Source organism: Haliotis rubra, unplaced genomic scaffold (assembly GCF_003918875.1).
Source record: "Haliotis rubra isolate DU_JTF1 unplaced genomic scaffold, ASM391887v1 Scf858, whole genome shotgun sequence".
Lineage (NCBI taxonomy): Eukaryota > Metazoa > Mollusca > Gastropoda > Lepetellida > Haliotidae > Haliotis > Haliotis rubra.
In genome coordinates, this window is record NW_025767588.1 from 324,601 (window position 1) to 436,379 (window position 111,779).

General features: G+C 40.8%; 7 protein-coding genes and 1 long non-coding RNA gene across 9 annotated transcripts; 2 read left to right on the plus strand and 6 right to left on the minus strand.

The window, feature by feature from the left end:
• Positions 1-33,544: 33,544 nt before the first annotated feature.
• On the plus strand, positions 33,545-56,577 carry LOC124262832 (cadherin EGF LAG seven-pass G-type receptor 2-like). Its single transcript, XM_046697399.1, has 15 exons — positions 33,545-33,695; positions 34,109-34,377; positions 34,779-35,052; positions 37,580-37,827; positions 38,894-39,067; positions 40,301-40,553; positions 41,971-42,243; positions 42,609-42,850; positions 43,190-43,363; positions 49,963-50,212; positions 50,664-50,930; positions 51,892-52,142; positions 53,684-53,857; positions 55,008-55,262; positions 56,408-56,577. The coding sequence occupies exons 3-15, from the start codon at positions 34,935-34,937 to the stop codon at positions 56,450-56,452; spliced, it is 2,724 nt and encodes a 907-aa protein (XP_046553355.1). The 5' UTR covers positions 33,545-33,695; positions 34,109-34,377; positions 34,779-34,934; the 3' UTR covers positions 56,453-56,577.
• Positions 56,578-57,051: 474 nt separating this feature from the next.
• Positions 57,052-84,243, plus strand: LOC124262830 (protocadherin Fat 4-like). Its single transcript, XM_046697397.1, has 19 exons — positions 57,052-57,088; positions 57,407-57,648; positions 58,235-58,408; positions 59,059-59,311; positions 60,999-61,280; positions 62,391-62,641; positions 63,165-63,300; positions 63,709-63,818; positions 64,113-64,365; positions 65,507-65,788; positions 67,276-67,529; positions 67,857-68,030; positions 68,245-68,497; positions 69,035-69,319; positions 69,815-70,068; positions 71,003-71,176; positions 71,455-71,710; positions 81,675-81,968; positions 83,662-84,243. Exons 1-19 carry the CDS (start codon positions 57,052-57,054, stop codon positions 84,156-84,158), a joined length of 4,461 nt encoding a protein of 1,486 aa, XP_046553353.1. The 3' UTR covers positions 84,159-84,243.
• Positions 84,244-86,943: 2,700 nt separating this feature from the next.
• On the minus strand, positions 86,944-87,992 carry LOC124262843. The gene is made up of 3 exons (XM_046697410.1): positions 87,841-87,992; positions 87,384-87,608; positions 86,944-87,338 (listed from the first exon to the last, which is right to left on the minus strand). Exons 2-3 carry the CDS (start codon positions 87,579-87,581, stop codon positions 87,093-87,095), a joined length of 444 nt encoding a protein of 147 aa, XP_046553366.1. The 5' UTR covers positions 87,582-87,608; positions 87,841-87,992; the 3' UTR covers positions 86,944-87,092.
• A 1,975-nt stretch (positions 87,993-89,967) lies between these two features.
• LOC124262826 lies at positions 89,968-90,303 on the minus strand. Its single transcript, XR_006894703.1, has 2 exons — positions 90,213-90,303; positions 89,968-90,166 (listed from the first exon to the last, which is right to left on the minus strand). It is a non-coding gene; the product is annotated as an uncharacterized LOC124262826 (long non-coding RNA).
• A 5,374-nt stretch (positions 90,304-95,677) lies between these two features.
• On the minus strand, positions 95,678-96,560 carry LOC124262823 (ctenidin-1-like). Of its 2 annotated transcripts, XM_046697391.1 has the most exons (3): positions 96,409-96,560; positions 95,955-96,176; positions 95,678-95,909 (listed from the first exon to the last, which is right to left on the minus strand). In XM_046697391.1, exons 1-3 carry the CDS (start codon positions 96,443-96,445, stop codon positions 95,818-95,820), a joined length of 351 nt encoding a protein of 116 aa, XP_046553347.1. In that variant the 5' UTR covers positions 96,446-96,560; the 3' UTR covers positions 95,678-95,817. The 2 variants fall into 2 exon arrangements, with proteins under 2 accessions (XP_046553347.1, XP_046553346.1); XM_046697390.1 differs by having other exon boundaries at positions 95,678-96,176.
• Positions 96,561-98,369: 1,809 nt separating this feature from the next.
• Positions 98,370-99,415, minus strand: LOC124262841. The gene is made up of 2 exons (XM_046697408.1): positions 99,264-99,415; positions 98,370-99,031 (listed from the first exon to the last, which is right to left on the minus strand). Exon 2 carries the CDS (start codon positions 99,002-99,004, stop codon positions 98,519-98,521), a length of 486 nt encoding a protein of 161 aa, XP_046553364.1. The 5' UTR covers positions 99,005-99,031; positions 99,264-99,415; the 3' UTR covers positions 98,370-98,518.
• Positions 99,416-101,226: 1,811 nt separating this feature from the next.
• LOC124262842 lies at positions 101,227-102,242 on the minus strand. The gene is made up of 2 exons (XM_046697409.1): positions 102,091-102,242; positions 101,227-101,858 (listed from the first exon to the last, which is right to left on the minus strand). Exon 2 carries the CDS (start codon positions 101,829-101,831, stop codon positions 101,376-101,378), a length of 456 nt encoding a protein of 151 aa, XP_046553365.1. The 5' UTR covers positions 101,832-101,858; positions 102,091-102,242; the 3' UTR covers positions 101,227-101,375.
• Positions 102,243-104,354: 2,112 nt separating this feature from the next.
• On the minus strand, positions 104,355-104,591 carry LOC124262831 (holotricin-3-like). Its single transcript, XM_046697398.1, has one exon. It carries the CDS (start codon positions 104,589-104,591, stop codon positions 104,355-104,357), a length of 237 nt encoding a protein of 78 aa, XP_046553354.1.
• Positions 104,592-111,779: the final 7,188 nt, after the last annotated feature.

The window sequence follows — 111,779 nt, forward strand, 5'->3', positions numbered from 1 at the left end:
GTTTTATTCTTAATTACCTTCGATGAGGTGAGGTCACATGAGATCACGTGAAATTGGGTTTAGCCATTATTTTACTTATGTAAGGATGTGTGTGTGGGTGGTGGTAGTGTTTGTTCTAGTGTGGACATGTGCTGGTCTTATAGTGCTGGCCCACTCAGATTCCAGGTGTTTATTGTGGATTCCACACTCACATAATGAGTGAGTAAGTTTAGTATTACGCCACACTTAGCAATATTCCAGCTATATGGTGGTGGTCTGTTAATAATCGCGTCTGGACCAGACAATCCAGTGATCAATAGCATGAGCATCAATCTATGCAATTTGGAACCGATGACATGTGTCAACCAAGTCAGTGAGCCTGACCACCTGATCCCATTAGTCGCCCCTTATGTGCAAGCTTGGGTTACTGAAGATCAATTCTATCCCGGATCTTCCCGGGTCCACTCAGATAGTATATTCAAAGAGTTTCCAACTTCGTTGTAGAATTTCACTTATGAAAATCTTCCAATTCGATTTGTACAACAAGGGCATGCTAGTATGAGGCTACAGTTTTGTAAAGAGCTACATGTATGCCAAAGTCTCTTTTGAATGAGGACGGTAGGGTAGCCTTGTGGTTAAAGCTTTCACTTGTCATGTCGAAGACCCGGGTTCGATTCCCCATATGGGTACAATGTGTGAAGCATATTTCTAGTGTCCCCATCCATGGTATTGCTGGAATATTGCTAAAAGCAGTGTAAAACTAATTTCATTCACTCTTTTAAAAGAGTCATTTTGATTGGTCAGTTTCAATAAACACCAGTGTTTTTCATTTCAGTGCCTTTCCAGATTGACCAATCAGGCACCATCACCGTGATGACAAAACTGGACAGTGAGAGAAGGGACAAGTACAAGTTCCCTGTGTTTGTGGTGGATGCTGGCAGTCCCACACACACCGCTACAACCACTACCACCATCTACGTCGACGGTGTCAACGATGAGAAGCCGCTGTTCTCACACACCATGTACACAGCATTGGTAGAGGAGAACCTTTCACTAGAGGCGTCTCTCAAACCGATACCTATTGTGAGTAATGGATACTTAACTTCAGCTGTTTTAGTTTCATGCTCTAACTTCTACGTGTTGTGAGTAACTCATGACCAAACATATACCGTTTACTTGATGTCGCAGACCCCAGAGTTGATGGTGACCGATGGTGACTCCATGGATGGGGGTGAAGTTGTGTTGACACTGGAGGGGGAGGGGAGTGATATCTTCTCCATTGACACAGTCACCCATGACCTGAAGATCACAGATCCCAATCTCATAGACTGTGAGAGAAAGTGTGAATACAACCTGCTGGTAAGTACCAGACTGTTAACAGTGACAACTTGATCATGAAGACTGATTCTTTGTAGTGGTGATCCGATTAATTGAAATAATCGAAGATTGGTCGCAGTGACTAAACGACCAAGCAATCGATCACGTTTTCTCATAATCAAACACAAACAATTCTGGAACACTTGTTTTCATCAACAATATTTTTCACAAGGTTGGTTTTGTCTGTTACATTTCATAAGCATTATAAGCTCGTTCCAAGTCATGATTGAATATATCTTAAAGACACCAAGAAATTTATGTTCCTTACATACTAGTCATCCTTTAGAGATGTGAAATTTTGTCCAAACCCCCCAAAATAACTACATGTTTTTTTTCTTATGTATTTGTGCATTAACAAATTTCATAAATGACGCTAACCAATTATTTTCGATGATTGATCGGTGGTAATGAACCAATCATCAATTATGAGATTTTAACCAATTCCCAACACTAATTCTTTGTGGATAGTAACGTAAATGCATTGTATAAGCAGAGATATCAGTGAAAACAGAGTTCACTTAGATTTCACTCTATCTGTTGTTTCCATGAGACGTTTTGATACAGGTGCAAGTAGTCCTATCAGGCAAGTGACACTTCCCTGCTTGATAATGGTAGTAGCACCTGTATAAAAATGTTGCATGTCAATGTCAAAGAAGGTGAAGTCCATAAGTGTTCTGTCTTCAGTCTTACAACATATAATAGCCTGACTATCAGTCTTGCAACTTTTCAAAACTGATCACCTGCCAGCAAGATTTACTGTCTCAGACTGTCAGGAAGACAGGTATTTTAGCACTACTTTTGAACATGAAAATTTGTAGAACAAGCTGCTAAATTGCCCTGTCCTCACCCTCAAAACAAACATGATAAAGTATGCAAAAAGTAATCATGATCTAGTGTTATAGGCATTCATTTGGAATTCTTCTTCACCTTCATCTTCTTCTTCAATACTGAACCTTAGAAACGTAATTATTGTAGCTGATTGCAACTGACGATGACGGACATGGTCTACAGAGCAGTGCCAACCTGACGATCACTATCCTCGATGTCAATGACAATGCTCCCTCCTTCCAACACATGTACAACTTCAGTGTTCCCCCAGACACTCCAGTAGGCACAGTTGTGGGTGTGGTGGAGGCGGTAGATATCGATGGCTTTGAGGGCAACAACAGAATCACATATCTCCTGACCAGGGGAGGAGTAGGGAAGTTCTTCGTGGACCCAGTGTCAGGTAGGTGGATTGTATAGACAGAATAAATAGGTTATAGCTCCAGGATAGATGATGTGTTGGTAGGTAGGAGCCACGTAGCTCGCTGGTAGATGTGTGTTGGTAGATAGGAGCCATGTAGCTCGCTGATAGATGTGTGTTGGTAGATAGAAGCCACATAGGTCGCTGGTAGATGTGTGTTGGTAGATAGGAGCCACGTAGCTTGCTGATAGATGTGTGTTCGTAGATAGAAGCCACATAGGTCGCTGGTAGATGTGTGTTGGTAGATAGGAGCCACATAGCTCGCTGGTAGATGTGTGTCGGTAGATAGGAGCTACGTAGCTTGCTGGTAGATGTGTGTTCGTAGATAGAAGCCACATAGATCGCTGGTAGATGTGTGTCGGTAGATAGGAGCTACATAGCTTGCTGGTAGATGTGTGTTGGTAGATAGGAGCCACATAGATTGCTGGTAGATGTGTGTTCGTAGATAGAAGCCACATAGGTCGCTGGTAGATGTGTGTTGGTAGATAGGAGCCACGTAGCTTGCTGGTAGATGTGTGTTGGTAGATAGAAGCCACATAGGTCGCTGGTAGATGTGTTGGTAGATAGGAGCTACGTAGCTTGCTGGTAGATGTGTGTTGGTAGATAGAAGCCACATAGGTCGCTGGTAGATGTGTGTTGGTAGATAGGAGCCACATAGCTCCCTGATAGATGATGTGTTGGTAGATAGAAGCCACGTAGCTCCCTGATAGATGATGTGTTGGTAGATAAAAGCCACGTAGCTCCCTGATAGATGATGTGTTGGTAGATAGAAGCCACGTAGCTCCCTGATAGATGATGTGTTGGTAGATAAAAGCCACATAGCTCGCTGATAGATGATGTGTTGGTAGATAGAAGCCACGTAGCTCGCTGGTAGATGTGTGTTGGTAGATAGAAGCCACGTAGCTCGCCTGATAGATGATGTGTTGGTAGATAGAAGCCACGTAGCTTGCTGGTAGAAGTGTGTTGGTAGAAAGAAAGCCGCAGCTCATTGGTAGATGATGTGTTGGTAGAGAGAAGAGGTCGCTGGTAGATGTATGTTGGTAGATAGAAGCCACGTAGCTCCCTGATAGATGATGTGTTGGTAGATAAAAGCCACGTAGCTCCCTGATAGATGATGTGTTGGTAGATAGAAGCCACGTAGCTCGCTGGTAGATGTGTGTTGGTAGATAGAAGCCACGTAGCTCGCTGGTAGATGTGTGTTGGTAGTAAGGAGCCACATAGCTCCCTGATAGATGATGTGTTGGTAGATAGAAGCCACGTAGCTCCCTGATAGATGATGTGTTGGTAGATAGAAGCCACGTAGCTCCCTGATAGATGATGTGTTGGTAGATAGAAGCCACGTAGCTCCCTGATAGATGATGTGTTGGTAGATAGAAGCCACGTAGCTCGCTGGTAGATATGTGTTGGTAGATAGGAGCCACGTAGCTCGCTGGTAGATGTATGTTGGTAGATAGAAGCCTCATAGGTCGCTGGTAGATGTATATTAGTAGATTGAAGTCACATAGATCACTGGTACTATATATATATATAGTGGTAGATGGCATGTTTGTGGATAGAAGCCCCATACCTCATTGGTATTAGGTGTATTGGTAGAGAGAAGCCACATAGTTCACTGGTAGATGTATGTTGGTAGAGAGAAGCCACATAGATCACTGGTAGATGTATGTTGGTAGAGAGAAGCCACATAGCTCACTGGTAGTGGCATGTTTGTAGAGAAAAGCCACATTACTCACTGGTAGGAGGTATGTTTGTAGATAGAAGCCACATAACTCACTGGTAGGAGGTATGTTGGTAGAAAGAAGCCACATAGATCACTGGTAGGTAGCATGTTGGTAGAGAGAAGCCACATAGCTCACTGGTAGGTGACATGTTTGTAGAGAAAAGCCACATAACTCACTGGTAGGAGGTATGTTGGTAGATAGAAGCCACATAACTCACTGGTAGGAGGTATGTTGGTAGATAGAAACCATGTAGTTCACTGTTATATAGAGGTTTTTGGAAGCCACATAGCTCACTGGTAGATGATGTGTTGGTAGATAGAAGCCATGCAGCTCACTGGCATGTATTATAATGGTAAATAAAAGCCACGAAGCTATCATATAGCGTGTTAGTAAAAGTTAAATAACCCTTGCAGATCACGCGGTAGTGGGTATGTTTGAGGGTTGCCATAAACCTGGAAGCACCATGATGATTGGCATGGTTCTATTAGACATGCGATTATAATTCTTGACTTAACATAAACAAAATAATTTTGTCAAACTATTTCTAAAACAGTGCACTACTGATTTGAGTTGACTGAAATTTGATGTTATATATGAGGCCGCATGGTGTTTTGCTTGTTTATAATATTGTTGATATGGTAAACAAAGCAATAAATTAGGAATCTCAACTTTTAATAATTGTGGTACAAAATACACTCCGTCAAGTAATAAATGATATAAATAGTCAATCTCACTCAGATTCTGGACTCATGGAATCACATCTCAAAACTTGACATGGACTCAATTTCAACCGTAATATACCATACTCTCAACACGCTGTCTTGGTGCTTGGCATCACCGATCGTCAGGGCCAGGTTCCACAACACAATCTTAGTGGTATGGCTGTCTTAAGCCAATGTCAAAGTGTGGAGTTTACAATCCCCTTAGGCCCCCCAAAAATATGTCCATTTCCGGTAACCTGACCATCCCTATCCTAACCCTAACACACACACACACACACACACACACATTTCTACTCATCATTTTCATCCAAATAGGGCTAAAGTGGATTGCATTGAATTGGCATAATGGGTCCTCACTGACCAAATCTGCAGATAAATAACATGAATAATGATTTGATATAGAAATCTTTCAATGTTTCATCATAAGGCATTGTCACTACATGATATGGTACTCTTGAAGACCTCAGGTGCCCACCTGGTGCCACTAAAAAGTGAAAAAAGTAAAACAAAAAGACAAAACTGACCCACCTACCCTATTTTTCAAAAGCATGTAATAGGAAATGGACATATATTTTTTTGGCCTTAACATAAAGATCAATTTGTGGCATGGGGCCAATGCCAAAGTGTCAAATGTCAAAGTGTGGGACACTAGTATCCTTTTGCGGCTTGGGTCCCAAGTTCTTCAGACACAGACACAGAACAGTTTCTGTCCTGTATCTTTCACATTCTACAGAATCAAAAATGTGAGTTGTGTCCCTTTTTGGATAATTAACAGTCACTCCGGTCCATTGGAACCCAACCTCTGCGATATCAGTCAATTACCTCTCAGATTCCGACACTTCTCTCGTTGACAGTGCACCATTTAAGGTTCAGGGTAACTGCTTATCGGCAACATGGACACACAAGCGATGTAGTTATTATTATCCACACTATCCAGACAGGAACGTAAAACCCCACAGCACACCAGAACAGGATTCCTTTCTCACATGGGAAATAGTACAACTGGTAGCCACCTAAAAGAATAGAAAATTGTTAGAATTAGAGATTTCAGTTTTCCTAGATTAGCAAAAAATGTCAGGTGGTCTGTTTAATATCACAATTGGCACTTTTGTCTTTGACCCTTTATCTTTGATAATCATCAACAAGCATCAACACACTGAATTGTTAGTTTAACACCACTTGGCAATCACAGAACTTCTTTTTACCACTATTGTTTACCTTGATAACAGAACAATTTACCCAAAAATATTTATGACTTTGGATTCAAACCTGCATAGTCTGGCGTTACATTGGAAAAATATTGTATGAAATAAAAGATTTCTTAAATAATAACAGAACAATTTCAAAAATACCTGCAATGTCTGGTAGAATATGTAGATATAAATATGTCACAAAAGAAAACTATGCTTGTCGTAAGGGGCGACTAGCAGGATCGGGTGGTCAGGCTCGCTGACTTGGTTGACACATGTCACCGGTTCCCAATATTGCGCAGATTGATGCTCATGCTGTTGATCACTGGATTGTCTGGTCCAGACTCGATTATTTACAGACCTCCGCCATATGGCTGGAATATTGCTGAGTGCGGTGTAAAACTAAACTCACTCACTCACTCACTCACTGGTCATTGTGAAAATCAATGCTCATGGTATCAATCACCGGAGTGAATTATTAACAGATCACCATGGCATACCTTGAATATTACCGACAGGAGCACTAACAGAAAGCGTATTTTGTTTTGTATGAGTGCTTACCAAAACTGTTGCAGATGATCCCAGCTGTGAGAATCATAGAGAAACACAGGCAGTATTGTGTTTCATCTTTGACTTTTTTGGCATTTAGTCCGAACATGATCGATATCACCAGTACAAGCACCCCTTCACAGATCATGTACCATGCAACACTCAGGTCATTCATACAGTCCTTCTGATACACCATACCTGTGGAATATAAAAACAGTCTGAGAGGACTGGCAATCATGAGCAGTGCTCCACAGGTTTATCACAAGTAATTTCAACTGCAGTATAGTTTGTCATACAGACCCTGAAAGAAATTTACCCAGTCAGTGAATATAGCCCGTGCAAGTGTACAAACTTCTAAAGTTCCAGAGCTTCAAAGAAAGTCTCTGGGCTTTGACAATATATTATATCTTAGTATCCTATGATAAATGTCATGATATATAGTCCATGGATTGGGAAGTCAAGCCCTACCTAACACCAGCATATGACATCCGATGATGAAACCAAACACAGAAACTCTGCTACCTGTTGAAAGAAAATTAAGAAATTATGATCATATCAAAAGTACCAGGTAAAGAAGATGTACACTGTACCCATGTTTGAACGTTGCTAAAAATAAAGCAAACAAAACATGGTTATTTGATGGGGATGTGTTTGATATTGGTATCATAGCTGTGGTTTATATAAGTTATATGCTTCTCTCGAGGGTAATACGGTCTGATGTACGCCTCTTTGTAGCAGTGTATCAAGAGAGGCGTACATCAGACCGTATTACCCTAGAGAGAAGAGACACTGCTACAAAGAGGCGTACATCAGACCGTATTACCCTCGAGAGAAGCATACAACATGTTTATCTTACCGCCATGTCAAATGTACCAAATATCATTTTACTTTATGTTAAAGATCGCTACCGACTATATGACATGCAAACAAAAAGGCGCCTGCCTCTCGACTGGATTTTTAACATCAGTGGAACATATTCTGACAAGCATATAACTGCTATAAAAATTGTTGATTATGTTTAAGCTGAGTGTGCAAACCACTCAAAGTATAAAATAGTTTAAATAAAGCAGTGAAATATTTCTGTACAAAGTGAACTCAAAAACAGCTGATCGAATGGTTTTCGAACTTAAGGCACGGTATGTGTCATAGTATGACGTCATACGATTGTTAGCGCTTCAGCTTCTCGGCTGAGAGCTTGGCGGTTACCGTGGCAGCGAGTAATATTTTTTCCAGTTCTCACCCTCCTGTGAGGGTGACACGGAAACTTGACCAATGAAATTAAAGTATTTTACATGAAGGTAAGATAAGACATTGAGTTTGATATGTTTCAGGGTGTTTTCAGTTTGGTAACGTGTTTTCTTGTCAAATTGAGTTTTCAAGTGCATTCTGGTGGTGGTGTAGCCTAGTGGTTAAAACGTTCGATCATCACGCCTAAGACCTGGGTTTTCGATTCCCCACATGGGTACAATGTGTGAAGTCCATTTCTGGTGTCCCCCACTGTGATATTGCTGGAATATTGCTAAACACTGGGTAAAACTAAACTCAATCACTCACTCATTCAAGTGCATTCTGGCACTTCCTTTTGTCTGGCTGTAAGAGGCGACCTAACGAGATTGGGTGGTCAGGCTCACTTTGACCATGTCATCATATCCCAATAGCGTAGATCGATGCTGCTGCTGTTGATCACTGGATTGTCTGGTCCAGAATATTTGCAGACCGCCTTCGTATAGCTGGAATATTGCTGAGTGCTGTGTTTAACAACCAACCAACCAACCAACCAATCCTTTTGTCTGTCATTATTTGTTTACATATACACAGAAAGGGAAAATATTTAACCAATTGATACCTTCTAATTCATTTGGTGAATCATGGATGAATGAGAGAGACCCCCCCCATGCCATGCTGTTGTTTTTTGCAGTTGATTCTGAGACAGCATTTCACTATCCATTGAACTTGCATTTTTAATTACAGCAGCTCTATTATTATCATCCAAATTATAGAGAACTTATATACCATCAAAATATGGTGAAGTCAGAAATATGACTCAAATTTGTCGATTTTGGAAAGAACAGATTCTCAGACTTTCTACAGTACAGATGCTGTGTCAATACTTAAATTAGGTGAGTGAGTGAGCTGAGTTTTATGTCACTTTTAGCAATATTCCAGCAATATCATGGCAGGGGACACAAAAAATGGGCTTCACACATTGTACTCATGTGGGGAATCGAACCCAGGTCTTCAGTGTGATTTGCTGATATGTCATTCTACCCTGACATTGTCAACTGGTGCTCATACCATCAACCACTGGTTTATCAGGGCCTTACATCCAGGCAATACTGCAATGTTAACATTTACAGTTTGGGACATTATACGTCTCATATGAAAACTCTAATTAAAACTGTGTATTATTTCATAAACACCGACCTATCTTTATACATATACATATTTAAACAGCAGGATATATTTTTTCATAATCAATGAATATGTAAATAGGTCAGCCTTTTTGCTTATGTCTGCACTTTGAATAAATATATGATATTAATGCAGAGAGATTCAAATGAAGTATCACTAGAGGAATCATCACAACGATTAAACTGCTCTATATTTTCTTAGGATCAATCTAGTCATTGTTAGTCAAAGACGATTAATCCTTTAATGTTGTGTGGTATATACATACATTTCAGTGCGATAACATTGAATGTTTTACATTTAGATGTCAAAGTAATACATATGTCAAACTGTCATGACTTACAAGTGACATCCTTCCGCTCCTCAACCTCTCCCATCTTGTCGATGTATTGACACGACAGTCGATGTATTGACGTGACAGTTAAAGTAAAACTTCAATGCAGTCAATACAAAGTTTGTCTTGAGACAGGCAAGTGCAACAGCTGTTACTGTATGGACTTTTACTCAAGAATAGTTTAAGGTGTGTCATTTTAACGTCTCAGTTCTTTTCTGTCTGTTGAGGGCTGTGTTTGCAGGTGGTGGCGGTATATATAAATAAATTTAGATCAATTTCTGTTTGTTCGTGGACCCTAGTTTGGGGGTACTTATTAGTGAGTAAGTAATTAAATAGTATTTCAGTTATTACACAATGTGTTAGTGTGATATGGGATATAAAAGTCTGATGGTGATTGTCTTGACTTTTACCTCTTCAGTGATGTAACCCACACGTGTGGACATGGTGCTGACATACCAAGGAAGATAATCTAATGTTATAACCAACTAATGTTATATCCAATTCATGTTATATATATTCAATTGATGTTATGTCAGAGGTGGAAATAACTTTAAACCTGCTAGTGTACTCCGGTACAGTGGCACATGTAAAATCACTTGCCCTAATAATTCTTCCACTATACCGGCCGTTTTCTTGTTGATTTTTTAAATCAATAATATTATTAACATTGGAAAGTCAACTGGACACCGGTACAGCGTGATATACAAATTTGCTTGCCCGACTGAAAAAAACACTGGACTCGGACGTCGGGCAATGGGTTATTTCCACCCCTGGTTATGTATATCCAATTGATGTTATAACCAACTAATATTTTATCCAATTGATTTTATAACCAACTAATGATATATCCAATTGATGTTATAACCAACTATTATTATGTCCAATTAATGTTATAACCAAACTATTATTATATCAAATTGATGTTATGTTATATCCGATCGATGTTAAAACCACATATGTTATTTCCAATTGATGTTATAACCAACCAACATTATATCCAATTGATGTTATAACCAACTATTTTATCCAATTGATGTTGTTATATCAATCAATGTTATAACCAACTAATGCTATATCCAATTGTTGTTATGACCAACTAATGTTATATCAAATTGATGTTATAACCAACTAATATTATATCCAATTACTGTTATAACCAACTAATATTATATCCAATTGGTGTTGTTATATCCAATTGATATTATAACCAACCAATACTATATCCAATTGATGTTATAACAACCAATACTATATCCCAATTGATGTTATAACCAACTGTTTATCCAATTGATGTTGTTATATCCAATTGGTGTTATAACCAACTAATGTATCCAATTGATGTTATAACCAACTAATGTTATATCCAATTGATGTTATAATCAACTATTGCTTTATCCAATTGATGTTATGTTATATCCCAATCAGTGTTATAATCAACTAATGCTATATCCAATTGATGTTATAACCAACTAATGTTATAACCAAATAGAATTACCATTCTTTATAATTGTAGTTTACTTAATTTTCTGTTTGTTGTTGTTGTAACATCAATAAACATCAGAGGTGTGGCACTAGACTGTGTTAAGTGTTGATTTAAAACTTCTAACCAAAGTATAACTGAGAAATGAGCACACAGAGAACCAAATTGTGCAATCAGTAAATGACCACACAAGATAAACAAATAAAATATAACACAGGTTTACCATGAAAAAGGCAATGGTATGCCTAAGGGAGTGTCATCATTGAGTAAAAGGCCATAGCATTAGTCCACTCACCATTGTTTCAAATATTGTCAGGAGTTGAATGTCTTGTCACAGGCCGGTCACTGTTCTTGAATTCAGTATGGTTCTGGAAGCTCAGAATTTGGTGCTTCGTAATAAGTGCAAAATATTATTTATTTGCTGGTGGGTATACATGTATCCTTGTTAAAAGTTCTCAATATCCCTGAAGAGAAGATCCACATACCCATAATAGTCAGCTACTGTTAGGAACGTCAACATTGTTGCAAAAGGCTCTGCTCTTTGGACATTTGTTTATTCACACAATTTCACTTTGAACACTTCATAATGTCCAAGGACAATATTAGTTCCACAGTAACTGCAAAACTCCTGTTGTGGAACATGGTTTAAGATGGGTCCCCAGCATCCTGTGATGTTTATACGAGACAACTCAATGAGTAGGGTTGTCAGACTTGGTGACTTGGTTGATTGCTTCTGAATGTGATGTGATGTGATGTGATGTGATGTGATGTGATGTGATGTGATGTGAAATGTTGGGTTTAACATCGAGGTGAGGTGAGGTTGAGAATATTTCGCATATGACGACGCGTGCATGGGTATGACGCTTGAGAATATTTCGCATGCGTGTGTATGTGTATGTGCGGCTGCTTGTACTAGCCCAGACTTAAGTTTGTTTTTTATAGTGCTAGCCCACTGAGATACCATGCCACAGTGAAGCATGAATACCTCACTCAGACACATTATACTGACTCCGAGCCGACCAGTCCTTGTTGTACCCATTAATGCCGAGAGCCAGGCAGGGACCAACAAGTACCATATTTTAACGTCTTTTGGTATAACACGGTTGGGGAACGAACCCGCGACCTTCCACTCTCTGAGCGGACGCTCTAACCACTACACCACGGAGGCGGTCTCTTCTGAATGTACCTTACTGGTGCTCACAATATTCACATTGGTGAAATGACTGGGGAGATGGGGTAGCCTAGTGGTTGAGCGTTCACTTGTCATGCTGAAGACGCGACTTTGATTCCCAACATGGGTCCCTTTTCTGGTATCCACCGTCTTGATATTGCTGGAATATTGCTAAAAGCAGCTTAAAATCTCTCACTCACTCACTCACTGAAATAATGCTGAGTGTATCATTAAACAACAAATGAATCCAACATAATGTGTTATATAGGTGAAGTACTGGTGTCAGACTCCCTGATCCGACCTCCGATACAAGATATCTACAGACTCAGCATCAGGGCAGGCGACTCAGGGTACCCCTCTCTGTTTGAGGACACAGAGGTCACTGTGGATGTTCCAAACAACAAGCCCGCTCAGATTACTGAGGACCTCATTCTGACCGTGGAAGAGTCCACTCCCACAGGAGGGTATGTGGGTGAGGTTGCTGTCACCGACCCAGATGCTTCACCTCTCTACCCTGTCATCTTCTCACTGTTGGACCACTCTGGTAGGTATTGCAGAACCTCTTGTCACATCATCCAATATCTTTACAGGACTTTTATCTTACAATATCATCGATATCCAGGAGGGACATTCTATAGAACATCCTCTGTCTGGAGGGATTTTCCTCTACAGAGAGTTACCAGAAATAGTCAGAATAGTCTTTAGAAAGTCCTTCTTTTCAAGGAATATTCCATTGAAAATCCTTCTGTCTCAGGAATATTCTATAGGAAGTCAATGTTCCTGGAAATTTTGTGGAATATTTTGTAGAAAGTCCCTATTCCCTTCTTTTTAATCTTCTGTAGAATTTATTCCCTATTCCTGAATCTTCTATAGAAAGTCCCTATTCCTGAATCATCTATAGAAGTCCCTATTCCTGAATCTTCTATAGAAAGTCCCTATTCCTGAATCTTCTGTAGGAAGTCCCTATTCCTGAATCTTCTGTAGAAAGTCCCTATTCCTGAATCTTCTGTAGAAAGTCCCTATTCCTGAATCTTCTATAGAAGGTCCCTATTCCTGAACCTCTATAGAAAGTCCCTTTTCAAGGAATATTCTATAGAAAGTTGCTATCCCATGAACATTGTATGGACTGTTCCTTATTACATATTTATATTGCATTTAGACACAATCTACATACTATACTTTACAGTAACTTATACAGTTGTTCGGAATGATGTACAATCAAACAAGGGATATAACTTATTTTTCATTGGGATAGAAATTTTAGTCTTCATGTTTGTAGCCTTGTGAGTGAACGACAAGGCTTCAGAGGGATTTAAAAACCACAATGTTTTTAAGAATCTCTAAATATATATTCAGGCCCCCTTTTTAAAACCGGGTTCGATTCCCCACATGGGCACAATGTGTGAAACCCATTTCTGGTGTACCCCACCATGATATTGCTTGAATATTGCTAAAAGCGGCGTAAAACCATACTCACTCACTCACCCCTTTTTAAAAACAATTACATATGCCTCTCATTGTTAAAAAAGTTAGTGCATCCTTTTGTTGCTCAGAAGCCTGTTAAGGATACAGTTGTTGTTTTTAAAGAATGATAATAAAACTCTATATGTGTAGAACCCCTTAGCATATAAAAGAAATGCTGATTTCAAACCAGAATGCTCCTCTGAAAATCAAATGGTTGCTCCCTTACTGTGTTGATGTATGGGCACAATGTGTGAAGCCCATTTCTGGTGTCCCCCGCCATGATATTGCTGGAATATTGCTAAAAGCGGCGCAAAACTAAACTCAGTCAGTCAGTCAGTGTTGATGTAAATCAGTGGTTGTATATCTCACCCTCTGTTCCAGATACCCTCCAACATTTAAGACATTGATACTGATCACAAACCAGATTCATCCTCTGAAAATAAATATGGTTGCTATGCTGCTTCATCGGTATAGAACTGTTTCGATTTATTGTTTCTCTCCCTTTGTTCCAGATACCCTCCAAATTGACCCCACATCAGGGGAGATAACCACTGTGGTGACTCTGGATGCAGAGAGGCAGTCCCAGTACATCACTAGGGTACAGATCGAGGATCGTGGCATCCCGACACATGTCATGACAGCAACCGTTACGGTCAACATTGCAGACATCAACGACAATTACCCACAATTCTCTTCTCCAACAGGATATGCTGTCACAATTGAGGAAAATGATGCTGAACTGGAGACTGCAATTCTGACCCTGGTACAGAAAGAAATTAGCATCTTCTGATCTTATTTATTCATTTGTCTGTGTGAAGTTTCTGGGTGAGAACAGATCTTGATACCTCAGTCTGTTGACAGAATCGGTGAAAATTAACCAGTTAAACTAAGCCGAGAATATATGGGAACTCTTGATCAGGGTACGTCGCCAATTTGAGTGGGTCGAGTTCAGCTTAAGGTGGGAAGAAAGATATGGGTCTCAAACATTTACAACTTCAGTGAAACTGAAACTTTTCACAATTCAGTGAAATTTCAAGCCAGAACCTTACTGAAATCTATTTGTGCAACTAACTACCAGGCACGACACAACCATTATTAGGGACGTTCATAATGTATGGTTAGGGGGGGTGATGATGATTTTTTATGGAGAAGCATGTACAATGTCAATGACCCCCCTAAAATTTATGTAAAACGTAAGTGACCCCCCTGCATGTCATGTACAAAATCAATGACCCTGCCCCAATTCCCATATTTTTTAAGCATAGTTTTTAAATGTTTATGCAAAAAATTGCTGACCCCCCCTAGTACATGTACAAAATGGATGACCCCCTACCTCCCAAGAACAAAATAGATGACACCTCCCCACCACCCACTTAAAATTATCATCACCCCCCTAGCCATAAATTACGAACAGTCCCTTTCTTTGATTTAGATTAAAGTGATAGTTCATTAAATAGTTCTTATTCGTATAGTGCTGAAATGGCTACTCGGCTAATGCGTTGTCTGCTGGGATGTTGACCTTTTTCTGCTGCTGGAGTTATAGGGTAGACCACGTGATCAAAACAATGACGTCATGCTGGCATTTCCTATTGAGCTGACAAACTTAGAAACATAAGCAGTGCGAACTGGGATTCGAACCCATGATCATAGGTTACTGCACGCCGCTCTATACAGCCGGAAACAACTGGGCCACCTGTGATCACCAAGACGTGTTACTTGTCTGATTCAGTGCTTGTTTTCGACATTACATTTTCAAATGTGGTTTTGGGGTGAGTTAGTACCATATTCATTAGTTATTATGACGGTTACTTTGGAGTTTTTATTTGGAAAATAGAAATTGAGATAAAACATAACACTTGAAAGTATTTGTCTTTCATCAGAGACCATATAATAGATACTATATGGTCTCTTCTTTCATGAATATCCAGTTCTTATTTAATTTGTAATACCACTTTTCGTCCCATCTATTTCAGAAACCAACTTTTGTTGTCACTGACACAGATCAAAGAGACAGTAACTTTGTGTATAAACTCTTCGGGGAGTATTCGGAACATTTTGAAATGGATGCGAGATCAGGGGCAATAACTCTTGCCCCAGACATAGACATTGACTGTGAACGTGTCTGTGAGTACAACCTGAAGGTGAGTTTGTTATAACTGAAGAAATCTGTATCTGTCATTGATGACTTCTAATCAATCATAAATATAAGACAAGTTTGAATCAGTTTCACATCTTGCAGGAAAACTCAAAATATTGTGCTATGTTATTTTCAAGATTAAAAAAGTTTTACCTTGCATAGATTTCTCAATGTTGTGTTGATTATACCTGTGTGAGTGAGTGAGTTTGGTTTTATGCTGGTTTTTAAGTTGTGTCATGTTGTGTCATTTTAATGTTGGAGAAAAAACGAAACACACACCCATTCTTGGTTGCTCGTACATGCATATCTACACACGTCCACACACACACGCGCACGCGTGCGCACACACACACACACACACACACACACACACACACACACACACACACACACACACACACACACACGTTGCTGTATAAGTGTAATAATCTAATAATTAATTACCGGTAATTAATTTGGGATACCAGATTATTAACACAACACTTTTCTTTCTGCAGATAAATGTAACAGATGAAGGCGGGGTAGGTTTAACGTCCAGTGCTCCTCTGCAAATATCTGTGGAGGACATCAACGACAATCCTCCTGACATCACCCCAGATGTCGTGTACAATGTGAGCCCCAACGCCACGGTCGGCGATGTTGTTGGGAAGGTGCTAGCAGTGGACCATGACATTAGTGACCAAAACCATCAATTGACCTTTACTCTCACAAATGGAGGATTTGGAAAATTTGCCGTCGGATTTGATACTGGTACAGTATTTTTATCCCCCTGTTTGAATATTGGGGGTGTACAGCAATCAGTATGTCCATCCTTTCATTCTTGCCTTTCATATTTTCAAAGGATGTTTTCAATAAAAAAAAAATCAAGGTGTTAAATATATTTTCAGCATGAAGGGTTCTTGTATTGTATGCATTTATAGTTGTTTGAAAATTTTCTGTTTTTTCTCTCATAAAGGAGTCATAACAGTTGCCGACAATCTGACGAGAGAACCGCTATTAGACGAGTACAGGCTACAGTTCACGGTTCGGGATTCTGGGTTCCCCAGCTTGAGCTCTGAGGCGCTATACACTGTACATGTGCCCATCAACAGGCGTCCTGTCTTCAAAAACACCAAGGTGTCTGTTGATGTCCCTGAGGATGTGGAGATAGGATACGTCATTGCAGATGTTGGCGTGGACGATGAAGACTCCTTGATGGGAGGAATAAGTGACATCACCTACAGCCTTGAAGGAGATCAAGGTACACATTTACTGAGACTTCTTAGCTTGTGAGGATTCTTGGAAGAATAGTTCCTCAGTGTGACAAGCTTGTAATTGACATAATGTAATGGGAGTATTGGCGGCTCAATGATGTGGATGATTGTGTCATCATGCCCTTAAACTACAGCATGGATCCTTACTATATGTTTTGTCTCAGTTACTGGTAGGCTACTGTCATGAAATAACTTGACATGTAGTATTGAAGATTTCACAGGGATACCAAGATATTTCATGTTGTGACAAATTACTGAACAATGTATTTATTAACTTAACAACGGTTGAGTACTATGTATTTTCCCAGCTAGGCAACTCAACCAACATTAGTTTCAAGTAAGTCTATCCAACCAATAGAACTGTAAATCCTACTGGTTATAATTCCAATACAGAATCTGAAATATTTTGTAGTTGTAGACTCAGCTTTCCATTGAGAACAAGTGTATGTTTACTGATGACAAGTAAGTATTTTCGCTGTCTGGATTTATGTTTACAATGATGTCGTTCTAGGCCTGTTCACAGTCGACAAGTATACTGGGCTGATCATCACTGCAGCCTTACTTGATGCTGAACAGTCAGCCAGTGTGGACATGAGAGCCACTATAGTGACGCAGGTATCCCTACCTACATCGGGACGACGGCCGTGCATGTTGACATCAAGGGCGTCAACGACAACATCCCCACATTCTCATCTTCCACTGGTTACACGGCTGTCATACGGGAAGATGTCGGACTCCGATCCACAGGCCCAGTTGAAGTTGTCTTGGTGAGATTAAAAATGTTTGTTCATGGGATTTGTGAGCTAAAGTTAATGTTGCATCAGCATAATTTCAGCCAAATAGTGACTTATGGGACTAATGGACACTTTTCCTATATATATATGCTTAATATTTATACCAAAAGAGAATTCAATTGGGTCAGTTTTCCACAAACACATTGTACCCATGTGGGAATCAAACCTAGGTCTTCGGCCTGACGAGCAAATGCTAAAACCACTAGGTTACACCACTTCCCTGACAATAGTAGAAACAAACAGTTTACATCAGTAAAATTCAAACTTAGTCGTTTGTTGCTCTGTGTATGCCTAGTTTAGAAGATTGTTATATTAGTGCTGCCATTTCCATGTTTCAGGTGTATGCTGTCAAATATATGTTGATGTTTCTTAGGTTTCTTAGGTTTTGGTTATGTTCTTATCAGTTTATACTGCTGATTCCATGCATGTGTACATGATAATCACTTTATCCAGTAGGTCAGTTTTCATTAGTAGGCCAGAGTACTAAAACAGAAACATTATTCGTTTGTGATGTTGTGTGTGTGTGTAGACTCCCGGACTGACTATAGCTGATGAAGATGGAGATGACGTGCATGTCCATCTGTCTGGAGATGGTGCGGAACTGTTTGCAGTTGATCAGACGACTCACACCATCACCCTGGAGGACCCAGACAGTGTCGACTGTGAACAACAGTGTCGATACAACTTATCGGTAACTAAAGCTGTGGTATTTTATCTATACTGGATGTACGTTTTGACACTCATAAATACATTAGTACATTATTCATTCTGGATGGTAGCATTCCTAGTGAAATTAACCAGATTGACACATTTCTGGATGAATGTCTGTTTGTTTGTTATTTATTTAACACCACATTCAGCAATATTCCAGCTATATGACATCAATCTGTAAATAATCGTGTCTGGACAAGAAAATGCAGTGATCAACTTGAGTATCGATCTATGCAATGGGATACAACCAAGTCATCAAGTCTGACCACCTGATCTCGCTAGTCACCCCATATGACAGAGCACAGGTTGCTGAAGACTCATTCTAATCCGGATCTTCGTGGGTACTGGATAAATGAATGATGGTGACAGTGTGATGTTGCTTTGTAGACGTCTGCATGCCCAATAGTGAGTGTCCATTAGATGGGGTTGCCTGATTAACTGGATTTCACAAGTTCAATAATTCATGCTCCAAATGATTGAGAATGTAGGAAATACTATGACGATCTATGATATTTTTCTCAACAATGAAACACTGTCGTGTCTCATGGCTTCAAGTGATGAATCAGAATTGAGAATCGCTAAAGTGCACATATGCACAAATATATAGAAAGTTATTATACATGATCCTTCTACCCTTGGGCCGTTTTGCCCATACACATAAGTACCCCACTGAGACACTAACCTTGACCCATCCAAGTCCAAGTGTTTTCTCCTGGTCTTCAGCAACCAATACATGTTGTAAGAGGCAAGTAACTCGATCGGGTGGCCACGCTCGCAGAGTGGGTTGACACATGTCATCATATCCCACTTGCGTTGATCGATACACATGCTCAGGGATTGGGATATAGAACTTTGACAATGGGCCATTTTCAGGATTATTAGCCATTTTCCGAATTTAGAATGGGCCACTGCCCTTCTATCAATAGTAAAATTAAAAATTTTACTGGGACATTATTTATTCTAATGTGCAAAATGGCCCGTGGCCCCTGCCTTTCCCAATCCCTGCATGCTATTGATCACTGAATTGTCTGGTCCAGACTCAATTATTTAAAGACTGCTGTCATATATAGCTGGACCTATATTGCTGAGTGTGGCGTTAAACAACAAACAAAGAAAGCAGAGGAACAAGAACTACCAACATCGGGTTTAATGTAGCTGGGGATCAAACCTCAATCTATCTTCTACATCACAGATCTGATCTGTAATGTACCATGTGTTCCTTCTACAGATCATAGCATCGGACAGTGGCACTCCAGAGTTGACCAGTTCTGCTGAGCTGACAGTTCAGATTGAAGATGTGAACGAACACGCTCCCGAGTTCGCCAAGACCTATGTTTACCCAGTACGTGCAGCAGCTCCAGTAGGAACACTAGTCGGTTACGTAGAGGCCACGGACAAAGACTTTGGGGACAGAAACAGTGATGTCTCGTATGCTCTGAAATCAGGAGGCTATGACAAGTTTGCTGTCCATTCTGACACAGGTACTACAGGTGTTGTCAAGTTGTACTGTTGTATAGATTGGATACAGCCTTGTTTTGGCATTTATAGTTTGTAGTTGTTGAGAAAGTGTTGTGTTAATGTTGGAAGACCACCTTGAGAAAATAACTCTTTCTTTCCAATGACAGGAGTCCTCATTGGGACAGAAATGGTCCAGTGGTTGAAAATGCTTTCAGATTATGATTATGATCACTTGTCAGCATCATTTGTTGTGGGTTAAGTAGAGCACCAAAGTATTAAATTTCAGTTGAGTTAATACAGTGTTCAATATACAATGTAACCATACCCCAAATGTAGGGGCGGTGGGGTAGCCTAGCGGTTAAAGCGTTCGCTCGTCACGCTGAAGACCCGGGTTCGAATCCCCACATGGGTACATTGTGTGAAGCCCATTTCTGGTGTCCCCCGCCGTGATATTGCTGGAATATTGCTAAAAGCGGCGTAAAACCAAACTCACTCACTCACCCAAATGTAGGAACAAAAGATCACAAGAAGGAAACCTTGTTTGGAATTCTACATAAATTGTGAACTCACTTAATCTGTCCAACCTTTTCTGCTTTCCATACATATGTTGTGATAGAACTATGATACTGTTAATAACTTATATGAAAGCTCTGTCTTGCACGTTGCACTGCATACAGTGTTCAATTTCCAATATTATCACACCACTGAATTAAGGAAAATGAGAACGAGGGACGTTTTTCCAAAGTTACCGACCATTTACACTTAGTTTGGAACCCTGAATTATTCCCTGAAACGCACTCCCTAACAGAAACATTATTCTTAAAAACATGACTATTAATTACCCAATATTTAAAAAAAATGACTACTAATTACCCAATATTTTAAAAAATGACTATTAATTACCCAATATTTTCACATGTCTGAGTTAAATAAAATAAGAACAAAAGACCTTTTCTTAAGAATCCTGTCATAGACACTTAGTTTGGAACCCTTTAATTATTCCCTGAAACTCACTCACTGACAAAAACATTATTGCTGAAAACATGACTATTGTGTACCCAGGAGCCATCACAGTGGCTGACAGCCTCATCCGTGAGCCTCAACTGAAGCAGTACGACCTTCAGGTGGAGGCTCGTGACCTTGGGTACCCTCAGAGGTCATCTGAGACAACTGTGGTGATCAAAGTCCCAGTCAACGAGGAACCAGTGTTTGCCAATACCATGGTGTACAATGTGTCTGAAGACTACACTGTTGGCTATATCATCGGGACTGTGAAGGCGGAAGATGTGGATCTGGGAATGGGAGAAAAGCAGTATCTGACCTATAGTATTCTTGGAGGCGATGGTGAGAGATGGGATGTGGTGTGGGATGGGAAGATGTGGATCTGGTTAAGATGAAAATTAATCCTTGGCAATTAGTATGCATGGTCGCAATGGTAGCATGGGTTCAGGGGAGGGAGGATGAAGATGAGGGTATGATAGAGACAGCTAAAAGTATCCTTTGAGGCATCCTCGATAATATCCAGGGTATACGTTACAATCATTCTCCATTATACCCTGGATGCATCCACGACTTGGCCCCATAAATATGTTACCTCCCTTTGCTGGCTCCGCATTCTCACAGTAGCCAATCAGCTAAGCTGCCGTTACATCTTGCTTGCCAGTGTCAACAAAGATAGTGGTCGCATTCGTGAAGGTTTGTTCGCAGTGCCACTCAGATTTTGGGGGAAATAATACAGACAAATTGACAGATCTGAAACTTTAAAAATATATATGAAAGAACTCCTTCTACCTCTTTCAGAGTACCTCTGCATCAATTGTGTTGCCAAGTTTAAACGGTTAGATAATTTAAGAAGCGAAAGTGAGTTGTGATTGGTTTGCTCAACTTCCCAGCGTAGACACCTGATTGGATAAAAAGCCGGCCAAGGGAGGTAATATAATTGTCGGGCCAAGCCGTGGATGCATCCAGGGTATAGTGGAGAGTGATCGTAGCGTATACCCTGGAGATTATCGAGGATGCCTTTGAGGTGATCTGTAGCAATTAGGAGGAAGGAGCATGTGAATGTAAGATATGAGAGTAGCAGTCTTGGTCTATAATGTCCACCTTTGAAGGCAGTGCAGGGCTTGATTCAAGAGATGTTAACCTACCTGCACCAGCTGCAACATAAGATAAAAACCTGGCTGCACAAGCAAAATTCCAGTTCCACTGCTTTTATTGCAATATGTACTGTAAGAAATATGCTATTGAATTATTTAGATGTTTTATTCAGAGTTTACCCACTCAAAAATTGAGTTGCACCTGGTGCAAGTTAGACTAATAATTAGGTTGCATTATGTAATATTGGGTTGCGCCAGTGCAAGTAACAAAGCACTAAATCGAGCCCTGCAGTGGTATAGAAGACTGCTGGAATAACCATGCATTTCTTGCCAAAGAATAAGGCCAAGTCTCCTTGTCATGTCCATAATAAATACTGAAATCATGTCTCTAAATCTCTTTTTCTTTACCAAGACATATGTTTCCTTTTCAGGTGTGTTTTCTGTAGACAGAAGAACAGGGGACATAATCCTGTTTAATGACCTTGATGCTGAATCAAGGAGCTCCTATGAGTTGAAGGTGAAGGTTGAAGATCATGGCTACCCATCTCTAACATCAACGGATCGCTGATCATCAATGTTGATGATGTCAATGATAATCCACCTGTGTTTACTGCACCACAAGGATACATTGCTAGGGTGTCCGAGATGGCAGATGTGACGGTCACTCCAATTGTTGAAATAGTAAGTATTCATCAGTGTTAAGCATTTTCTAATGAAATGTGCTTTGGTGGATTAGGTAAATATGTTTAAGCAACACGTGAAACTTTTCTTTGTATCAAGCTGTTTACTTGTAATACTAAGGTGTGAATCAGAACTGCCTTACCCATAATGGTAGAATGATAATGTGTAATAACTTTCCATAGTTTTGCATATGTGCATTTACTAGAAATTCTCAATGTTAATTGGTCTGTTGAAGTCATGTGACATGAAAGTACTTTCTGTGATGTCATCTAGTGCTTTTTGCTTCTTAAATATATTACGTTAAGTCATGTAAAGATTCAGCTGCCCTTAATGAAGTTTCTTTGTTGTGTTGACATTTCATGCACTTGTACTTTATTTTCTCTCTTAAAATCAGTAATATAAAGATAAACTATTTGATGTTGGGAAGTACAGATAATCTGTCTCTTATGAATGAATACTGTTAATCGTGCACCAAAGGCTCAGGATTAACACTGTCTGTTACGACGTAAATTGTAATAAGAACGCAAATTGTAATACTTGCAGCAAATTGTAATAAATTTGACGTAAATTGTAATAAAAACGTAAATTGTAATACAAATTGTAAATTGTATCACAAATTGTAATAAAAATTGGACGTAAATTGTAATAATTTTCATTATGTAAAATGTAATAAATATTTCGTAAATTGTAATAACAGTTTTAATCACTTTCGTAAATACGCTGGTGTTTGTTTTCTTTGCATTTCATATATCAAATAAGCTTGTTAGGGCGATAACTCAAGAAAGAATGATGGATTTTGTTCAAATTTGGTACCAAGGTATATATTTGGTACCAAGCTTGGTAGCCGCGAACTCAGGAAAGTATTAATAGATTTTGATCCAATTTTGAGATAATTTTCAAGGTCACAATATAAAGATTGTTAGCGATAACCCAAGAATGAATTGAAAAATCTTAGCTAAATGATCGAAAATGATATTAGATCCTGATATATAATCGATATAAACTGTCCTCTGTATCATGTCTTTGAGAAATATCTTTTGAGGTTTTGATATGTATACATATAAAGTGGGGGTGGGGTAGGGGTGGGTTTCTAACACTTGGGTATATCTAACACACTTGCATGCATGTAGAGTCGGAGAGGTGGAGGTGGGTGTTCTAACAATGGGTATAACTACAAGGGATGTTCAAATAGTAGTCAGCCTCACCTAGAATATGATACAAAAGCAGCTGTTTTATGTTTTATTTTTCTAAATATTATCTGTCAGCCTCAAGCAAATTGGTTTTGCTATGTTGCAGCCTCACGATCCCCATTTTGTGAGACTTTGTATCTTGGCTTGGTACTCCCAAAAAACGTAAAATCTGCAATAAAATGCATCACAAACTTCAGGAAACAAAATATGCTATGTTTGAGATTGGTAGAAGTCGGCTAGAATCAAACTTAGATATTAAACTGCACAAAAAAGCAATTTCAAAACTACAATCGCTTGTTCAAATGATTCCCCATTCCGTTTACTGAAAGAACTCGAGAAAGAAATGATGGATTTTGTTCAAATTTGGTACCAAGGTTTATTGACTGGAGATTGGAGATTTACCGACACCACTTGAATTTAGTGACCTTGAGGTCATTTTAAAGGTCACAGCGAAGGTGTAACAGTTTTGCACATGCCAAGCTTGGTAGCATGAACTCAGGAAAGTATTAATAGATTTTGATCAATTTTATATCAAGGTGTATTGGCGGGATTCCCCAACACCAATTGATTGGGAAACTTGTGCTCATTTTAAGTTCACAGTGAAAAGTGTTTTGCATATGTCTAACTTTTTAGTGAGAAAATACAAGACAGAATTAATATGTTTTGCTTAAAGGTAGTATCAACATGCGTTGGGAGTATCGTCTAACGCCAGTCGAATTCAGTGACCTTCGGATTATTTTCAAGGTCACAGCGAGTATTCTTTCGATATCTCCAAACCTAATGGATTGAATTTGTTCGCATTTTGTATCAAGGCATCAGATGACAGTTTCGGTAACGTTTACATAATTTTCAGGGTCAGACAGAGGATAATTGCGACATTCAGATATCCACATGTGGCAGGGGTAATAGCTATGTTTTGTGACAAACGCTTTGTCATTACTAATTTTCAAATTTTTGTTAGCATATGGTTTCTATAATTTCATGTTAATTCTACCAGCTGTGGAATTATTCGTGACACGTCTTAAAAGAGCCAGAGATTATTTGTGTATGTTTCGAAAATTAAAGTTAATTGTTTTCATTATGGGGTTATTTTCGTTGACGCAAGGACATATTTTACGAGCAATAGCTTTCAATAATTTAATGTTATTTCTATTAAATTTGAAGTTCTTCATAGCATATCCCAAAGTAACAGGATATTGTTTGTTTACGCTTAGAAATGTACGTTTCTTTTTCTTCATTTTCGAATTATTTTCAATGTTGACGCAATGACATATTTGAAGTTAATTTAATGTTTTAATCATATGTGATTTACTATGATTTATGTTTCGATCATACATTCATATATTGCATTGTCATAGTTTAACCTGGTTCGTATTATTTTCTTCATCATATTACTACATATTATTGTATTTTTATGAGAGGGAATTTTAAGTTACATTTACTAAGGATATCATAAATCGCAGTCAATCTGTCTACTCATTTGTTGTATTTGATTGATGCATTTAAAATATAATGTAGAAATGCTATTGAATTGCATCATTTGCTTCAAGGAATCGATTATATGTGCTCGTTATCAAAGTAAAGTCAAACTTCTTACTGTAAGGTATACAGTGTAAGTTGGCACCTTAATTGTTATGGTTAGACTAAAGAAATCATTTATTTAGTTTCACCGCTCAAAATACAACGAAGAATTCAACGGGTGGCATTAACCTCAAAGAATGACCATAGCAATGCTTATAACAAAAAAGTACGAGGGCAAACATATCTGGGATAATTTGTTTTGATGTGATATGCACCGGGTAAAATATCACTTTGTCATGGTGACATGACATCATGAACAATGTTATGACGTCACGTTGCTTCTAAGAAGCCGCCTTCTAAATACAACGATGACGGGGAGCCTGCCTTTGTTGGAAAGTAGATTATCGCGTAATTTCCGCAATTAAAGACTTCGGTAATAAATAGAAAATTATATTCGTGACCATAATATGCTAGGTTAACGACCTAAATATCGGCATATCCCTTCTCTGGTTCCGAAAATACCAAGATTTAGGCAGTTGTGATGTAAACTGATATTTATCTTCTATAAAGTCGGCTATATTCAAACCATGAGAAATGTCGTCAAATAATGTGTGATGACAGTTACCAGCGTCCCAATAGTGTCCATATACATGTATTTCTCTGTCGAATCGTTGCAGCGTTCTATAATGCACTTATGAAATATAATATATGTTTTCCGACCGTGAAGTCATTAACAAGAATTATGCATTTTCTGCAGTCACTTGTGAATTGAACTAAATAAAGGTTCATCTGATTAATGAGAAATTAGACGCAGCTTCTTGTTTTTCAAGACATCTTTCCAGAATATGCGTCTGCGAAGGCGTTTAGATAATGACGATATTGCACAGTGTTATTCATGAGATTCCTGTCAAAAGTAAGGTCTGATAATAGATCGACTTTATTCAGCAGTGTTGGCCCTGGGGCCTATAGTACGATTACAGTTTGATTACTTGCACGTGGTGCTAGTAACATTAAGTTTCTATTGGTATTGAATGCATATTTCAGATAAAAGCTATGGTATTAATTTCACCACATCTATATTGTTTGATGTTAAAAGATTTGGCAATGTGTGTTCATACATTACAATTTTTGACAGACTTGGCAAATAATTAATAAATGATATTGATAGCATATTCACGACTTGGCCATACAGTCATGACAATTTAAGGAGTGAAAAGTGAGCGATAGGTCTTGTGGGAATTCAAAGATTCATTAAGACTGTAGCCGTCTAAGCGTAACTCTGTGTGTAATATTTATACATTTTCTGTCCACGGACAACATGCTTCTAATATTAATATTATTTTCATGGATTCATCATATTTTATCTATAGCTGTGCTATAGTTTTTCATTAAAATGTCTTTTCTGTTGCTGGAATTGAAATAAGTCCTACACATAGCTGGGATCATATAATGTCTTTGATATATAAATTATGCAAACGGCTGGAACCTTGTGTTCCAATACAAAACGTTCATAACGCTACGACATTCGCATGCCTATGATAAACTATAGAGTTGGCCTCAACCATTGACTGGATTACATTCTCTTCGTCAGCAGAGAAATTTCGACTTCTCTTTTCCTTGGGGTGCAGGCGACATTTTATGCGTTTCCATTTTGGTAAACCGCAAGTAAACAGAAAACGGAACTATGGGATATATGGAAGCTAACCAGTGATGTTAACCACACTTAAACTTTGACGCGGCGACGTTAGCTAACGGCATGACTAACCATGTTTTGAACAACGATATTTAAGCGTTCGTTACCTAACGTGCTAAGGATTTAACCGGCCCGTTAGAGGAATTCATTACATACACGAATTATCTGAAAGCGAGTGTCCTTCCTATGGTATCTGACCCGAAAGCGAAGTCAGATAACATAGGAAGGTCACCCGAGTTTCATTATAATTGGTATGTAATGAGACCGAGTGTGGTATTTTATTTATGACCCACGTCTTACATGCATTAAATTGACAAAATAGTGTATTTTTGTTAATATTTTGGTTTCAAACCAAAACGGTTTCATAAAGAGGTTCGCGGAAGAGTTTTGTACTGTAGTACAATATTTGCATGACGTCACACTGTAATGGCGTCACTGCCTTGGTAACCGACGTCACGATTCATGTCAGTTGTCATCGCCTGCACAGCCTGCTACAGTAAACTACTCCGTAGCACCCCTTTCTTGGTTTGCAGTTACTACATTCGGCTAACATCACTGGTGGAAACATTGCGGTTACGTTTTTCGACGGATATAATGTCTCAGTTCGACTCACAATTAAACAGTGACGCGGCAACGTTCGCGATGTTTACATTCCCACAATGCATTTAAGTTGTAGAATGAATGAATTCACGTGTTTGTTATAAATGAAAAAATAGTTACGTCAGAATGTGACCTAATTGAGAGGTCATCGGTTATCCAATCAAATCGTTAGAATCTCAGGTCAAGTCGTTACGACACAGGTCAACGCGATACGACACTCGTGTGACGTACGAGATTAGTATGCAACTACCCATACGTTGATCACGTGGGTAATAAAACCGAGTATTGAACAACCGAGCCCAGATAGATAGTAAGATTACCAACTAAGTACGTTTCCACGAACACCATCATTTTCTAATTTGTGCTATAAACCTTTATGCCATGCCCTGTAAAAAGCTTTAGAAATATCACAAAACAGCATACAGTAAAGGTGGTGATTATCTAGGACTGAGCATATATTATGATAAATGTCTATGTTGAGATGTAGTAGAATGACTAGCAGTAAAACCTGACTGGAATTTACTTAAAATGTTATGTTCATAGAAATGGTCGTCCACATGCTTTACCATTATTCTTTCAAGGATTTGCCAAAGGACAGGTAATAAACTATTAGGTCTGTAATTAGTTGGGAGGGACGCATCTCCTTCTTTCAAAATAGGAGTAACATTACCCGTTTTCCACAATGTAGGAAATACAGTCACTCAGTGATATATTATACATGAACAAACAAAGAGGTTCAGCTATAGATGTACAAATTCGTTTTAACACCCTCATGCTAATGCCATCAGGTCCACTAGATGTGTTTGCTGGTAAGGTCTTATCAGATACCTCCTTTTCGGTTACAATGACATTTGTTATACTGTTAACATAGCGATGGCTAACAGGTGGCAAAGTCTTGCCGCCATCAGTAACATTTGAAACAGATACAAAATATTCATTTAATGTTTGAGCTTTAGCCAAATCTGTAAAAACTGAAGGTATCCCAGAAGCATCAGTGACAAGGGGAGTGGGCCCCCGATGAAGTGGTAACCACCTGATTGAGTAGACTGAGGTGATAAATAGTTATCAAAAATAGATTAAACGTTTCCCTTGGCTATTCTTTTTAGATTATTTACTTTATTCCTTTGCTTTTTGTACTTAAATAGCTCAGAAGTATTCAGAGATCGAAATGCTTTTTTCCTTAGACGTTCTCTTTTCTTTTTAGTATGTTACGAGGGGCGTTGAAAAAGTAGTCAGACTAACTATATTCTCGATGTCCAATGTTTGAAAAAAAGCTTCCATTTTATTTTGAAGGAATCATTAGCAAAGTCATATCCAATATTTAATGTGGTTAACGAGATATTAGTCATCACAACATTGGGGTATTATGTTTCTTGCAAATTTGCAGAAAATGGAAAACGATCTCCCATTTGGTATCTAGTAATAGTAATAGTCCGCTTATATGGCGCTCACATCCAGGCACATTGCCTGCTCACGGCGCTACGTACATTACTATCCCCGATCATAGGACACTATCGTAGTTTCCGATACCTTTTCAACTCCCTGGGGACTGTACAGCCATGCTGCCTGTTTGGAGCAATGAACTAAACACTCACATTGCCAGCACATACTCACGGGTACCCATTTTACAGCTGGGTGAACTGAGACAGTGTAGATCTAAGTATCTTGTCCAAGGATACTACGCAAATGTGCCCATCTCGGGAACCGAACCTTGGTGCCTCCTCGAAACCGGGCCTTCAGCGTGATAGGCAGACGCCTTACATTGTAAATTTTCAAAAACATTGTGTCCAGATATACAACATATTGAGAGCTGACACTTGTGTGACCATTCAGTATTTAGTTTGGACCCTTGACATCATGTATGAATAAGTGAAAACTTTAGGATGAGTTATATCCTTATGATGACGGCAACTGAAAGGGGGTTGGTAGTGTCTCCAAAACAAGCCCTTTCAGTAAACATGAAGGGGGAGTCACTTGAACAAGCGATTATAGTTTAAAATTGCTTTTTTGTGCAGTTTAATATCTAAGTTTGACTTTTACCAACATACATGTTTTTTGCATATTTTGTTTCAATTGGTGTAGGGGGATTCCCGCCAATACACCTTGATATAAAATTGGATCAAAATCTATTAATTCTTTCCTAAGTTCGCGGCTACCAAGCTTGGCATGTGCAAAACTGTTACACCTTCGCTGTGACCTTTAAAATGGCCTCAAGGTCACTAAATTCAAGTGGTGTCGGTAAATCTCGTCAATAAACCTTGGTACCAAATTTGAACAAAATCCATCATTTCTTTCTCGAGTTCTTTCAGTAAACGGAATGGGGAGTCATTTGAACAAGCGATTGTAGTTTCAAATTGCCTTTTTGTGCAGTTTAATATCTAAGTTTGATTCTAGCCGACCTCTACCAATCTCAAACATACAAAAATGTTTCTTGCATATTTTGTTTCCTGAAGTTTAATTTGTGATGCATTTTATTGCTAGTCAGCTAGGCTATTCCATTTGTCCGAACCACAACATACGGAGACAGATCATTTAGCAGACCGGGTGCTGTACTCTGGAATTGATTACCTGAAAATGTCAGAAAAAATCGGAAAATATCTTGTCGCAAAACCATCCTCTTCAAACGAGCATTCGACTAAGCGCACATGAGCAGGACTCTGGATATGTAGCGCTATACAAATGTCTAATTTGATTTGATTTTATATACCCGTTAGAAACCCACACCCACCCCACCCCACTTTATATTTGTACACCAAAAACATCAAAAGATATTTGCGAAAAGACATGATACAGAGGACAGTAGGAGATTTTATATCGATTATATACTCTCCCAAAAAGAAACGCATATAGGAATTTCAACTGTATTTTTATGTTTATTTTGAAACATCTTGTAGGAGTCAATGAAATATAGCGAAATTGCACACTGGGAATGCAGACTTATCCGTCTTTGGCACCAACTCGAGGAAAGTCAGTTTGAGTGTCACATGGAGACGTGTGGTGTGGTGGCGCTGAAGTCAATACCTCGTGTGACCACCGTGGGCATCCAGAACTGCACGGCATCGCCTCGGCATCGAACGAATAAGTCTCAGAATCCCGTGTTGCCCAGTCGCAGCCCACTCTGCCTGTTGTGCCTGTGCGAGTTGCTGAAGTGTCTGGGGCTGAGGGTTACGGCGTCGCACCCGTCTGTCCAGGGCATCCCATAGATGTTCGATCGGGTTTAAGTCCGGTGATCTTGAGGGCATGGGGAGCACATTGATGTTGTGGTTCTGGAGGAAGTCTCTAGTGTGACGTGCTGTGTGGGGCCTGGCATTGTCCTGTTGAAACAACTCCCTCTGGCAATCAATGATTGGAAGGAGGTGTGGGCGTAGGATTTCGTCACAGTACCGTTGAGCTGTCAGGTTGCCCTGGATCATCACCCAATCACTTCTCCTACGGCAGGTGATCTCTCCCCACATCATAACACTTTCCGGCCGAATCTGTCCACCTGGGGGCGCAAGCGTCGGCGAAAGCGTTCACGTCGGCGATCTGTACACCCGCATTCTTCCATCGCGTCGTTCAATAGAAATCGTGATTCATCACTGAACCAGATTCTACGCCAATTCGGTAGGTTCCAGGCCTGAACGTTGGTGCACCATTGAACTCGATGTCGACGATGTTGTTGTCCAAGCACAGGGCCAAAAAAAAGGTCTTCTGGCACGTAAACCAGCCTCTCTCAACCTGTTTCTGACGGTCGGTGCAGAAAGCTTATTCAATCCGGGTATTTGTCGAGCGGTATTGGTCACCGTAGCTGTTCGATGACGCAGGTGATGTACCTGGATGTAGCGATCCTGCGCCGCAGTGGTCGCTCGAGGTTGCCCACTACGAGGGGCATTTGCTACCGCATTCTGCGGCCATATCTCTCCCAGAGCCGTGCTTTGGTGAACATTCATGCATCGGGCAACTGCCCGTTGAGACTGGCCAGCTTCAAGCAAACAAATGGCGATATGACGGTTGGCTTCACTTAGACGTGGCATTTTGCGTTCGTCAACAATATTCCAAATACAGTGAATAATCGACAGACAGCGATCAACCTTTTATACCCATCATTGAGACTATCTGATCCCCAACTTTCACGTGCATTGCATGTGAATTGTGTATTCTGTGACACTACACGCCGAAATTGAAAATCATACTGTTACATACGGGTATTTTACGGATGGTGCGTTTTGTTGTGATGTTTCAAAACATAAACACCATAGGACTCATAAACAGAGCAAAACCTTTTGTAAAATGAATCACGTTTTAATTCATTGCTACATGAAATTGCTATTTTCATGATGCGTTTCTTTTTTGGGAGAGTATATATCAGGACCGAATATCATTTTCGTCATTTGGCTAAGATTTGTCAATTCTTTCTTGGGTTATCGCTAACAATCTTTATATTGGCAAAACCCTCAGATTTTTGCTGTGACCTTGAAAATTATCTCAAGGTCACTCAATTTCACTTGTGTCGGTGAATCTCGCCAATATACCTTGGTACCAAATTTGAACAAAATCCATCATTCTTTCTTGAGTTATCGCCCTAACGAGCTTATTTGATGTATGAAATGCAACGAAAAACAAACACCCGCGTATTTACGAGTGATTAAAACTGTTATTACAATTTACGTAAATATTTATTACATTTTCCGAAACGAAAATTATTACAATTTACGTCAATTTTTATTACAATTTGCGTATTACAATTTACGTCAATTTTATTACAATTTTACGTTTTTATTACAATTTACGTCAAGTTTATTACAATTTGCTGCAAGTATTACAATTTGCGTTTTTATTACAATTTACGTCGTAACACTGTCCATTCACTCTCGGCAGATAATCCCTACTTCCATGAGTTTGGTGGCCAGTATTCACATATTTACAAAAACATTTTCAGTCTAAAATTTCGAAATATGGAGTTGTGTTATTGTACAAAGAAAAATGTTGTTGTTCCAAATTTTTATCAGTCAGTAACACTACCAGATGACTCAAAACCATTCAAAAGCAATCCAAATCATAAAAAGCAATATTTAAAGCAAACGAAACATAATCATATGCATCCAAAGAAAGCTTGATTACATGAAATGCCATTCCACACTTGAAAAGTTTTGAAGATGTCAAGTCTCACAATTTTAACATGTATGATTGGAAGTTATTGATTAGAACTGTGTTTGGATCACTAAGACTCTCTTTTATGACTTTATACTGAACCAGTCAAAATTATTGTGGATATGTGGTATATTTGGTTGAAAAGTTCTGAACAGATCTGGTTCACCAAATGGCATTATCAGTCCTAACTGCATAGATCAATACTCATGATGTTGATCACTGGATTGTCTCGTCCAAACTCGACCATTTACATACTCCTGCCATATAGCTGGAATATTGCTGAGAGCGGAAAAAACAACAAACATAAAATTATTGTGGCAATTGGTTGGACCCACTGTCTGAGACACTGTGGTTTGGAGTTGCTTCCCTTTGGCATGCCAGAAACCTAGTGATCACGAGTGTTAAATGCATCAGACCTGCATCCCTTCAGGATTGCCTCTCACATAAGTGTGACAGGCCATTTTATACTTTTTGTTTACTGTTCAAAGCAGCGTTGAACCCAAACTCTCTCCCTCACTCGTAATCAACTATCAAGTATTAGGGACAGAAGTTCTTGCCAATACATCCTACATTTGAGGTGCATATCTCATTTCCAGACAACGGACTCTTCAATAGGTGCCAGAGTTGTCCGTCCTTGATGCTGACGTAAAGGGAGCCACTGAAACCGTCAGGTTTGGTTTGGAAGGAGTTGGACGCAGTGATTTCCACCTGGACCCAGTCACAGGTCAGCTGACAGTGCACGAGAACGCCACGTTTGACGCAGATCTACAGCAGATATATAAGTTAAAGGTAAGAGTTCAGCCCTTAGAAATTCATCATTCTTTCCATTCTAAAATGTTAGAATCCTGTAAAGCCATGGAAAATATTTGTGATGCCATCTTTGGTTCCAGGAATATTGAACATTGGTAACAGTGTCATAAAACCATATTCCCTTAATACAGTTTCTATGAGTGCCTTTTTTAAGCTGAACATCAATCACTGCTGAATGAGTTAATATTGTCTTTGAAGTAACTGTTAAACAGTAATTCTGTAATAAGTTAACCATTACTGACTACATTTGTGAAGTTATTTGGAAACAACTGAAGAATTAGACAATCAACCATTTGTGCATTAACTGCTGTATTCTCAGGCCTAGACTTGATTACATAACTGGAATATATGGCAGAGTAAAGTAATATCCATCAATGACCCTTTTCCTGTAGATCACAGCAACAGATCAAGGAGGTACCGGACTGAAGTCCACAGCATCACTAAACATCACTATAGAGGATGTCAATGACAACCCACCAGTGTTCCGGGGAGACTGTGGAAGGTATCCTGTCACCCCTCCTGGTCAACCCCTCTTCCCCTATTGGTACGGTGATCTACACATTCCTGGCTGACGATGCTGACGTTGATGCAGACAATAAGAGGATCACCTACATGCTGCAGAGCGGGGGATATGGGAAGTTCTCTGTGGATCCCTTCTCTGGTAAACCATTTGTAAATATAAAAAAATACAGGGTAATAATATGTTGGAGAGAAACGTTACCTCATAATGAAATATGTACGCTAGGGTCATATTCACTACCGCAAGGAGCTGTCTTGACTGCTAGTTCATGGCAAGCTCTTTCTTGCCTGTATGTATGTATGTATAGTGCTTCAGATGACCGTATGTTCATGGCAAGCTCCTCTATGGTTTTTTTACGTTCATGGCAACCTCTTTTGACAAGCTCATCCTATAATATTATGAAGCATAAATCTATGCACCAAACAGAACAATGCACCAGAGAATATCAGAGCAGATTTGTCCAATGGTGTCGCTGAAAATTGGACGCTGAGGACTAATTTTTATCCATTCAAGTCCGACTGATAGCTGTTGAACATTTTCAGGTGAAGTAAAGATAGCAGATGACCTGACACGAGATCCCCTGGAGAAGGACTACTACCTGTCAGTGAAGGCTGTCGACTCTGGGGCACCACCCCTGTCGGCTGACACTGTGCTGCAGCTGCACGTGCCCCTCAACACCCGGCCACAGCCTCAGTCTGATGTCCAGCTGCAGGTCCCCCGAGAACATCACCGTGGGAGATGTGGTAGGCGTCATCTACATCAGGGACTTCGACTCACAGACAGATGGCTTTGAGTACTTGCTGGACACAGCTGTGTGTAAGTAAAGCAGTGAATAATTATTTTTCAGAACAAAAATTTGAAATAATCAGACCTCTGAAATGATTTTGGTGTCCATAGGTGGACTGAAATTATCAAATGTAAGTATCATCTTTCTTGTGCCTCAAAGACAGCTTTGGTTGTCTGGGGTAATAATTAGGAGATGATCCTATTGTGTTTACATTTTAGAAGTGATTATAGTTGGTTGAACGCTGCTAAATGAAACATTTACAGCGTTCAACCAACTATAATCACTTCCAAAATGTGAACACAATAGGATTATCTCCATTCTACCATGACATATGCACCATGAATAAAACGCGTTTTAAATATGCACTCATTACCCTTGCGTAGTGTTTTGATAGGCCTAGACTATGACACTTAGAGACTGGACATTATGACGTTTACATACTCATACCTTCGGTACTTAGAGTTACTTTGGGTGATTGTTCAGTCATTTCATGTTGGAACCAGGCTGGGTCAATATTTTCCTCCATATCTGATCCAAACACATCAAAGAAATTGCCGAGGTCAAACGTAACAGTTTCAGACGACATGTTTGTTTACCTTTGTAAGGGTTAATGAGTGCTAAATATTCCTATGCGCATTGAACCGGCTCTCAGAAGTGGTTATTGAAAATGTTTCACTTCTAATTTTTTAGTAACAGCCAATCAAAAACGAACATACTTAAATGTCATGGTAGAATGTCCATTATGTTGTATCTTGGAGTTCAGCGCTATATAGGTGGTCTTATCGTTATATTACTATATTTTCAGAACAAGTCGAAAGATATACAGTCGGGCACCGTTGTGTCGAACTCTGATAACTTGATATCTCGGTTGTCTCGATAAAACAATTAGGTCCCGGCAAAATCCTTCATAATTTATTATTATTCAATCTCTTTTAACTCGATACAGATGTGTCTTGATATTTCGGATATCTCGATATAATTTCATGGTCCCAACAAGCAAAATTACCCTTTTAACTCGATATTTACAAAGAAACTTGATCTTCACCTACCTTTCATGGGCAAGTATCACTCTGAACTGAGGTTGTTTCCATACGTTTACACACGGTGTGGCATGAATCAAAGGGATGCGGTAGTGAAAACTAATTAGGGCTAATTGAGTTAAAGGTGTCACTAGTTTGTTATTTACTTAGGATTTATTAAGAAGGAATTAATTACGAAGTACTCACTGTTACGACTAAACACTACTGATTTTTCTTGGTCCCATGAATATTGAGACAACTGTGCTCGACTGTATTATAGAGACTCAGGCCAACATTTCTTGGTACACGTAGGTGTATGCAAATTCATTGATTTTTTAGGTTTAAAAATGATATCAGAGATAACCAGGAATGTTATTGGTCTCCTTTCAGGATGCAGTCTTAAATAATTGTTGCTGTCATTATTTTCTTAAATCCAAGTGGGTGTTGGGCAGCCTAGTTTTACACATCCACTCATCACTCTGAAAACTAGGTTCCCTCCATGAGTATGACCAAAAGACGTTAAAATATGGTACTTGTTGGTCCCTGCCTGGTGCTCGGCATTAATGGGTACAAGGACTGGTCGGCTCGGAGTCAGTATAATGTGTCTGAGTGGGGTATTCATGCTTCACTGCGGCATGGTATCTCAGTGGGCTAGCACTATAAAACCACCTTAAGTCTGGGCTAGTACAAGCAGCCGCACATACACATACACACGCATGCACGTCATCATATGAGCGAAATATTCTCAAGCTCGACGTTAAACGCAATTTCACCTCACCTCACCATGAGTATGATGTGTGGCAGGAATGTTGTTTTTAGCAACAGAAATGATGCACACCCAACCTGAGACAAAGGATCATAGACTGCACTGCGTACATGGTTCACGAATAGCATCTGACCCTCTGACAAATCCGGCAGATTCGCCAACGGTCAGACAGAAGTCTACAACCCGCCGTCCCCAGTGTCTGACTGTATATTTCACAATGACTTTGACTGAAGTTGTTTATATGACATGTGACACTTGTTTGCTGTTTATAAATCTTATGTTTGTTAATAATTTCAATGTCAATTATAAGAAATATTAAATCTGAAATGTGTGTTTAAGTTTATTCCATGGGTCCTGTGCATTTTCAAAGGGTCAGACAGACATCTGAAACTTACAAGACCCAATGTCCTGTGACTTTGAAACACAATTCGTGAACACTGGCGTACAGTGGGAATTTTACATCAGCATACACTGAATGATCCCTTTCAGCAAGATGGTGTTGTGTGTATGTCGCTCTGAAGTGAAAATATCAACCGTCATCATTTTAGGATTACCTGAACACACTGTGATGTAACTGGAAATGTTGAAAGGATGTTAAACCTATACTTGCACAAGTCTCTAAGGAAATGACTTTTAGTTTAAATCATTATTCCTGGATCATATGAATGAAAAGAACAATTTGTTACTGTGATGTTTACATGTCCAGACTTGACCATTATATGGACTGATTTGCTACACATTATGGACTTGTCATCTTCTGATTCCCTTCAGCTGAGTTCACCATTGACCCTCTCCGGGGAGAGATACGAACAGTGAAACCTTTAGATGCTGAGTTCCGCAGTGAGTACATCCTCCCCATCACTGTCATCGACCGCGGCTTCCCTACCCACACCGTCTCCACCACTGCTACTGTCACGGTCAGCGACGTTGACGACAACCTCCCCCAGTTCTCAGCCCTCACAGAGTACACAGCAACACTTCAGGAAGGGCGATATGATTCACAACAGGAACTCATCCTGGTGAGTTACTGAGAATTTAGATCATTCCCTTCAAGATTAAAGATTCCTGGTCATGTGACCTGTGAGTTAACCATTTAACATGCTCATGTTACCAGTAAATATGTTCTAGTACCAGTTAACGTGTTCTTGTTACCAGTAAATGTTCTTGATTTCAGTTAGCATATTCTTGTTACCAGTTAACATGTCCTTGTTACCAGTTAACACATTCCTGTTACCAGTTAACATCTTGATAATAGTTAAAATGCTCTTGTTATCAGTTAACACCTTCTTGTTACCAGTTAACACCTTCTTGTTACCAGTTAACACCTTGTTACCAGCTAACATGTTCTTGTTACCAGTTAACACCTTGTTACCAGTTAACACCTTCTTGTTACTAGTTAACACATTGTTACCAGTTAACACCTTGTTACCAGTTAACACCTTCTTGTTACTAGTTAACACCTTGTTACCAGTTAACATGTTCTTGTTACCAGTTAACACCTTGTTACCAGTTAACACCTTCTTGTTACCAGTTAACACGTTCTTGTTACCAGTTAACACCTTCTTGTTACCAGTTAACACCTTCTTGTTACCAGTTAACACCTTGTTACCAGTTAACACCTTCTTGTTACTAGTTAACACCTTGTTACCAGTTAACATGTTCTTGTTACCAGTTAACACCTTGTTACCAGTTAACACCTTGTTACCAGTTAACACCTTCTTGTTACCAGTTAACACCTTCTTGTTACCAGTTAACACCTTGTTACCAGTAAACACCTTGTTACCAGTTAACACCTTCTTGTTACCAGTTAACACCTTCTTGTTACCAGTTAACACCTTCTTGTTACCAGTTAACACCTTGTTACTAGTTAACACCTTGTTACCAGTTAACACCTTCTTGTTACCAGTTAACACCTTGTTACTAGTTAACACCTTGTTACCAGTTAACATGTTCTTGTTACCAGTTAACACCTTGTTACCAGTTAACACCTTCTTGTTACCAGTTAACACGTTCTTGTTACCAGTTAACACATTCTTGTTACCAGTTAACACATTCTTGTTACCAGTTAGCATATCATGTCCTCAGTCTCCACGTCTGTCCGTCTGGGACAGGGACGTCACTGACAGCAACAGCGACTACAAGGTGTACCTGAAGGGCCACAACAGCGACATGTTCCAGATCACACCAGACGGAAACCATATTCTCCTGAAAGGATCGTCGACGCTGGATGCCGAGAATGTCCCAGACTACCATCTTCAGGTGAGACTTGCAAGTGATACCCCTGATACTTAGCCTCATAGTTACAGCAGTTTCTTGTCATTATGACAATCAAGGTTTGGCAACAAACATGGGTACAATGTGTCTGGCAGTATCTGGCCTATACCATCAACAAGCAATTGTATGCCAACATCCACAGAGATTGAGAAGGTTATCTTTGTGTTTATGGATCCATTAAAACCCTTAACATGTATGGAAAATGGAAAAGAATTCTAAACCAAAAGTCTTTAAGAATATTTTTCTGATAATACAAGTTACCTTCAATTCTGATATGTTGAATAAGTTTCTGTCCTCCAGGAAATACAGTTCATGTCAGAAATGAATATGTATACTATAGAGCTTTTGTTCCCTGGGAGGTACAATTAGAATTTGATATTCATTGGGCATGAGTTTATGAGAACCTTCATAGACTGACTGACTGACTGAGTTTGGTTTTACGCCGCTTTTAGCAATATTCCAGCAACATCACGGCGGGGGACACCAGAAATGGGCTTCACACATTGTACCCATGTGGGGATTCGAACCCGGGTCTTCGGCATGACGAGCCAACGCTTTAACCACTAGGCTACCCCACCTCCCCAGAACCTTCATAGAACCTTCATAGAGTGAGGGTCATTAGAGTGAGGGTCAGACCTTTCAGTGGTACCATAGGGAACATATGGGACCGTTCATAATTTATGGCTAGGGGGGGGGTGATGATGATTTTTTAGCTTGTACAATGTGAATGACACCTCCTAAAATTTATGTACAAAGTAAGTGACCCTCCCTGCATGTCATGTACAAAGTCAGTGACTCCCCTTTTCCATATTTTTAAAGCATAATTTTAAAATATTTTTATAAAATTGCTGACCCCCCCCCTAGAATAATGTGTACAAAATTGATGACCAACCCTACCTCCCCAGAACAAAATGGGTGACCCCCCTTAAAATCATCATCTCTCATTGGTCTAAGTTCTGTCTGGCTTTTCTTTCTTACTGGAACCAAAGTTATTAGCAGTGATGACCACAATTTAAAGGGTTCATGAGGTATGTGACAATTCATGTTCAAACTAAAATCTAGTCCACCTCGTATACACTTGTATCAATATAAAACAATACTGATTTAGTATATATTATAGCTCATGGTATTGTAATGCACTGGCCATTCCATGCAATGTTGCATTCCCAGTACTTGCCACCCCCAGTGTCTGTGAATTTAATTGATCCACTGTTTCAGATAATTGCAGAGAGTGTACAGAATGACTGGCGCCACACTGGCGTCAACTTGACTATATCTGTGGAGGATGAAAATGACCATGCTCCATACCTACCCCATGGCCAGGAGTTCACTGTCGATCCTTCCAGCGGTGTCGGCACTGTGGTTGGCGCTGTTGTCGCTGTCGATAAGGATGTGGTCAGCCCTAACAACGATGTCCTATACATCATGAGGGAAGATGGATATGGGAAGTTTGGCATTGACATTGACAATGGTACAGTTACCTTTCAGAGTATCTCTCTTTGGTTACACATTTCTGTTTGAGCTCATAATTTGGCCATTCTTTTGGACATATTTCATTTCTGTTATATGTTAATTGAATCAGTGTTCCATATGTAACACCAGAGTCTACTCTTGGATGAATCTCCAAAGCTGAGACAATGGGAATGTGCTATAAGTGTAACCATCAAGCTTTCAAGGAAAATATGTCATTCACTCATACAATGCTATAAAGACACAATGTATTTCAAATAAATGGAATAGCTTTTAGAAATCACTGAGAAAATAAATTGACCAAATCTTGAAAATTAAAAAGAGTTAAAATCATTAAAAGGATGAAACAGGATATGAAACTCGTGCGAAAGTGGAAAGACATTTTAGGTTCTTGTTTTAGACTGATCAAATGTTATTAAAGTATGTCCTTAAAAGCAATAAGTCTTTTGACTCATATATCCTTTCCTATTCTGAGGTAACTTGTTTGAGTGGCATTTAGAAGTTGGTGTGATGAACAACGAGGAGAGTTCTATGGATATACAGTCGAGCACCGTTGTCTCGATATTCATGGGACTAAGAAAAACTATCGAGTTATCTGAAATTCGAGACATCCGACCAGGGCATATCGTCACATATCACTATGAAAGAAAACAAAACGCTTAGCAGTATGTTTTGATTCGAAACTATAATCCGTTATCAGTCGTGTTTAGTCGTAACAGTGAGTACTTCCTAATTATTTCTTTCTTAATTAATCCTAATTACATAACAAACAAGTTACACCTTCAACTCAATTAGCCCTATTTAGTTTACATTACCGCATCCCTTTGATTCATGCCGCACCCCGTGTGTAAATGTGCGTTAACAACCTCAGTTCATGAAAGGTAGGTGAAGATCGAGTTTCTTTGCAAATATCGAGTTAAAAGGGTAATTTTGCTTGTTGGGACCATGAAATTATATCGAGGTATCCAAAATATTGAGACAACCGTATCGAGTAAAGAGAGCTTGAATAATGATAAATTATGAAGGATTTTGCTGGGACCGAGATGTTATATCGAGACAACCGAGATATTGAGTTACCAGAGTTCGACACAACGGTGCTCGACTGTATCATTTTGCTTGATAATGGTGTTAGTGGCTACACCGAAACGTCGCTCATATTATATTAAAGAAGTTGTATATCCATAGAACTCTCCTCGTTGTTCTATTCTGAGGTATTTTTATAAGGTCCTAAGCATGTTTGTGTTGAAGTGGGAAAGATCAAATTCGTATTCATATGGACACATATGATAACTTTCTTTTCTTTCTGCAACTTTTGCTCATCTCTGATCCCATCAGACCAAAATAGTTCTTGTCTTGACGCCCTCCCAAGTTACCAAATTAGGAATTCCCACTAGCATTATTGTCATTGCCCATTGAAGGAAACATATTTGTGAAGAATAGCCTCACTCTGGAACCAACCCTTGACCTCTATGAACTCCAAGTTGCGGCCATTGACAAAGGCTACCCAGCGTTGACAGGCTCTACAATGGTCAGGGTCAATGTGCCGATCAACAAGCCGATCACTGTGCCGAAGTCATTAACATTCAGTGTTGATGAGGATGTGGACATTGGTAAAGAAGTGGGCAGGATCAACATCACACAACCAAATGGAGGCACTGGGACTGTGGAATACAGGCTGCTCAATACTGATGGTCAGTTCATAGGTCTTCTTTGTACTCTCCCAAGGGAGCTGAGAACTTAATGTAAATGTATCGTGACATGTGCAATGTTACCATGAATACACTGTGATGTCTTGTAATGCAAAGAAGAACTATTATTACTTATAATCATTAATTTTCAAAAAGGTAAAAAAAAAAGGTAAAAAAGGAAAATCGTTTTCTGGATTGAGTCTCCAGTAAACTATGCTCAAATGGGAATTGGGTCACCACGATGTCTGAAATGGATAAATGTGTGACACTGTGAATTGGTGCTCATACTGTCATACTGCCTGTGATTTACTAAAGTGATACTTGAATTGCCTCTTGCTGTAATTGTGAAACATTTCAACCTTTTTCAGTTCCATTCACTATTGACACCAGTGAGGGGATAATCCGAACCTCTTCATCCTTGGATGCTGATACGGAGGCGGAGTATGTTCTTGAGGTGGGCGTGGCCAACCTTGGTGTACCCACCTACACCTCCACAATATCAGTGACGGTCACTGTCGGCAACATCAACGACAACCCACCGCAGTTCACATCAGACCGAGGTTACGCAGCAACGGTGGTGGAGAACTATCACATCACGCTCTTGGACGTGGTTAGTATTCTAACTCACCCATGTGTAGATTCACGGTTTTAACAGGTCCCCAGATGCATAGGCCTCTGTGACTCCCTAATGGCTTGGATTGGTGATCCTAATACCACACCAGTGACTTGATTGTCCCTTCCAGATTTGATTTTATACATGCCACTATCATGTAGAGAGAATGTTGTTGAGTGTGGCATTAAACAACTGCAAAAGACCCATAACATTCTAATTGAAGGCTTCAGATTGCCAGGGAGCTGAAGTCACATCAATGTCACCCACCATCTGTTTCATCATGCTAAGGTGTGAAACCTGCAGAGAAATTCAAGTCCATATCAAAATATTTTTCAGATACCAACTGTGTCAGTCATAGACCTGGACAGTGGGGACACAGTCATGGATGTGGAATATTCACTGGGAGGAAACAACTCTGACCTGTTCACCATCAACCCGGTGTCTGCAGCTGTCCGCATCAAGGACCCACAGGGGCTGGATGCAGAGCATGCTCTTGTGTATAATCTCACGGTATGTCCATGGATGCAGAGCATGCACGGATGCATTATTTCATGGTAAACCCACCAATGCAGAGCATGCTCTTGTGTACAATGTCATGGTACGTCAACGGATGTAAAGCATGCTCTTATGCATAGTCTCACTGTAAGTCCATCGAGACAGAGAATGCTCTTGTGTATGATAGAAACACTGTGACATCCCCCATGATAGTTGCATGTATTCTGACAGTATTTTACCCAATTTAGGGCTATCAGTGACCAAAGATTTTTGGGTTACTGCATAACAAATACTAGAGAAGTACCACAGGATTTAGTTTACAACTTTTGTATGATGCATATGCATTGAGAGTTTGTTCTTCAACTCCTTGTTGATGATGGATGACAGTTCTGTAGAGGCATTTAGAGTTTTAGAAGTTGGTTAAAAGGTCAGGAAAATGATTTACATTATTTTTCCTTATCCTGACTCATGCTATTTTGCTTGTCTTCTTCTCCTTGCGAACGTTAGTGGAACACTTGAATCCCCTTTTTGAAGCTCCCTTCAAAAAAGCAGACGTAAAATCACTACTCACCAAGAGTTATGTCCCTTCCCAGTTTTGGCTGGAAACGGCGCCACCCGTCTCCCAGCTCCTCACTCTCTCATTCTTCGCCCTAGTGGACGGTTGGGAGAGCGCCTGGGTCCCCTATACGGCACTATATCCTTTTCTAACTTAGATATTACCCTCTAAATTAGCTGTATAAGGTTTCAGGAAGTATCCTTCTACAATATGCTTTGGAATTTATTATCAAATTTGACTGTTTATTCACGTTTTTACGTGATTGTTCAGTTTGTTTACATTTCATGAAAACCTGTTTTCGTTGCAGGTTTAGGTTCTCTGCTGCAGACCAGCACTTATTGTGCCTAAGTTGCACAACAACATGTACTTCCAGCTCTCGCTGTAATATTTGTCAGCATTTATCTGAAATTGAATTTAATAACTATCAATTTTCTCTGCTTAGACGTGCTAAGGATAGATCCAGACGGCTGTCATGGCTAAACCGGCTGATTCTATAAGGAACCAGTTGTTGCTGTCAGACGAGATGCTTCCTTCCAGTGATCTTCTGGAGGAGTCTTCGGAAGATGGTCATGGGATAGAGACCTCCATTACATTGAGGAAGAGGTCGTCTACTTCGGACAACTCCTCAGCCCATACTAAGAAGAAGAGGCCATCTTCATCTCAGAAGAAGCCCTCTGCAGTTAAGCCTTCATTGAAGTCTTCTGGGGGTTCATCACAAAATACGAGGACCTTTTCTACTGAGATCGTCACGATTGATGAAATAGGCATATACGACGAACCTCCTATCCTCATCCCAGAAGTATTGACTAAAAAGAAGTCGAAAGCCTCAGCTACGGTAGCGTCAGCAACCTTATCTCGCAGTCCGAGTAGCGCAGACATCACGGACCCATGAGGTACAGCGATCCTTGGACCATATCGCTACCCTCTCAGATGCATCGTCACTTCAACAGTCGTCACAGTCGTTCAACCCTGGGACCTTTATGCAGCAATTCTCCCAACAGATGATGGACCTGATGGAGAAACGGGTCGCGCAGGAAAGGACCTTGCATGATGGACAGCCGGGTAGCTCTCATGCTCAAGTCATCAACCTGCGCGAGGGACTATTGCTGCATGAAGGACCCCGCACTGGTTGTGCGCCTGCGATGTCTGCTAGAGGAACTAGCACTCGGACTAAGGATAGACCTGCACTGCACGACTCGAACGAACCTGCACGAAGGAGGAATGAATGTTCACCGGACCTAAATAGATCGTCATCTGAGGATGAGAATTATGAAGGACCTTCACGCAGGGAATCTACAACGCAGAGAAGGAAACTTACACCTCCGAGAAGGTGCAGAGAGGCGTCTCAGGACTCTGACCCTCATCAGAATCACTCACCTGCGCGCAAGTCTTCGGGAAGGTCGTCTAGAACATCAACATCTCCACGCAGGCCTCCACGAAGGTCACCACAGAGGACCATATTGCCTTCAGGAAGGCAATCACAGAAACGAAGGTGCACACCTCCAGGCAGGTCTCCATGCAGATCTCCTTATAGAACTTCTCATAGTTCTACATACACATCTCCACGCAGGTGTCCACGCAGATCTCCATGCACTATAAAATCATCAACGACTCCCGGACCAAATCTATAAGATTGATGACAAAAAGCTGGCACAGATAGACACTATGACCAGGCGGACCTTCTTCGGACTTACCAGATTGAGGGCAATTAATGAGACGCTCATCTCCAAGTTCAGGAACTCAACTTCGGAGGAGGACCGGATGATTTATTCTGCCTTACTAACGCAGAAAAAGGACCACCAGTTTATGTCAGAGCATTTGGCATCCATATCAGCAGCATTGACGCTTGCCAGAAGACAGGGACTTTTGTCTTCATACAACTGCAGCGAACGCTTTACTAAGACTCTCTATAGAGTGCCGTGATCTACAACATCGGTCTTCGCGGGAGAGATTGAGGAGGTTGCCAAGGAAGTCACGAAGGAATCCAGGGAGGTGATGATGATAAAGTCTATTGATACACTAGCCAGTGTCATCAGGCAGACGTCCCAACGCTACTCCGGCAAATCTAAATTTGCAGGCATCCAAAGAGCAAGAGAAAAGAAAAATGGGACCTCCAGAGGAGGAAAGGACTCTTTTCGTCGCTCATCCCGGACCTATAGAGGATGATCCGGACGAGGCAGGGCACCCAGAGGTGCCAAAGGCTCTAGACGATGAAGGACGGGTTCGGAACGACTGGAGTCTTCCACCCCAGCCGTTCCTGTACAGCGTTCGAAGTGGGGTGGGCGTCTACAACGCTACTGGGAGAATTGGGGAATTCTTCAGGACCAATTTGTATCCAACATCCTGCGTGCAGGATATCAAATACAACTACAAGCAGCCCCTCCATTGACGGACAGACCTCAGGGCTTCAACATCGCGGCCCATCGGATAGAGAGGCTGCGCAAAGCTGTCACATCTCTACTAGAGAAGGACGCTATAGAAGTGATAGATCAGGACCAGATCTCACAAGGGTTCTACTCCCCAGTTTTCCTTGTACCAAAGAAAAACTCCAAAGAAAAGTTCCGACTAATATACAACATGAGGAAAATCAACAGAGATTATCTACGCAGACCAGCAAAATTCAGAATGATTCATCTGCCTCAACTACTACATTTGTTCGTCCGTCGGACCATATGGCCAGCATAGATCTACAGGACGCATACCTGCACATCCCTATACATCTGGAATCAAGGAAGTACCTAAGATTCCTCCTAGACGGACGACACTACCAATGGAAAGTCCTTCCATTTGGAATATCATCGGCCCCCTGGTTGTTTACACGAGTGACAAAGCCCATCATCACATTATCTACATCATTGAGGTCTACGTAGTGCGTTCTACCTGGACGATGGGCTTCAAGCTCATCAAGATCCCAGTCATCTCAGACTGCAACTAGACTTCACCATCAGGCTTCTCACTCAACTAGGGTGGCTAGTGAATCTCCTCAAGTCGGAACTAGAGCCTACACAGGACCTGCAGTTCCTAGGAATTCGGCTCATCACAACAGAAAACCTCATAGCTGTTCCAGAGGACCGTTGGCTGAAGATACAACACATGGTATCTCAAGCTCTACTCTCTCCCTGGCCACTACGAGATTGGCAAAGCCTTTTGGGTCTCCTCACGTCAGCGCAGGACATGACCCGCAGAGGGAGACTACACCTACGCCCACTCCAGGTCTTCGTGAATGCCCATCTGGACGATCCGGACCCCTTCGGACTTCCGGACAGACTAAAACCATATCTACTATGGTGGACTCTGAGATCAAATGTTTGCGGAGGGACCTACTTAGCAGAGCCGGAGTGCAATACTCATCTCTACGTGGGCGCATCTCTTCAGGGATGGGGAGCGCACCTCGACAACGAAGTGTCAGCTGGGAAATGGACGTTACAGGAGAAAAGTCTGCATATCAACATGCTAGAGATGAAAGCAGTCATAAACGCCATACTCCACTGGACCAGCATTCTAAAAAATGCTCATCTGATGATACATACGGACAACTCCACAGTGGCGTTCTACACAAACAAACAAGGATCGACAATGTTGGTGAACCTTCTGGACCTTTGCTTTCATCTGTTCAGCATAACGGACGATCTGAACATCCACATAAAAGCATGCCACATTCCAGGAGCCAAGAATGTGATAGCAGACGCACTATCTCGTCCAACACAACCATCCCCAACAGAATGGATGCTACATCCAGAGATCTTCAAACAGATCATACAAGAGATAGAAGCTCGCTCATAGACTTGTTTGCCACAAGATTCAACAATCAACTGGCAACATTCGTCTCTCCAATACCAGATCCACGAGCATGGGCAACAGATGCTCTAAGCATCCCCTTGGAAGGACTAAACGCTTACGCGTTCCGCCTCCAGCTCTAATACCGCAAGTGTTGCAGAAAATCATGCAGACGAGGAACCTGCAACTGATTTTGGTCGCGCCTTATTGGCCAGCGAGAATGTGGTTTCCCATTCTCATACAAGAACTAGGACCTCCTCAACTGCAACTACCAGAGTGGATGAACTTGCTAGTACATCCGCACACCAAACAAGCACACAGGAACCCCACAGTGTTCCACCTACACGCATGGACCGTATCAAGGCTTGCTTGAATAAGAGAGGATACTCCGCCAGGGCAGCGAAAGCGGTCACGCTAGCTTTACGCAAATCAACCCGCAACTTGTATGACGACAAGTGGCAAAGTTTTGAGACCTATGCTTTGAGGAAGGGCTTCACAGCCATGAAAGCGACACACCCTCATGTGGCGGACTATCTTTGTCATCTAAGACAAACAAAGCGGTTAAATGGTTCAACACTCTCAACATACCTAGCGGCATTGAGCTCAGTTATCACCATGAGGACGAGTGTAAAACTGACTAAGGTACCAGAGATACTGGCCTTACTACGGTCCTTCAAGTTGGAAGACCAACAACAGAGATTTAAATCTCCGGCTTGGGACCTCAACATAGTTCTACAGCATCTCACCAGTGACGCTTATGAACCATTAGATGGGACATCTTATGAGTTCTTGACACAGAAAACTCTATTTCTGATTGCCTGGGCAACAGCAGCAGGGATGTCGGAAATACATGCTCTGGACTTTGAACGGACACGATTTGATGCGCACCGCAACATCGTACATATGGGACTAAGATGGGACTTTATAGCAAAGAATCAACTGCCAGGTCAACCCGACAGACAGTTCCACATCCCAGCATCCTTGGGCCTCAGGATACACAGGACCTATCCTTGTGCCCAGTAAGAGCATTAAAAGTCTACCTACAAAGGTCTAGGACCAGGAGACGAAAATTCAAGAGCCTTTTCATCCCTATATCGGCAGAGACACCTACGGAGATCTCTCGCACAACGATATCAATATGGATGAGAGCTGTCATCCTAAGGGCCTATAAAGCAGCAGGACTTGATCCTCCACGAGCCTCCAATCCACATGAAGTTAGAGCTCTGGCATCAACACTCGCTCTACATGGAAACTGCTCCATCACCACGATAATGGAGGGCTGCTTCTGGAAATCAGACATGGTGTTTGCCAACCACTACCTGAGAGACATCGCCACCGAGGACGTCTCCGGCATTCACCAGTTTGGGCCTCTTGTTGTAGCACAACAACTGACGGTTCCACAAAGGCGCTGAGACTCGCCCTTTTATCACGTGACTTGCAAAAGCCAACGCTCTGAGGAGTTAGAGCTTTAGAGTCCATGTGCACGTCTAAGACAGACCAGCATGAGTGATAGACCCTGTACTTGTAAGGACATACTCATACATAAGAAGGGTCGCTTCTCCACTTGATGCAAGCATCAAGAGATGGAGTTGCACAAATCCACACATAATGTTAGCAGAAGAAAGGAGCAAAAGCTGACAAGTTGTGGTCCCCCCATCAGAGAAAGCTGGAAGATAAGGTCAGCAGCAGCAGAACCTAGCAGAAAATTAACAGTGCTACCATGAAGTTCCCATAGGGGGATATGCAGGACGTAAATCACCAAGCTTGGAATCCAGAAGTGGCATGACCCACCACCAAATCCGTTGGATTCTACAAGCAAAATAGCATGAGTCAGGACAAGGAAAAATATGTAATTTTCTGAGTAAAATTGATATTTTATACTTATCCTGACTCATGAGGTCAGCCCTCCCAACCTCCCCTCAAGGCACTTTTGGATTTCCCAGCAAATCTAAGTGTCGGGCTTGATATACCGAGAGAGTGAGGAGCTGGGAGACGGGTGGCGCCGTTTCCCGCCAAAACTGGGAAGGGACATAACTCTTGATGAGTAGTGAGTGATTGATTGTCGTCTGCTTTTTTGAAGGGAGCTTCAAAAAGGGGATTCAAGTGTTCCACTAACGTTCGCAAGGAGAAGAAGACAAGCAAAATAGCATGAGTCAGGATAAGTATAAAATATCAATTTTACTCAGAAAATTACATTATCAGAGACTTAGTTAAAACATAATGATACCAGTCATTTTCTTACCTTATGTTTATATTGCCAATTTAACTTGGACTGTTTCAGATCACTGCCACAGATGAGAATGGTAAAGGTCTGAAGACTCATGCTGACTTGAAAGTGAAGGTCAAGGACATTAACGACAACTCGCCTCGGTTTGACTTCCACCATGTAGTGAAGGTTGACCCCAGAAGCCCGGTAGGTTACGAGGTTGCTACTGTGAAGGCTGTTGATGACGATGGCTCTCCGGAGAATAGCAGACTCATGTACTTCCTCAAAGATGGTGTCGGCAAATTCAGAATCAACCCCTTGACAGGTGAGAGGCATCACTGGGGAATCAGGTTGGAATGGTCACATCATAAAGGCTAATCTAATATGAGGAATAAGCATTTTCAGTGTGTCTTCCATTGTATCTCATTTATGTTGCTCATGCTGTTGGTCACTGGTTTGCTGAGATATAGTCAGAATATTGGTGATTAATATGTAACAGTTTCCATACACTTGTTAAATCTGTTTCATGATCTTGCTGGTAGTCAATGAACAAATGTATCACCACTCACCTGTAATGTGAAATATCTTGTTTTCTTTTGGACCTGTTATGCATTTTTGCTGAGATGTATTCTCCAACATCTATAGCTAGGTAATCAATATTTAGCTATATCATTATCGAGAAATATATACTTTTGTCTGGTTGAGACTCTCTTTACCAGGCTATCTTGACATGAAATCTTCCTGACTGCAGTGTTCAACAATAAACATGGTTCCAGGTACAATCTTGTTGTCGTCTCGACTAACGGAGGAGCCGCTGAGCTCGGAGTACAGCCTAGGGGTGAGGGTGGTGGACTCTGGCTTCCCTCCGCAGACTGCCGAAACCACGGTGAAGGTGCTGGTGGAGTTGAACCAACCTGCCGTGTACGAGCTGACTCAGGACTTCCATGTGACGGAGAACCGTCCTACTGGCACCATGGTGGGCATCCTGGACTTCGCCGACCCTGATGGCAAGGCCCTGGAGTTTACCTCGCTGGATCACTCAGGTACTTGATGGATCAGATCCTTTAAAAACACATAAACTGGATTGCTGGAGTACTCCCCTGTATGTTGCTGACCCTTACTCTCTGGATCAGATATATGCTGGATTATTCAGGTGTCCTAAATTGGAAATGGTTCACTGCAAACTATGCTAGTCATAGAAGACAACGTAATGGATCTTGTGGTCAGTCTGGCAACTTAAATATTTCATCAATGAGTGTTTGATATTTTATCTGAAACTCATGCAGAGAATGCTGGCATCATCTTGCAGACCAAGTGGGTCCATGATCATATCTACCCATTGTATTAGGTCGTCATTGCTTTCTAGAGTGATGTGATATATGTCTGTTTTCAAAGAAAGAGAGTCTCCAATAATCTTTTGTATTTCTATTGTCCATAAACAACGTGTTACTGTTATTGATTTAAACCTTTGTCTTCTACCATTTCATGGTATCAAGTACTCAGTAACACATATAAACATTGAATGTCTTCTCTTTCAACTAAGTGCTAAGACAGATCCACCAGAAGTATCATCTGCATATACTAGTACTTCCTCCTCCTCCTCCTGTTCCTCCTCCTCCTCCTCCTGGTCCTCCTTCAGTTCCTCCTCCTCTTCCTCCTGGTCCTCCTCTTCCTCCTCCTTCAGTTCCTCCTCCTCCTGGTCCTCCTCCTCTTCCTCCTGGTCCTCCTTCTGTTCCTTCTCCTGGACTTCATCCTGTTCCTCCTACTGTCTCCTGGTCCTCATTCTGTTCCTCCTCTCTTCCTCCTGGTCCCTTCCTGGTCCTCCTTCAGTTCCTCCTGGTCCTCCTCAGTTCCTCCTCCTCTTCCTCCTGGTCCTCCTCCTGTCCAGGACTTCATCCTGTTCCTCCTACTGTCTCCTGGTTCCTCCTCCTCCTTCTCTTCATCCTGTTCCTCCTCTTCGTGTTTCTCCTCCAAATTCACTCACTCATTCTGGTTATTGTGCAGTGCCCCTGTCTGTGGACCATACAACAGGGATGATCCAGACCACAGGCTCTCTGGACCGGGAGAAGTCATCATCTATCAGTCTCCCTGTACAGGTAGTGGATCAAGGAGCACCCTCCTTCACCGGCACCATCGTCGCCACCATCCACATCCTGGACATCAACGACAACAGTCCCACCTTCAATGTTGGTGATGGATATCATGGAGTTGTCCCCGAGACCTTTGACTCCAACGACCCATACACCGTGTACCTGGTACGTGACCAGGGAGACTGATATAGCAATGTCAGATGAAAAAGAATGAAGTCATTTATATGTTCTTTGTATAGTGTTTAAAATTACTTGTATTGGAGATGCCAATATCAATCAGGTGTAGGATCTGTATATCTGTGTGTTAAGAGATAACACTTTTGCCTTTGGAAGATGTTTATAATGTAAAGTTATTCATGCATTTCTATACACAATACAAGGACATGTAAAGAAGTAATGAACATGATTTCAGATGAGATATTTCAGTGTTATAAATATTTATAAATATTATCCTTGTGTTCACACAAATCTAAAGAAGCACAACACAGATGCATTAGACTAATGCCACATTTCTGTCCTTGCCTACAGGCAGCTGTCCAGTTAGAACACATTATCATCTAACGGAGGGTGTTATCGGTGCAATAAAGCAATCTGATAAACTTGGTATCCAAATCTGATAACTATGCAAATTACGTCAATCCATGAACTACTTTCACAAAACTCCATACACACCATGCGAATCCTAAAACGTTTCAACATTTCATTGATGACGTCGTTGCGAGCTTACATTGTTTGTAAACAAACATGGCTGCCCCCATTCTCAAAATTGGTGATTCTGTAAGAATTGATGACAAAGGTTCTGACAAAGGAGTCGTTACTGCAGTAAATGACTTTGGAAAACATGAAACGGAGTACTTCGTTCAAATTGAAGGTACGGATTATGAGGCACGACTGAAAGGCAATCGTCTAAGAAAGGTACCAACCAAGGATTTCGATCTATCGATCACAATATACAGACGACAAATCGATTCCGTCAGGTATCAGAAACTGATATTGATGAGGTGATTTCCGCAATTAAAATAGAAACATTGTCAGGAAAACCCTGCCTGATTTTGTTGTTCTTTTTAGACAGAAAGATCTTATTTTAAGCATGAGTTATATTTGCACTGTATTAGCGACTAGTCACAACCATATGCTGCCATCATCAACGACCTTCACCTTGGTGGTTTACTGCAAAGTGTTCTAATGCGAATGCTCGACTCTCTTCATATAAATTCACATACGATATGCTTCTTTTTTAGAACAATTTTAAGAATGACATTATATGATAGAGAGATTATTAACCTCGTGTGTTTCCTGTATCATTAATATCATATATTAGGAATTAAAATTATGTACCGGTATTATGCCGCATAATACAATTTTTATTCCTAATATATGATATTAATGATAGGGAAACACACTAGGTTAATAATCTCTATTTATCAATTCAAATGAAGAGCACCAGTACATGTTATTTAAGAAAGGACCTTATGTATGGATGAGTAATGAATCACAACACTGACATGTCATAGAAATAGCAAAGAAACAAGTTAGTAGCAAAATGGACAACAAAGGAAACAGAGAACAAAGCGTATTAAAGCCTGTCAGTGTAAACTAAATTACAAACACTGTGGGACACCATTCACAATGAAGAATGTCAGTATCATCAATGTAAGAAGCTGGTGTCTTACACTGAAAGTAAGTGTTGTCCATGTCTTCTGCAGAATCAACCAATAGTTGTTGCTGACGCCGACCCTGATGTGGACCTGGACAACATTCAGCTCAGCCTGACAGGACCTGGCAGTGACCTGTTCCAGATTGACCAGGCTTCAGGGCATCTTGTCCTTACTGCTCCCCAGAAAGTTGACAGTGAGACCCAGGCCACCTTCAACCTGACTGTAAGACTTCTCTACATTCATTACACTGTCATGTAGTTGAAATGTGTGTCATACTTTAAAAAACACTGCATTGTTTTGAAAGCCTTGGGACAATATTTTATCACAGATGTGCAACATGTATTGCAACCATTACCATTGCTAAATATTTCAAAAACAATTTTAACACTTTCCACCAACTCACCAGTACATTAGACCATCCTCCCACCAGTAAATACCAACGATATATCATTGCAGACCCTCACAACATAGTAGAGCTGGTATTGGCATACAACCTGCGATACGATACATCACGATGCTAAAATTTTAGTCACGACTATATATTGCCAAAGTATTGTGCACTGAAGCTGCGATACGATACGAATCCCGATATAAGGGTGACGATACGATACGCATCACGATACTAAAATATTTAATTCTAGCACCAACTATAAAACACCTGAATATCAAAACAAAACCATTTTAAAGTATTTCGTCAAATTCCGCCAGCGTTTTTCAATGTTCATTTGGAAACGAGATAATTAAGTTTATACACGGACTGAATGAATGATAATAACATGTGAGCGCTGTCTGACACAAGTCTTGACGCAAGAATTGCCAAGAAAACGTTTACTTATGAAGGTAAAATAAGTAAGCAAATATTTTAATCATCAAACAAAAGTGAGTCTTTTTTCTTGACAGATATCGCGATTCGGCAATATTCAAAGTGAAACATCGATGTATCATTGCCCATTTGAAGTATCCTATCGGGATATATGACAATGTAAAACTTTGTATCGATTCACTGTATCGGTGGCCCATGTATCGATGCGTATCGATGAATCGTCACACCTCTACAACATAGGGTATATAAGGAGGAGAGTACGAAAAGTACATGATCTAGGCTACCTGTTGTCCGACTTCCATTTTTGTGTGAAGCCACAATTGCTGAGTGCGTCAGATCACTGTCTTTGTGTGCTGGGATTAGGTGGCTGACTCTGAGAGAGTGCGTTTGAAATGGATGGAACTCAACCTAAAAAAAAGTACTAGAATCTGTAACTCTACTGAGAAAGTGTAATCCCAAATATTACATATGTTGTAACTACTTGTCGTTTATTGCCATCCAGATTCCAGTATTCTCCTGCCATCATATTGCTTGCTGTTTCTGTTTCAGCTGACAGCAGTAGACGACTCCAACGGAAAGACACAGCAGTCGTCGGTGCCTGTGTTTATTGATGTAGACGATTTTAACGACAACCCGCCAGAATTTAAGGATGACTTTGATTTTGAAGTTGCCACAAACACACCAGTTGGTGCAGAGATTGGAACAGTTGTTGCTTCGGACAGAGACATCTCTGAGAGGAATAACAAGCTCACATACATCCTGAAATCTGGGGATATGGAAAGTTTGAACTGGATAGTGATACAGGTTAGAAATTTTAGTCTTTCATTGAAATTGGAAAGTAACAATAATTAACTCTTGGGAGAAAGACTTGTTTGTAGTCATATAGGTTTAAAGTTTGAGATTAACTGTTGTGTTCTTGTTATATATAAAGACATGTAGGCTGGCCTGAGTTAGAATGTGTCATCAGCAACTGTTTGTTTGTTTGTTTGTTGTTTAATGCCACACTCGGCAATATTCAAGCAATATGGCTGTCATCAGCACTGGATCTGGACTCTGTTTCACAAAGCTCTCGTAACCTTAAGATCTCATAACTTTTCTCGTAGCATTTGTACCTTCTATACTGTAACATAGGGAGTGCGATTGCTATGAGAAAAGTTACGAGTTCTTAGGCTTACGAGAGCTTTGTGAAACGGGGCCCTGATGTTGAAACTCATTGTGTGTGATCATAATGTGACAGCATTGTTTGTTGCTCATACTATCCATCACTGGTTTGTCTGGTCATGATGATTTAAGTGAGTGAGTGAGTTGAGTTTTACGCCGCACTGAGCAATATTCCAGCAATATGGCGGCCAAGATGAATTAAATGCTGACAACATACAACTGAGAATTGCAGTGTTTGACAATTTATTTTACATATTTCTCTTAGAAGTTTTTAATGTTGTTCATATTTATTACTCTGTTTCAAATAATGTTGAATATGCCAGCAAACAATAACTTGTTAATGTAGGAAGAGAATGTATTTTGATTTTATGAAGGTATACTGCTCAAGGAAAGTGCAGTACTACCAGAAGTTTTTCATGCTGCTATATTTGATGTGAGTGTGTGAGTGAGTTTAGTTTTACGCCACACTCAGCAATATTCCAGCTATATGGTGGCAGTCTGTAAGTAATTGAGTCTGGACCAGACAATCCAGTGATTAACAGCATGAGCATCAATCTGCACAATTGGGAACCGATGACATGTGTCAACTAAGTCAGCGAGCCTGACCACCTGATCCCGTTAGTCGCCTCATACGACAAGCATGGGTTACTGAAGATCAATATTCTAACCCGGACCTTCAAGGGTTCTTTATTTGATGTGCCTTGGCAGGACAGAGTATCTATAAAAAATACATATATATACATGTATTTGGCCAAATGAATTTCTAAGTGTAAGTGTTGTGGATTCAGGAGTGCTGCGTCTGTCAGAGAACATCCTGCGAGAACCTGTGTTAGGGACTTACATCCTGCACATCGAAGCCCTGGACAGTGGGGAGGTGCGTCTCACCGGGGACACCAGCGTCACCATCAGGGTGCCAGTCAACTCCCCTCCCACCATCGACGACAGCTTCACATTCGCTGTAGAGGAAAACAAGCCTGTTGGCAGTGTTGTAGGGGAGGTAACTCTGGAGGACCCAGACACAGCGTCAAACCAGTATGAGACGTTTGAATTTGCTGTCACAGATAAACAAGGTGAGATCCTCTATCCAAGGTTGAATTTACTCTATTCATATTGTTCAATGTTTTGCGCATATATCAGACCTAGTTATTAAACTGTGGTACTGAAATATACAAACCTATTTTGCTGTTTCCTAATGTGTTGTGGTATTTAATTCCATTAGGATTGTGATTATATGTTTTCGGGGAAGTTGCTTTTTAGAAATGCTAAAAGCAAAATAATGTTCATTTTTCAACTGAAGCATGGTACATCAATATCAAAACAACTATTGATGTCCTCAGGGTATTTTAAGAATTCTCTGCTCCCTTCATTTAGAAACAATATAAATCTTTATAAGCGTAAATATTCACAATGTACTACAAAGTTTAGGGGGAAAATGACAGTGTTCCAAATACCTGCCAGCCCGACCACAGGTTATTTTCAACACAGACTGCTAGATTCTCATATTCACGGTTTGGTTAAAAATTGTATATGAAGATTTATTGTGGGCAGGTAAGTTTTGGTCAGGGCTAGCAAGTTTTACATCGAACCAGCAATGTGGTCTGGCTGTAATTTTTGGGAGTTTCATATCCTGAAAATGAAGAAAATGGCTGCTGGGGAAAAGGAAGAAAATGGCTGCAGGGGAAAATTGATAAAATGGTTTTAGTTAAAAATGAAGTTAAAAACTGGTGTAAGTGCAAACTATACCCTTTGGTGTTAGCTATATCAGTAAATTCTAGTGTTGTTTTCAGCACCATTTGAATTCCGAGGGAAGACCGGTGTCCTGACAACCAAGAGGGGTTTGGACAGGGAGAAGGAGGAGTACTTCACTGTACCTGTCCGAGTGGTCAACCCAGGGGCACCTGCCTTCACAGTGACCACTACAGTGACTGTTACCGTGACCGACGTTAATGACAACATCCCGGTGTTCAGCTCTCCATCAGGCTATGTGGCCTCCATGATGGAAAATGCAGTCACAGAGTTCCTGGAGATGGTGAGTTTTGTATTTTGTGTGTGTTGTGTGAGCTGTGTGTGTCGTGCTGTGCTGTGTGAGCTGTGTGCATTGTGTTGTGTTAATTGTGTGTGAGTTGTGCATGTTGTGAGCTGTGCTATGGTGTCAGTTTTGTTGTGTGTGATGTAGTGTTTGTTGTATGTGTTGTGGTGTGACTGCATTACAGAATAGATAAAGCTGCATAACATATAAGGTATTTTAGGGTGTGTTTGGGGATGGTAATTACCCATATTTGGTATACACTTTACATCAGTCAGCATTAGTGAGCTAATAAGTATGTAGTGTTTATTATCTCAGTACTAGGCAGGGTATGTACATGGTGTTGATTCCTAATACATGATATTTACCATTCCACAACTCACACAAGTATGATAATCTCATGAATATCCATAGTCTTGTTCATATTCTAAACAATGTCAAGAAAAATTGTCGATGTCAGCATCGACATCCTTGATACTGCGACACCATCACACATGTTTTCTCCATTAATATATAGACATTGATATCCCTACAGGGGCAATAGAAATCATAACACACTATATCGATAACCTCCACCTTTTATCCCTAGAGTGATGTAGTGAGTGTTGTTGATGCCGATGCTACAGAGGCTCACCGACTGACCACCCTGCATCTTGGTGGTGAGGGTAGTGATAAGTTCATCTTGAACACGGACAGCGGACGAATCAAGTTGAGGACACCAGGCAAGCTGGACGCTGAGGAGCAGAGTTCTTACAATTTGACTGTGAGTGAACTTGGGTTTCTCAACACCTTAATGTGTCAAGTCAATGTGCTTAGTGTCAGCTCAGCTATATGTAGGTCATCCCAAAGTGATGCAGATCTCAAATGTTTACCACTTTAATGAATACCACAAACATGCGTATGGTTATGATAGAAAAACATAATCACAGGCATAACATAAGTTATAGTTGGTATTACACCTTCTCAGTTGAGTACAGGTTCCAGTTCTGTTGTTGGGTTGAGTCCAATGTATGAAATAGCTCGGTGACTGGCCTGCTAACCAAATGCTAGCTGATTGCTGATTGTGATAGTCTAGATCATGTACTGTGAGTACCCCTCTGACAAGGGTTAGATTGCTGACTTTATGTGCTGGCAATTAGGTGCCTGACTTTGAGAGTTTGGGTTCGAATCCGGATTGGACTCAGCCTACCAAAAGTACTAGAATCTGTACTTTACTGAAAGCGTAATCCCACGTTACATTTGACCTCTTTCTAAATGGCATTGTGTATTCATAATTACAGCCACCTGAGATTCAAACCAATGATTCTTAGTTTCTGCCAAGCCTAAAGAATGCCACTCTGTACAGTCTGTACAGCAAAGTATCTTTCATTCAGGTCTCAACTCGTTATTGCAATGCTGTGGAATTTCATTTAGATCACTGCGTCAGATGAGTCTCGGAGAGGCAAGAACTCCACAACATCCTTGACTGTCACTATTGGGGACGTCAACGACAATGCCCCAGTTTTTCCGGGGAGGTACAACTTGAGTATAGCCGCAGGAACCAGGGTAGGGGAGGTTGTCGGGACGATCAAGGCCATGGACAGAGACATCCATCGCAAAAACAACAGGGTCACGTATCTTCTGAGAGGTGGTGCATTTGGAAAGTTTGACTTGGATCCAGATTCAGGTATATAACATTGGTTGTACTTTGGATGGAGAGGTCTCAAGTTGAGTTTGATGGCTTCATTTTGTGCAATGTTACTGAGGTGTTACTGATCAAAGGGTCTGAGGTATTTGTTTTAACAGACTGGAGATATATACACAGGAAAATAATGTAAGATGATGAACAATTTGTTTACTTGTTTGAAAAGGTTATACTGATGTTTTGTGCAGAGCCTAAAGGAGTACATCTTCCATATTATCAGAGACATACGGCATTGTATACAGTGATTTTATTTGCAGCCATAGAGTAAGATACCTGTGAAAAAAAGTGTAATTTGAACATTTCATTATGTGTTGTTTGGAATATGCACAACAAAAATGTTAAGGATAAAAAATGTCTTTTGGGATTTCTATACTGAACAGCAAAAGAAACGTCAGTCTGGCTTTTTGTCAAGTTTTTAAATAGAAGGCAACCAAAATTGTGTCTAATCATCTATTCTATAGAAAACACCATCAATTTAACAGCTGAAAGTTGCTGTTGACATTGAATTGCAATAAGTTCAAATTGATGACAGTCCGTCAAATGGAGATACCCATCAACGCAAAAAGTGACAGTCTCTTTAGTAGCACACATAGCCACCTTGAGTTTGCACACAGGTTGTGCAACGATGCCTCATTGACTCCACTAGAGTCAAAGAATGCCTGAGGCAAGTTGTTCCACCCAAACACCAATCTCTGTTCCAACTGTCAAGTGTGAGTGGATGTCTACCTGCAGCAATCCTACGTCCAATTTCGTCCCAGAATGTTCAATGGGAGACATATCTGGGGAACGAGACGGCCATGGAAGAACATTGATGTTGTTCAGAGCCAGGTAAACCATTGACAACATTGATGTATGAGGGCTGTAAACGTCGCTGGTGTTGTTGACCTGTCAAAATTGGCTGCACATATGTCCGTTGGCAGTGGATTCCAGCAGCCGAAGACGGCGCCTAATCCTATCGCTGGACACTGCTCCTCTTGACCCATGAACTAAGGCTGCTGTTACTGTTGCTGCTTGAGTTCGGTTCCTTAGATGAGTGACCGGATGAACAGATCTTGCCCATGAGTTGTCACCCGTGGCCGTCTGGTACGGGGACGATCAGCAGCAACCCCGGAACGATGATGATGTTGAGCAAGTTTTGTAATGGTGGAAAGATGACAGCCCAATTGTCTAGCTACAGCGGTTGCAGAGCTACCTCCATGCAACTTTCCAATGGCCATTCCTCTCTGCTCAGTCGTTAGTCTAGGCATCGTTTGTGCGGCGTGTACACCTCCTAGTGTCAATACTCAACTATGTTTTGACACAAACCTTTATAAAGCATACCTCACAGTGAAATGCATGCTTTTCATCCATAACCGTTGATGCACGTGCTAAAATTATGTGTGTTTTTTTTCTGCATTGTGGATGTGTTTGTGTGAATGTTTTGTATGGACGTCAAATTGCCTGACATCATCTCATCTGGGATCATTACGTCACTTTACCATGAACGTTCCATAAACGTGAACGCTTACTTTCATGAGATTTCATTTTTTTTAAACTTGCGTTTCTGTTGCTGTTCAGTATATTTTGTAGTTCATTCAATTTCATAAAAATATTCCCCCAAATACTCATTTTTCCTGATTTTTTGGGTATAGGTGAAATGTGACTTAGGATATGTGATTTTCTTCTCCAGGTGACATTGTAGCCCTTGAGAAGCTGACAGTTGAGCCATTCCGACACGTGTACCACCTGTCTGTGGAAGCCATCGATTCCGGTGACCAGAGACTGTCATCAGAGACAGTGGTCACCATCAAGGTCAACCTCAACAAGCCACCTGTAGTGCCCACAACCTTCCAGTTCAAGGTCAAGGAGAACCAGACCGTGGGGTCAGAAGTGGGAAGGGTCAAGGTCACCGACCCAGACATGGAGTACAATGATCGAGAGAAGATCCAGTTCTTCACTGGGGAACCGGGAGGTAGGGAGACCAGCATCAGCAAGATTACAATGATACCTAGTCTCTAAAATGAAAATGTTTTACAGTTATATTTTTATCTTAAAAAATGTTTTAAAAAGGAGTGAGAGGCTTTTTTTCATTTTTTGCCAGAAACTATGGTAGTTTAAACTTGGGAATTATTAGAACCATAACAGGTTGCATTGGATATATTTGTTTCAGGATCTGTGAGACCAACTACAGAATGATCTAAAGTGATCAAAGTGACTGCCATTACCTTAAAATTCACAAAGACTTGTGATAGTCTTACAGCTAAGATAGGTTTGATGAACAAGGCTCTAGGATTGATCGTTTTTGCTCATGTTATATGTATTGCAGTAGAAACTTTATGAGAGTTGCGGACTCGTGTTATTTTAACCAACTGGCATAAAAGAGCTACAACATATGGGAGAATTTGTAGCAACATTTGAAGCTACTTAGCCAAATATTGTAAGCAGTACCGAAAATTTGGCTACTCTGGGATGTTTGGACAGAAAACCTGACTTTTCACAGGTTCTATTAAGGTGAGATGTACCTGCTATTATCTTGTTTGGAACCAAATGGGTGGTTGACTGGTCTCTATGACAAGCCTTGTGAAGTACTCTGTGACCAGTTATGAAATCTAGCCACTGATCTAATCATTAGATGGTAGCTGATCAGGCGCCATCTTGGGAAAGTGGTCTCACTTAGCTGCCTCATCACTCCGGATCTCAATGACATCAATTATATAAAAAAAGATAATTGTGAACGATTCATTCCTCAAAAACTTCATGACCTTGTAATCCCCAACCTTCTGATGATATTGAAGACTAACATATTATAAGTATTAATGCAATGTAGCGAAATGTTTTATCTATTTTGTTGTTTTATTTGTACCATAAGATACCTTCTTATTCTTGGAGATTTTTAGATCGTTAAAGTGTTTCACACAAATTTGAACAACATACATTACCAAATGTTTGAAAAGTTTTTTAGTTAGGCATCCAACCTGGACATTTGGAGGATGTTTGGAACGTGTTTTCATGATGTACTCTGAGTGTACTTTCATTATGAATCGATTCAACTCTTAATAGGAACATTGAAACACTGTTTCAGTACCTTTCATGGTGGAGCGTGACACCGGTGTTGTACGGATGGCCACTGAGCTGGACCGAGAGACAAATGACCACTTTGAGATGTCAGTCATTGTGGTCAATGAGGGATCTCCATCGTACACTGCAACTACACACATCGTTGTTGGCATCATTGACCTCAACGACAATGCACCAATGTTCTCTGCAAGTCAGTACGTGGGTCGTGTTGTGGAGGACCAAGACGGGAGGCGGGATGCAACTGAAGTTGACCTGGTGATGACAAGTCTCTGGTTCTTCTGTTGTGCACCTCAGTCAGCAATATCTTAGCTGCTGATGTAGGAATTTATCAAGATCAGGACTTAATGATCTTTACAAGGAAATAGGGAACCAGTTATATTGTTAAAGAGCTACACAGAGGTCATGATCCAGACTGCCAGTCTTCGGACTTCCATTTTTGTGGAAGACTGGCTGAGTGGGCTATTTGGTGCCTCATTCTTAGAGTTTGGGTTTGAATCCCAATGGGATCCCTTTGATTTGGTTGGTTGGTTTGTTGTTTAACGCCGCACTCAGCAATGTTCCAGCTACATGGCAGCGGTCTTTAAATAATCGGTCTAGACCAGACAATCCAGTGATCAACCACCCGATCCCGTTCGTCGCCTCTTACGACAAGCGTGGGTTGATCCCTTTGAGTTCAGTATAATTGTATTTATACCGTACTTGAGAAAATGTGCAAATTTTAATAAAAATGATGGTGTTAAGTGACTGAGTTTTAAACAAAGAGACATTCTGGTTACAGGATCGACTGATACTGGTGAGCGATGAAGACATAACCGAGGACAACCGAGGGGTGGTGCTGACTCTGACAGGGGTTGGCAGTGATCAGTTCCGGGTGGACGCCAGATACCAGTCACTTGTATGTCAACAGGCCTGGAGTCATTGACTGTGAACTCAGATGCCAGTATAACTTGATGGTCAGTATGATTGTAAGATATTGATTATAAGTGAAAGGAGTCAGACACTTTCCTTTTGATTTTTCTACAGTGTTTGTTTGTTGTTTAAAGCCACAACAATATTGTTGCCATGTGATGGCAGTAATATTGTAACTAATCAAATCTGCACCAAACAATCCAGTGGTTGACATTATGAGCATCAATCTACGCAAGTGGAATACAAAGGAATGCTTCCTTCAAGTCAGCGAGCCTGACCATCCAATCACAACAGTGGGTAGTGGGGTAGCCTAGTGGTTATGAATATTACTAAAAGCAGCATAAAACTATGCTGAAGACCCAGGTTCGAAGGCCAGTTCTAACCTGTATCCTCACAGGTGTTTCTTAGGTTAGTGTTGGTGCAGATTCTCCAGTATTTGGGCACCAAGTGCTGTTATGGAGTTCTGTTTCGAGAAGTGTTGGAAAACCAGGAAAGTCACTCAGCAGAAGTTTCTGACAGAAATGTATTTAGTATCAACCTCACCTAAACGGAAGGCTACATCAGTCCTAATTTTCTTGGAAATTTCACAGTTCTTTCTCCATGAGGGTAGAACACGCATTGATGATCTTAACAACTGTGCATCCAAATGTTTCCTCACAGAATTAGATCCATCCATAAGATGCATGAACCATCTACAAAAGCCATGGAAAAATATAAAACCCAGCTGGATCCGAGAACAATTCTGATTGAATGTAGTGGTCCCTTTGAGGTTGTTATAACACTAGTTTACTGCAGGTTATTTTTCCTTTTTTTCCAGTTGTATGCCACAGACCAAAATGGTAAAGGTCTCACCAGCTCAGCAAACTTGACTATAAAAGTTGAAGACGTGAACGACCATAACCCGGAGTTTGAGGATAAGTATGAGTTCACAGTGAACACAGGAGCCTCAAAGGGAGCACACATCGGGATGTTAGAGGCCACCGATAGGGACGACACTGTGAAGAACAACCAGCTCACGTATTTCCTCACAGATGGGGGACATGGCAAATTTGACGTCAATCCCACGACAGGTGTGTAACCATTGTCGATAATTGATGGCGCCAACACCTGTCTCAAATGAATATCAAATATCTAATTTTCACGTTTGAGTTTCATTTGCTGACCCCAATATACCAATTACTACTTCATCTCAAAAGCACATGTAAAAATTGGTCGAAATAGGTGGAAGGAAAGGCTTAGGGCATGTTCTTAGGCCTCAAACAGTGTGATTTATATTAGAATTACTGTAAATACAAAAAAATAACATTATGTGTTTTATTGGACATTTTCACCATTGTTTTCTTCTAAAGAATTGAATCAGCGTAACAAATCCAGTTCTATTTGTGATTTGAGCACCATGCTGCTAAATCAGTGAAGCATGTTAAGATCAGCTTCATGGAGTCATGGTGTCTATCAACAATTTAAACACTACTACTGTTGTCTGTTTCACTGTGGAGAACGTCCCAAAATGATGAAATCAATGTACAAATTCAAAAAGTGCTGACAGAAGTAGATTCAAACTCGTGGAAATTTTGTACTTTTATTTCACAACCAGGCTATCCTGACTTAGTCAAGGGATGCAACTCTACACTATGAATACCTTCCAGGAACCATTCCCAACAGTTCACTATTATGTCATGCTGTCTACTGTCCTCTAATCTACCAAATACCAAGACCATTATGCCTGCCAGATTTTATACTTTTGAAACTTTGAATTTATTACATTTGATAAGACACAAAGACAATTATCTTACCTCACACATATATGTTGTTTTCTGATTGGCTGATCCCGCTTACATGCAAGTAACATTTTCTATGTTACCTGCTGGAAATGCAGAACTGTGGTACTTCATGTTAGTAGTGTTTGGGCTGTTGCCTAACTCCGGTACTCCTTATTATGATCCAATACCCGTGCTTCAAACAGTTCAAAATTCACTTTGAGGTGTTCGGTAACATAAATATGTTGTTCACTGGTCCCTTGTTGCCCATGGGTTGATGTACCCTCTATGTATGTCCTCAGGGAACATAAACAAACATAGAGGGTACATCAACCCATCTCCCCCTTGTGGCCAGTGAACAACTTATAATTTGACTTTTTAATAATTCCATCATTTTGTACAAAGGAGGAACAATGGATTGTTGATTCAGTTCTTTTGTGGATCTTCCTTTCAGGTGAACTGTATGTTTCTGACACCCTGAAGAGAGAGCCGTACCACGATGTCTTCAACCTGCATGTTCAGGCTGTAGACAATGGCTTCCCGCGACTGTCAGCTGACACCACAGTCAAGATTCATGTTCCCATTAATAAGGCCCCAACTGTGGATAAAGTGATGTCACTGACGATGATGGAAAACCTCCCTGCAGGCACCATGGTGGGGAAGGTTGAAGCCGTGGACCCTGACATGGGGGGCACTCCTGGGGAGACTCTTGAGTATCACATCACTGACACATCAGGTGGGTGGGGCAGTACATCACTGACACATCAGATGGAAGGGGCGGTATGTCACTGACACATCAGGTGTGTGGGGTGGTATGTCACTGACACATCAGGTGGGTGGGGCGGTATGTCACAGACACATCTGGTGGGAGGGGAGGTATGTCACTGACCATCATGTGGGAGGGGCGGTATATCACAGACACATCAGGTGGGGAGGCGGTATGTCACTGACACGTCATGTGGGAGGGGCGGTATGTCACTGACACATCAGGTGGGTGGGGTGGTATGTCACTGACACATCAGATGGAAGAGGCGGTATGTCCCTGACACATCAGGTGGGTGGGGCGGTATGTCAGAGACACATCTGGTGGGAGGGGTGGTATGTCACTGACACGTCATGTGGGAGGGGCGGTATGTCACTGACACATCAGGGGGGTGGGGCAGTATGTCACTGACACATCAGGTGGGTGGGGCGGTATGTCACAGACACATCTGGTGGGAGGGGAGGTATGTCACTGACCATCATGTGGGAGGGGCGGTATGTCACAGACACATCTGGTGGGAGGGGCGGTATGTCACTGACACGTCATGTGGGAGGGGTGGTATGTCACTGACACATCAGGTGGGTGGGGTGGTATGTCACTGACACATCAGATGGAAGGGGCGGTATGTCCCTGACACATCAGGTGGGTGGGGCGGTATGTCACAGACACTTCTGGTGGGAGGGGTGGTATGTCACTGACACGTCATGTGGGTGGGGCGGTATGTCACTGACACATCAGGGGGGTGGGGTGGTATGTCACTGACACATCAGGTGGGTGGGGCAGTATGTCACTGACACATCAGGTGGGAGAGGCGGTATGTCACTGACACACTAGAGTTCCAAGGATAGGTCCACAAACACTTCATGACCTCATGCCAATTCTGTCCTCCTGACCGTTTCAGTGCCTATCATCAGGTGGGTGGGGCAATATGTCACTAACACATCATGATGGTGGGGCAGTAGGTCACTAACACATCATGTGGGTGGGGCGGTATGTCACTAACACATCATGTGGGTGAGTCGGTATGTCACTGATACATCATGTGGGTACAGTACATCACTGACACATCACTGACTGACTGGTTTTAGTCGCCGCTTTGTAGCAATATTCCAGCAATATCACTGACACATCAGGTGGGTGGGGCAGTACATCACTGACACATCAGGTGGGTGAGGCGGTATGTCAAAGACACATCAGGTGGTTGGGGTGGTATGTCACTGACACATCATGTGGGAGGGGCGGTATGTCACTGACACATCAGGTGGGAGGGGCGGTATGTCAATGACACAGAAGGTGGTTGGGGCAGTATGTCACTAACACATCAGATGGGTGGGGCAGTACATCATGATACATAAGTAACAGCATCTGTTACAGAGCCCTGAAAGTGAACTAGAGTTCCAAGGATAGGTCCACAAACACTTCATGACCTCATGCCAATTCTGTCCTCCTGACCGTTTCAGTGCCTATTATGGTGGACAAGTACAGTGGAGAACTGAAACTGAAGTCGAGTGTTGACCGTGAGGAGCTGGACAGTGTCAGCTTCAATGTACAGGTGGTGAATGACGGTGCCCCTGCCTACACCATGTCCACACTGGTCACCATTACTGTCAACGACACCAACGACCATGCTCCAGAGTTTACTGTCAAGGGAGGCTACTCTGGTGTTGTGTCTGAAACTGTATCGACCTCCAGAGGGGATGTTTATGTTAAATTGGTTTGTATCAGTATTAGTATTTGTAAATACATTCATTTTTATAATTTTAAAGTAATCATGAGAAATATGTGATTCTTTATGACCCTGTTCATAACCAACATTGTTGTTAGACACAAAATCAGAGAAGTCAAAGATTCTGCACAGCTGGTCCTTACTTTTGTCAGGTCTGCAGCTCTGGATTTAGAAGTAGGACATTAAAGAACATAGAAGGACATTAAAAACAGTAGAGACATGTTCAAAATTGTTTTCAGGTCAAACTATAAAACAAAACAGATTTAATTAAATTCTTTACGTTCACTGTCCTTTTATTGTGGGAGTATGTTACAGAGCCAACCAATCACGATTGAAGACAAAGATGACACAACTGAGAACAGAAATGTGAAGGTTACACTGACAGGGCGTGGCTCCGACAACTTCAAGTTTGTGAAAGACACAGGCAGGATAAAGATTCGAGACCCATCCTTGATTGATGCTGAAGTACAAAAGTCATTCAATCTGAAGGTATTGCAAGGAAATTTCTGAGCTTGTATATAGAATAATATCATTGTTACATATGTCATTTTTCACTTCGGGTCGCCTACTGAATGAAAAAAACATGCTGTGATGTAACTGATAAGATGGTCCAGACCTGACAGACTGACTGACTGAAAGACTCCCTCCCTCCCTCCCTCCCTCCCTCCCTCATGTAGTTCTCAAATCCAGACAACTCTTGCAGCTGACAGCCACAGATCAAGGAGGGCATGGATTCAGCACCTCCTCCAACATCTCCATCATTGTGGATGATATCAACGACAACCGCCCAGTCTTCATCAGCAACACTACCTTCAACATGAACCCTTCTGCCATGAGGGACAGCAAGGTGGGCGTGGTCCGAGCCAAGGATGCAGATGCCACTGCCCAGAACAACAGAATCACCTACCTCCTTACTGGAGGTGGACACGGCAAGTTTACCGTCGACTCCAGAACAGGTATGATTCGAGACCTCTGAGGGATTCAGGTTTGGACCTCAGCATCTGATTTTGTTTGTTTGTTGTTTAACACCACTCACAGCAGTATTCCAACTATATGGCATCAGTCTGTAAATAATTGACCGTTAGTTGCATCTTACACCAAGCATGGATTGCAGAAGACCAATCTAATCTGGATCTTCATGGTACGCGGCGTCTTATGCTTGTCATAGAGATGACAATGGCTCAGGTGATCGCTCAGTGATTTTGGTAATTGTTTGTCATCCTGCATTGAATATGCACTTTTTGTCGTATTTACAATGTCTTCAGAAAAATTGTTGAACAGAACAAAAATGATTTTGGTTGTAATCATTGTCAAGTGATCCGCAGGTTTTGGTTTCCTAAAACATTTGTGGTAATGGGTTTCAGCCAGCTGGTAAATATTTTGATGCATCATGTAGGCATCACTGTCCTTGACTGATTAGTACTCTGTGATACAATGACATATTCTTTAGATTGGCATTGAACCTATATAACTCGCTACAAAATCCGTTTCAGGAGAAATCTTTGTAACTGACTCACCAAACCATGAGTCAATGCTGGATGTGTACCATCTGGACATTCGAGCTCAGGACAACGGTGTTCCACAGATGTCTGCAGATACTGTCATCACTGTCAACGTCCCCATCAATCACCCACCCCGGATGTCGCTTCCCAAGTATGAGTTCCATCTGCCGGAGAACAATGCTGTTGATGCTGTTGTGGGGAGGGTGACTGCTGTTGACCCTGACATCCCTGCCGACCCCAACCACAAACTGACCTACTCCATTGATGATGCTAGTGGTAAGATAGAGCAGTCTGATTTTAGGAGAATGGAATGATGTATTTAACTATCATATTCTACAATGACATTTGGCTCATGCAAAAGGCACACGTGGCCCAGTTGCCAAAGGCGTCAAAGTTTGCTGGCAGAGTTATGTCCCTTTCTTGTGTAAGGATCCTATGATCATGGTGTTTGAATTCCCGATCAATCCTGACTATAATCCTTGTCTTGGCACTATACCTGTGATCATGGTATAAATGTCTTAGACCTCTAGGCTTCTTTCCCACATAGGGGCGGTGGGGTAGCCTAGACGTTAGAGTATTTGCTGGTCACGCTGATGAGTGAGTGAGTTTATTTTGACACCGCTTTTAGCAATATCATGGCGGGGGGACACCATGCTGCTTTTATTATTAACCACTGGATTTCCAGACCTAGACTTGATGTATACTGGCTGATAGAGCTGTAATATTTAACACTGACATGAAACAACATTCATTCATTTTCCTTGGGAACAGGATTGTTCAGCATCCGGCCCGATACTGGTGTCATCACAGCCAACACAGTTCTGGACAGAGAGGTCACGGCAAGCGTTGTGTTCGATGTACAGGTCAAGGACAATGTGTTCCCCGAAAACTCAGACACCGCCAATGTCAAGGTCATAATAATTGACCTCAATGACAACGCCCCTATGTTGACAGGAGGATCGTATTTCCGTGGTGCTGTGTTTGAAGACAACAAGCGGCCACTGAGAGGACAGATTGTGAAACTGGTCAGTATGTAGAACAATTAGAATTAGTCCCTAGCAGCCTTAGCTTGTCCTATGTGGATTGAGTGGTCAATGACTTGGTTAAATTGAGAGTCATATTATCAGATGGTGCTCACCATATCAATCACTGGTTTGTCTGGATCATTCCAGATTAGTTACAGGCCACTGTCATATTGCTGGAATATTGTGTTGAATGACATAACTGTGGTGTTGAATAACAAACACAAAAACAACATTCTTTGATGGACATTTACATATGGCATACCTGAGAAGTGATTTTCTGGCAGTGATCCATTCTATTGTGGATAGGTCATATAGAAATAAGATCAGTGAAACCTGGTTCAAGTGATTTTCTCAACAATGCTTCAGGCGTAAAATTGTCCCCAGTATCAGTTATCTCGGGCTTTCTCTCCACTCCAATCATCTTGTCTCTACTCCCCTCCAATCATCTCTCCTGTCCACTCCAGTCAACTTGACTGCTCTCCACTCCTCTCCAATCAACTTCACACCTCTTCACTCTACTCCAATGAACTTCTCATCTCTTCACTCTGCTCCAATCAACTTCACTTCACCCTGCTTTAACTTCCCTCCTATCAACTTCACAACACCGCTGCACTCAACTCCTCTCCTCTCTACTCCAATGAACTTCTCATCTCTTCACTCTGCTCCAATCAACTTTGCTTCACCATGCTTTACCTTCACCCCAATGACCTTCACAACACCGCTGCACTCCACTCCACTAAAACTACAATACAATCAACTTATACTCTGCTCGAATTCACTCCAATCAACTTGTCTCCTTTCCACTCTGCTCAACTCTCCAGCAGACTCTGCTCCATTCCACTGTACTCTGATGGGCTGAACATACTGAAGTACTTTATATTGAGGTCTGTTTTTGGAACAGCAGTGTGGGAACTGTTTCATTTTTGTCTTCCAGGACAGGAATATAAGTGTGATAGACCGAGATGCAACAGAGATTCACCGCGACTTTGTCGTAGAACTGGAAGGTTACGCCAGCAGGTTCTTTCGGTACAACCCCGCCACGGGTCAGCTGTCAGTGAGAACCCCTGGTTCCATAGACCGAGAGTTTAACGAGGCGTATGAAATGAAGGTGAGTGGAATGTGGCAGGGTTTTACCTTGACTCACAAACATGGGGATAATGAGGACCCTAATTATTTGTTGTAAGGATCCTTGCAGGCAAAACAAGGTCATGTGAAGTAACAGTTTAGAGAACTGTATGTTTTGATAATTTCCTTAGAGCCTGGAATGAATCATTGATCATGTGGATTGGTCCATGATAAGTATATAAGTGCAATAATCTTGAACTTGACATTTAATCTGCCTTTCCTTACCTTCACATTACTATAGTGTCTTCTTGACTTGCCCAGATCGTGGCCAGAGATCGCAGCTTCAGCTGGCTATCATCCACTGCTACACTTCGCATAGATGTCGCCGATAGCAACGACAATTACCCAGAATTCCTTGAGACAAGCTTCACCTTCACACTACCCTCTGTAGTCAATGCTGGCGACATTGCTGGGAAGGTTGTTGCCAGGGACATTGATGCCACGGAGCCCAACAACAAGATCCTGTATCTCCTACAGGACAACCCTCTTGGAAAGTTTAAGCTTGATATCAACACAGGTGAGAATAGTTTTGACAGCTCCATCACTTATATGCAGGGATGGCAATTTCTGCTGTGAATCCTCTAAATTGTTTCAATCCCCATTCAATGACACAATATTAAGTTTTCAGCTGAAAATAAATTTTCCTGTTGCCGTCCCTGTATATGTCAAGTTATCTGTGAAGATCCAGGTTAGAATTGGTCTTCAGTAACCCATGCTTGTTGTAATAGGCGACTAAGGGGATCAAGTGGTCAGGCTTGCTGCCTTGGTCAATGCAGGTCATTTTGTCCCAATTGCGCTGATGAATGCTCATGATGTTAATCGCTGTATTGTCTGGTCCAGGCTCGATTATTTACAAACTGGCATCTTGTGGCAGGAACAGTGCTGAGTCTGATGGTCAACAGATAACAATCAAACAAACAAGTTTTCAGAGGTCTCTCTTTTCTGTTTTTTTGAGTAAGAGAATTACACTGAGTGCTCACTACTATAAACATCAATATTCACATGATTCACATCTGTGTTTTCATGACATGTTGATTGAGGTAACTTGAATTCAGTTTTAATAAGTCATAGGGAATTAGCACTTCACTTCAAAATAAACAAGAGGTGTCACCCTTTAATGTTTTTGGTGGCAGGCATGGTATATGTTGGCTTGGCAAAGGTCATTATTTTTTGTTGCTATGGATGGAGAGCAGCGTAAGGGCAACGGCAAAAAGTTGCTACAGTTCCTTAAGTCAACTTTTACTTTCAAGTCGTTTAAACAAGAATAAAATGAAAGGACAACATGAAATGTTAGTTTACAGACCTCTTTTTATAGCACAATGTTAGAAATTGGGAAATTAGGCAAGTGCAAGTTTTATCCATGTACAGCAAAGAAGCACACTAACCTAAGAAAAAACAGGCTTTCATGTCAGTTTGTGGTTATCATGCAAGAAAGGTATGCAATACTTCAAAACAGGGTTTTGCCTTGACTAACAGAAGTATAAGGGTCCTGTGAAGTTACAGTGTACAGAACTGTACGTTTTGATGATTACTTTGGAGCCTGGAATGAATCATTGAATAAAATGATGCATGTAACTGCTCTGAAAGAAACAACCAAACACTTAGCAAAGTCATAGATGTGTTCTGAGTACAATGAAATATATTATGGGTGTCTCTGGATGCAGTGAATATTTTCCTGCATCCATTCTCTACATTTGTGTGTACCGGATGCACAATATGCGTGTCGCATAAAACCCTGTTAAAAGCATCACTGTTGGACAAGTGAGTAATTTCTCGGCTTGTTTCTCAATTGCCAGGAAAGAGAAAGTATACAGTCATGGGTGATGATGGCTGAAAATAAAGCAAACACAAAATGGTTATTCATGGCAATATGTTTTAGCTCTGGTGACTGTTTTCATCCCAGTAACATTTTGATAACATTTGTAATATCTTGTTCAAATCCAGTTGTCAAGTGGATGCTTTTTTTCACCATGGCGCATTTTCTCTTCGATTGTTTTTGATGGTGAAGTGTCACATGAATTTATGAGCCAGGAATTTGCAGTTGCTGTTACATTCCAGACTCCTGTTGCACAAATCAATCAACCCTGATTATTTTTCTATATACAGTGGTGTCAACAAGATTCAATCAATTCAACCAGTAACTGTGACTTTGGCATGCTGATAGACATGTATAACATGCATGATAGAACTCATGATAAACTGCTTCTTTTTTGTTTTGAAATATATGTATACACTATTTTAAAAGGTTGAAAAACACCCACAAATGGAATGATGAATGTTGCAATACCCATCATTCATGACAGAGTACCATAGCCATAAGAAAAAAATGCCATTTCAGAGTTTTTTTCCTTAACTGGCTTTCACCACATGTAGGCTGTTAGAATAATGCCATCAGACATTCAGGTGTTCTCATTTCTACAGAAGCGTAGTAGGGCCACAGTGAAAGTTTTTTTCGTTTTATTATCTCCTACATAGGAGATACTATGTCCTACTTAGGACATAATATCTCCTACGTAGGTCATAGTATCTCCTACGTTGGACTTAGTACTTAGTATCTCCTACGTAGGAGTACAGTCGATCATCGTTGTGTCGAACTCTGGTAACCGATATCTCGATTGTCTCGATATAATTTCTCGGTCCCGGCAAAATCCTTCATTATTTATCATTATTTGAACCCTTTTAACTCGATACGGATGTCTCGATATTTCGGATATCTCGATATGATTTCATGGTCCCGACAAGCAAAATTACCCTTTTAACTCGATATTTGCACGTAAAGTCGATATACACCTACCTTTCTCGGACAAGTATCCATCTGACCTGTGACTGTCTCCACCTGTTTACACACACGCTGCGGCATGAATCAAAGGTAGCGGTAGTGTAAGCTAATTAAGGCTAATTGAGTTGTAGGTGTCACTTGTTTGTTTATCTAACTAGGATGTACTCCCAATTTCAACACCCCCTGATAACGGATTATAGTATCGAATCAAAACATAGTGAGAACCTAATCAGGGACTTGTGTCATCACGTGACAAGCAATTGATTGTTGAGTTTTTACTAAATTGCCGACTGAGAAATGCGGATTAGGAGTCAATTGAACGCTATTGTGTTGTGGGGCTATAAAATGTTACCAAATGGTAGGTTTGTCAGTACGGTTATCATCATGTCTGAGCAAGCTAGCAAAGGACCCAGCTTATCTTGGGGGATAACTAGATCTCGATGTTGGTACACCTAAAAAGAGAAATTTAACAGTTAAGAAGATCGAGACCTAGTATGAAGCTATCATCACGGCTGAGAATGGTGGAAAAAAACAGGAGATTGCTAAAGAATTTGGCGTTCCCCAGAACACACTTTCAACATGGATAAAGAATTCTCAGAAAATCAAAGAGGCGCGGAATCGAGAGATGGAGGTCGAATAACACAAGGACTTCTTTTGTATCAAGAGTGCTTGACCAGTATTGCATTCATGCCAGCACCAAATGCCCGTCAGTTAAAACTTTCTGATTTCTTCACTTCGTTTGTGGAGTAAATCCAACTTTTGTATATTTCAAAATGGACACTATGACGAAATTACCATGTGAATTTGGGATCTCTGTGAGGACAAATAAATAATAGACATGCAATCTACTGTTTTCTTTTGTTTTCTTTCATATCTTTCACGTTGGTATGTGATGATATGCCCAACTCGGATGTGTCGATATTCGGATAAGTCGATATTTTTTCCTGGTCCCGTAAATATCGAGACAACGGTGTTCGACTGTACTTAGTATCTCCTTCGTAGGACATACTATCTCTTATGTAGTACTTAATATCTCCTGTAGGACATGAGCGATATATATATATTAATATACATTAATCTGAAATGGTTGACTTAAATCCCCAGACAGGCAAACAATCTCCTGTTTCACTGTTTCAGTCACTGTTAGAGTCTACTATCATGTGTTTCATTTACTACTGTTTCCTTCATTATTAGAGTAATGTGTTCAACTAGTTGTTGCACATTACTGTCATGTGTTGGACCGACTCTTATACTTTACTGCCTTGTGTTCAGTTTGCTCTACTATAACGCATTGCAGTTAGTTCATAGAGAATACTACACAAGGTCTCATTATATACGAATTATACGAAACAAGTGTCCTTCCTATGGTATCTGACCGAGCGAAAGCGAGGTCAGAAACCATAGGAAGGTCACAAGTTACCTATAATTCGTATGTAATGAGTCCAATTGTGGTATTTTATTTATTACCCACGTTTTGCATGCATTAAATTGACAAAACAAAAACCGGTTTCATAAAGAGGTTGCATAAGAATTTTGTTCTGTAGTTCACTTTTGCCTGACGTCACACTGTATTGATGTCACTACGCCATTCTCGTCTGCTCCCATGGTAACTGATGTCACGATGCATGTCAGTTGTCATCGCCTCGTACAGTCTCCTACATTAAACTACTCCGTAGCACCCCGTTTCTTAGTTTGCCGTTGCTTCACTCGGCTAACATCACTGGTGGAAACATTGCGTTAGTTTGATAGTTTGATATGTTGCAGGCCATGGTCTTGTCAAAGGCCAAGGTCGAATATCGTCACGTTCTGTTGTGACCTCACTTAAATTGTTCAATGACGTAATTGCATTCGGTCAGTCAACCCTGTCAGAAGTTTGTTTTGAGTAAACTTACAGTGAAATTCCTTCATTGTTTCCTTTTTGTCTTTTCAACACAAATTCCATGTATTTTAGCAGTAATAATGGTAATGCTATTTTTAAGGGCATTATCATTTGCAGAAGCTCTCTGTCTTTTTCAACTGCGCTCCTTCGTCGGGCAGTTAATAGAAAACCTAGGACTTCTGCAAATGATAATGCCCTCAAAAATAGCATTACCCTTATATTATGTTGCACTTTGTTACACTTTACTATTATGCGTTGGATATTTCAGAGGTCGTGGCAAATGAGTCATAATCTGCGGGCACAGACGTGTCTTAGAAGATCGGTGGCAATCTATGCATACTTATACCCTTCTTCTTATACAAACAACTATAATGACAATTCTTTGCCCTTTTGAATTTCGTATTTTTTACGCCGCACTCAACACTTTTCCACCCCAGTCAAGTCAACCTGTAAACAATCCTGAAAGAGCAAACGCAAACGAGCGTTGTATCCGATCCAACCTAACTCCTTCTGAAGACAAGCAATAACTTGCTTAGTACGAGTTATATTTAGACTAACAACTAGTCTCTGAAATGAACATATTTTACTGAAAAAAGTTGATAGTAAAAAAAAAATATATAATGAAAAGGAGCCCTGAGATTTTCTTCATTTTCGAAGCTGAGGAAATCTAGACTTGCCACATTTTCTAGACTTGTGTGGGCTTTCTTGGATATATTTGCTTCAGGGTCTGTACGAGAGACTAGTGTTATATTATAATCAGAGTTTCATATCAGAACCTCAATTCTCCCCCCCACCTCTGTGTGTGTGTGTATGCGTACGTGCATGCGTGCGTGTGTGAATAGATGCATGTATGATAGATCAAACATAACCATGCCCAAACCTCTATAACTGCAATAAGAACAAGGTCCACGTAATACACACACTAACACTATATAGTAACACTGTGTTAGTGTCATGAATATTCACTGACTTGCATTTCTACTATCGAACCTCCTGCACAGCCAAATATTTCTCAACATAATAACCATACTACATAATCCGTACCTTAAAAAGGATATATTAAATAGATGTAGGAGTATGTCCTACGTAAGAGATACTAAGACCTACGTAAGAGGTACTAAAGTACTGTCGGAAATAGAAAAAAAAATGTTCTTTCACATTTATATCTACAAGTTAGGTTGTTAATATGTGAAAGTGTGAAATATCTGTTAAACTAAGTTCGGCCTATGTACAGTCACAGTGGGTGGGTAATAGGAAACGTAAAAGAAGGGTTTTACTGAGGAGAGATTAGTGCAGAAATGAGCAATGCAGGGTTTTTTAAAGTCCAATGCGACGTATTCAGAACAGACCATGGCTTTATGCAAATTAGTGTGCGATGATATTGTATTACAAAGGACTCTTTTAAATGATCATTTTGAAATTAGACTTAGCTTCATTATAAACGATAGCAGACGTAAAAAATAATAACTTTAATACTGAAACTATTAAGGATGTAGCTACCAAGACATCTCACTATCACTATAAAAAGAAACAGGTAGGAGGGGTCGTCTCAAAAGCAAAACCAGGACGGGTGTCTCAGACGGTTGTTGGGGTCGGGCTGGGGAACTGAGATATCAGCTAAGATAAGACAATCAATAGAGACATATTCAATACACATGAAAAAACATAAAATATCTTTGAGATGACCCCTTGTCGATGTGGGCAGCATGTGCATTTCATGCCATGTGAGTCGACGGTCCGTCGTCATACCTGGCTGAGCGACCTAATTGCCATCTATAGTCTGATCTATTGTTTTCAGCAGCTTTTCATATTTTTTCTAAGTTTTGCTCGATTTTACGAGTAAACATGCTTTTCTAGATATCCTATTACGCATCCCCCTGAATGCCCAGTTAGGCCGATGTGGGTTATTTCGACATATGCTATTTGCAATTGTGTAAATTTTAGTGGTACAGAGTAACAGCCTAAAAACAGGTTTTTTTCTATTTCCGACAGTACTTTAACTCATTAAGACGCATATATGGGGCAAATTAATCAGCTCCTCACAGCGAGTGACGTGTTTATGGGGCAGGTAATTAGCAGTTTCTCACAGCGAGAGACCCATACAGTCGTCAACAGAAAGCACCTCTTATTCAGCGAGAGACGCACATGTGTGTTGTACTTTTAAAAATCGCACTGTACCTATTATTTCAACCAATTTAGCAGTACTGAGCAAATGTTAGCTTTTCTTACGAGAGATCCCACCTTTAGTATCAATCAGAAGAAGTATTTAAAGTGTTTTGATAACAATTGCTAATCATTATCATAGGCTTGTACAGCGTTTAGCAAATGAACGCATGTCTGCAAGAAAGGGGATTATGATGTTTTTACAGAGGTAAGTGCCTGGTACTCTTCCTTGGGAATGGATACTAAAATACTTCGTATGCACCTTGATTGAATTAGATGTAATGGTTTAGAGGTTACTAAAAATTATATTTCCTTCAACTACCTAATAAATAGGAAACAATATACGAAATTTCAAGGACATACAAAGAATTCAATTACAATAGAATAGTTTGAATTTACTTTTTAGGCATCATTACGTTGTCATGTTTCATATACTGAAACATAATGTATAAACACAAGTAATTATACATCCAAGCTCGAATAGGTTAAACATAATTGAACTTACTAATTTGAAGTTTACTGAATTGTAACTAGTTGTTTTTCATAATCTTAAGTTCGTAATGTTACCTAAGCGAATATAAAGTGATAGGTCGCGCCTTTGCATCGAATACATATATACATGTCAGTGTTATTACAACAATGAAATGATTTACTACGTTTGTTACAAAAGACAATAAGTTGGTAATTTAAAACATTGTCACACATGGACAGAAGTAATATCATAAGTTATTACATGTAAGCCATACAAAGGTATTTCAAGCATTTTTGTTCAAGCTGTTGAAAGTTTCATGTTGATTTGAATTGTCAGTTTTCTATGCAATTTACATGAGCATTCTGTAAAACGTTTGTATTTGATCTGTGTAATTATCAAATCCGGTGCAATTATCACCTGTATCAATCAACTCAGTCTCTATTGATCCATCGTCAATAACAGCTGGATAGTATATCAGTTACGGTATCGATACACATGCGTATAATCATTCAAGCAGATTACAGTAATGAGATAATTGAACGTCTCTTTCGACCTTGAAATAACAGCCTCCGGTAGAATGCATATGTAGTTACGTCCTTGTTGAAAGGTTTGTCCCGTGACAAGTGTAAAATAAACAGATGCGCTGTTATATCATTGGACATCTTGCTTTATGGAGTCACGCCCCTCTCTGTGATGTTTATACATGCATGCACATCTGTAATCTTATGAACCTCGTTTGCATTCAGTAAAGATATAGGCACGCCCACCTTCATAAATATTGGGGGTTGGGGTGTCAACTGCAAGTTTATACACTATAATAATTCAGTAAAGTGTCACCTCGTGAATTCTGTAATGCGTGTACTCTAGTTTGGATAGTCATTCGTATCAAGGTGAAGATTATATTTACATGTACAGCAAACCATTATGTTTTATGTACTAGTTGTGTGCATAAAATGTATATGAAAATAAATACTAAATATTTCAATCGCTTTGTTTTACTTATCGAAAAACACTAAAATGAGGACAAATAAACTCGCCAAAGTGACTATCTACTCCTATTTGTCTTATGTGTATATTTCATACATCGTTACCAGTGTGTATGTTTACAATACACAAACTGTTACATGATAGCTTGAGTTGATAAAGCCGAAACCCAGCATATCGACTGTTCAAGGATATAGCCAATAACCAATCTCTATCCAAGCTGCTGAGTGACCAAACGTGCTCTTCAGAAATTTCGCCCACTCCCCATCACCTGTCCTTTCCTCTGTGACAGGTATCTCATGATACGATTGGTCGCAGATAACATATGACCAGCCACTATACTGAACAGTTGAGATACCAGTGTGTATGTTTACAATACACAAACTGTTACATGATAGCTTGAGTTGATAAAGCCGAAACCCAGCATATCGACTGGTCAAGGATATAGCCAATAACCAATCTCTATCCAAGCTGCTGAGTGACCAAACGTGCTCTTCAGAAATTTCGCCCACGCCCCATCACCTGTCCTTTCCTCTGTGACAGGTATCTCATGATACGATTGGTCGCAGATAACATATGACCAGCCACTACTTTGAACAGTTGAGATACCGAACGTTCTATTCAGGAAATTTGATGACGCCCTATCACGTGACTCTTTGTTTTATGTCTATGCAAGGAATATGTAGTATACATTTTGTATATGTATGTTTGTATGGTCACGTATGTTTTCTGCATTAAATCTGTATGAAATAAAGTGCAATGCTATGAATGTGCTTTGTGCTAGTCACAGACTAGCGTTATAGTACTTTCATTGAAATAATTCGTAAACACTAGAAATGTATCGGCAAAACCGCTATTTTCGTTGAAGATTATAAAGTATGAAAGTAAATTCTTCTTTACAGTATGTCATTGTCATAGATGTTTTGTAAATTTAAACCTCACACAATGATATAAGAGAGAGAATTTGTTAACGTGTGTCTCATCTGTTACATACAAAGAATACATGTGTATGCATATTGTGATAAAATATAAATGTACAAGCCGACAAAAGGTCTACAAGAGAAACTTGCAATAAAATTACATAAAGCTTGCAATACACGACATGTATTCACACCTGATTTCTTTCAACATATATCCTTACGACACAATTAAACAATCAGGACTTGTTTGTACGACTAGACAGTTTCCTGTGATCCACGAAACCTGCCAGGGAAATCAGGTGTGACTAGCACTAATTAGTCTCGGCACAGAGAGTGGGCAATCAGCGAGGGCTTCCAGGTGTTGAGTAGTGATGGGGCTCTCGGGCTTAATGAGTTAAGTCCTACGTAGGAGATATTAAGTATCTCAATTTTGTTGTTGTGCTTTAGGAGATAGTATGGCCTACGTAGGACTTAATAATGCCTACGAAGGAGACAGTGACACACACACAAAAAAATCCACTGTGGCCCAACGACGGTTCCGTACATTTCCTACTATAACAGGGTTTAAAAAACCCCAGCATTTTCACTTGGTAACATTAATTTGGTGTTTTTAATTGTTTCAATATTTAAAATGTTGTTTTGCAACACTGCTAAATTAGTAACAGAAACACACGATTTCAATAAAGTAGAGTTTTACATTATTTATTTGGATTTTATTTATCGGCACTATTAAAAAAATAGACTTTTTAATAAATTTACACTGTAGCAAAAATTACGGTCCTCAGATCCGTAACCAAATAATAAAAAAAGTGTGGCCTAAGAAAATGTTGAATGTTCTTGATAAATGTTGTTTGTTTGTTGTTTAATACCGCCATCAGACATTTGCCAGTTATATAATGACGGTCTGTATATTATTGAGCATGGACCAGACAATACAGTGACTGACACCATGAGCATCAATCTGTCCAATTGGGATATGATCACATGATTGTGTCAGCCAAGTCAGCCAGCTTGACCACTGGATCCCATTAGTTGCCTCTTATGACAAGCATATGTTGCTGAAGACCAATTTTGACCTGGATCTTCGCAGATCGTTCTTGATGCAGCCCAGTTGATGTTTTTATGTAAATACTGGTGTTCCTAATCAGGGCGTGTTCCAGGAAATAATCTCAGTGCTAGGACAATCATAACTGGAATACTTTACCATTAACTGATAACAGTTGTAGCGCTACGATCACTTTGTGGGGTGGGGCCAGAAGTTTAACTGTTTATAATATATTCCAGGAGACTTAATACTGCTGCCAAGTTTTTTCTCCAAACCTCGCAAGGACGTGTACAGGGTGACAGTGGAGGCAAGAGACCTTGGCTACCCCTCACGTAAAGCTCAGACTAAAGTCATCGTCCGAGCACCCTACTTTGACTTTAACGACCATCCTCCTGACTTCAAAGGGGAGACGATGTTTGTAACGCGGGAGGAGATTCCCATTGGAGCCGTTGTTGGTCGCTTGAATGTGGTGGATGAGGACAAGGAGGGGAGCAGTGCTGTGATGCTGGAATTGCTGCACACTGGCATCACAGGTGGGCAGGATGTGTTCGTTTGTTTGTTGGTGCATGTCACTTTAGAGTTCAGCAGGATGTGTTTGTTTGTTGGTGCATGTCACTTTAGAGTTCAGCAGGATGTGTTTGTTTGTTGGTGCATGTCACTTTAGAGATCAGCAGGATGTGTTTGTTTGTTGGTGCATGTCACTTTAGAGTTCAGCAGGATGTGTTGGTTTGTTCGTGCATGTCACTTTAGCGTTCAGCAAGATGTGTTTGTTTGTTGGTGCATGTTACTTTAGCGTTCAGCAGGATGTGTTTGTTTGTTTGTTGGTGCATGTCACCTTAGAGTTCAGCAGGATGTGTTTGTTTGTTGGTGCATGTCACTTTAGCGTTCAGCAGGATGTGTTTGTTTGTTTGTTGGTGCATGTCACCTTAGCGTTCAGCAGGATGTGTTTGTTTGTTGGTGCATGTTTGTTTGTTTTAGTGTTCAACAGGATGTGTTTGTTTGTTTGTTGGTGCATGTCACCTTAGAGTTCAGCAGGATGTGTCTGTTTGTTTGTTGGTGCATGTCACTTTAGAGTTCAGCAGGATGTGTTTGTTTGTTGGTGCATGTCACTTTAGCGTTCAGCAGGATGTGTTTGTTTGTTTGTTGGTGCATGTCACCTTAGAGTTCAGCAGGATGTGTCTGTTTGTTTGTTGGTGCATGTCACTTTAGAGTTCAGCAGGATGTGTTTGTTTGTTTGTTGATGCATGTCACTTTAGAGTTCAGCAGGATGTGTTTGTTTGTTGGTGCATGTCACTTTAGAGTTCAGCAGGATGTGTTTGTTGGTGCATGTCACCTTAGCGTTCAGTGGGATGTGTTTGTTGGTGCATGTCACCTTAGCGTTCAGTGGGATGTGTTTGTTGGTGCATGTCACCTTAGCGTTCAGCAGGATGTGTTTGTTTGTTTGTTGGTGCATGTCACTTTAGAGTTCAGTGGGATGTGTTTGTTGGTGCATGTCACTTTAGAGTTCAGCAGGATGTGTTTGTTTATTGGTGCATGTCACTTTAGCGTTCAGCAGCATGTGTTTGTTTGTTTGTTGGTGCATGTCACCTTAGAGTTCAGCAGGATGTGTTTGTTTGTTGGTGCATGTCACCTTAGCGTTCAGCAGGATGTGTTTGTTTGTTGGTGCATGTCACTTTAGCGTTCAGCAGCATGTGTTTGTTTGTTTGTTGGTGCATGTCACCTTAGAGTTCAGCAGGATGTGTTTGTTTGTTGGTGCATGTCACCTTAGCGTTCAGCAGGATGTGTTTGTTTGTTGGTGCATGTCACCTTAGAGTTCAGCAGGATGTGTTTGTTTGTTTGTTGGTGCATGTCACTTTAGAGTTCAGCAGGATGTGTTTGTTTGTTGGTGCATGTCACTTTAGCGTTCAGCAGGATGTGTTTGTTTGTTGGTGCATGTCACTTTAGAGTTCAGCAGGATGTGTTTGTTTGTTGGTGCATGTCACTTAAGAGTTCAGCAGGATGTGTTTGTTTGTTTGTTGGTGCATGTCACTAATTCTCATCTATCAAAGATATTGTTTCTTATCATTAATAACAGTGTTTCTTGTCTGTTGATGACACTGATTTTTATCTATCAAGGATATTGTTTCTTATCATTAATAACAGTGTTTTGTGACTGTTAATGACACAGATTATCATCTGTCAAGAATAATGTTTTTATATCTGTTATTAATACTATTTCTCTTGCAGTGCCTTTCAAGGTGGAAGCCGATGGTGCCATCACATGTTCAGAGCGTATAGATCGAGACCATGGACCCAAATATTACACCTTCAAAGTCCGAGCAACAGACAAGGGAACACCTCCATTCAACGTCACCAGAGACATCAGTGTTATTGTTGACGACATCAACGACAACCCCCCCAAATTTCCCCTGCCAAAATATAAGCATATGGTGTCAGATGTCTTCCCACCTCGAACTGTAGTGGCAACACCCTTTGCATTTGACAATGTGGATGAGAGAGACTCTGTGTACCATTACACAATGAAGGGAGATAATCTGGGATATTTTCATATCAATGAAAAGACAGGGGTGGTTGTTACCACGGATATGGCCTCGACCCTTGACCCACAGACTATTACATACCAGATTGAGGCTGTTGATCTGTATAATAAATCACTCAAGGCTGTCACTGAGCTTGAAATTCAGGTGATCGAATCAGTGACACCATCTAATTCGACCTGTTAATGGTACAATTGTCCAACAATATTGATAATTATTGAAGTCATTAACTTCTATATCATGGTGAATAAATTAATATTTTTGCGATGAACATTGTTTGTATTCTTTCTAGATTAGTTCACAGAACAAGACTGAATTCATCGTCCAGTGGACAGAGTTAGTGAGTGAGTGAGTTGGGTTTTACAACATTTTCAGAAATACTCCAGCAACATCATAGGGGAAACACAGACATGGGCTTCACCTTCACACAATGTACCCAAGTGGGCAGTTGAACCCGGGTCTTCTGCATGATTGGCGAACACTTTAACGACAAGGCTACCCCACCGCTCCTGGTGGACAGCACATTTTCCTGAAGAGCAGAAGGTCCAGTGTTTCATCCTTGGTCCTGTATTACCAAAAGACTTCTCAAAAATGGGATGAAAGAAGAACTTGCCTGCTTGCAGTCAGTATACTCTCTGATTTGTGTATCCATTTTGCCAAACCCTGCCAAGGAATTTCACTGCGCTACCATCATCAGATGTGAATGCACACACACAAAAAAACAGACATACAATGACACAAGCACAAAAACAAGACTATTGAAGTCATATATATGACGAAGACGTTAAATGCTATGTAGATGTTGAACCATACAGTGAAATCCCGATCCAAAATGCAAAACGAAATACTTTGATTTAGACCATGGTAAACACTTCCCCAATCATAAGGTTGAAACAAATCAACATAATTGTAAAGCCACATTAAACTCATCAATAGCTACTACATTTGATCATGTAGACATTTTAGCAATAGAGAGATGTCAAGGAGATGCAACGAGAGATGTCAACAGATGAAGACTACGACAACTGCAACGTTAAGAATACGCATCCTGCCTGTTACGTTTATCCACGAGAGAATAAACGATTTGAATGTCGCTTTTGTGATTCACCAGACCTTTATATACTTGTGGTACGGGAAAACAGGATGCTGAATGTACATGCCCACACTGGAAGATTTTAGAAATTAAAATTCCAAAAACACTTTTTACAACTATACAGCGTGAAAAGTGAATCTTTATTATGTAATTTGGCACGGGACGGTGTCGCCTGCCTCTCTATATTATGCATATCTTCCTGCATAATTATAAAAAGCAAGCTGTGGATTTGTGACCTCACCTGGCACCCTGTGGCCAGCTCACTGTTGGGAAGCAATTCAGACTGCATGGTTCATCCAATGCAATTGCAGCTACAGAGGAGAACTGAAAAAATGAATGGAGAGAGAATGTATAAAATGGACGATAAATGTTGAACTTCACTATTGCGTTAAGTGCAAGTACTGAGTCTAGTGTGCTACCGTTACTGGAGTCAAGAACGTTCAGCAACGTATGACAAACACTAGATGTTTAATGGCACAGGTTATGGGAAGCAAATTATTCATTTTTCATGATTATACTTAATATGAAGTGGCGTGTTTCAAGTTAAAGATATATTTTCAAAATTGAAATTCCTACCTTTTATTTCAAAATCACATTGCCTTCTAGAAACGCTTTCCTTTTCTCTTATTAGCAAATGTCAAATATATCTATTGGTAACCGTAAGCTCAGGTAGTGCAACAGTTACAAATCTCCCATCTCTTAAATGAAAGAAATCTCATCCCATGTCCCCAGGCATTGATGCCACCGATAGCTATCCTGACACGGTCACGGAAGTTGAGGCAGCATGGGCTCGCTATGGCGCCCGAAGTATACATTTGGGTAGACACACAAAAATACAGAATAATACCAGCAGAGTGAAAGCTCAGGACATGTGCACTCACCGGGCACACATTTTCGGTTTCCTGGCCTAAAACACATAATTGTTTTAGGGAAATCATGTCAACCCTGTCATCAAACTCTCTCATTTAACTTCATAGAGTGTGTTTTCTTGATAGCGTTTGTGTACGTTAGTGTACTGTGTAGGTGTGTCAGGTTTGTGTGTATGTGCAAGTGTATATTTGGGTGTGAAAGTTCAGGTTGCGTGAAATGTTATTTGGCTCAAACCTTACAAAATGCTTAAATGTAATTCAGTTTTCTGAAGAGTCGAAAACGAGCAGCTCTTGAACACCACACGTGGACATGACGACACTAAATGATCAAACGAATACATGGTGTAAGCACTCTCTCAACAGGAACATGTACGTGGTGATAGTTTACAACAGGCACTGGCGGGTGCAACTGACAATCTAAACCCTTGTATCACCTCTTGATGATAGCAGGTCGTTAACAGGCATTGAATGGATATATACGCAAAGTATGGCCTGAAAGCCACGATAAAACACATATGTTGACTAGGTAACCACTTCCTTTTCGGGTAGTGGAAGTTGAACACACCAACACCAGTTCCGCACCAAATGTCACTTGCTTGAACATATCTCTGCAAACATTCGGCCAAAGTCATTGTGTTAAAAAAGACTGCACTAAATATTGAAAAAGTATGGTCAGTTTTATTCACCGAATGAATACACTTTTAACAAACACAAAAATCATCCAATCACAGCCATCAGATGATTCTGCCTGCACTGAAGGCTCCCTAGGAAGAGTTCTTAAATGACGGGATCTGATTTGGTGTAGTATAACTTCTTGGCCTTCCGGGTCATAGTAAAATTCAGGGGAGGTAACTGCGGTATAGGGCCTTCTAAGGGGAAGTCTGTTTACTTGAACATTCATATTGTGCTAGACTCTTGAAAAAAGAACCATCATTTATATTTGGTTTTGGCCCTTTTATGTAGAACGTGTCGTTGCACGGCTGGAAATCAGCACTACCACACAAGCTCCTGTTGTTATCTTCAGTGCATGATTGCACTGACACACGTGTGTCACCTTTCGATTGGACGGTTTAAAATATAAGTTAGGTGGACGCCACCTAACCATTCACTCGCATGGTTCAAAAGTAAGTCCTGAATTAGGATTGTACTTGAAAAATATTAAAGCAAAGAAATCATTACAGTATAAATCACAGCTTTATTTGTACTTGTTGAGGAATATACAGATTGGTTGGATGCAGCATGGTAAGTGAAATCCACAAATGTGATATCAAATGTCCAGCATTTGATGTGAATATTATGATCCTTGGATCTTTCAACCATGGTGTCCGCCTCCTCCATGACCACCTCCTCCATGGCCACCTCCTCCGTGACCACCTCCTCCGTGGCCTCCTCCATGGCCGCCACCTCCTCCGTGACCACCTCCTCCGTGGCCTCCTCCATGGCCGCCACCTCCATGACCACCACCATGGCCGCCGCCTCCATGACCACCACCATGGCCTCCACCTCCATGGCCACCACCACCGTGGCCTCCACCTCCATGGCCACCACCACCATGGCCTCCACCTCCATGGCCACCACCACCATGGCCTCCACCTCCATGGCCACCACCACCACCATGGCCTCCGCCTCCATGGCCACCACCACCATGGCCACCAAAGACGGAGCCAAGGAAGACTGTGAAGAATGTAAAGAAACAAATACGTAAGTGGTCATATATATGACAGGACAAATGACCCATACAAAATCCCGCTACCAATCACGATACATGATTAGACCATGGTAAACACTTCCCCAATCATAAGGTTGTCAACATAATTGTAAAGCCACATTAAACTCATCAATAGCTACTACATTTGATCATTAGGAGTTTTAGCAATGAGAGATGTCAACAGATGAGAAAACTTACCCAAGACTACGACAACTGCAACGTTAAGAATACGCATCCTGCCTGTTACGTTTATCCACGAGAGAATAAACGATTTGAATGTCGCTTTTGTGATTCACCAGACCTTTATATACTTGTGGTACGGGAAAACAGGATGCTGAATGTACATGCCCACACTGGAAGATTTTAGAAATTAAAATTCCAAAAACACTTTTTACAACTATACAGCGTGAAAAGTGAATCTTTATTATGTAATTGGGCACGGGACGGTGTCGCCTGCCTCTCTATATTATGCATATCTTCCTGCATAATTATAAAAGCAAGCTGTGGATTTGTGACCTCACCTGGCACCCTGTGGCCAGCTCACTGTTGGGAAGCAATTCAGACTGCATGGTTCATCCAATGCAATTGCAGCTACAGAGGAGAACTGAAAAATGAATGGAGAGAGAATGTATAAAATGGACGATAAATGTTGAACTTCACTATTGCGTTAAGTGCAAGTACTGAGTCTAGTGTGCTACCGTTACTGGAGTCAAGAACGTTCAGCAACGTATGACAAACACTAGATGTTTAATGGCACAGGTTATGGGAAGCAAATTATTCATTTTTCATGATTATACTTAATATGAAGTGGCGTGTTTCAAGTTAAAGATATATTTTCAAAATTGAAATTCCTACCTTTTTATTTCAAAATCACATTGCCTTCTAGAAACGCTTTCCTTTTCTCTTATTAGCAAATGTCAAATATATCTATTGGTAACCGTAAGCTCAGGTAGTGCAACAGTTACAAATCTCCCATCTCTTAAATGAAAGAAATCTCATCCCATGTCCCCAGGCATTGATGCCACCGATAGCTATCCTGACACGGTCACGGAAGTTGAGGCAGCATGGGCTCGCTATGGCGCCCGAAGTATACATTTGGGTAGACACACAAAAATACAGAATAATACCAGCAGAGTGAAAGCTCAGGACATGTGCACTCACCGGGCACACATTTTCGGTTTCCTGGCCTAAAACACATAATTGTTTTTTAGGGAAATCATGTCAACCCTGTCATCAAACTCTCTCATTTAACTTCATAGAGTGTGTTTTCTTGATAGCGTTTGTGTACGTTAGTGTACTGTGTAGGTGTGTCAGGTTTGTGTGTATGTGCAAGTGTATATTTGGGTGTGAAAGTTCAGGTTGCGTGAAATGTTATTTGGCTCAAACCTTACAAAATGCTTAAATGTAATTCAGTTTTCTGAAGAGTCGAAAACGAGCAGCTCTTGAACACCACACGTGGACATGACGACACTAAATGATCAAACGAATACATGGTGTAAGCACTCTCTCAACAGGAACATGTACGTGGTGATAGTTTACAACAGGCACTGGCGGGTGCAACTGACAATCTAAACCCTTGTATCACCTCTTGATGATAGCAGGTCGTTAACAGGCATTGAATGGATATATACGCAAAGTATGGCCTGAAAGCCACGATAAAACACATATGTTGACTAGGTAACCACTTCCTTTTCGGGTAGTGGAAGTTGAACACACCAACACCAGTTCCGCACCAAATGTCACTTGCTTGAACATATCTCTGCAAACATTCGGCCAAAGTCATTGTGTTAAAAAGACTGCACTAAATATTGAAAAAGTATGGTCAGTTTTATTCACCGAATGAATACACTTTTAACAAACACAAAAATCATCCAATCACAGCCATCAGATGATTCTGCCTGCACTGAAGGCTCCCTAGGAAGAGTTCTTAAATGACGGGATCTGATTTGGTGTAGTATAACTTCTTGGCCTTCCGGGTCATAGTAAAATTCAGGGGAGGTAACTGCGGTATAGGGCCTTCTAAGGGGAAGTCTGTTTACTTGAACATTCATATTGTGCTAGACTCTTGAAAAAAGAACCATCATTTATATTTGGTTTTGGCCCTTTTATGTAGAACGTGTCGTTGCACGGCTGGAAATCAGCACTACCACACAAGCTCCTGTTGTTATCTTCAGTGCATGATTGCACTGACACACGTGTGTCACCTTTCGATTGGACGGTTTAAAATATAAGTTAGGTGGACGCCACCTAACCATTCACTCGCATGGTTCAAAAGTAAGTCCTGAATTAGGATTGTACTTGAAAAATATTAAAGCAAAGAAATCATTACAGTATAAATCACAGCTTTATTTGTACTTGTTGAGGAATATACAGATTGGTTGGATGCAGCATGGTAAGTGAAATCCACAAATGTGATATCAAATGTCCAGCATTTGATGTGAATATTATGATCCTTGGATCTTTCAACCATGGTGTCCGCCTCCTCCATGACCACCTCCTCCATGGCCACCTCCTCCGTGACCACCTCCTCCGTGGCCCTCCTCCATGGCCGCCACCTCCTCCGTGACCACCTCCTCCGTGGCCTCCTCCATGGCCGCCACCTCCATGACCACCACCATGGCCGCCGCCTCCATGACCACCACCATGGCCGCCGCCTCCATGACCACCACCACCGTGGCCCTCCACCTCCATGGCCACCACCACCATGGCCTCCACCTCCATGGCCACCACCACCATGGCCTCCACCTCCATGGCCACCACCACCACCATGGCCTCCGCCTCCATGGCCACCACCACCATGGCCACCAAAGACGGAGCCAAGGAAGACTGTGAAGAATGTAAAGAAACAAATACGTAAGTGGTCATATATATGACAGGACAAATGACCCATACAAAATCCCGCTACCAATCACGATACATGATTAGACCATGGTAAACACTTCCCCAATCATAAGGTTGTCAACATAATTGTAAAGCCACATTAAACTCATCAATAGCTACTACATTTGATCATTAGGAGTTTTAGCAATGAGAGATGTCAACAGATGAGAAAACTTACCCAAGACTACGACAACTGCAACGTTAAGAATACGCATCCTGCCTGTTACGTTTATCCACGAGAGAATAAACGATTTGAATGTCGCTTTTGTGATTCACCAGACCTTTATATACTTGTGGTACGGGAAAACAGGATGCTGAATGTACATGCCCACACTGGAAGATTTTAGAAATTAAAATTCCAAAAACACTTTTTACAACTATACAGCGTGAAAAGTGAATCTTTATTATGTAATTGGGCACGGGACGGTGTCGCCTGCCTCTCTATATTATGCATATCTTCCTGCATAATTATAAAAAGCAAGCTGTGGATTTGTGACCTCACCTGGCACCCTGTGGCCAGCTCACTGTTGGGAAGCAATTCAGACTGCATGGTTCATCCAATGCAATTGCAGCTACAGAGGAGAACTGAAAAAATGAATGGAGAGAGAATGTATAAAATGGACGATAAATGTTGAACTTCACTATTGCGTTAAGTGCAAGTACTGAGTCTAGTGTGCTACCGTTACTGGAGTCAAGAACGTTCAGCAACGTATGACAAACACTAGATGTTTAATGGCACAGGTTATGGGAAGCAAATTATTCATTTTTCATGATTATACTTAATATGAAGTGGCGTGTTTCAAGTTAAAGATATATTTTCAAAATTGAAATTCCTACCTTTTTATTTCAAAATCACATTGCCTTCTAGAAACGCTTTCCTTTTCTCTTATTAGCAAATGTCAAATATATCTATTGGTAACCGTAAGCTCAGGTAGTGCAACAGTTACAAATCTCCCATCTCTTAAATGAAAGAAATCTCATCCCATGTCCCCAGGCATTGATGCCACCGATAGCTATCCTGACACGGTCACGGAAGTTGAGGCAGCATGGGCTCGCTATGGCGCCCGAAGTATACATTTGGGTAGACACACAAAAATACAGAATAATACCAGCAGAGTGAAAGCTCAGGACATGTGCACTCACCGGGCACACATTTTCGGTTTCCTGGCCTAAAACACATAATTGTTTTTAGGGAAATCATGTCAACCCTGTCATCAAACTCTCTCATTTAACTTCATAGAGTGTGTTTTCTTGATAGCGTTTGTGTACGTTAGTGTACTGTGTAGGTGTGTCAGGTTTGTGTGTATGTGCAAGTGTATATTTGGGTGTGAAAGTTCAGGTTGCGTGAAATGTTATTTGGCTCAAACCTTACAAAATGCTTAAATGTAATTCAGTTTTCTGAAGAGTCGAAAACGAGCAGCTCTTGAACACCACACGTGGACATGACGACACTAAATGATCAAACGAATACATGGTGTAAGCACTCTCTCAACAGGAACATGTACGTGGTGATAGTTTACAACAGGCACTGGCGGGTGCAACTGACAATCTAAACCCTTGTATCACCTCTTGATGATAGCAGGTCGTTAACAGGCATTGAATGGATATATACGCAAAGTATGGCCTGAAAGCCACGATAAAACACATATGTTGACTAGGTAACCACTTCCTTTTCGGGTAGTGGAAGTTGAACACACCAACACCAGTTCCGCACCAAATGTCACTTGCTTGAACATATCTCTGCAAACATTCGGCCAAAGTCATTGTGTTAAAAAGACTGCACTAAATATTGAAAAAGTATGGTCAGTTTTATTCACCGAATGAATACACTTTTAACAAACACAAAAATCATCCAATCACAGCCATCAGATGATTCTGCCTGCACTGAAGGCTCCCTAGGAAGAGTTCTTAAATGACGGGATCTGATTTGGTGTAGTATAACTTCTTGGCCTTCCGGGTCATAGTAAAATTCAGGGGAGGTAACTGCGGTATAGGGCCTTCTAAGGGGAAGTCTGTTTACTTGAACATTCATATTGTGCTAGACTCTTGAAAAAAGAACCATCATTTATATTTGGTTTTGGCCCTTTTATGTAGAACGTGTCGTTGCACGGCTGGAAATCAGCACTACCACACAAGCTCCTGTTGTTATCTTCAGTGCATGATTGCACTGACACACGTGTGTCACCTTTCGATTGGACGGTTTAAAATATAAGTTAGGTGGACGCCACCTAACCATTCACTCGCATGGTTCAAAAGTAAGTCCTGAATTAGGATTGTACTTGAAAAATATTAAAGCAAAGAAATCATTACAGTATAAATCACAGCTTTATTTGTACTTGTTGAGGAATATACAGATTGGTTGGATGCAGCATGGTAAGTGAAATCCACAAATGTGATATCAAATGTCCAGCATTTGATGTGAATATTATGATCCTTGGATCTTTCAACCATGGTGTCCGCCTCCTCCATGACCACCTCCTCCATGGCCACCTCCTCCGTGACCACCTCCTCCGTGGCCTCCTCCATGGCCGCCACCTCCTCCGTGACCACCTCCTCCGTGGCCTCCTCCATGGCCGCCACCTCCATGACCACCACCATGGCCGCCGCCTCCATGACCACCACCATGGGCCGCCCACCTCCACCGTGGCCTCCCACCACCATGGCCACCACCCATGGCCTCCACCTCCATGGCCACCACCACCATGGCCTCCACCTCCATGGCCACCACCACCACCATGGCCTCCGCCTCCATGGCCACCACCACCATGGCCACCAAAGACGGAGCCAAGGAAGACTGTGAAGAATGTAAAGAAACAAATACGTAAGTGGTCATATATATGACAGGACAAATGACCCATACAAAATCCCGCTACCAATCACGATACATGATTAGACCATGGTAAACACTTCCCCAATCATAAGGTTGTCAACATAATTGTAAAGCCACATTAAACTCATCAATAGCTACTACATTTGATCATTAGGAGTTTTAGCAATGAGAGATGTCAACAGATGAGAAAACTTACCCAAGACTACGACAACTGCAACGTTAAGAATACGCATCCTGCCTGTTACGTTTATCCACGAGAGAATAAACGATTTGAATGTCGCTTTTGTGATTCACCAGACCTTTATATACTTGTGGTACGGGAAAACAGGATGCTGAATGTACATGCCCACACTGGAAGATTTTAGAAATTAAAATTCCAAAAACACTTTTTTACAACTATACAGCGTGAAAAGTGAATCTTTATTATGTAATTGGGCACGGGACGGTGTCGCCTGCCTCTCTATATTATGCATATCTTCCTGCATAATTATAAAAAGCAAGCTGTGGATTTGTGACCTCACCTGGCACCCTGTGGCCAGCTCACTGTTGGGAAGCAATTCAGACTGCATGGTTCATCCAATGCAATTGCAGCTACAGAGGAGAACTGAAAAAATGAATGGAGAGAGAATGTATAAAATGGACGATAAATGTTGAACTTCACTATTGCGTTAAGTGCAAGTACTGAGTCTAGTGTGCTACCGTTACTGGAGTCAAGAACGTTCAGCAACGTATGACAAACACTAGATGTTTAATGGCACAGGTTATGGGAAGCAAATTATTCATTTTTCATGATTATACTTAATATGAAGTGGCGTGTTTCAAGTTAAAGATATATTTTCAAAATTGAAATTCCTACCTTTTTATTTCAAAATCACATTGCCTTCTAGAAACGCTTTCCTTTTCTCTTATTAGCAAATGTCAAATATATCTATTGGTAACCGTAAGCTCAGGTAGTGCAACAGTTACAAATCTCCCATCTCTTAAATGAAAGAAATCTCATCCCATGTCCCCAGGCATTGATGCCACCGATAGCTATCCTGACACGGTCACGGAAGTTGAGGCAGCATGGGCTCGCTATGGCGCCCGAAGTATACATTTGGGTAGACACACAAAAATACAGAATAATACCAGCAGAGTGAAAGCTCAGGACATGTGCACTCACCGGGCACACATTTTCGGTTTCCTGGCCTAAAACACATAATTGTTTTTAGGGAAATCATGTCAACCCTGTCATCAAACTCTCTCATTTAACTTCATAGAGTGTGTTTTCTTGATAGCGTTTGTGTACGTTAGTGTACTGTGTAGGTGTGTCAGGTTTGTGTGTATGTGCAAGTGTATATTTGGGTGTGAAAGTTCAGGTTGCGTGAAATGTTATTTGGCTCAAACCTTACAAAATGCTTAAATGTAATTCAGTTTTCTGAAGAGTCGAAAACGAGCAGCTCTTGAACACCACACGTGGACATGACGACACTAAATGATCAAACGAATACATGGTGTAAGCACTCTCTCAACAGGAACATGTACGTGGTGATAGTTTACAACAGGCACTGGCGGGTGCAACTGACAATCTAAACCCTTGTATCACCTCTTGATGATAGCAGGTCGTTAACAGGCATTGAATGGATATATACGCAAAGTATGGCCTGAAAGCCACGATAAAACACATATGTTGACTAGGTAACCACTTCCTTTTCGGGTAGTGGAAGTTGAACACACCAACACCAGTTCCGCACCAAATGTCACTTGCTTGAACATATCTCTGCAAACATTCGGCCAAAGTCATTGTGTAAAAAAAAGACTGCACTAAATATTGAAAAAGTATGGTCAGTTTTATTCACCGAATGAATACACTTTTAACAAACACAAAATCATCCAATCACAGCCATCAGATGATTCTGCCTGCACTGAAGGCTCCCTAGGAAGAGTTCTTAAATGACGGGATCTGATTTGGTGTAGTATAACTATCTTGGCCTTCCGGGTCATAGTAAAATTCAGGGGAGGTAACTGCGGTATAGGGCCTTCTAAGGGGAAGTCTGTTTACTTGAACATTCATATTGTGCTAGACTCTTGAAAAAAGAACCATCATTTATATTTGGTTTTGGCCCTTTTATGTAGAACGTGTCGTTGCACGGCTGGAAATCAGCACTACCACACAAGCTCCTGTTGTTATCTTCAGTGCATGATTGCACTGACACACGTGTCACCTTTCGATTGGACGGTTTAAAATATAAGTTAGGTGGACGCCACCTAACCATTCACTCGCATGGTTCAAAAGTAAGTCCTGAATTAGGATTGTACTTGAAAAATATTAAAGCAAAGAAATCATTACAGTATAAATCACAGCTTTATTTGTACTTGTTGAGGAATATACAGATTGGTTGGATGCAGCAGCATGGTAAGTGAAATCCACAAATGTGATATCAAATGTCCAGCATTTGATGTGAATATTATGATCCTTGGATCTTTCAACCATGGTGTCCGCCTCCTCCATGACCACCTCCTCCATGGCCACCTCCTCCGTGACCACCTCCTCCGTGGCCTCCTCCATGGCCGCCACCTCCTCCGTGACCACCTCCTCCGTGGCCTCCTCCATGGCCGCCACCTCCATGACCACCACCATGGCCGCCGCCTCCATGACCACCACCATGGCCGCCGCCTCCATGACCACCACCGTGGCCTCCACCTCCATGGCCACCACCACCATGGCCTCCACCTCCATGGCCACCACCACCATGGCCTCCACCTCCATGGCCACCACCACCACCATGGCCTCCGCCTCCATGGCCACCACCACCATGGCCACCAAAGACGGAGCCAAGGAAGACTGTGAAGAATGTAAAGAAACAAATACGTAAGTGGTCATATATATGACAGGACAAATGACCCATACAAAATCCCGCTACCAATCACGATACATGATTAGACCATGGTAAACACTTCCCCAATCATAAGGTTGTCAACATAATTGTAAAGCCACATTAAACTCATCAATAGCTACTACATTTGATCATTAGGAGTTTTAGCAATGAGAGATGTCAACAGATGAGAAAACTTACCCAAGACTACGACAACTGCAACGTTAAGAATACGCATCCTGCCTGTTACGTTTATCCACGAGAGAATAAACGATTTGAATGTCGCTTTTGTGATTCACCAGACCTTTATATACTTGTGGTACGGGAAAACAGGATGCTGAATGTACATGCCCACACTGGAAGATTTTAGAAATTAAAATTCCAAAAACACTTTTTACAACTATACAGCGTGAAAAGTGAATCTTTATTATGTAATTGGGCACGGGACGGTGTCGCCTGCCTCTCTATATTATGCATATCTTCCTGCATAATTATAAAAAGCAAGCTGTGGATTTGTGACCTCACCTGGCACCCTGTGGCCAGCTCACTGTTGGGAAGCAATTCAGACTGCATGGTTCATCCAATGCAATTGCAGCTACAGAGGAGAACTGAAAAAATGAATGGAGAGAGAATGTATAAAATGGACGATAAATGTTGAACTTCACTATTGCGTTAAGTGCAAGTACTGAGTCTAGTGTGCTACCGTTACTGGAGTCAAGAACGTTCAGCAACGTATGACAAACACTAGATGTTTAATGGCACAGGTTATGGGAAGCAAATTATTCATTTTTCATGATTATACTTAATATGAAGTGGCGTGTTTCAAGTTAAAGATATATTTTCAAAATTGAAATTCCTACCTTTTTATTTCAAAATCACATTGCCTTCTAGAAACGCTTTCCTTTTCTCTTATTAGCAAATGTCAAATATATCTATTGGTAACCGTAAGCTCAGGTAGTGCAACAGTTACAAATCTCCCATCTCTTAAATGAAAGAAATCTCATCCCATGTCCCCAGGCATTGATGCCACCGATAGCTATCCTGACACGGTCACGGAAGTTGAGGCAGCATGGGCTCGCTATGGCGCCCGAAGTATACATTTGGGTAGACACACAAAAATACAGAATAATACCAGCAGAGTGAAAGCTCAGGACATGTGCACTCACCGGGCACACATTTTCGGTTTCCTGGCCTAAAACACATAATTGTTTTTAGGGAAATCATGTCAACCCTGTCATCAAACTCTCTCATTTAACTTCATAGAGTGTGTTTTCTTGATAGCGTTTGTGTACGTTAGTGTACTGTGTAGGTGTGTCAGGTTTGTGTGTATGTGCAAGTGTATATTTGGGTGTGAAAGTTCAGGTTGCGTGAAATGTTATTTGGCTCAAACCTTACAAAATGCTTAAATGTAATTCAGTTTTCTGAAGAGTCGAAAACGAGCAGCTCTTGAACACCACACGTGGACATGACGACACTAAATGATCAAACGAATACATGGTGTAAGCACTCTCTCAACAGGAACATGTACGTGGTGATAGTTTACAACAGGCACTGGCGGGTGCAACTGACAATCTAAACCCTTGTATCACCTCTTGATGATAGCAGGTCGTTAACAGGCATTGAATGGATATATACGCAAAGTATGGCCTGAAAGCCACGATAAAACACATATGTTGACTAGGTAACCACTTCCTTTTCGGGTAGTGGAAGTTGAACACACCAACACCAGTTCCGCACCAAATGTCACTTGCTTGAACATATCTCTGCAAACATTCGGCCAAAGTCATTGTGTTAAAAAGACTGCACTAAATATTGAAAAGTATGGTCAGTTTTATTCACCGAATGAATACACTTTTAACAAACACAAAAATCATCCAATCACAGCCATCAGATGATTCTGCCTGCACTGAAGGCTCCCTAGGAAGAGTTCTTAAATGACGGGATCTGATTTGGTGTAGTATAACTTCTTGGCCTTCCGGGTCATAGTAAAATTCAGGGGAGGTAACTGCGGTATAGGGCCTTCTAAGGGGAAGTCTGTTTACTTGAACATTCATATTGTGCTAGACTCTTGAAAAAAGAACCATCATTTATATTTGGTTTTGGCCCTTTTATGTAGAACGTGTCGTTGCACGGCTGGAAATCAGCACTACCACACAAGCTCCTGTTGTTATCTTCAGTGCATGATTGCACTGACACACGTGTGTCACCTTTCGATTGGACGGTTTAAAATATAAGTTAGGTGGACGCCACCTAACCATTCACTCGCATGGTTCAAAAGTAAGTCCTGAATTAGGATTGTACTTGAAAAATATTAAAGCAAAGAAATCATTACAGTATAAATCACAGCTTTATTTGTACTTGTTGAGGAATATACAGATTGGTTGGATGCAGCATGGTAAGTGAAATCCACAAATGTGATATCAAATGTCCAGCATTTGATGTGAATATTATGATCCTTGGATCTTTCAACCATGGTGTCCGCCTCCTCCATGACCACCTCCTCCATGGCCACCTCCTCCGTGACCACCTCCTCCGTGGCCTCCTCCATGGCCGCCACCTCCTCCGTGACCACCTCCTCCGTGGCCTCCTCCATGGCCGCCACCTCCATGACCACCACCATGGCCGCCGCCTCCATGACCACCACCATGGCCGCCGCCTCCATGACCACCACCGTGGCCTCCACCTCCATGGCCACCACCACCATGGCCTCCACCTCCATGGCCACCACCACCATGGCCTCCACCTCCATGGCCACCACCACCACCATGGCCTCCGCCTCCATGGCCACCACCACCATGGCCACCAAAGACGGAGCCAAGGAAGACTGTGAAGAATGTAAAGAAACAAATACGTAAGTGGTCATATATATGACAGGACAAATGACCCATACAAAATCCCGCTACCAATCACGATACATGATTAGACCATGGTAAACACTTCCCCAATCATAAGGTTGTCAACATAATTGTAAAGCCACATTAAACTCATCAATAGCTACTACATTTGATCATTAGGAGTTTTAGCAATGAGAGATGTCAACAGATGAGAAAACTTACCCAAGACTACGACAACTGCAACGTTAAGAATACGCATCCTGCCTGTTACGTTTATCCACGAGAGAATAAACGATTTGAATGTCGCTTTTGTGATTCACCAGACCTTTATATACTTGTGGTACGGGAAAACAGGATGCTGAATGTACATGCCCACACTGGAAGATTTTAGAAATTAAAATTCCAAAAACACTTTTTACAACTATACAGCGTGAAAAGTGAATCTTTATTATGTAATTGGGCACGGGACGGTGTCGCCTGCCTCTCTATATTATGCATATCTTCCTGCATAATTATAAAAAGCAAGCTGTGGATTTGTGACCTCACCTGGCACCCTGTGGCCAGCTCACTGTTGGGAAGCAATTCAGACTGCATGGTTCATCCAATGCAATTGCAGCTACAGAGGAGAACTGAAAAAATGAATGGAGAGAGAATGTATAAAATGGACGATAAATGTTGAACTTCACTATTGCGTTAAGTGCAAGTACTGAGTCTAGTGTGCTACCGTTACTGGAGTCAAGAACGTTCAGCAACGTATGACAAACACTAGATGTTTAATGGCACAGGTTATGGGAAGCAAATTATTCATTTTTCATGATTATACTTAATATGAAGTGGCGTGTTTCAAGTTAAAGATATATTTTCAAAATTGAAATTCCTACCTTTTTATTTCAAAATCACATTGCCTTCTAGAAACGCTTTCCTTTTCTCTTATTAGCAAATGTCAAATATATCTATTGGTAACCGTAAGCTCAGGTAGTGCAACAGTTACAAATCTCCCATCTCTTAAATGAAAGAAATCTCATCCCATGTCCCCAGGCATTGATGCCACCGATAGCTATCATGACACGGTCACGGAAGTTGAGGCAGCATGGGCTCGCTATGGCGCCCGAAGTATACATTTGGGTAGACACACAAAAATACAGAATAATACCAGCAGAGTGAAAGCTCAGGACATGTGCACTCACCGGGCACACATTTTCGGTTTCCTGGCCTAAAACACATAATTGTTTTTAGGGAAATCATGTCAACCCTGTCATCAAACTCTCTCATTTAACTTCATAGAGTGTGTTTTCTTGATAGCGTTTGTGTACGTTAGTGTACTGTGTAGGTGTGTCAGGTTTGTGTGTATGTGCAAGTGTATATTTGGGTGTGAAAGTTCAGGTTGCGTGAAATGTTATTTGGCTCAAACCTTACAAAATGCTTAAATGTAATTCAGTTTTCTGAAGAGTCGAAAACGAGCAGCTCTTGAACACCACACGTGGACATGACGACACTAAATGATCAAACGAATACATGGTGTAAGCACTCTCTCAACAGGAACATGTACGTGGTGATAGTTTACAACAGGCACTGGCGGGTGCAACTGACAATCTAAACCCTTGTATCACCTCTTGATGATAGCAGGTCGTTAACAGGCATTGAATGGATATATACGCAAAGTATGGCCTGAAAGCCACGATAAAACACATATGTTGACTAGGTAACCACTTCCTTTTCGGGTAGTGGAAGTTGAACACACCAACACCAGTTCCGCACCAAATGTCACTTGCTTGAACATATCTCTGCAAACATTCGGCCAAAGTCATTGTGTTAAAAAAGACTGCACTAAATATTGAAAAAGTATGGTCAGTTTTATTCACCGAATGAATACACTTTTAACAAACACAAAAATCATCCAATCACAGCCATCAGATGATTCTGCCTGCACTGAAGGCTCCCTAGGAAGAGTTCTTAAATGACGGGATCTGATTTGGTGTAGTATAACTTCTTGGCCTTCCGGGTCATAGTAAAATTCAGGGGAGGTAACTGCGGTATAGGGCCTTCTAAGGGGAAGTCTGTTTACTTGAACATTCATATTGTGCTAGACTCTTGAAAAAAGAACCATCATTTATATTTGGTTTTGGCCCTTTTATGTAGAACGTGTCGTTGCACGGCTGGAAATCAGCACTACCACACAAGCTCCTGTTGTTATCTTCAGTGCATGATTGCACTGACACACGTGTGTCACCTTTCGATTGGACGGTTTAAAATATAAGTTAGGTGGACGCCACCTAACCATTCACTCGCATGGTTCAAAAGTAAGTCCTGAATTAGGATTGTACTTGAAAAATATTAAAGCAAAGAAATCATTACAGTATAAATCACAGCTTTATTTGTACTTGTTGAGGAATATACAGATTGGTTGGATGCAGCATGGTAAGTGAAATCCACAAATGTGATATCAAATGTCCAGCATTTGATGTGAATATTATGATCCTTGGATCTTTCAACCATGGTGTCCGCCTCCTCCATGACCACCTCCTCCATGGCCACCTCCTCCGTGACCACCTCCTCCGTGACCACCTCCTCCGTGGCCTCCTCCATGGCCGCCACCTCCATGACCACCACCATGGCCGCCGCCTCCATGACCACCACCATGGCCGCCGCCTCCATGACCACCACCGTGGCCTCCACCTCCATGGCCACCACCACCATGGCCTCCACCTCCATGGCCACCACCACCATGGCCTCCACCTCCATGGCCACCACCACCACCATGGCCTCCGCCTCCATGGCCACCACCACCATGGCCACCAAAGACGGAGCCAAGGAAGACTGTGAAGAATGTAAAGAAACAAATACGTAAGTGGTCATATATATGACAGGACAAATGACCCATACAAAATCCCGCTACCAATCACGATACATGATTAGACCATGGTAAACACTTCCCCAATCATAAGGTTGTCAACATAATTGTAAAGCCACATTAAACTCATCAATAGCTACTACATTTGATCATTAGGAGTTTTAGCAATGAGAGATGTCAACAGATGAGAAAACTTACCCAAGACTACGACAACTGCAACGTTAAGAATACGCATCCTGCCTGTTACGTTTATCCACGAGAGAATAAACGATTTGAATGTCGCTTTTGTGATTCACCAGACCTTTATATACTTGTGGTACGGGAAAACAGGATGCTGAATGTACATGCCCACACTGGAAGATTTTAGAAATTAAAATTCCAAAAACACTTTTTACAACTATACAGCGTGAAAAGTGAATCTTTATTATGTAATTGGGCACGGGACGGTGTCGCCTGCCTCTCTATATTATGCATATCTTCCTGCATAATTATAAAAGCAAGCTGTGGATTTGTGACCTCACCTGGCACCCTGTGGCCAGCTCACTGTTGGGAAGCAATTCAGACTGCATGGTTCATCCAATGCAATTGCAGCTACAGAGGAGAACTGAAAAAATGAATGGAGAGAGAATGTATAAAATGGACGATAAATGTTGAACTTCACTATTGCGTTAAGTGCAAGTACTGAGTCTAGTGTGCTACCGTTACTGGAGTCAAGAACGTTCAGCAACGTATGACAAACACTAGATGTTTAATGGCACAGGTTATGGGAAGCAAATTATTCATTTTCATGATTATACTTAATATGAAGTGGCGTGTTTCAAGTTAAAGATATATTTTCAAAATTGAAATTCCTACCTTTTATTTCAAAATCACATTGCCTTCTAGAAACGCTTTCCTTTTCTCTTATTAGCAAATGTCAAATATATCTATTGGTAACCGTAAGCTCAGGTAGTGCAACAGTTACAAATCTCCCATCTCTTAAATGAAAGAAATCTCATCCCATGTCCCCAGGCATTGATGCCACCGATAGCTATCATGACACGGTCACGGAAGTTGAGGCAGCATGGGCTCGCTATGGCGCCCGAAGTATACATTTGGGTAGACACACAAAAATACAGAATAATACCAGCAGAGTGAAAGCTCAGGACATGTGCACTCACCGGGCACACATTTTCGGTTTCCTGGCCTAAAACACATAATTGTTTTAGGGAAATCATGTCAACCCTGTCATCAAACTCTCTCATTTAACTTCATAGAGTGTGTTTTCTTGATAGCGTTTGTGTACGTTAGTGTACTGTGTAGGTGTGTCAGGTTTGTGTGTATGTGCAAGTGTATATTTGGGTGTGAAAGTTCAGGTTGCGTGAAATGTTATTTGGCTCAAACCTTACAAAATGCTTAAATGTAATTCAGTTTTCTGAAGAGTCGAAAACGAGCAGCTCTTGAACACCACACGTGGACATGACGACACTAAATGATCAAACGAATACATGGTGTAAGCACTCTCTCAACAGGAACATGTACGTGGTGATAGTTTACAACAGGCACTGGCGGGTGCAACTGACAATCTAAACCCTTGTATCACCTCTTGATGATAGCAGGTCGTTAACAGGCATTGAATGGATATATACGCAAAGTATGGCCTGAAAGCCACGATAAAACACATATGTTGACTAGGTAACCACTTCCTTTTCGGGTAGTGGAAGTTGAACACACCAACACCAGTTCCGCACCAAATGTCACTTGCTTGAACATATCTCTGCAAACATTCGGCCAAAGTCATTGTGTTAAAAAAGACTGCACTAAATATTGAAAAAGTATGGTCAGTTTTATTCACCGAATGAATACACTTTTAACAAACACAAAAATCATCCAATCACAGCCATCAGATGATTCTGCCTGCACTGAAGGCTCCCTAGGAAGAGTTCTTAAATGACGGGATCTGATTTGGTGTAGTATAACTTCTTGGCCTTCCGGGTCATAGTAAAATTCAGGGGAGGTAACTGCGGTATAGGGCCTTCTAAGGGGAAGTCTGTTTACTTGAACATTCATATTGTGCTAGACTCTTGAAAAAAGAACCATCATTTATATTTGGTTTTGGGCCCTTTTTATGTAGAACGTGTCGTTGCACGGCTGGAAATCAGCACTACCACACAAGCTCCTGTTGTTATCTTCAGTGCATGATTGCACTGACACACGTGTGTCACCTTTCGATTGGACGGTTTAAAATATAAGTTAGGTGGACGCCACCTAACCATTCACTCGCATGGTTCAAAAGTAAGTCCTGAATTAGGATTGTACTTGAAAAATATTAAAGCAAAGAAATCATTACAGTATAAATCACAGCTTTATTTGTACTTGTTGAGGAATATACAGATTGGTTGGATGCAGCATGGTAAGTGAAATCCACAAATGTGATATCAAATGTCCAGCATTTGATGTGAATATTATGATCCTTGGATCTTTCAACCATGGTGTCCGCCTCCTCCATGGCCACCTCCTCCGTGACCACCTCCTCCGTGGCCTCCTCCATGGCCGCGGCCTCCTCCATGGCCACCACCTCCTCCGTGGCCTCCTCCATGGCCACCACCCTCCATGACCACCATGGCCGCCGCCTCCATGACCACCACCATGGCCGCCGCCTCCATGACCACCACCATGGCCGCCGCCTCCATGACCACCACCATGGCCTCCACCTCCATGGCCACCACCACCATGGCCTCCACCTCCATGGCCACCACCACCACCATGGCCTCCGCCTCCATGGCCACCACCACCATGGCCACCAAAGACGGAGCCAAGGAAGACTGTGAAGAATGTAAAGAAACAAATACGTAAGTGGTCATATATATGACAGGACAAATGACCCATACAAAATCCCGCTACCAATCACGATACATGATTAGACCATGGTAAACACTTCCCCAATCATAAGGTTGTCAACATAATTGTAAAGCCACATTAAACTCATCAATAGCTACTACATTTGATCATTAGGAGTTTTAGCAATGAGAGATGTCAACAGATGAGAAAACTTACCCAAGACTACGACAACTGCAACGTTAAGAATACGCATCCTGCCTGTTACGTTTATCCACGAGAGAATAAACGATTTGAATGTCGCTTTTGTGATTCACCAGACCTTTATATACTTGTGGTACGGGAAAACAGGATGCTGAATGTACATGCCCACACTGGAAGATTTTAGAAATTAAAATTCCAAAAACACTTTTTACAACTATACAGCGTGAAAAGTGAATCTTTATTATGTAATTGGGCACGGGACGGTGTCGCCTGCCTCTCTATATTATGCATATCTTCCTGCATAATTATAAAAAGCAAGCTGTGGATTTGTGACCTCACCTGGCACCCTGTGGCCAGCTCACTGTTGGGAAGCAATTCAGACTGCATGGTTCATCCAATGCAATTGCAGCTACAGAGGAGAACTGAAAAAATGAATGGAGAGAGAATGTATAAAATGGACGATAAATGTTGAACTTCACTATTGCGTTAAGTGCAAGTACTGAGTCTAGTGTGCTACCGTTACTGGAGTCAAGAACGTTCAGCAACTTATGACAAACACTAGATGTTTAATGGCACAGGTTATGGGAAGCAAATTATTCATTTTTCATGATTATACTTAATATGAAGTGGCGTGTTTCAAGTTAAAGATATATTTTCAAAATTGAAATTCCTACCTTTTTATTTCAAAATCACATTGCCTTCTAGAAACCCTTTCCTTTTCTTTATTAGCAAATGTCAAATATATCTATTGGTAACCGTAAGCTCAGGTAGTGCAACAGTTACAAATCTCCCATCTCTTAAATGAAAGAAATCTCATCCCATGTCCCCAGGCATTGATGCCACCGATAGCTATCATGACACGGTCACGGAAGTTGAGGCAGCATGGGCTCGCTATGGCGCCCGAAGTATACATTTGGGTAGACACACAAAAATACAGAATAATACCAGCAGAGTGAAAGCTCAGGACATGTGCACTCACCGGGCACACATTTTCGGTTTCCTGGCCTAAAACACATAATTGTTTTAGGGAAATCATGTCAACCCTGTCATCAAACTCTCTCATTTAACTTCATAGAGTGTGTTTTCTTGATAGCGTTTGTGTACGTTAGTGTACTGTGTAGGTGTGCCAGGTTTGTGTGTATGTGCAAGTGTATATTTGGGTGTGAAAGTTCAGGTTGCGTTAAATGTTAGTTGGCTCAAACCTTACAAAATGCTTAAATGTAATACAGTTTTCTGAAGAGTCGAAAACGAGCAGCTCTTGAACACCACACGTGGACATGAGTGCCCTAAACTATGAATTATAATCATTAACTTATTTTGAACCGAACCCCGATAACAAGTTGAAAATCTGTAAGACATCGCCAAGGCCAGACATCTCACAAAGGCAATGAAGAGCGTCAGGTGAGCTTCAAACGTTTGAACTATATCAGCCAATGTCGTCAAACACAAATGCACATCACTGTCTTGGAATCCTTCCAACATTAAGGCATTCATCGTCATCAAGGAGAGAGTGTCGATTACAATATCCACAAAATTGAAGTAGTTCAACTGTCATGATGACCTTGAATTCATTTTGGAAAGAACATATACGTTTATCGAGTTTCCAATAATGCCCAGTAAACACAGTGCGATCCCAACACATATACATACTTTTGTGAAGTATACAGATCCCATGATGCTGTGTGTGCTGAGCTGTGCGTTATATATACAAACTTCCTTTGTTACAGAACGTATCTTCATACTTCCCGAATGTACACATGCCTGGTGTGTTGGCTGAACGATCAACTCTGCGCCGTGCCTCGTTGTATGCACAAAGAACTTAATTAAGCCCTCCTTATATATTTGCAATGATAGGTTTTCAACACGTACATAAAACTTCTCGTGGTGACCATATGATCCTTTGACTCATACAAAACGAGAAAATGATTGGAATCCATGTTGACGTTATGGTGATAAATGCTCATTTTTAAAATAAACCACTGATGTTACAAAATCAAGGCTGTACACGTATGGCCCTAGAATGTTTAATGTTGAAGTTATTGGTGAATGTGTTTATGTGTGTATTTTGTTTCCCAAACATAATTTGATCATGTTGTTTTCACACCTTCCATATGGGTCATGTTCCTTCAGATAGCCCCATATGTCAACACAGTGGAGAAGCTGACAAGGACAGTTCACGTTGTTGGCGTTTAAAAAGTTCCTTATGACAATGGTTGTACGAGGGGTGACATTGTCCTGTTGAAACAATATACGTCGGTGCTGCTGGATGTGAGGTGAGGTGAGGTGAGGTGAAATTGGGTTTAACGTCGTGCTTGAGAATAGTTCGCTCATATGACGACGTGCATGCGTGTGTATGTTTATGTGCGGCTGCTTGTACTAGCCCAGACTTAAGCTGATTTTATAGTGCTAGCCCACTGAGATACCATGCCGCAGTGAAGCATGAATACCCCACTCAGACACATTATACTGACTCGAGCCGACCAGTCCTTGTTGTACCCATTAATGCCGAGCGCCAGGCAGGGGACCAACAAGTACCATATTTTAACGTCTTTTGGTATGACGCGGTCGGGGATCGAACCCGCGACCTTCCGCTCTCCGGGCGGACGCTCTAACCACTGCTGGATGTAGTAGAAGTAGTCTCAAAAGTCATCGATATGAAACAACCAGACTGTTCCCACAAATAAGTCCCCAATTTATCAAACAATATCACGTTCACGGCGCTGCCCTTGGACACGTACAACGCCATCACATTTGTTCAGTTGAAACCTGCTTTTTTATCCCTGCATCATCTCGATCGTCTACGACGATGTTCATGCTTCAACGTAGTGACCTTGAACCACCGACAGGCTCTGAGACGGAGTCGTCTGGACAATGTCCTTCTGTTGATTGTTAAACATTATATCATACAATGTGCGTTCTTTCCCCACCTGAAGTTGAGACTTTTCATGACAGACCTGTACATTTGACCTGCACGTTAGTATGATGTTCATCAAACAATGTGTCACTCTTATTTTGCATGAGTTTATGTTCATTTGAAGTCAATATATATGATGACCTGAGACCTTCACTCCCACCAGGTTGAAAAGTTTCAATGGGGATTGATGGCAGGGTAAAGATGGTTGGTTTGACGTGGTATTAACTGAGCCACCGATCTTCCGGACTCTCTACTAGACCACAGAGACAGTCAGTAATGAAGGAGTAACCAATGGCAGCTTTGTTTCATGAAACAATATGCATCAGGTAACACACGAAAGGCAATGTAATATCCGATGCTGCTTTTTCCCATTAGGATCGCGTATCTTGCAATCATTATCATGGGGAGTAACGTACATGAAGTCATAGCTTAGAAGCATGAAATGACAAATAAATAAAACTGATAACAGTAATTGATTAGAATATTTATTAGCATATTACAGGAGGATATGAAATAAATACATATATAAACCACGTTTCAGTATAACAAAATGTAAACGCCAGAGAACAATCAGCCTCGATTGTCAGAAAGGCCAAATAGCGGTGAAAGAGATACTGAATCATGAACACATGCTTTTAAAATTATTAAAATCGTACACTGGAATGTGATTTTGGCAGAGATATTTTATAGATCCATTTGTTCCTTTTAGTCATTTGGCTATAGAACATAGCAAATATAACAGTGTCGAAAAATATTCTGTGAAAAGATTTATGTCGGATGTCTTTCATCCCCACGATACTGGATGTATGATATTATCTACCAGCATAAATCCTGGTGTAAATACTCCCACTGTCAGTTGTCTCGCTGATGCTGCTTTAATTAGACCCTGTAATCACCAAATGCCAATCAGCGATGAACAAAGTTATAATCTATCGAGTGTGTAGTCCTCAAAGAGCAAATTTTGAATCCACGAACAAATATCATTGTTAGATACCTTCAAACTTCAAGATTTTTCCCATATTCATAAGAAATGCAAGCCAAATTCCTTGTAATATTCTGTCTACTCATGCAATTTACCATGAGCTTGTGTTCACGAATCACCCTCAAATAATGACGACACAAGGGCCAACATCAACTTTCTTCTGATATCAAATACTATATCCACCTATTGAAGTGAACACGATATATACTACCGGGTAAGATAAAGTTATCACTTAAAAGTAGTTGCAAACCCAACCAGAATTGTTCGAGAATACCTGCACGTTAATGTTAACGTCAACGTATTGCCTTTTCCAGTGCATTCTCCAGACATGAGCCCCATTGAACATTTCTTGGATCATCTTCATCGTCAGCTGAGACAGCAGGTACAACCTCCTGCGAACCGACAGGAACTTGAACAGTCTCTCTTGAACTTACGGAACAGGATTCCTGCTGACGTCATCCGCTGACTGATGACGTCATTGAGGACGACGTGTTGGCGTGTATGGATGCCCAGGGTGGTCACACTCTCTATTGATGATGTGCGCCCTGAGTCCTGTCTCATTTTGTGACTATTTATGCACTATTGGAATGAACCCCGAATTGTGTAAATTCAATTTTGACCCCTTGACTCTGGACTGCAAAGCATTTTCAATTATATCATTGGAAAATGATATATGTTTGCACAATAATTATCATAAATTTTTGTATCTCTGTTGGTCGGTGAAGTCGGTGATAACTTTTACTGCCTTGTAGTTTACATATCGGAAACATGAAGAATGTCAATACACACATAAATCTGAATAGGTAGAAAATACATTTAGATGGTATTAAATACCCATAAAACAAATATTTAATGTGCAATAAAAATGTTAAAATAGTATCATGCACCAGTAAAGCAATATGTATGCATGAAAGATATCAAATAGAGGCAATTCCAAATATGAAAGCGATTAAGATATTTAATATGCATTATACATGAGCTAGATTCAAGCCATAAGACGGATACCTGTAAAATGATCACACTGAGTGTGAAGTAAATCCATTCAAATATCAAAAGGTAATGAGTACACTAAAAAATTTAATGCACCTTTTATAGCTACGAAGGGGTATTAAATACCAATCATATTAATTACGAATAAAAAGAAGCACATCAAGTATGCAAGATAATAGACTCAGTTATACAGTCTATGTAATATCAAATTGTAATGCATACCTATAACACAATATCTTCTAATATCAGAGTTATAATTACCAATCAAAGATATCAAATAGTGTTTATTAACAAGAAAACTATTAAATGTGGATTAAATATCAAACAGATTTCGATTTAAGTCATAAGACGAGTGTCGATAAAATATCAATATAAATATGAAGATAATCCATTCAAATATGAAAGGTAAATAAAATCCCACTCTGCTTAATATGATTTAATTTCATCTTTTTTGGGTACTATTTACTCATGAACATCACATTTAACATTTAACTTATGAAGAAAATATGATTTATATATGAAAGATACAAAAGATGTTAGTAAAAAGATCACCGTGAACATGCAGTAAATCCATTTCAATATCAAATTCTGACAAATATCCACAAAACAATTATAGTTAATGTACAGTAATCAATTTTGTAAACACCAATAAAACTTGTCGCTAATAATGTTGTAACTACAGGTATTTTCTAATATCAAATAGTATAAAATCGAAAATTCCACGTAGATACACAGTACAATACTTTTTTACTAAAACAAAACCCTATTAGGCATGATACGATTCTCAAGTAGTAGTTATTACCCAATGAACACCTCATTTGTTGTGAAGGAAACGTTGTTTAGATGTGAAATATACAAATCATGACCCATAAAATGATCACTGTGAATATGCAGTACATCATTCTCTATATCAAATTGTAATGTATATCCTTTAAATAATAAGATTTAATGTATAGTATACTGTTAAACTGAAAAGTCTTGGACAGCAATGCGATCACACATTGATGTTGCGATCACACATTGATATCTTGTAATTACATATATTCTTTTATCAAACAGTATTATAACTGTCATTTAATAAGTAAAATAGATATCGGAAGCATAAAAGAAAATCAGATTGAATATAACATAACTCCATTTCAATGGTATTAAATAACCACAAAACACTTAAGTAATGTACAGAAACATTTTATGATATTACACACCAGTGTAACAATATATATCAAAGATATTAAATAGTGTTTATTACCATCAATATTAATTTGAAGTAAGTCCCATTTAAACATCAAAGGGTATTAATTATTAATGAAGCAATCACATTCAATATTTGAAACACCCTTATACTTATGAACGGGTATTAAATACCAATCTTATTCAGTACGAATAAAACACATCAAGTATGCAGGAAAATAGACTCAGATATACAGTCTATATAATATCAAATTGTAATGCACAACCACATAACAATAAAATTAAATGTACAGCAAATTGTTTTTCGAATAGTGGTAGATAGCAATGCAAGATCACGAAGACAATGTTGTAACACCATATATTCCAATATCAGTCTTACAATTACCAATCAAAGATATCAAATAGTGTTTATTACCAACAAGAAAGCTATTAAATATGCGTTAAATACCAAACAGATTTCGATTTAGGTCAGAAGACGGATATTCATTAAAACGTCAATATCAATATGAAGTTAATCAATTTAAGCATAAGAGGTAAATAAAATCCCACTTTTGTAATTGATCACTCATAAACATCACATTTAACATTGAACTTTATGATGAAAATATTTAGACACAAAAGATCACCGTGAACATGCAGCAAATTCATTTCGATAAATCCATTTTAATAAATATTCATAAAACAATTACAGTTAATGTATAGTAAACAATTTTCTAATTGTTTCAAACACCAACAAAACGTGAAGCTAATAATAGTGTAACTAGAGGTATATTCTAATATCAAATATAA

What these genes read in the sequence shown, in the direction of transcription:
- LOC124262832 (XM_046697399.1), top strand. Translation starts at nt 34,935, where the DNA reads ATGTCCAGCTGCAGGTCCCCCGAGAACATCACCGTGGGAGATGTGGTA. An exon ending in CAGAATCAACCCCTTGACAG is followed by an intron (nt 50,213 to 50,663) that starts GTGAGAGGCATC and finishes ACATGGTTCCAG; the next exon opens with GTACAATCTTGTTGTCGTCT. An exon ending in AGGCCACCTTCAACCTGACT is followed by an intron (nt 53,858 to 55,007) that starts GTAAGACTTCTC and finishes TTTCTGTTTCAG; the next exon opens with CTGACAGCAGTAGACGACTC.
- LOC124262830 (XM_046697397.1), top strand. Translation starts at nt 57,052, where the DNA reads ATGACAGTGTTCCAAATACCTGCCAGCCCGACCACAG. An exon ending in TACCGTCGACTCCAGAACAG is followed by an intron (nt 68,498 to 69,034) that starts GTATGATTCGAG and finishes AATCCGTTTCAG; the next exon opens with GAGAAATCTTTGTAACTGAC. An exon ending in CTCCATTGATGATGCTAGTG is followed by an intron (nt 69,320 to 69,814) that starts GTAAGATAGAGC and finishes CCTTGGGAACAG; the next exon opens with GATTGTTCAGCATCCGGCCC.
- LOC124262843 (XM_046697410.1), bottom strand. Translation starts at nt 87,581, where the DNA reads ATGGTGGTGGTGGCCATGGAGGCGGAGGCCATGGTGGTGGTGGTGGCC. An exon ending in CCATGGTGGTGGTCATGGAG is followed by an intron (nt 87,339 to 87,383) that starts GTGGCGGCCATG and finishes GTCACGGAGGAG; the next exon opens with GTGGCGGCCATGGAGGAGGC.
- LOC124262823 (XM_046697390.1), bottom strand. Translation starts at nt 96,445, where the DNA reads ATGCGTATTCTTAACGTTGCAGTTGTCGTAGTCTTGG. An exon ending in TGCAGTTGTCGTAGTCTTGG is followed by an intron (nt 96,177 to 96,408) that starts GTAAGTTTTCTC and finishes CATTCTTCACAG; the next exon opens with TCTTCCTTGGCTCCGTCTTT.
- LOC124262841 (XM_046697408.1), bottom strand. Translation starts at nt 99,004, where the DNA reads ATGGTGGTGGTGGCCATGGAGGCGGAGGCCATGGTGGTGGTGGTGGCC.
- LOC124262842 (XM_046697409.1), bottom strand. Translation starts at nt 101,831, where the DNA reads ATGGTGGTGGTGGCCATGGAGGCGGAGGCCATGGTGGTGGTGGTGGCC.
- LOC124262831 (XM_046697398.1), bottom strand. Translation starts at nt 104,591, where the DNA reads ATGGAGGTGGAGGCCATGGTGGTGGTCATGGAGGCGGCGGCCATGGTG.